The 144,179-nt window shown below is 41.5% G+C and overlaps 1 protein-coding gene across 3 annotated transcripts; it reads left to right on the top strand.

Annotated features, from left to right (window-relative positions):
- The first annotated feature begins 27,421 nt into the window (after window positions 1–27,421).
- On the top strand, window positions 27,422–123,800 carry A1CF (APOBEC1 complementation factor). Of its 3 annotated transcripts, none has more exons than XM_020974969.2 (12): window positions 27,422–27,489; window positions 57,508–57,651; window positions 82,841–82,975; window positions 86,884–87,014; window positions 88,864–89,102; window positions 98,652–98,816; window positions 103,041–103,138; window positions 104,416–104,689; window positions 107,452–107,660; window positions 111,480–111,616; window positions 112,223–112,359; window positions 118,258–123,800. In XM_020974969.2, the coding sequence occupies exons 2-12, from the start codon at window positions 57,553–57,555 to the stop codon at window positions 118,407–118,409; spliced, it is 1,776 nt and encodes a 591-aa protein (XP_020830628.1). In that variant the 5' UTR covers window positions 27,422–27,489; window positions 57,508–57,552; the 3' UTR covers window positions 118,410–123,800. The 3 variants fall into 3 exon arrangements, with proteins under 3 accessions (XP_020830628.1, XP_020830630.1, XP_020830627.1); XM_020974971.2 differs by having other exon boundaries at window positions 27,428–27,513; window positions 107,476–107,660; XM_020974968.2 differs by having other exon boundaries at window positions 27,428–27,513.
- Window positions 123,801–144,179: the final 20,379 nt, after the last annotated feature.

Genomic DNA, 144,179 nt, shown 5'->3' with positions numbered 1-144,179 from the left:
GTCACAGACTTGATAAATGCTCAAGGGTGATCTACAGCAGAGCCTTTGCTTGAATTCCAACATATTATCCACTATGCTACACTAGCATGCTTCCACAAGTGCTGTAAGCTTCTTGGGGGGCAGAAACCATGTTAGGTTTTATCGTTGTACCCCTGATGCTTTTAGCAGATCCTTCAGAGCTAAGTTTAGAATTGGTAAAACTATCAAAATGAAAACAAGAGCGATGAGAAGAGAAATGATGGCACACATTTGAAATGACTTAACTGAGAATTATTTATACAAGTTATCATCATATGCAAATGGAAAATGGACAGCATAAATGACATTAAAACCAACTGTAATAGTTTCATCTGGAAGTTGAACCAATATAAATTAATTATCATAACAAGAAAATAAAGAGAACATAGAAAGCTCCTTAGTTAACAACCACATGACTTACTTGCCAAAGAGAGAGGGATGGCTGTGAAGGCAACACCATTTTAGAACAGAAATTCAACCATAAAGTCTTATAACAGAAGATGGATAATTGTGAGCAGTATCTGCTTATGAAACAGAGGGAAGCAGTGAGGGGTAAAATTGCTTGAAAGCTTGGGAAGAGATCCTAACGAATGAAGTCATCCCAAGGGCATTCTATTCGAGGATGAAAATGGAAAGATGACAACAAAACAGAAATAGAAAAGGTTTGGAAAAAGCATTATAATGAACTGTTTTCTCCATTAAGGAGAGTGGAACCCTAGCCCTTAGAAACAGCATCAGTTCTGGCAGGGCTGATAGAGGAGGCATGAACAGCCCTAAAGAGAACAAAGACAAGAAGGGCAGCTAGGTTGGATCAATTGGACATAGAGATGAGCTGGAGGTGATACAGCTGTGAGAGCAATGAATGAGTGATTTATAAGGTCTCCAAAAGAGGGGAATATCCCAAAGGGGTGGAAAAAATCCTGCAACTTCTTAACTACCTGAAAAAAGCAACTGTCTGCCTACTGCCTCCTTTCCCATCTCTACAATATCCTTGTGAGTCATCTGTGCACAAAGCAAGGCATACTCGATGAGGATAATAGATAATAGCCCTTTGTGAGTGATTTTCAGCAAGGAGCTACATCTTTACCTTTTTTTTTATGATTAACTATATCGATAATATAAGGTCCTATTGTAATTATTATTTGTTTATTGCTAAAAAGCATTTGATTCAGTAGAACAAAGCACTGCCTTAGAGGTTTTTACAAGATAAAATCCATACATCAAATTTTTTGAGATTCCTTGAAGATATTGCATTGAACCCTGTTCAATGATACTTTCACACTAAATATCAGACAAGGCATAAATAGGCAGGTGGATATGCCCTAAAGGCATTCTTAACTGTGATAAAGGAGATCCTATGCAGAGTCTAAGTCAAAGGGGATTCCCTGTGTATGGTAACATCCTCCATATATTTATGTTCATAAATGATATTGTGATGATTGAATCAAGCTCTGGAACATTTCAGAGTCTCCTAGAAGAGATCTATAATCACTTAGAGGAGTTTGACTCAACCATCCACACAGGAAAGACCAAGTGGATGAAGAATGCTTTTGCCAAAATTACACCATGAGTTTGGCTGGACATAGAGCTTGTCTATCAGTATGTAGGTCTGGAACAGATAATACAAATGGATAAGTTAGGACCAGAATTGAAAAGGAGAAGAATGGAGTGGACTGGATTTAGAAACTCCTTCACTGAGTTCAAGCTTCCTTGATATCAAAGGCCAATCTTTGCAATACAAATGTTCTACCCATGTTTCTCTATGATAATGAGACACAGAATACAATAGCCTCTAAATAATTAAAAATGTGTATCACACAGAATTCAGTACAAAGGATCCTGGTATGTGTGAGCAGGCTGCAGTGTATAACTAATGAAAATCTCTAAAGACCATGAGCAAAAGATATCACCAATGAAAGGCATGAAAAGAAAAGAAGATGGGCTGAGCAAGTGGTGCAGGAGAGAAGAGACAAGTGGACAGCCACGGTACTCTACTGGGACCATATCAGGAGAACTTTAGGAAGGTCCTCAGCATGTTGGATAGATCCACTGGGGAGGAAAGTGGGAGGACATGGACAAGGGTCAAACAGGATGGAGATCATTGGAGGAGACTTTTGAATCAAAGAAATAACTGATCCTTTGGAGCATTTGAGTACATACATGGGAACCTGCCCCTACTGCTCACCACAATTCATTGCAAATCGCAGGTGGCTTACTACATGGAATTGAAATGCTGAATGGATTCTGCTGAACACAATTGAAAAACATTAGTGCTTAGCTGTGTGACCCTGGGCAAGTCACTTAACCCCAACTGCCTTAAAAAAAAAAAAAGAAAAAGAAAAACATTAGTGCTACACAAACGTGAGAGGTGGCCTCTACCAAGTTCTTCAGTCTGTTCCCAGGTCTCTAGGGATCTTAAAGTGAAGGACCATTGCCAAGCTCCTTCCCTAGGGATCAGGCTAATACCAATACACATTTAAGTGGACAGATACAGCACAGAATTACCACCTAAACACCCAATTCCAGGAAGTCAGGTCATTTGGAGGGCTGAGATGGAGGGTTGCACCTGTAGCAAAATGGGTTCACTGGGGAAGATGGGGGTCTGGAGCCTTGGAATGACAGAATCAAATCTTCACACCAAGTCCAGATCTACTTGTGGACTGTCTGCTGTCCTAGACAGAGCCACAATTAGCCAAAAGGCTCATGGCAACTTTCTCCTCAGGCCCAACAGCCTCCCCTCTTGTAGATATTCTGTCACCTCCGTCCCCATCCCACTCACTTCTCAGTACAGCAAACCACTGGCAGGACTGGGTCTGATGTCAGTCACTTGTACTTGGGGCGTAGTGTAAGTCAGGGGCTGTCCAGGGGCTTCGGCATTTCATGTGGACTTTTGAGTTTAGTTTAGTTTTAGTTTTGCTTTTTTTTTGTTTGTTTGTTTTGCTGCTAAGTAATGCATAACTCTACCAATGTCACTTGCTGGCTTAAGAAACATCAATAGCTCCCTATAGTCTTGTGAGGGGGTGGGAATTCCCTTGTTTGGCACTTCACAATCTAGGTGTTACATATAAAGGGGCAATTGGCATGCAAACATCACCAGTGAAATATGTGATGTGAAGAGATAGGCTGGTCATGTGGAAGAGCTAGGCGGATAGTGGTTAGAGAGGCTCAGTACCCTTACCCAAGCCACATAGCAAGTCGATGGAATAATGAGGACTAGAGCACAGGGTCTTCACTGCTAGTCCTGGATTCATTCCACTTGACCACACTACCCTCTCACTTCAATTTGATGATCCCTAGTTTTTTCCCCAAGTAGGCTGGGTCGTCCCACGGGAAAGGAATTAGACATATTCTGCTTGGATCCAGAAGGTAGAACTAGGAGCAATAGGTAAAAGTTGTAGAAAGGTAGGTTTAGGTTCAATACCAGGAAAAACTTGGTACCAATGAGAGCCATCCCAAAGTGGAATGAGTTGCCTCAGAAGGTGATGGAGTTCCCTCCCAGGAGGTCTTCCAGCATAGACCCTTGCAGGGATGCTGTAAAGGCTGTTCCTGGTCAGCCAAGGTGTATTTCCTGGCCTCTGAGGTCCATTCTAACTTTGTGGTCAGACACTGTGGGTTCTCCCTACCTCACAGAGTTGTTCGGAGTCTCAGGTGGAAGTCTGGGAAGCTGCTTCTGAAACGTTAAAAGGACCTACCCATGTGCAGTGTGACTACTGCTCTGAAATTCACAAAGGGTAATAACACTTTAAAGATTAGCAAACATTCTCACAGTAACCCTGAGCAAGCATGCTGATCAGTTTTACAGAGGAGGAAACTGAGACTCAGAGAGAGAGGCTAAATGACTCTCACAAGGTCACACTAGTAAGTGTTGGAGCCAGAAATTCCAAGCTAACACACTTTCCACTACACCACACTGCCTTAATAATGGTGGTGATGGTGGTGTTATTATAGATTAGGCTCCCTTCATAGTGTAAGGCACCCTCAGAAAAAAGGACGAGTTTCAGGAGAAGACATGTTGAGGTACCATAGAGCCCCTTTAGTGAAAGGGGCACTAAATCTGGATAAAAAGGAGCTGAGTTCAAATCCATCTGTGCTACTTATTAACTCTATGATCTTGGGCAAATCATTTCTCTCTGGGCCTCAGTTCCATCATCTGTAAAATGAGTTGGGTTGGATGAGGTGATCTGTGCAGTCCCTTTCAGCCCTAAATCTATGATTTTGGAAAGAGTGTGATAACTGCCTTCTCTTCTGAACATCTATTTCTGATGAAGTTACCACCATCCTTCCAGTCTCCCAACATAGCTTTCTTCTTATGCCTTCACTTTCCCTCACCACCACATGCAGTTAGCTACTGAGTCTTGTCAAATTGATCTCCATGGACTTCTCATCTGTTGCCTCTTCTCTACTCTAGGGTTACCACCCTAGTCCAAGTTCTTATGTTTTGCCTAGAAAATTGTAGTGGCCTCCAACTGGACTCCCGCTTTCTATCCCTATAGGTGTTAAGTGACTTGCCCAAGGCCATCAACATAAAAAGGTACAGAACCAGATTCTGCTCTTCAACTCTAAGCCCAGAAGTATTTCCACTCTGCCCAGCACTTCAGTGATTGCATCCCTGCTGTGTTCTTGGCAAGTCAACTCATGAGCATTTATTAAGTACCTGCTAAGTGCTGGGTTGGTGATTTCAAGGTTATTTTAATAGTTATTGTTCTGCCATTTCTATGACACTCTATGTTTTGAAAAGAATATTCTTTACATCAATTCTTTGTAGTAAGTAGTAGATGTGTTATCTTCTCCTTTCAATGGATAAGGAAAGTCAGACTCAGAGATGCTTTGTACTATCCTGTGATCACACAGCTAAGAATTAGTTGAGGCAGGATGTAAACTCAGAGGTCCCGGCTCTGAGTCCATCACAACAAAGACTAAGCGGGACGATTCTTGTTAAATAAACATGCGCACAGACACGTAAAGGGGGGCCTTCTTATTCCTAGTTAATTTCATCTCATCCCATCTCCATCTTTTCAAGTCCATTTTGAGAGGCAGTGTGATACAGTGGAAATACCACTAGATTGAGAGTAAAAGGCACCAATTCCGCCACTTACTACCTATGCCAATTACTTTCCCTCTCTGCCCTCAGTTATCTTGTTGGCAAAATGAAGGATTTGGATTAGAAGGTCCCCAAGGTCCTTTTTCGTTCTTTCTATAGGAAGGCTTAATCCCTAGCCACCCTCTTCCATCACTGAAGTCTTTGGATGTAATTATTATATAGTGTTCACCTTGGAGCAAAGCACAGAAGGAAAGGACTGACTGTCTATTCTCTCCTCTTCTCCCCAATTGCTTAAAGTTGGACCATCAATAATGCAGCCTAAATATACGCCACAGCTAATCTCCATTTGCAGAAGTATGAGAGAATCCATACCCCACCCAAATGCCCAAAGACGTCCATCACTAGTAAAAAGTCCCTTGTGGTACCGTAAGAGAGGTGGAGGGGTTTGGTACTGATGGCTCTGCAGAAAGCAGAGCTGACTGCCAGAATGCTTGATGACTCCTCACACTAACTCAGGTGTTTTCTAAGTCTTCAAAGCTAAATTGAAGGGTCTGTGTAATTTCTATTTTTAAGGAATAAGCAGTTCAGTTCCTGCTTGGGTCCTGGGTGCCCATGGGCTGTGATTTGCCCCCCAAATATCTCTCCCACTGACCTGTCATGGTGCCTGAAATTCAACCATTCATCAGATGTTGGGTTTAGCGGCTCTCAAATCAATCCTTTCCTTTTCATTAACATAGCTAGTACCAACATTCTGAGTTTCATTTCCATGTCCATGAATGACCATTGTGACCTTTGAACTGGTGGCCTTGCACTCTGGCTCTCCTCCTTCTAGTCAACCACACAAGTGCCAAAAAAAAATTCTTAAAACATCGGCCTGATTGCACCCTCCCTGCCCATACTCACAAGCATTCACTTACTTCCTATTGCTTCGAAGCTTTGACACAAATTCCTCCTCCTATTTTTAAGATGCACCAGTCTAGCTCTTATATGCCTTTCTAGCCTTCTCTCACATTACTCCTCTTCTGCACATACTCAGTATTCCATCCAAGCTGGACTACCTGTAGTTCTCTGAATTCACAATGCTATCTCTGGCCTCTTGGGCTATTTTCTCTCTCTAACTGGAATATATCCTTTCCTCACACATGACTTTGGAAAATTATTTAACTTTTATGGGCCTCAGTTTTCTCATCTGTAAAATGAGATAGGACTAGATGGTTTCCCAGGTCCCTTCCAGAGCTAGATGTGAGATCCTATGGTTGTGTAATCCTCCCCATTTCTTAGACTTCTTACCTTCATCCAAAATACATCTCAGACCACCTCCTCTATAAGTCTTCCCTGATTGCCACTTTACCACTCTCCTTCCCACAAAAAAAAAAAAAAAAACTTGTTTCTATTCTCTAGCCTTTCATGACCCTGCTCTTTCTTGCACCACCATCGTTCCAGGCAATTATTGCACACATTGGCATTATTTTTTACTTTTTCTTTCCTTCACTTTCCCACATATAATCAGTTGTCTAATCATTTCTACTTACAAATCATCACTCACGTGTGCCTCCTTCTCTCCAATTACAAATGCACAACCTTAGTTTGAGCCCTTCATCACTTCATGTGTGGACTGCAGCAATAGCTTCCTCTTTGGTCTCCCTTCCTCCAGCCTCTCCTCACTCCAGTCCATCCTCCAAGTAGCTACCAAAGTGATTTTCCTAAAGCACAGGTCTGACTGTGCCATTTTCCTAGCCAGTAAATTTTAGTAGCTTCATGTTGAATCTAGGATCAAATATTATTTCATCCTTTTTGAATGTCCATTTTTATTAAGGTTTATAATAAAGTACTGGCTCTGGAGTCAGAAGGACCTGAATTCAAATCCAGCCTCAGACACTTGACACTTACTAGCTGTGTGATCCTGGGCAAGTCACTTAACCCCAATTGCCTAGAAAAAAGCAAACAAACAAACAACAAAAAACATTTATAATAAACATAATTATTATATAGTAATACATATATATAAATTATAAATAAGTACATATACAAACACTGTCATTGCTGGTGGGATAAACAATCAAAAAGTTTGGAGACCAGCAATCTAGTTTAGCCAGTCCTACAACACAAATCTTCTCTATGAGATGCCCAAGTGACCACTGAGCCTTTATTGGAGGACCTCCAGAGAGAAGGAACCCGCTAGCTCCCAAGACAACCCATTCTATTTGGGAGCAGCTCAAATCATTGGGAAATTTTCCTTGAGCCTAAATTTGCCTCTTTGGAACCTTAACTGACTGCTCCTAGTTCTAGCCTCAAGTCAAGAACAAGAAAAGAATCCCATTCACACCAACAGCCCTTCAAATTCTTGAAGACAGCTAGCTTCTTCCCTACGTACTATCTCTTTGGAGGCTGAAATTATCCATTCCTTCTGCTGACAATCATACAAGGTATTCCAAAAATCTTAGTGCAGTTTGGAACACACAATATGACTTGAACTCAGTGTCCCTCCTGCCTGTGGCTGCTCTCCTCTGTACACTCTCCAGTTTGTTAATATTCTTCCTAAAATACCAGTCCGACTTTGAAAACCAGAAAAAGTGCAAGGGGGCTATCACCTCCCCATTCTGTACACTGCCCCTCTTTTTGCCTTGCTTTGTGTCCCCAGCATATGGCACAATGCTTGGCATAAAGTAGGTACTTGCTGACTTGTCTTACTTGACAACTTATGGTCACATTAGGTTTCTTGGCTGCCAGATCTTGCTGTTGGCACATATTGAGATTGCGGTCCACAAAGACTCCCTGCTCCAGATTCCTCTCCCCTATCTTCTATTTCTCCTCATTAGATTTTACCTTTATTATATTCAAGTCAGCATTGTAGCCCAACAATGGCTTGTTTTTCATTCTGATACTATCATGGGTAGGGTACCTATGGCCTCGAGGCCATATGTGGCATTCTAAGTCCTTGGGGATGGCCTTTTGACTGAGTCCAAGTTTTACAGAACAAATCCTTTTATGAAGGGGATTTGTTCTGTGAAGTTTGGATTCCTTCACAGGGCCACGCTTGAGGACCTAGAGGGCCACCTGTGGCCTCGAGGCCACAGGTTCCCCACCCTTGGCCCAGAGTGTTAACCATCTCTCCTAACTTTGTGCCATCTACAAATGTGGTAAGAATACAATGTGTACTTTTATCCACATCATTGATAACAATGTTCAGCAGCATAAGATCAAGAGTAGATCCCTGGGGCATTCCAATGGAGATCTTCCTGGATGACATCACTCTCTGGGTCCAGCCATCCAAGAAGTTCTGAATTCATTTAAGTGTACTATCATCAGGATTACATCTCACCACCTTCTCCACAAGTATACCTGTCCTTTAATGTGTTACTTGAATAATACCTGCTCACAAAGCTTTCTCTTCTTATTCCAGATAATTCCCTTTTCAGAATCTCAGACGGCACTTTGGTCATGTCTCTGTAGTGCATTAATCAGGTTTGTTATAGCTTTCTGTGCGTGTATCTCATCCCCCTGTTAGACTATATATTTCTTTGGGGGGAAACCTTCACAGAAAAATTACAATAACTTTCCAGTGATTCATGAATGTAATTCATGTTAAATACAAGCTCCTTGAGGGTAAGAACATTTCTGTTTGTTTTGCCTTTACCTTTGTATCTCCATTATCTTGTACTTTTCACACAGTAGACCTAGTAAATTCTTGTTGGCTGGTGAATGGAATGCTGGAATCACAATAACTCTGCCCCATTCTGGGACAGCAACAGATGACAGCATCTATGGAAGAGGAAAAGAATAAGGGAGGGTCATAGGATGATGCACATGGCACTGGAAGGTGCCTCAGGCATTGTCTAGTTAACCTTCTTCTTTTTCTACAGGAGGAAACTGAGGCTTAAGGAGATTAAGTGATTTGCCCGAGGTCACAAAAATGGTATGGATCAGAGGTAATATTTGAACCCAGGTCCTTTCACTCCAAAGCGAGGATTCTTTTCTTTTTTATCACAAAATGGGTTCTCCTCTACCAAAGGTCTTTCTCCATAGGGTGAATGTCACTTGTTAGGAATCTTGTAGAAAAATTCTTTTTTCTGGATATGAATTAGACTAAAACAGGAACCACAGAGTGGTGGAAAGATTGCTGGGCTTGGCGTCAGGTTCCAAACAGGTACTATTACATATTCCTTATGTGACCACAAGTCACCTAACCTCTCTGGGCCTCAGTTTTCTCATCTGTAAAATGGGGGGGTGAAGAGATTAGTTGACTTCTGCTATCTCTTTCAGCTCCCCAAACATGATTCTGGAAGAGCCATAGCCAAGCTGGTCTCACTTCAGGTCCCACTTCCCTCCAATTTATCATCCACACTGCTTCCAGATTAAGGTCAGCATTACTGCTGACTCTCTGAGTCTATAAATTGCAGAGCAGGTGCTGAGCAGCATTGGTAAAGAGAATTTCCTTGAGGTAAATTCCCTATGCCAATGGAATCACTGGGCAGGTTCTCTGCATTTCCCTCCCTCCCCCAACACATATGATTGCTGACACAGCAGTTATGTTTGACCATTAGAAAATTCTAACAGGTAACAACAGCGTTGAAAATCCAGTAGTAGGAAATTTGGCAGTCCAAGAAAGGAAATGTTTTCCATGATTATACTTATTTCTTAATTAAATCATTGTAAATAGGTTACTTTTTTCTTTTTTTCTATTTGCAGATAATTCACTATGTAACTTGTAACACTGTGTAAGAGTTCACTGATTCACTTACTTAGGAACAACCACAGGATCATAGGTTGAAATTCTGCTGGGACCTTAAAAGTCACCTAGACCAATTCCCTCATTTTACAGATAAATTAAATGGCATAGTGGGTAGAATGCTGGGCCTGGAGCAGGAAGACTCTTCTTCCTGAGTTCAAGTCCAGCTTCAGACACTTCCTAGCTGTGTGACCCTGGGCAAGTCATTAAACTCTGTTTGCCTCAGTTTCCTCATCTGTAAAATGAGCTGGAGAAGGAAATGGCAATCCACTCCAGTGTCTTTGCCAAGAAAACCCAAATGGGGGTCATGAAGAGTTGGACATGACTGAAAAATGACCCAACAACAAACTGAGACCCAGAGAGGTTAAATGACTTATCTTAGGTCACACAGTTTGGCAGGGCTGAGATCTGAATGCAGGTCCTGTGACTTCAAACTCAACATCCTTTCCATGTAACCATACCGTCCAACTCTGCTGCAAATTTTCAGAGATATGCTTTAAAGATCGGACATTAAGAGCAAAGAAAAGTTTGATTTGGGGGAACTATCTCCACTAGAATGGACCACATTAGGATTCCTAGGCCTCCCTACAAGGATCCTTCATGGGTCAGCTTGGTTCATACTTTAAGAATAATGAACTATCTCTGGGTTGGACTAAATGAGTTATCATGTCAGGTAGAAATAAGGCTGGATTTGGACCAGAAGTCCTGGGTTCCAATCCTGGCTCTGCCATGCAGTAAATGTATGATTCTGGTAAAGTCATTTAACCTGTCTGGGCCTGAGTTTCCTCGTCTGTAACATAAATGGGCTAGATGGTGTCTGAGGTCCCTTTCAGCTCTGGTTCTATGATGCAATGACCTCTGAAGTTCAATTCAAATTAAGCCCATTTCAGATAGTCTCATGCTTACATTCACTGAGCTGAATTTTGGAGGTACTTTCTTTATGCATTCTTCCTCTGTTACCCCATTTTGGTGTGCTCATAATGTTAACCTTGAGTTAGCATCACAAGAATGAGAGCCCTGAGAAGGAAAAGGATGTATGCAGACAAAATATTTATAGCAGCCCTTTGTGGTGGCCAAGAGTTGGAAATTGGGGGGAGGTCCATCAATTGGTACTGAAATATTGTTGTGCTATAAGAAGTGAGAGGGGGAGGGTTCAGAAAAAAAAAACGTGAAAGACATATATGAACTGATGCAACATGAAGTGAGAAGAAATGGAAGATCACTGTGCACTGTAGCAGCAATGTTGTAATGATGGCCAACTGTGAAAGCCTTGGCTACTCTGATCAACACAATGATCCAAGACAATTCCAAAGGACTCATGATGAGGAAATGCTACCTACCGCACAGAGACAACTGCTGATCTGAGTGCAAATTGAAGTATAATTTTCTTTATTTTGTTTTTTGCTTTTTTTTCAATTATGGCTGATATGGAAATATGTTTTACATGATTTTGCATGTGTAATTGGTATTATTTTGCTGGCCTTCTCAGTGAGTGGGGGAGGGAAGGGAGGAAAAGAAAGAATGTTAAAAATTTTAAAAATATTTTTTTTAGAGAGTGAGGGCCCCAGGGCAGCTAGATGGTACAGTGGATAGAGCACAGGCCCTGGATTCAGGAAGACTTGAGTTCAAATCTGGCCTCAAACGCTTGACACTTACTAGCTGTGTGACCCTGGGCAAATCACTGCACCCCACTGCCTAGCAAAAAAACAAACAAAAACAAAACAAAAATAAAAGAGTGAGGGCCCTGAAAGGTAGTGTCAAGAATGACAATGTGATGTGCACCGGACCTGGCTCCTGGGAAGGCTTTTTTTTAGAAACCAGTCAGTATTGACTCTATGTCTTAGGCACCTTTGTGTGCCTGAGGAGATCCTCTGCTTTCTAGAATGATGTATTTTAAAGGGACATGAAGTGAAGATTTGACCTAGATTCAGAACCAAGGCTAAGTTCATGATCACATGAAACCCTGGAGAGTGAGGTTTTGCTGAACCCAACATACCCATAATGGCCACTTTGCTGAGTGGTCTTTTTTCCCAAGAGCATGCCCACAAAGCTGCTGTCCTACAGGAGCTCAAAGAGTGAGCAGAAGCTATCAAAGAGGGATGAGGATTCAGTGATGTGGGAAATCACACAAAACTAGAGGGCAAAGTAGTTATTCCATGCTGCACTGAGCCTCATTGTGTTCTGTAAATGGGTTAGAAGTAATTGGACCCCAGAACCAGGTCAAGAAGTGCTCAGTGCTGGGTCCAGTGAAAAGTTGGCTGACTGCAGCGAAGAGACGTGCCACACATCTTAATCCAGTCTCCCCATCCAGGATTCATGTCATGAAGGCCATTCCATGCTCCTCTGCGAGTACATCCTCAGTCCTGAACTCTGAAGACAGAATGTCAGAGCTTGAAAGGATCTCAGAAGCCATCCAGGCAATCAATCAGTCCACAGACACTTATTAAACCCCCTTCCTATGTGATTGGTATTTATTGTCATTCAGCTGTGTCCAACTCTCCATGACCCCATTTAAGGTGCTGAAGTGGTTGCCATTTCCTTCTCCTGCTCATTTTGCAGATGAGGAAACTGAGGCAAACAGGGTTAAATGACTTGCCCAGGGTCACAGAGCTAGTAAAGGTCTGAGGCTGGAATTGACTTCAGGTCTTCCTGACTCTAGCCTTGGCACTCTATCCACTGTGCCACCTAGATACTCAATAGGTCCTAGGAATACAAAATCAAAACCAAAGCTGTTCTTACCTTCAAGGAGCTATAATCTCAGCCATGGTTCAATAAACATCTCCTCTACAAAATAATTGGCAATTGTTCAGCCAACCTTTGATCAAAGACCTCCAATGACAGGGAACCCACTACCTCCAGAGCAGCCCATTCCATTTCTGCCTGGCTGTGTTAGGAAGTTTCTGCATCTAGCAAGCTTGAGTTTGCCCTCATCAACTTCCTCCCATTGCTTCTAGTTCTGACTTTTTCATCCCTATGTCTTATCAGTCTACCATAGAATCCAGCTCATAGTAAGTCATTATAAGTATGTGTTGAATTAGAATAAATCTATAAAAATACAGAGTTAGAGGACACAGGTCTCTGGGTTCCTGACAACTCTAATGTCAATTAACTTATGAATGGAATGGAATGGAATTTGATGGGTCCTAAGGTCCCTCCCAACTTGAAATCTCAGATTCTGTGAATTGTACAGTGGGATAGAGTGGAGGAGAGTAGCACAGAACCGAGCAAAACTCCAAATGTTAGAGATAGAAGAAGCCTCACAGATGAGTGAGTCTAATTCTTTCATTTTGCAGATAAGGAAACTGAGGGAGTCTCAGAAATGGGACATACTGTGCCAAAAAATCACACAGTTATTGACAGAACCAGGACTCAAATCCAAGGTCATCTGTACTCTTTGATGGGCTTGAACTTGTATGACCTGTTGGTAAATATGGACTTCCACCTGTGTACACATTATTTATCAGACATCACAGTATTGGCCTTTTGTCTATCTGGAAAAGTTGACCTCATATCAAGAGACTGAGGATTGGCTGTATTCCTGAGGCATTGCCAATTCTTTTGTGAGTTTACAGGAAACATAGTGGGTTTCTTTATTTGCATTGTTTACCATATATAAACTATTTCTCTTTCTCTCTTAAAATATCATTATGCAAATTTTTGCCCAGTTTCAATAATGTGTATTCAAGTCAATTTGGGAAGAGGTCTGTAGTGGAGTACCCAAGGAATCTGTGCTGGGTTCCATACTATTTAAACAGTGTTTTCAATTAGTTTGATTGATTGATTAGTTTGATTAATTAGAGATGAGATGCTTATCAAATTTTCAGATGATATAAAACTGAAAAAGATAACTAATATATTGGATGATGAAATCATGATGCAAAAAAATCTTTACAATGAGGTGAACTGAGATTAAATTTAATATGGATAAATGTACGTATCTGCCCTTGGGTTAAAAAAAAATCAAATTCACAACTACTTTCTCCAATGTTACCAATGAACTCCTAATTGTCAAATCTAATGTCTTCTCAAACCTCAGTTTTCTTAATGTCTCTACACCCTTTAACACTGTCAGTCATGCAAAATGGGGGACTTTGACTACTTTAAATTAAAAAGGTTTTGCACAAACAAAGCCAATGAAACCAAGATTAGAAGGGAAGCAGAAAGCTGGGAAACTATTTTTACATCCAGTGTCTCTGATAAATGCCTCATTTCTAAAATATATAGAGAACTGAGTTGAATTTGTAAGAATAGAAGTTATGCCCCAATTGATAAATGGTCAAAGGTAGGTAGTTTTCAGAGGAAGAAATTAAAGCTATTTATAATCATATGAAAAAATGCTCAAAATCACTATTGATTAGAGAAATGCAAATCAAAATGACTCTGAGGTACCACATCACACTCATCAGATTGGCTAACAGGAAAATAATAAATGTTGGAGAAGATGTGGGAAAATTGGAACACTAATGCATTGTTGGTGAAGTTGTGAACTGATCCAGCCATTCTGGAGAGCAATTTGGAACTATGACCAAAGGGCTATAAAATGTTGCATACTCTTTGACCCAGCAATACAGACATACGTCTGTGTCCCAAAGAGATCATAAAAATGGGAAAAGGACCCACATGTACAAAAATATTTATAGCAGCTTTTTTGTGGTGGCAAAGATTTGGAAATTGAGGGGATGCCCATCAATTGGGGAATGACTGAACAAGTTGTAGCATATTAATGTAATGGAATATTATTGTGCTATAAGAAATAATGAGCAAGATGACTTTAGAAAAACATGGAAAGACTTATATGAACTGATGCTGAGTAAATTGAGCAGAACCAGGAGAACACTGTACCCAGTAACAGTTACATTGTGCAATGGCTGACTTTGATAGACTTAACTCTTCTCAGCAATACAAGGATCTAAGATAATTCCAAAAGACTTATGATGGAAAAAGCTATCCACATCCAGAGAAAGAACTTTGGAGTCTGAATACAGATGGAAGCATACTATTTGCTCTCCTTTTCTTTTGCTTTGTTTTATTTCTTCTTTCTTGTAGTTCCTCCTATTAGTTCTAATTCTTCTATACATCATAACTAATGGGAAAATATGCTTAATATGAATGTGTAAGTAGAGCCTATGTCATGTCACATGATTTCTTGGGGAGGGGAGAGGACGGGGAGGGTGAGAAAATTTAAAACTCAAAATCTTATGGAAGTGAATGTTGAAAACTAAAAATAAATTATTTTTAAAAAAAAAGCTGTCAATCACCCTTTGTCCTTAATACTCTCTTCTATGTAGGCTTTGTGACAATGCTCTCCCCTGGATCTTCTCCTGCCTGGCTGACCAATCTGTCTCAATCTTTTTTATTAAATCTTCATTCCAGCCACATGGCTACATTAACTGTAGATGTCCCTTAAGTCTCTGGCCTGGGTCCTCCATACTGTCTCATGTGGTCATCTCCTCAGCTCTTATGCATTCAACCATAATCTCTATGCATCTTAATTTCATATTTATATGTCTGGCCCTAAACTTACTCCTGACTCTATTCTTGCTTCTCTGACTGCCTGTTTGATATCTCAAACTGGATGTCTTAAGCTCAACATGTCCAAAATTGAACTCATTATCTTTATGAACAAACCTTCCCCTCTTCCTAATTTCTCTGTTGCTGGGAAGGGTACCATCATCTTCCTAGTCACTCAAGCTCACCACGTAATAGTTATGTTCAATTCTTTACCTCTCTTAAATCCTATATCCAAGCGATTCCCAAACCCTGTTGGGGCAGTTATTCGTCCCAAAGAGGGATAGATGGTTCTGCTGTAGAGGGATTCTTGTCTAGGTATAGGCTGGAGTAGTTGGCCTCTAAGATCTCTTTCATTTCTAATATTTTATGATTCCACACCAGCGCAGTTATCCATCTTTATAAAACATTCAGAAATTACTTTTACATTTTTCTAGCCACTTTATTAGCATATACACCTGTCACAAATTGATTAATGCCCAATATTTCCATTTTTTACCCTTTAGGATCCCCATTTCTCCCCTAGAAAGTCCTTTCCCTCCCACTCTTATTCATCTTCGCCACCCAAGTCTTGGTACAGTTGAAAGATAAACCAGGCCTGGAAGCATGGGGCTTCTCCACAGAGCTATGCCAAGGCAACAGAAGCAGTACCTAGGACTGAAGGATAACATTGTTTGTCAGACAGTCACTGGTTATTTAAGATTTTCTTGATTTTGATGCTAAAGAGCCCTGAATGAAGCGGCAGAAGGCACATTTGATCTCTTTATCTCTTCCAAGTACACAGACGCACGTCACTCCCCTCAGTTCTTCCTCTCACTCTCAATAATTGCATTGCTAGCATCCAACTATGACGTTGCTCTCATTACAATCATGTGTCATTAATGTATGACTGAAAAGAAGTAATGTTTCCCAACATGCACATGGGAAGGAGAGATGATGGAAAAATGAGGGGGGTGGTTTTAGGATAGTAGAGGAGGTCAGGAAAATATTAAGGATCAGAGAATTTGGGGAGACTTCCAAATGATTATAGGACAACTATCATTTTCTTAGCTTAATGTAGACTTCGAAGCATGAGAGATTTGTAGTCAAAAGACAGCCAATAGACTATTTAGTCTATTCTGTTTATTTTACAGATGATTAAACTGAGGCCCAGAAAGGTGAAAGATAGTCACACTGATAGTAAATAGATAGTTGAGCTAGAATTACTGCCTCCAAATGTATTACATTTCCCATGGTGCCTATGTCTTAAGCCATATATTTTTTCCAATTTTTCTAAATATAGTCATAAGTGGGAACAAATCAAGTTTAGTCTCTTGGGATATAAATTCCAGTTTAAGCTTGCAATTGGTTGACAGGCTTCCAAAGCGGACAATGATTCAAAAGAAATCTTCCCATTTAGAATAATTGGATTTATTAGCAGGCCTGAAACCCATTTTCTTTAGCCTTCTTTTGTTTGGGGAATTAATACTTACATTAGATGCTTCAGTTTTTGATGATTCAGTTTTGGATTCAACAAGATTGAGCTTGGGTGCCACCTCAAACATGAGACCTTTCAGGATCTCTCCAGTCATTAGTGTCTTCTCCTTTTTGAAAAATCCTTGTACATACTCTATACTTAACTGGGTACATCTTGCATATCCTCAAAAGAATATAAGCTACTTGAAGGCAGGGACTATTTTAGGTTGTGTCTTTGTATTTCCAGGGTCTAACACAGTGCCTGGCACGTAGGACACTTAATAAATGTTTTTTTGGAATAGACTGAAGATTTAGCAACCATTCAGAAAAGAGTCATGATGTTCTGTGTCTTCTGTAGCTTTCCAACCCAGAGAAGAATCAAGAGAAATGGATGTCTGTGGGGAGGTAGCATGGTGTAGCTGATAAAGGACAGAGTTGTACAGCTGGGAACTTGGCTTAGCCACTAACTGTCTCTAAGCTCCTGGGCCTAGATGTTACATTAAAAGAGAGAGGCATGGAAAGACAACATGAACTGATTCAAAATGAGGTAAGCAGAGCCAGAAACGCAATAAACACAATCACATTTTACATGAAAAGTTCAATCACAACACAGTCAAAATGGAATGTTATAAAATTATAAAGAAAAGGCTTGGCCCCAGAGAAGAGATAAGTGAGTAACATGGGGGGCAGGGGTGAGATATGCGGTGAGGAGATCCGCAGGTGGGGAATGTTGCTTATAACATCAGGATTTTCTTTCTTGCTCTTGTTATATCACTAGCCTATTTTTTTTCCATTCCTACATCTTTGTGACATGCAGAATGTAAGCAACAGCATGGTAAAATCCTTGAGAACAGACACTATTTCACCGTTTTCTTCGCTACTGTCTCCCTATCTTGTGGCATATACCTTGGTACATAGGAAGTGCTTAATAGACACTTGTTGAATGGATGAATGACATCTTTCACACCACTTCTCCTATACAATTGTTCCCATGCAATATGTTGTATACTAGACACACCCTGTATGGACTTCTCCATTATATGGCAGCAAGGTTGCTCAGTGGATAGTGTACTGGACCTAAAGTCAAGAAGGTAAGTTCAAATTCAGCTTCATATACTTACTAGCTGTGTGCTCTTGGGCAAGGCACTTAACTTTGGTTTGTCTCAGTTTCCTCAACTGTAAAATGTAGACAATAACAGCATCTCCCTCCCAGGTTTGTTGTAAGGACCAGAAGAGACAATATTTGTAAGCTCCAAGCACAGTTGTTTGAAACTTAGTAATAAATCCTAATTCCCTTCCTATTGACCTTTGGGTAACTCTCAACTTGAGCTTTCTGTAGTCTGAAATATAGAAGTGAGAAAATTAAAAAAAAAAAAAAGCAGCTGTGGCAGTGTAAGACAAACACAAGACCTGGCTTCATAAAACCTGGGTTTGAATCTTAGCCATAACAGACAGAAAAATCAACTGAGAAGATACTAAAATTAGAAGGGAAGATGAGTAATATGGCATCTGAAGGATCACAAATATCTCTAAATGAACATAGTAAGACAAAGGAAATTATATCAACACCTGATGAAACACACAATCTTGTGGATTCTCAAGACAGCATGAAACTACAGCAGGATGCTCCAGAATAGTTCAAGAAACAAACTGGAATCTTGAGAGAAGAATTTACATGTGACCATGTGGCAAAATGTATGGCCTGCACAAATGAGATAATTAGCAAAATTAAAAAAAAATCAGTTGTGGCAAGTCTTTCAAAAGAAGCAAAAGAGAGAACTTTAGCTATGGAATACAAGTATACTGAACCAATAAACGATCTAGAAGGAAAGAAGTAAAAAAAAAAAAAGGCAATACTATTAAAAGAACATATCATCTCTATATAAGCAAAACATACTATTCTTGAAGGCAGCATATGAAGACACAACTTAAGAATCATAGGCCTCCAAGAGTTTTATTTTCCCTTAGTTCTGCTTTACATTATATATTGTTCTTTGGCTCCTCTTTCTTCATCCTACATCATCTTAAGAGGTTTTTTTTCAATTTCTCTGAAATATTAATATTCTTTATTCATTATGTCATAATAATCTGTTACAATTCTATACCTTATTTTGTTCAGATATTCTACAATTGATGGACTAATACTTTGTTGTTCTTTTTTTTATTACAAACACTGCTGTTACGAATACGTTTGCACGTGTTGATCTTTTCCCAATGTTATTAACTTCCTTTGGGCATAAAACCAGGAATCAGTCAGAGGGAATAATCAATGTAGGAACTTCAAAAAAAAAAAAAAGAATTATAAGCCTCCCAGTAGAACACAATTCAAAAAGCCCAAGCACTCTAATTAGATAAATCATGCAGGAAAGCTGCCCAGAACTTCTGAGAAAAGAAAACAAAGTACCGATCAAAAGAATCTACACTTAAGCTCCAGAAAAAAAATTCTGTGTAACAAATTCTAAGACCTAGTCATTAAATCTAACAGTTCCAAAGACCGACAACAAATTCTGCAGGTGATCTAAAAAAACCCTTAAAATAGAAAGGAAAGCAATTCTAATGCTCCAAGAGTACTCTGAACCCTACTGAAACTGCAAAAAAAGAGTGCAATAGCATGAACTGAAAATCAAAGCAGCTCACTATGCAAACCAAAATTCCGTATCTTACCCACCTAGCCTAATCGTCCATTAAAAGAGATGAACATTTAATAAAAAAAAAAAAGAGGCATCTAAAGAATTCTTACAAAATGATCCTAAGATATGAGCTCTGAGTCTGGAGCGCATCCTATCTGCAGATGACAGGAAGCTGGGCACGATAGCTACCACAGTGGATGACCGACAGTCAAGATCTCAGCGGTCTGCATATTGGATTGAACCTAATGAGATGAAATTCACTAGCAATGAGTGTGAAATCTGGCCTTTGGCAAGCAAGAAGTCAGCTTTATGGATAGAAGATGGAGGAGGTAGGGATAGATAGCAGTTATTCTGAAAAACCTCTGTGGGTTTTAGTAGACTCAATATGAACCCTCAGTATAATGTAGTAGCCAAAACTCTAACGCAATCTTGTGCTGCATTAAGGGGGCATAACTTCTAGAAACAGACGAGTGATAATATCCCTTTATCCTGACTTTGTCAGACCTCTTCTGAAGTAAAGTATTCAATTCTTGGCACCACAAGCTAAAAAATGGCATTGATTAAACTGGAGAATGTCTAGAAGGCAACCAGAATAATGCAGTGCCTTAGGTCTGTGATAATATGAGGACTGGTTGAAGAAACTGTGCATATTAACACAGAGAAGAAAAGAATCAAGGGCCACCCAATAGATATCTTTACCATGGTGGGTGAAAGATGAAATGGCTGAGGGAATAAAGGTCCAAGCTTCTGAGACTTCTTGATTTATTAAGCAAGGCATGCCAATTGTCAAACAAATCAGGACCAGGCTTTCCTCAGCTTAGGCCTGGATCCAGAATACAGGGAGAGACAGACTTTCTACATCAAAAACAATTAAGCAAATAAGAGCAATTAATTAAAAGGAAACAATACAACATCAGATAATCTGATTTTACGCTGGATGAAAGATTAGGGACTTTCCAAGTTGGGAGGGATAGAGTGAACAGGTTCAATTACCTGAAATCAGAAAAAGAGGTGTCCCATTCCCCCCAAGTGTATGTGACCAGTCAAAGGAACATGGAAACAATATCTGATTGATCAATATGGGGCCAGTTTTCTGATAAGACATATGGATTGTATGAGATTTATAATTGTGAGAAAACATATCAGTCTTTGCATCTGCTGGGTTTCTGGTCAACATAACCTAAGTCCTTAGTTAAGGGTCTCTAAGCATCAGGTAGAGGTGGTTCAGCTTCCTAGCCACGCAGGGATAAGTTCAAACAGTGCAATAAAGTTTTCTCACAATTCCCATAATTGGATAAAGTTATGGGTCTAGTCCAATTTCTGACTTGTGAGAAAACTTTATTCAATAGGTTAGAATAGGGTGGATCAGGTGCACCCCAAATGTGGATAAGCAGCCCTGAAAAGGGCTCAGCAAGCCCTTGCACCCAAGATGCTCATCCTTTCTGAACACTCCACATTCACCTTTGGTGTCTACCTGCCACCCGACTCTCACTTGCAACTCCAAGAAGCTGTAGCATTCACAGTGGTCACAACCCAGTAAAAACCATCTCAGCAAATGGGCTAGACCAGGTTGAGGGTAACCTATAGGTCCCAAACCTGTTGGTGAGTTAGGGGGGCATCTACCCCAAGCATGTGAAGACTTTCCACAGTGGAATGGGCAGATGATAACAATGTGTTCCAATGGCCATGATTTAGGCTGAAGCAGGTGCTGCTGTGGAGAGCTTAGAGCTTGGGCAGATATCAAAGATGCCAAGGTCATCCACTGCATCCTGAACCATCACCAGTTGTCTTGACTTTCGTCCCATCACTAGACCTCAATGACTTTGGAAAAGAGAGTGAGGCTGGTGACTTTGTGCAGCTCTGCCTCACTTCAATCCATTTCACCCACAATGTCATTAGTCCTCTGCAAAAAACCAAGGATGAACGACAACGAAAGAAGAGAATCTTTTCAGGCTGCAGCAGTTCAAGTCTTCCTGGATACTGAGGAATGGTCTGGATGATCACAGGACCTGACTTCCAATCCTGGCTTTGCAACTCACCAGCCATCTGACTTTGAATAAGTTTACCTAAGCACTCTGGCTTTCAGTTTCTTCACTTGTAAACTGAGGCAGTGTGGCACAGGCAGTAAGGTACAGTGGAGTCAGAGGATCTGGGTTGCAATCCTGCCTCTGATATTTGTGTGACTTTTGGCAAGTCACTTAATTTCTATGGGCCTCAGTTTCTTCATTTGGAGAATGAAGAAACTGGGCTAAACGACCTTTGACACCCCTTTCAGCCCTAGATCTATGATCCTATGACTGTGGCCTCTAAGGGCCCTCCTGGCTCTAGGTCCTGCCTTTTATTTTAAAGGGTTAATTTGGTACTTCCCTCTATGTATCTCTATGTATCATTTCATGATCTCCCAAGTTTCTTTGCAGCCAGTGACAATAGTTCTCATTCTTCTTTAAAGTCTACCTAAGGATACCACTCAACTCTGCTCACTTTTTCCTCTGGCGTAGTCCATCCCCAGAAGCTTCTAAATGCTAATGGTTTGATTCATGGGAACAATATTCCTTTAACACAAAGCAGGCACTGTGAAGGCATTCTTTCCTGTCCCCCCACCACCACTAGCTAATATGGATGGTTGTAAAATGCAGAAATGAGTCAGAAGAAAGAGCGTGGAAATGCGAAAAAATCAAACCAAGTGAAAAAAGGTGAGGTGAGATTTGAACTCAAGAAAAGAAGTGAATGCCTTCTCAAGGTTTCTTCCAGCCGTGGCTACCAGTGTATGGTTTTCAAAGGGTCAAGCAAGGTTACCACTAGAACCAAATCAGAACTTTTATCTGGATATTTTGGTGGGTGCGTTTTTGTAAATCAACCTGACACTAGATGGCTCCAGTTACAAAACCAACATATTTTTTAAAGTGCAGCAAGCCCTTTCTAGTCTTGCATGTAAGCCTAGCCATGAGCCCACGGGGTCTAGTTCACAGAGTGCAAGTCTGCTGCCAGGCTGCCAGCAAGTGGTCTCTGATGGGCATGTTATTACATGTGGTGCCGCCACATGATGTCCTTGACTTGAGGAGCGGTGCAGGCTGAGCAAGCACAGGGTAGACCCTGCAACACATCACTACAGGTTGCAAAAATTTTGTGCCTACTGAATACCTCACAGAACATAAGCATGTAGCTAGAATTGTACATAAGAAGCTCATTACCTTTTATGGACTGACAGATTACAAAATCTACATAATACAAATATTTATCTCAAACATCCCAGAGTACTCAGCCAATAAATCATACTGGAAGCAGGCCATTATCACAGACCTAACTACTGCCCACAACCACCCAGATGTAACACTGATTTTTTTAAAACTTAAGAACATTTCCAATAAATGTTATCATAAAACTTTTTTATCTTTACCCCATATGTTCTTCCTTCCTTCTTCCCTTCTTTCCTTTTCCCCTCTCCTTTTTTTCTTTTTCTCCTTCTTTCTTTCCTACATGGAATGAATGGCTTTCCAAATATGAAGACCCAGTAGAAAAGATCAAACATACATAGGAACAGGACCAGCTGCATATCTTTCCTCGTCCGCTACTGTTTTTGGACTAAGGATGCTTTTGTGAACCTGCAAAGCAAGAGCCAACATCCAAAAGGTTTGATGACAAAATATAGTCACTTTCTCCACCTGTGCAATAGTCTTAAATAGAAAAGAATAATAGTGGAATCAAGACTTGTCCTTGAACTATTGCAGGATGAGATGAAATGAGATGACTGTGGATCACAGAGTTTGACCATTGAAAGGGATCTCAGTGTCCATCCTCCTACATGGAGAATAAGTGCTTATTTTGAAGTCAGAGGACCTGGGTTCAAGTCCTTGTTCTTCCACTTAGTAGTGATATGACCTTAGCTCATTCTTCCACCCCCCACCCCGGCTGTCCTACACAGGTGTCAGATTCCTTGTTTGTAGACTAAGAGTTTGTAGACTTAGACCAGAATGATCTCTAAGGTCCTCCACAGGCTATGGTTCTCATAACAACATATGACATTGCCATAAGGTTTATAAAGTTCTTTACATACGTCAAATGCACATTTACCAGCTATGCTGAGACAAGACTGTGTCACTTAACTTTATTTCCATGAGTATTTATTAAGTGCTCATTAATGGTAGCAGTAGCTCATATTTCATATGTAATGCTTTAAGGTTTACAGAGCACTTTACATCCCACCATGATCTCCTTTGACCCTCACATAGCCCTGTGAGGGAGGGGCTAGAGGTATTGTATTGTCCCCATTTTAAAAAGGAAGAAATGACTCAGAATGGTAGTGACTTACCAAGGTCACACAGCTAGTGTCAGAGGCAGGATCTAAACTCGGGTCTTTCTGACTCCAAATCCAGCGCTCAATCTACCATATCAGCCTGCCTCCAACTTGAAGGCATTTCTCTCCTGGCTCTGCTTCTGACTCTCTGCACTTTGCCTGAAAGATTGCTATTCCCTCGCAGCCCCCTCTTCCCATTCGTGAGTTTCTCCTGGGACAGCCATTGTATAGAGTGATCTCAGCCAGCCATCCTTCATTAATCTCCAGGTTCTTCTGACTCCCCATACTTTCCCACTACACCCCTGCAGAAGTGCCTTTTCCTCACCCTATCCCTGTCTCTGGGTTGTCTTCTCCTGTTAGAGTGTAAGTTCCTTGAGGGGAGAGATTGTTGTTTTGGTTTTTTTTAATGTATTTGTATTCCCAGCATATGGCACAGTGTCTGGTATGCAGTGGTTAATAAATGCTTTGCATAATTACTGGAAGCCTCCCCAACCTCTCTTAGTTCTAGTGTGTTCCCTCTGCTAATTATCTCCTATTTATCTTGTATAAAGCTTGTTTTGTAAATAGTTCTTTGCATGTTGTCTCCTCCGTTGGAATGTAAGCTCCTTGAGGGCAGGGACCGTCTGTCTTTTGTCTCCCCAGCATTTAGCACAGTGCCTGACACCCAGTAGGTGCTCAATAAATGTTTATTGATTGATTCACTTGACTTAACTAAGGTCTCTCCAACTCTCAGATTCTGTGCTTCTGTGAATGCTTTTGCTGGCTTAGTTGCTAAAACCTGCTTGGTGCATAAGGACCATGTGTATGGAGGGTAGCTGAGAGACCACACATGTTTCCATGAGCAGTGGCTCCCGTCTACATAGCACTCTTTGGCCTGGCATACATGTGCCAGTCAGTGCTTTACCAAACTGCACCCTGATGGCTACCTCTGATAACGGTTTTTTAATTTGTTAGAGAACTGTTTTTATCTACACACACACTGTTTTAAAAGTTATCTATCTAGGCACCACTGTGGGAGCAGAGGAAGTCACTCAGTCCTCCCTTGGCTGGACAGCATGTCTAGAAGTAGAAAAATAAAATCAAAATGCCCATGTGCCAGGAGGTCCTTGAATGTCCCTCCCATCCCTTATTCTGCCATTCTATGAGTCCATTTGTTTCTCCATGTGCATTCAATATTACAGCTAGCTGACTCCCCCTGGGGTCTCTCTCCCCAGGGAAGAAGGTTGCACTGAGGGCTGGCTTACAAAAAATGAGACTTGAACCCCTGAAATGGAAAGCCAATCAAGGCAGGACTGTATCCCAAATGGCCAAGTCTGTGACAGAGTCTCGATTTTCAGGGGTACTGTTCAAAAAGAAATTTCCAAAGATGATTAAGGGAAGAGGAAAAGAACCTGTGTGTTCTAAAATGTTTACAGTAGCTCTCTTTGTGGTGGCAAAGAACTGGAAATTGCAGGGATACCTACCAATTGGTGAATGACTGAACAAGCTGTGGTATATGATTGCGATGGAATACTACTGTGCCATAAGAAATGATGAGCTCAATGACCTTAGAAAAACATGGAAAGACCTGCACAAAATAATGAAAAGTGAAATGAGCAGAACCAAGAGAACATTGTGTACAGTTACAGCAATACTGTTTTAAGAATGACTTTGAGCAAATAAGTTATTTAACTGTTATAAATACTCAAATTAACTAGAAACGACATATGAAGAAAGATGCTATCTGAATCCAGAGAAAGAATTGACAAATAGAAATATGTATAGAACATTTTTACATATATATATACACATATATGTCTATTTGTGTCTAGCGGTGGCCATTGGGGGGGGGGAGGCGGGAAGGGAAGAAAAAAGAGAAAGAAATTTCCATGATAATTTTGTTGTATATTTGAAGCAATAGCAAGTTGTGCGTAGTAGATTTGCAGTTTCATGTACCATCACCTTTTTAATTGCACTGTGTCATGGAAATTCTTGTTTTATTCCATAAATTAACAAAAAAGTCATGGGCTTTGTTTCCCGGGGAGGTAAACTGAACATGCAGGCTATATGGCCCAGGTAGCAAGGAGTCCAGAATCTGCAGCTTCCCTCCTTGACAAGACAATTATTTGGTTTTTCACAGAACAGCAAACTGCTCCAGCAGACTGGCTTGTTGGCCATACCCCTGGCTATGACATCTCATCTCTCGTTTCCCACTTCTCTGCCTCAGCACAAGAAGAATGGAAGCTCTTTGAGAACAGGCTGGTTTAGTCTTCTCTATGAATCTCTAATGTCCAGCTTGACATTTAGTAAATGTATTTTGTATTGAAATGAATTGAAAGTGGGAAGACACTCTGGTACAATGGAAGAGAGGGCTGGATTCTGAGTCAGAAGACACGGGTTTAAATCTCCCCTCTATCACTAACTCACATGAGTTACTTCTGGACATCAGTTATATTCCCTATAAAATTGGAAGATTGGGCTTGATGGCCTGGTCCTTCCCAGCTCTAAAGCCTGTGGCCAAATGGTCCCCTATGCCTGGAGCACTCTCCTTAGCCCCAGCTCATAGAATTTCCACCCTTCTACATGATGCCTTTCCTGACTCCCTCCCACCAATTATCAGCCCTCCCTTCTATTGATATTATTTGTATTAGTTTGTATGACCTTTATGTGATGCCGTATCTCCCACAATAGAAAAGAAATTTCTTGAAGGCAGAAGCTGTTTAATTTTGTCTTTCTACCCCCAGTATTCAGTAGAAGGTTGTTGGGCAGTAGTCACAGGTTAGGTTCTTAATAAATATTTGCTGATCATAGAATCATAAAGCTAGAAGGAACCTTAGAGGTCATTTAATACAGCCCTTCATTTTACATATAAGGAAATTGAGGCAAAGAGCAATGAAATGGCTTGTCTAATGCCAAATTAAACTTTGAACTCGACAGTTACCACAGATGTTTTGAGCAGTGTTGAACTAGGGTCTCTGGTCTCACATCCTGACCTTTCTAGTAGGGAACCATCTACTCTGTTCACTCCGAGATCTCTCCAAAGATCTCCAATAATCCTCTTTGTAAGAAGCCAGGGAAAGGAAGCCCTTGTACATGTTTTCCTCTCGCCTAGAAGACTGTGGGGCTCATATCATCTCTGCATTTACTGTGCTGGGACTCTTGCATTCACCTACATGTCTTCCCCCATCATCTACTACGTTTAACATACTTTACTTAGAATATGTCTAAAAAATGGGCAGTCTGGACAAGCCAAGGGTCCTTCTCATGGTAAAATGTGTAAGAGGCCAGTGCTTGGAAGCAGGAAGGCCTAAATTAAAATCCTATCTCTAACTCATGACAGTCATATGACTTTAGATAATGCTGGACTTCCAGCCTCAGTTTCCCCCTCTGTAAAACAAGAGGTTGGACTAGATGGCATTGAAAATCTCTTTCAGCTCTAAATCTTTGGTTCTATGTTAGTTTGTAGTAAGAAGGCTTTTTTAAAGTATTCATTCCTCAAAGAAAGGATTGATTCCCAATAAGAAATTAAGGGTTCCCTGTGTTGGGGCAGGTGGGTTTCAAAATGATGTGATTTGGGATGACTTGTTTTTTGAACAAAATTCAGCAGCTTCTGTAAACGATTGTGGCTTCGTGGCTTCTGTCTGGCTCTAGTGACCTGGTGAGCCGGTCAAAGGGCTGCTGGGCCAAGGGAGATAGGCTGGGTTAACGTTTAACTTCCTCAGATTCTAAACCGAACTCAGAGGCACTGAACCTTTGGAGTTTGATATGATGAACAGAGGACAAGCAGAGCGACACGTTGCTGCCAATTCTCCATAACCAAGGAACAAGTTTCCGGGTAGGGATCGCTGGAAGGGCTCAGGTATGGTGCCTGGGCTTTGCTTCTTGCCATTTTAATTCTTAGAACCTATGCAGGGGTGAGCAGTGGGTGCTGGGTGAGGGCATCTCTGAGCCCCATTTGCACTAAAAAGACCTGCAGACCAGCTGATCGTTGAGTCTTGCTTCTCCTTGAAGGAAAGAAAGCGCTGGACACATTGTGTCACTGGGTAATAGGATGGCCAGCCCTTAAGCTGAAAATGTGGAGCGCAATTCTGAAAAGGGAAATAAGTGTTGACTTAGCACTCTGGGGGTTCAGGCCCATTCATAGCAGTGGACAGCAGGGTGGGCTGCAGACCTCGCCACTTAGAAATATCAAATATCTGAGGATTTAAGGAACCTGTCATTTTAATCCTCCTTTAGGTCCCCAGTTTCCAAACTCTGCCTCCAATTTCCAATTAATTGTTGGCTCCTCAATGTTTCCCTCTTCAGTGCCACAACAGAGCCCAGTACATAAGGTGCTTAATTAGTGCTTGGTGGTTAACAAGATAGTACTGGACTCGTAGCCAAAAAAACCTGGGTTTGGGTCCTGCCTTTGATACTTCTTAACTGTGTGGCCCCTGGCAAATAATTTCATCAAATCTCTGAGCCCCAGCTTCTCCACCTGAAAAATGGGCAGGTTAAAAACTATAGCACTTTATAAGGTTATTGTCAAGCTCCAATGAGCTAACATATGTAGAGGCTTTGGAAGCCCTGTATAAGCTGCTATATGTAAGCCGTAGTCGTTGCCTTTGTGTGCCTGACAAATTACCCTTGAGGTAAGGAGACAACAATTTTATGAGACAATTATTGTTACTCCATTTTATAGATGAGAACACTGGTACATAGGGAGGTTCAGTGACTTGCCTAGAGTCACACAACTGATATGTGACTGGAATGAGCCCAGCTCTCTAGATGCCAAGTCAATTGCACTATGCTTAGTAATTATTATTAGCAATAATTATCATTAGGGGATGGATGCCCTTAAGTGGAGCACTTTCTACTCATGCCAAATAAATGAATGAATAAATGAAGAACTGGACAGTGGAGTGTGGTGGGAGAAAGTTTGCGTTGGACTTGTTAAAGCTTAGATGAGTCAGGCTAATCATTAGATGGTCCTCTTCCAGACTGACCTGGCTAATGGTGTCATCCCAGATAGTTTGCTTACAGTATTCTCTCTTCCCAACTTTGCTCACTTGAAAAAGAAAGGCTTAATTTTATCAGCCACCTTGATGAAAGTCAGGTTACACTTTTAAAAACTGGCATTATTAGTATGAAGAATCTGAGTCGTCTACCTGGGTATATTCTTTCAGGAAGTAGCGAAGCTCCCAATTTGACAGTCACTCATTTGGACTGGTTTGGAAGCCTCATAAACAGCTGACTTGACTCTGGTCTAACAGGAAGTGAGTTTTGTAGTGTGGCTTCATTAAACCCAAGGGGATCTGCTCACCATGTGGGAGGCCTTTCACTTTGAGGCTGATTGATATTTTTATAGGTGTAACTGAAGTGCTCTGGCCGCCAAAGTTTTGAATACAACTCAGCCCTCTGTAAACTCCTTGAGACTATGAATTATTTTGTTGTTTACATGTGTATCCCTGGGGACTTCAACTGATTGATTGATTGATAACAGTAATATGATGTGCTTCTCCAAGCACCCAGGCCTTCCCTTTGTCAAAAGTGTGAGACAAACATGCAAGCTGTTGTTCATTTCCCACTTGGGGTTTCCTTGGCAAAGAAGAGCAGTTTGCCATTTCCTTCTCTAGTTCATATAGATGAGGAAACTGAGGCAAACAGGGTTAAGTGACTTGCCCACGGTTATACAGCTAGTAAGTGTCTGAGGCCAGATTTGAACTCGTGTCTTCCTACTGCAGGCCAGTGCTCTATCCATTGTGCCACCCAGCTGCAAGCCTCAGGTCTATTTTATGGGACTGTAATTTCTCTAGAGATATTGAAAGTGCCTGGATAATACTGACTTCCTCTCCCTGCTGATTATACAGCAAGATATGGAAGAAGGAAGAAGGGATCTGACAAAGAGACAAAACAAATTCGTTCTTTACCAGGCTGACTCTTCATGAGGCAGTGTGGCCTAATGGACAGAGTGCTGGCCTGGGAGTCAGGAAGAACTGAGTTCAAATCCTGCTTCTAATAAAACCTATCTGGTTCGGTTTTGTCTCTCCAATGCCAAATACTTGGCACATAGGTCCTTAGTAAATGCTTGACCGATTGACTAACTAGCTGTGCGGACAAGCCTGAATCAACTCTCTAAAGCTATGAGTTAGCAAAAAGTTTCTGACCTGTGGCAGTGGAAGGAGATCACAGCCCAGTGAATCTCCCAAATTCCCAGTGTGGATGAAATCATAGATCCACATCCATCCCCCTTCATCCTGGCCTCCTCAAAGGATCTTCATTTGTTTTTTGGAAATGCTTTTGTCTTTCTTTTCTTTTGTTTTGTCTTCATTTGAATACATCGTGTACATTCTTACATGTGGTCACATATATAGATATAAGAATGTGTGTATTATTATCTCCCCAATTATAACGTAAGACTCTTGAGGGTAAAGACTGTATCGCTTTGATCTTTGCATCCATGGCACTTAGTAGAGGGCCTGCCGCACATGAAGATCTTAATAAATGTTTGTTGATTAATTGACAGATGAGATGAAATAATATGTATAAAATGCTTTGTAAACTTAAAGAATTATACAAATGGTGGCTAGCATTATTGACACAGTGACTTCACTTCTATAAACTACCTGGATAGAAGAAAAAGCTATTTTCAAAGTGACTCAAATGTACATATATAGCATTTAACACAAAAAGACTTTCTTACCCAGGTCTCATGCTGAAACTCAGCATGGTGCAGTTGACTGGATATCCAGAGAACTGGGTTCACTCAGTTTTGGGTTTTTCACATACTAGTTGTGTGGATGAGTCACTGAACATCCCTAAACCTCAATGTTCCCATGAAAATGGGGTAATAATATTTGCATCAAAATTTTCTTAACTTTGCCTCAAAAGGTCATTGAAAGGAAAGCATTTTGCAAACTGAAGGGTACTGTAGGAATATCATCTGTTATTCCAGTCAACGCTTCTAAAGCAGTTTTGTTAATGTTTGTACTCCTTTCACTAAGGCAGACAGCAGCCCATTCAGAATTGAGTAGGGTGTCTTCATAAATTGCTTCAGCTCAAGGAATTCACATTATACTTCAAAACTTCAAGGGGTTTCTGCTTCCCTTAGAACACATTGTAAACTATCTATATCTTCTCAATATATCTATATCTTCTGATATAATTCTTAGCCATGTTCTCCCTTTGATATTCCAAAGAAGACTCCTCCAAAATGCTAAAAGTCTTCCTCTAGAACTTCGCACAGCCCATGGGGACCAGCACACTACTCAGACTGTTCTTCCAGCATCGTTCTGTCTTTCTCCATGACTTGACCACTTCCTTTTCTGGTCCATTATTTCTTCTCACATAGTTGGTCAGCCAGTCCATTGTTAGCTTCTTATCAACAGGAATTGTTTCATTTTTTTGTCTTTGTACCTTAAGCACCCAGGAAAGTACCAAGTGCACAGTAAACACTTAATAAGTGCTTATTTAAGGAACTAATGAGTTAGACCATAATCATGTAGATGTGGGACAGATGGATAATAAGTTGGACCACAATTAAATAGGAGATAAAAAGTGCATTGGATTGAATTTCGAAACCTGACCATTGCTTTCAATGACCCCCACCTGTTCCCTGGCACAAGGACCCATCTCTTTAACACAAATATTTTCCTGATAATGCAGCACAGCTACAAACCTTGCAACACCATAACCACCAAAGAATCAAAGTCAAGGGTGACTCAGAGAGAAGTGGAGATCTCACAGCATTGGCATAGGACATTTTCCATGTCCTTATGTGGTCCAATTCACTCCTTAGTTCACCCAATATCTAATGTTTCACAAATATCCACATAAAATAATATAATTTGAAGAGAAGTGTTGCAAAAGATTCCATAATTATTACCAAATTTGCAACCATGTTACTTTTATGTGACTATAAGCAGAGTCTCAGATTTGGACAGATTTTAAGGAAAATCTTCACAGCCAAAATATCCTTTGCCCTGTGATCCAAAAGAACCCCTATTGATGTGGGATAGGTTAATCCCACATCTGGATGATCAAAAATGATCTCTCAAAACATATCTAAATAAATTCAGACAGACAGTATAATGGCCTATTACAACATCATAGCACCAATAGGGAAACATAACCTCCCAACTCCAAACAAAAATGGTGGACTCTAGATAAGGAATAGCACATATATGGTGAAGACATGGCCAATATGTTGACTTTTTTTAGCTTAACTCAGCTTCTTTGTTCTAAACATCCATTTAATATGTTGTCTTCTGATGCAGCATGTATCAGACATCATAAGGCATCTTGATGCAATGGATAAATAGCTAGTCTTAAAACCAGAAAGACCAGGTTCCAGTACCTCCTCTGACCCATACTGGCTGTATGCCACTTAACATCTCTGTTTTCTAGGCTACCGTCTAAGACTATAAGTTGCAGAGAAAGTACTGACCTGCACTGGTGGAGGAAATTGAGTCACCTGGGAGTTCCCTATACTACTAAAATGATATTTCCAGTCCCTCTACTTTTTTATTACAAGGAAGGTTTCTGCTAAGGCAAGAAGTCATGGGGAAGTGACAATTACATGTGCTTTTTAAAACATGAATAAAGTGGGGTTTTTTTCAAAAAAGATGAAATCACAAAGTTCTTGAAGTCTTAAAGAAAGGGAAGAAGGTGCTGCTGTCCTTCCTGGGGATTAGCACTGTTGCCCACTGGTTTGCCTTACCTTTTATGCTTCTGAATAATTCCAACAGCTCAAACAAGGCAATATTGATTGGCAAAGGATAAACACCATTTGCTATCTTATTCATGGAAACAGTTACTAGGTTCCTCTAAAGAGTAGCTCTAGCAGTCACAATTCTTCCCCGGGAAAGCAAGCAGAAAAGAGCATGTCACTTTCTCTTCTCTATCTTAAATCAATCTGTCATCTTCTTAAGAGATGTTTTTACTCCACTATCAACTCTTCTGTCATGATGCAGAATAGAAAAAGAAATTGGTTAATCCAGGCAGGGGCCTCATCTCCACAGGCTTTGTTGGTCCCTGTGGTGAACATGTTAGTGAAATTCTCTTAAAGTAGGCTCTTTTCAGGACGTTGGGCAATCATATTCAGTGAATGGGAGACAAATGCCTCAGGATTTTGCTGAATTCCAAAATGGGTGACTGCTATCATTATCCAAGATTTTCTTTGTAATTTGGGATAAGGTGGGAGAGAGACTGTAGGATTTTCATTATTTTGTCCATCCACTCCCCTAATCTGATCTAATGTTCCAAAATATGCAAAGCTGCTATTATCAAATTAAGGTAGATTTAGAGCTGAAAGGGACCTTAGCAACTTATAATTTGTAGATGAGGAAACCGAGGTCCAGAGTGAGGAAGTATCTTGTCCAAGGTCATAATTGTCCAAGGTTAAATCCACAGGTTTCAATGAAAAAAAATCATTTTGGATATTTTGAGTTTTTTAACATTTTATCAGACCCACTACAAACTAATTTTAAACACCATTTGGCATCTTTACCTTTGGCCATACCGTGTGGTACAATGGAGAAAACACTGTCCTTCCTATCAGAAATCCAGGTCCAAAACTCTTTTCACTCATTCATTTGACAAGCATTTATTTAGTGTTTATTATGTGGCAGGCATTGTGCTAAATGTTAGAAAGAAGGCCAAAAACTGTTCAGGGGCAGTACCTGCCCCTAAGAATCTTACATTCTTTTGAGAGGGGAAACCTCTCTTATAATCATACATAGTATGAATAAATAAATAAATGAGTATACTTATAATCATACATAGTATAAATAAATAAATAAGTATACTTATAACCATACATGGTATAAATAAATAAATAGATAGATAGATAGATAGATAGATAGATAGATAGATAGATAAATATACTTATAATCATACATAGTATAAATAAATAAATAAGTATACTTATAACCATACATGGTATAAATAAATAGATAGATAGATAGATAGATAGATAGATAGATAGATAGATAGATAGATAGATAGATAGACTTATAATCATACATAGTATAAATATCAAGTCATTTGTGTAGAGGACCATTAGAAATTGTGCTATCAGGGAAGGCTTTGCATAGGATGTGCTGCTTGCATTGAGCTTATAGGAAACAGAGGATATTAAGAGCTGGAGGTGAAGAGGACCAGGCTTGGGGGACAGTCTTGGCAACATTTGGAGAGAGGAGATGGAATGCTAAGGACAGCACAGAAAGCTGTTCAGTTTGGCTGGAATGTAAGGGGAAATAGAGAGTAATGGGCAATACACCTGCAAACTTTGAAGGGCCTGAAATGTCAAACACAGGCTTCTGTGCCTTGTCCTTGTGGCAAAAGGGAGTGACAAGAGCTTTTTGAGCAGGGAAGTGACATGGCCAGACCTTTCTTTACAAATACTACTTTGGAAGTTATGGGGAGGATGGACTGAAGAAAGGAGAAATGTCAGGCATTGTCAAACATTAGGAACCTATTGCAATAGTCCAGGTGAGAGTTGATGAGAGCCTGAACTAGGGTGGTGACCATGTGAGTAGGAGAAAGGGATGGATACAAGAGAGATTGTGGAGATGGAATTGGCAAGACTTGAATGTTGATTGACTATTGGGAAACAAGGAAGAGTGAAGGGTCTAGTTGTCTCTGAGGTTGTGAACCCAGAGGACTGGGAGGATGATGGTACCCTTATCAGAAACTCCTTGTCCATCTGTCCCACACCTATATACTGAGGGGCTAATTCATTCATTTAATATGTATTTATTAATACTCTACTGTGTTCTAGATACTTTCCTAAATACTGAGGATGCAAATTAAAAAAATATAAGAAAAGGAAGGTGGTAAGGGGGATGAGTTAAGGAGGAAAGATGATGTGTTCTGCTTTGGTTATATTGAAATGTCTATGGGATATATAGTTAGAAAGCTCCAAAAAGCAATACGTGATGCAGGATCAGGGCTCAAGAGAGACTGGAGCTGGATATAAGATGTCTGAGTCATCAGCATTGAGATGATCATTGAGCTCTTGGGAAGCAGTGAAATGAGAGGGGAAAGGGAGAAAAAGAAAGGGCTGAGGGAGGGAGAGAAGGGGAAGAGGACAAGATAAGAAAGGAGAGAGTAAAAGGGAGGAAGAAAGAGTGAGGGAATAAAAGAGAGGGGAGAAGGGAAGAGAGAGGGAGGGAAAAAGAGAGAGAGAAAGAGGAAAGGAGGGGAGAGAGAGGAGACAGAAGGAGGGAAGGGGAAGAGTAAAAGAGAGGGAAGAAGAGAGAGAGGGAGGAAGAAGAAAAGGAAGGGAGACATGGAGGAGGAAGAGAAAGATGGAGGGAAGGAGAGAGAGGGTGAAAGGGAGAGAGAAGTAGAGGGAGGGAAAGAGAGAAGGAGAAAGATGAAATACAGAGCTTTAGGTAAGACCCACAATTGAGAGTTGGGAATCATCCAGCAAAGGACACTGAGATGGAATGGTCAGATACGTAAAAGGAAAACCAAAAGAAAGTAGTCTCATGAAAACTTATGGAGGTGAGGATTTGGGAGGAGAGTGTGGAAAAAAATTGTCAAGTAATATAGACTGCTCAAGAAGGATGAGAACTAAGAAAATACTATCAGATTTGGTCATCAAGAAACCATTGGTAATTTTGGAGAGCAATTTCAGTCAAAGGATAGATGTAGAAACCAGGAAAATCTATTTGAATTTTATGTGAATCTCAGCTTCTTCATCTGCAAAATGGAAGGAGGGATTGGCTTGAATGATCTAGTTTCAACAGTCTTGAATGTTTTTCTTCACATCTGTCAGAAATGAAACATTTTCCTATTCTTATGATAACTTGTTCAGAAAAAATAAATAAGGCATTGATTGTGGAGTTCTTTTAATGTAGTAAACATTACTTAAGTATGGATGGTAATTCTTGTTTTGATCATGCAAGTCAACATCCCCAATTAAACAATTCCTTGCTTTGCTCCCAGTAATAGGACTATAGCATCTGCTACCACTAAGTGAGAAGTAGGTATCTGGAAGGTTATTCATGGCGTTCAGCCCTATGCAGTGATGGTAGCAAGTTTTCCATCACCAAGAGAGAACCCTGCTGGAATGTTGTCCATTTGCTAGGGCTTCATCTTTCCAACTTGAAAAAACAAAAGTAAGTACATTTCCAGGGCCCCCAACAGATTTTGAAGAGTGTAGTTTGGTTTAATAGAAACTAAGCTAAACACCTGCATTGGAAGAGACCGCAGAAGGTACCAGGATCAATATGTGACTGCTCTCGAAATCTCTACAGGTTCACAGAATCTCCCAGCTGGAAGGGACCTCAGAGGCTACCTAGTCTAACTAGTATCTGCCTCAGCATCTTCTTTATGAGATCCTCAACAAGTGGTCATTAGCCTTTCACTGAAGACCTCAGTGATGAAAAATTCACTCCCTTTGAATGCAACTATCATTATTTGGAAGCTTTTTCTGATATCAATCCTAAATTTGCTCCTTTGGAATATCCAATGATCAATAAACATTTGTTAAGCACCTACTATGTGCCGGGCACTGTACTAACAGTTGGGAATACAATTAATCTTTAAAAACCAGTTCCTGTTCTTAAGGAGCTTACAGTTGAAAGGGAGAAACAACACACAAAAGTAGGCAGGGAAGTAGGAGTTGGGTCCAGGGGGGACTTGGTATGGGTGCATCTTGTTCTGGCAGAGAAGCAAAGTGGAGAGATCTGAGAGTTCAGTTCCTGCTTTCTATAAAGGAAGGCATTGGAAGAGGTTTGGTAATCTGCCCTCAAGCTCTCCAATCGAAAGGAAGAGGAGGCGGAGGCAGGTAGTGTCAATCAAGGCTAGAGTTAGTAGCATAGTGGTGAGTTGAGAAATGATGAGCTTAACCTGGGAAGAACATCGCGTTCCTTGGCGCTGAAGTAAGGCAGAGCAGCAGATACAAAGTGCAATTTCTTCCCAGTCTTCCTGCTTCTGCTCTCTGGGGCCAAACTGAACAAGCCCAATCCCTCCTTCGTTTAACATTAGTTCAGATACTTGGAGACAACTATCATGTGTTTCCTGAGTCTCCTCTTCTTTGGGTTAAGCACACCCAGCTCCCTTAATTGACCCCCGTATGGCAGGGACAGGAGGCCCTTCACTGTGATTTGATATTTTAAGCTGGTCCTATGATCAGAGGAGTGAAGAAAAAAGTGGAGAGTGAGTGAATGCCAATCATTGTCTTCTGAGGAATGTGAAGTGCTTTGAAGACAACCTCTAATTACTCCTCAGAAGAACAAGGAGCTAGAAATGAATGCAGATCACAACATTCTTCATTCCTCCATGGCATGCTTATAAATGTGCTTATCTTTCATCAGAGGTCTTTCTCCCCAGAAGACATGAGTTTATTGGTCATTCTGGCAACATAATGTCTCTCTGTGTACACGAAATGGGAGATTGAAAGCCATCTTGCTGATTCTGTAGAAGGAAACATCTGCAATGATATTATTGGCCATAGGGACATGGAACAAGACTTGAATGGGCCTTCAAACTTGTTGCATTGAACTTGCCAAGTCCTGAGGGAAGGAAGCTTCCCAGGGAGGGAAAAAGTCTCCTTTTCTGTCTCCCTTCAAGGTTATTTTCTTGAATAGCCAAGGTCCTGGCCAGAATCCAAGAATCAGCATTTTATGGCTGGTAGGGGCATTCGAGGTCATCAAATCTCACCTGTACTCGAACTTGAAAATATTCTTAGTAAGTTGGCATCCAGCCTTTGTTTGACATCCTCCAATGAGCAGAGGCAGCCCAGGCCACTTTGAGGTGACTCTGAGCATTAGGAATTCTCCACTTATATCAAACCTATTTGCTTCTTTGCAGTTTCCCCCTCCTTCCTTCTAAATGTATTAACCCACTGGGGTGAAGCAGAAGGAACTTAATCCTTTTCCCATGTGAGTTGGGAATCAAATGCTGAAGACAGCTCTCATGTGCCAATAAGTCCTGTCTTCTCCAGGCCAAATATACCCTGTTCCTTCAACTGGTTCTCATACAGTAGAATGCTGCTCTAGACACCATGTGGTCTATCAATAATTTTCCAAAAAATGTATTGCCTAGAACCAAACAGAGTGCCCTAGATGTAGCCTCACCCGAGCAGAGTAAACCGGAATTCTCTAATCTTGGACATCATGCCACTCTTAACATAGCCTGAAATATCGTACTTTTGGATAGAGTAGGCAGTATACCTTCCTCACAGTCAGGAAGACCTGGGTTCAAGTCCCAAATTTGAGACCTACTGACTACAAAACCTTGGGAAAGTCCCTTAGCTTCTAAAGTCCCTGAGGCTGGAGTTTCAGAGGAGCTGCTGACCTGCATCAGGAAAGAGAGATTCTTCATGCAGAAGTTTCCCATATCCGTAAAATCCCAGGTCCAGTCTCTGTTCCTATAATGCTATTGCCTGGCATGGAATAGGCCATTTACTACAGCCCCCAGATATTTTTTTTGACACGTTTTCACTTAACCATGACTTCCCCATCTTGTAAGATGTAGCCAGAAAGTGAGCTGACTTCAAGATGAAAGGAAATGTATTGTGTGACTCCAGACAGACTCCAGGCTCCTCAGCATGTAAAATGCACATGAAGGCAACGGCTGTATTGAGGTGAAATTGGGCAGTAGCTTGGGTAGCAGCAGGTATCCATCAGTCAGGGGACCTAAATTCAGAGCACGGCAGTGACTCAGTATTTAAGGGAAAGGAAATTGTCACCTCTCTGCAGAAAATCTACTTTTCCCACAGTGGAAGGGACGATCATGCAGATGAGCTGATTTTTGTGATGTAGATATGTCTGCAAAGCCAGTCCAACTTGGAGGTGTGATGTGAGGCAAGTTCAAAGGTCTACCTGGGCCTCTACTAAATTGACCCAATGCCCAGAATCCCCCCCTCATTAGAGTTACCCCATTTGGCTAAGGCATTGTATTTCCAGAAGGCCTCTGTTAAAATGCAAATACTTTGGTAATCCATTACACCATTATCACCCAGTAACAGCTCAGCACAATTCAGTTTACCATAGGATCACAGACGTGGTGCTGTCCTGGAATATAGTGGCCATGTCCTTCTGTCCTATGTTCTAATTTATAGTCAGAATGTCAATACTGACATACTTTAGTCACTCCAGGAATATACTGAATAAACGGTTGTTGGGCAAAGATCTTACTTTGCAGCTAGTATAAAAACACTATGAAGCTTAGCCCCTCTGCTGCTTTTTCTAGGATTTGACCACTGTCACTGCAGAAGCACCAGGGGGCTGCCCAGAACTCAGGGCCATTTTGTATTTTCCTTTGTTGTATGGGTTGTCATGGCCAAAGAATTTATTGCCACCTCACCATCCTCATGACAATGAGTCTCTCCATACTGGACAGAAGAGAGCTTGTTTCTGGGACTCCATTTCAAACCTTTGCAGCTTGATAGGACCTGCTCAGACTTGGCCTCCCCTGGCTTGGTCTTCAAGAATTCAGGGTCCCTGCCATATCGTGAGGAGGGATCAGAAAAGAGTTTGTAGAAGGTTAATCTTATCCTTTTTATTCTTCTTCTTCTGATTTATGATTCTTCTTCTGGAGCATCTTCTCTCTTGGGAAGCCTGGTTTCCTATATGGATCAGGGTTTTTCATCATGAAAAAAGGAGTAGAACTAAGGGTGCGAAGCTGGGGGAGCATCCTTCCCACATGATGAGGAGCCCATAAACAGCTCCCCAGCAACTTGAAAAAATAGCAAAGGTGATGAATACAGAGAAACGTAGAATGAGGTACACCAATTGGTGCAGAATGAAGGAAGCAGAGCCAGGAAAACAATATTCACAATGACACCAGTGTAAATTTAAATCAACCAAAAAGTTTTAAAATGTAATCAAGATTATAAAGGATAAGTATGGCTTAAGAGAGAGATCTAAGAAGATACCCCCACCCCAGCCTTTTGCAGAGAGGAGAAGTCTACAATATAGTACATAGCACACATTTTCAGACTTTTTCAATGCATTCATTAGTTGTGCTAATTTTTTTCCTCTTTCTTTTCCTTTTTTGTCTTTAAAATTATTATTTGTTATATGGGATGGCTCTTTATAAGAGAATGGGAAAGAATACTGGGAAAATTACGGTGACATAAAAAAGAAAATAATCAATAAAAACTTATTTAAAACAAAAATAATAATAATACATCTCTTTACCATGTTCCTGGTAGCCATGGCCATGAAGGTCACAATGTGAGACTTCAGATGATATAAGGTATTTCTCAGGGGAAAAGGGCAGAAGGAGGAATATGAATGTACAGTGACCAAACTTGAACCTGAAGAAGAAATATGAGGAAGCACCTCCATCTACTTGGTGTCTGGATACGCAGCCCTGCAGCTAAGGACACCCCTGCAGTGTGGTCGGGAGTTTTACTGAGCTCTTTCTTCCTCTTTGTTCTTTGATGTAAAGGATGACTCTCTAGGAGGAGAAAAGGAAGGGAAGAAAACACTGGACAGTGTAAATGACAAAAAAATTTAAAAATCATTAAAATATATTTTTAAAGGTTAGCTACATCTGCCCAGACCAATACAAATGTTCTTGAACATCAAAGTAAAGGCTACTTTTCTTTTGGAATGGAATCCACAGCACAGCAACTGGACTGCTTTGTATAGAAGAAAACACAAGAAAAAATACTTGGGAGAGATTCAAAAGAAAAGAACCTACCAGGCTGTAAAAATTTGAGGGGGGTGTCACTAGCATTTCCCTTGCTGATGCAATGGCCTAAAAGAAACCTAAAGTTTAAAAGTTCAACATGAACAAGTGTATCAAAACTGCTGAGGAAGTGAAAAAGGCTAAACACAAACTCTACATACATACATACATACATACATACATACATACATACATATATATATATATATATATATCCCACTGCTACAGCACCCACAAAGCCGGCACCTAAACAAAAATCAATGAAGGCTATGAAAACTTCTGCAGCTCAAATGGAGAGAAAATGCTAAACTGTCAACTATTTGGATGATTAAATAGTATTTTATGTAACTATTTTTAAGGAAATTCCTTTCCCAAGGGCCAAGCTTAAAGCACTCCATCTCCATGGAGGTCTTCAAGAAAAACATTGAATGATGGCTTCCCAGGTATGCTTTGCAGCATGGTTTGAACTAGATATGCTCAGAGGACCCAACTCCCAAAAACTATGGTTCGACAATTCCATATCTTTCTATTAGTTAATCAAGGCAATATTGCCAAGATTTTTGCCAAGATTTTCTAAGACTTCTATGATCATGGCATTTATTTATTAATTCACTGCCCAAGAGAAATCAGATCATGACCCAGAAACAAATTTTAATGAGAGTGAAGATGTGCACAGTGTTATCCACATCAGTTTTCTTCCGGCCCTGGGAAGTTCATAACATCTAATACACACTACCCCACCAGGATGCCTTGCCTGCACCTGCCTCCATAAGCAGCTATTCCATTGTGCTCCAGCCACTCCAGGCATTATCTCTGGCCAACTCCAGCTCCAGAGGTGTTGTCTTGCTTGCTCCTGGGTACCCTCCACAGTCACCTTTCTCCACACCCACTCACCTTTTATCTTCATATCCACTCCATTCCACTGATTTTGAAGTCACCAGTTGCCTTGCTCAAACTCCCTTCTCTATCCCCCACTGACCCTAACCCTAATTCCAACATTAGCCCAACCCTAACCCTCATCCTTATTCCCATCCACCTTGACCCAGCCCCACCCCACAACATCCCACTCAAGTTACCCATCCCCTCCACTGTGCCCCATAGGTAACAAACTAGCTTTCAAGTTCAATCTTTTGCTGTCTTATTCCTTCCGTTTTCTTGTACTCTCTGAGACCTAGCTCCCTTCTGATGCTGCAGCTTTCCTGTTCACCCTTTCCAGTATTAGTAGAGCTATCTCTTATAGCCCCAACTCACTAGTGTTGGTGAGAGTTAGAAAACTCCTCATTCTCCACACCCACTTAGAGGTTTTCTTTCTCTCATCATCACTGCTAACCTCTCTTCCTTTGAGGTCCATACAACACACTGAATATTCATCAGCAAATTTAGATTCTGTTGTCTGTTGTACTCCGACTCCAAGACACTAGGTGAGTTCAGTTCTTATTCTACAGTCTTCCTCTCCTCCCCAAAGCCTGCCCTCATACTAGGCAACTTCAATACACATATTGATACTCCTTCAAACATCATAACATCCTGGTTCCTCAACTTTTGCATTTCAAATGACCTACTTCTCCAACCCACCTGAACCCTACACAGAGATAATCTTCATCTTGAAATCTCCCAAATGTTCCATATCTATGTTCATTATATTCCTTTATCCAATCATAAACTTCCAACTGCTCCTCTCCCCCAACCTGCTCAGATGAAAGCCTTGCCTCATATTTCACTGGAAAAAAAGAGATTATTCAATAAGATCTCATCTTTTCCCCTGTTTCTCATCTCACATCATTCAAATACCTTCTACGACCATCCCCACCTTCACCCTTTAAGTAGTCTTTCTCCTTGCCACACTAACCCCAGCTACACACGCAAGTGATCTTATGCCATCCCATTAATGGAAGCTTGACCCCTCTATCATATCTACTCTCTCACTAACCTCCAATTACTCCAAATTTACTGACTGTTTCCCTACTGCCGACAAACATACCCAGGGCTCCCCTGTCCTCACAAAATCCTCATTGATTGCATCCGTCCCTACCATCTACTGTCTTATATAGCTACTACCTTTTGTGGCTGAACTCTCCAAAGCTACTGATGGCCTTTTCTCAATATTCATCCTTCTTAAACTTTCTGCAGCCTCTGACACTGTCAATCACCTTCTTTTCCTTAATATTTTCTTTTCTCTAAGTTTTCATGACACTGCTATTTCCTAGTTCTCCTCTTACTTGTCTGACTGTTCCTTCACTGATCCTTTGCTGAATCATTGTCCAGGTCAAGCCCCCAGCTATGTGTGTCTTTCAAGGCTCTGTCCTGAGCCCTCTTCTCTTCTCTCTCTAGAGATTTCACTTAGTAATCCCATCAAGCTTCAATATCTTCAATTATCATCTCTATTCATATGACTTTCAGGTTTACTTGACCAACCCTAAGCTCTCTCTGGATCTCTGGTGTTGCATCTCCAGCTGCCTACTAGACATCTGGAAGTGGATGTTGCATAGCCATCTTAAACTCAACATCTCCAAAATTAAGCTTATTAGCTGTTCCCCAAAATCTTTCCCTTTTGACTTTTCTATTACTGTTGAGGATACCACTATACTCCCAGTCACCCAGGCTCACAACCTAGATGTCATCTCTGACTCCTCATTCTTTTTGAACTCCCTTCATATCCAATTAATTATCAAGTCCTCTTATTACTACATTTGTGACATCTCTTCCATATGTCCCCTTCTGTCCTCTGACACTACCTCTACCCTGATATAAGCCTTTACTATGTCCCACTTGCACTATTGCAGTAGCCAGCTGGTTGGCCTTCCTGCCTCTTTTCTCCCCACTCCAATCCATTCTACACTCACCTGTCAAACTGATCTGTCTAAACTGCACATCTGACTAAGTCACTCCCCCATTCAACAATCTCTAGTAGGTATAGATCAAATATAAAGCCACTGTTTGGTTCTTAAAGCCCTTTATAAGCTGGCTCCTTCCCACTTTTCCAGTCTTCTTACACCTTACTCTCCTGCCCATACTCCATGACATTGGTCCCCTCACTTTTCCTTGCACAAGTCATTCCATGTTCTGACTCCCAGCATTTTCCCAGGCTGTCTTCCATGCCTGGAAATATTTCTCCTTACCTCTACCTCCTGACTTCCTTGCCTTCCTTTGAGTTCAGGCAAAATCTAACCTGTAGCCAGAAGCCTTTCCTATTTCTCCTAAATTTTAGGGTCTTCCTTTTGAGACTCTAGTATATCTTGTATATGTCTTATTTATACACAGTCATTTGCATACAGTGTCTCCCGATAAACAGTGAAGGGCAGCTAGGTGGTCCAGTGGATAGAGTGTGGGGCCTGGAGTCAAGAAGACTCATCTTCCTGAATTCAAATCTGGCCTCAGACACTTACAAGCTTCATGAGTAACAAGTCACTTAACCCTGTTGGCCTCAGTTTCCTCATCTGTAAAATGAGCTGGAGAAGGAAATGGCCAACCCCTCCAGTATCTCAGCCAAGGAAACCCCCAGATGGGGTCAGGAAGAGTCAGGCAGGACTGAAAATGACTGAACAACAACAATAATTGGCCATGAACTCCAGGAGAGCAGCTGTCTTTCACCCTTCTTTGTGCTCTACACTCAGCACAGTGTGTGGCACAGAGTAAGCACTTAAAAAGGCTAATTGATCAATCAATGGGCTGATCTGAGAAGAGCAGAGATGTCCTCTATCTCTATCTCTACTTTGTTTCTAGGGGGAGGGTGTTTGTTTGTTTTAGACACTTTTAAAAAGCAAAATGCTCTGGCATTAGAGCCAGCCTACTTCTTTCTATGACCTCTTTAGAGGTTTAAAAGGACTTTGAAACATAAGGCCGTCAAAGGGCTCCAAGGAAAGGGCTTCAGAAAAGATTTGCATGAAGGAACTGGGGATGCCTCGCCTACCAAAGAGAAGACGCGAGGGCATGCGAGAGCTTTTTGCAAGCATTTGAAGAGCGATCCGGTGAAGGAAAGATTAGCTTTGTTCTGCTCAGACTCAGAAAGGAGGAAGGGGAGCAATGGGAGAAGTTGCTAAGAGGTGAATTTGGTCTTCTTGATGTGAAGGAAAACATATAAACAATTCAAGCCAACTCAAAGTGGAGTGGGCTACATCAAGAGGTAGTCATTTCCCCAATACAAGAAGGCATCAAGAAAATGCTGGATGCCTAGTTGTGGGAGAGAGGATTCTTATTGGGGTGAATGTACACAGGCAGGCCTCTCATTGATCCATAAGTGATCCTGTGCTTCTCAAGTGGCCTGGGTCCCTAAGCTCAGAAGCTCATTGGGATAGCTTTAAGGGATGTATTATCACCTACCTGAGCCAGAAGAAAGCCACCAATAAGAAAAAGGGCTAGCAAGGGGGAGGGGGATCTTACCCATACATAGGTTGTGGGTTTCTGGGGCACAGCTCCACCTGCTCTGGCTAATGTGAAAAGACATGTGCTTGATGAAAAAATTGAGAGAAATAGCCCTGAGGACACTAGATATGCTCAAAAATAATGCTTTGAAGATACAGATATAATTGGAAATAAGAGAAGTAAATGTGTCCATCAGGAAATGATTGAAATAGAATCTTGATAACTCATGAAATGACTCTACTCTTTGTCACTAAATAATTGGTCCCAGGGCTATAGACAACATATTATCCATGAACAAGCTGAGACATTTGCATCTTATGTGGCAATGCCCCTGGGGATTGCCAGCTAAGACATCTAACATATTTGGGAAGTGTATATGCTTTCCTGTGTCATCAGTCTAGCATTTCCTAATCGTTCCAGCTTCCCTCTTACAGAGGTCCCTGGAGGTCAGGAGGTTGGGAAGACAGAGGATGGATGGGCTATTTGTGTGCTCCCTTCATTTCATCATCTGTTCTTAAGTTCCTGGGACTACTTTGCACAGCATGCATGGATGGGGGGGGGAGTAACAAAAACTGTCCTTGAACCAAGGTGCTTTTAGCCTATTTTGTGCCCGTGCAGGCATTGAGGACCTTGTTACCCAATCTGAGAAAACCTAGATGTGAGCTGGAACAAAGGTTTGTTTTATTTTGGAAATTTCCTGGACTAAAACTCTGGCAACAAACCAGTGAGAAAAACCAACCTCCCTGGGGTCAGGCCCCCAGGACTGAATCCAGACCATGTGAGCTCAGAATCCCTGGGAGGCTCTAGTCCTTACCTTGAAACTGATTGGTACTTAATTTGTTGGGTTTTATTTGTTTGTTTGCATTGGCTTCTCTCTGTACATGTTATTTCTCTGAGTAGATGGCAATTTCCTTGGGGACAGGGAATCTATTTTGTTTTTACAAACGCCCCCCATACCAAACCCTTATGCCTACCACACAGAATGTACTTAATAAATGGTTGTTGGATCAATAGGATAGCATTGGGTTGGGTTGGATTGGCTTATGTCAAGTGGGTGGGATGGGTCTAGACTGGATAGAATGAGATGGGTTTGGGTTGAAGGACAATTTGACACAAACATCCTCCAGCTTGGTTTCACAGTTACTAGTCTTATCCCACAGACACTTTTTCAATTTGATCAGCCTTACACATGTTTCCAAGTTTTCTTGTGAAAATATTGTAGTCCTTCACGGTAGCTACACAGAGTAACTTCTGGTTGATTTCAGGTTATTTGATTCAATTAAAAATATTTATTAAGTGCTTCCTATACAGAAGGTATTGTTGTAAGCACTAGGGATACAAAGACAGAAAGGAAAATAGCCCTGTCCCTACATCTTTCCTTCTTTAGGCTAAGCATCCCATTAACTTGAGTGAAGTTAATGTTGTGCTCTATAGTAATAAGGGAAATGAGGCTGGTGGGAAAGTCTGGGGTGGAAGATATGAGTTCTGTCTTAGACATATTGAGTTTATGATGTCTACTGGACATTCAGTTCAAGATGTCTGAAAGGCAGTTGGAGATGGAAAGTTGAAGGTCAGCAGAGGGATTGGGGCAAGAAGGGTAGATTTTGGAATTATTAGCATAGAGATGGTAATTAAATTTATGAGAGCTGATGAGATCACCAAACAAAGTAGTATAGAAAGAGAAGAGAAGAGGGCCCAGGACAGACTGTTAAGGGACACCTACATTTAGAGGACGTGATCTGGAACAGTCAGAGAGGTAAGAAGAGAACCAGGACAGAGAGTGCTGACGATCAAACAAGAGTCAGACATTACTTCAAAGAACTTCCCATAACCCTTGTCAGTGACATGGAATTTTTAAAAAAAACCAGAGATGCAGGCTTCTCAAGAAAGGGTGCACAGATTCCTTGGAAAGTCAAGGAGAGCATGGCTACTTTAAACTCTGCAACTGATCACTCTCAATCGACGCAGAATTGCTAGTCACACAGGTCAGATAATTCTACAAACATTTACTCAGCCCCATGAAAGCACCTGGCATTAGTCAGGCACTGGGCACACAAACACAAAAATAGAAATCAGACAGCGCTCTCAAGACCCTGAGGAAATTGGTACTTCTGAAAAAGTCATTTTAACTAGTGCCTTGAAACTCTCGGTTTAGCTCTTGGGTGAAAAAAACATATTACTGAGAACTTCCCTGCATTTTTATCAAGGCAGCCTGATGTCATAGGAAGAGCCCTGGATTTGGAGACGGAGGACCTGGGGTCAAATTCTGGATCAGTGTGACCCTGAAAAGTTAGTTCAGCTCTGTCTGTGCCACCTCCTCTGTAAGACGACAGGGTTGGCCTAGAGGACCTCTCAAGTCCCTCCTAAGTCCAAGGCTGTAGGGGCGTCCACTCTCCACTCTCTGTCATGGAGTAATGACAACAAACCTCTATGGAAGACATTATCTCCTTTGACTCTGACAACATCCCTGAGAGGTTATTTTATTATCTACATTTTACAGATGAAGAAACCGAGGCCCAAAGAAATAAAGTGACTTGTCCACAGTCACATAGCTAGTAAAAGCCAAAGGAAAAATTCATAACTAAGACTCTGCTAATGGCATGTTCATCATATTTGACTCTACACCATAGTATCATCTCTTTCCTGGCCTCCTGGCTTTTTCTTTACCTCTTCCTCTGAGAACCTATAGTTCCCATACTGCCCATAGTAGGTGAGCCGGCAGCCTGAGGGATAGAAGACAGATAGATTGAAGGAGGGAGCATAAGCCCATCTCCCATCCCCCCAGCGCAGGTTCATTCTTTCACCCCATAGGTGTATTTAAAGGCCCACTGTATGCCCAGTGCTAAAGGGAAGGGAGGGAAAATATAGAAGGAGTACTGATAATATAAGTAACAATAAGGCTAACTTTTCTAATGCTTTCCTCACATGTGTTTCACAGATGAGCAGAATGTATGCTCCTTGAAGGCAGGAATTATTTGACCTTTGTCTTTATATCCCTAACACCTAATTTACTGACTGGCAGTGGCTTTCAACCCTGAAGAAAACTTAGAGAGTATCTAGCCCAATTCAACCCATTTTATAAATAAGTAAACTGAGGCTCTGGGAGGGGAAATGATTTACCTAATGTCACCCAAACTGTAAGTGGCAGTCAGAATTCAAACCTGGGGGCTCTCACTATAGCCCTTCATTGCCATGAGGTTGTCATGAGGAAACTATTTTGTAAACTGTAAAGTAACTTGCACTGGTGAACTAGCTGAAAATTGGAGCTGCACTTTCTCAGTCCTCCCATACTCCAACAGTTAGCATTCTGACAGTACAATACACTTTTCATGGAATTTTTTTTCCTGCATTGATTAACCTTTATGCTTTTTATCAACAACCCTCAAATACTGTTGACTTAGCACCATCAAATAATGAACAAAGGTTGGCCATAAATTCCCAACAATGTAATTAAATGCAATGATATGACTCTTTCCCCTCAAAATTTAAAGGAGACTCCTTAGAGAAAAATTGAATGAAAAATGAGCAGCTACAGTTCGTCTTCTGCAGCTCCCCAGAGGAGGAAGTCTTGGGAGGCAAGCAGGGGATGCCAACTTCTCCTCTCGGCCCTATCTGTACCAGAGTAGAGGAAATGAGTCGCCATATACCAAGGAGGTGCCAAGAGATATGGCATCTGCAGAAGAAAGCAAGGTCTCTGTGAGTCAAGTCAACAAGCATTTAGATTAGAGCTACGAGGGCCTCAGAGGTCCTGGCCCTTTCTGAGCCCCATCTGGTCCAACTCCCACATTTTATGGATAAGAACATTGAGGGTTGGGGAGGTCAAGTGGATTGTCCAAGGCCATACATGTAGTAAAAGAGGCAGGATTTGAACTCAGTTCTTCTGGCACAGAACACAGCAACTCTTTCCACTGAACTTCACTGTCGTGTGTGTGTGTGTGTGCATTCTTAGACCTTTGTCTTGTCCCTTCATCCTTGCTCATCGTAATTCATTCCCCCATACAATCGCAGCGTTGTAGAGGCCCTTCCCATGGGACCCTGATCCTTCCTTCTTTCCCAGTTACCATAATACACTCAATGTGGAGCTTTGCTCTCTGCTGCCTGGGACATTGTAATGTATATGTGTATGTATAACGTGTATCTCAGAGCACCAGCCTCTCCACTGTGCTATTCCTCCGGCAAGACGCATGGTGTCTTGATCATGACTTTCAGGTAGTCCAACAATTCTTATATAATCTCTCCTCAATCTGTTCTCCAGATGAGTTGTCTTTCTAACGAGATGTTTCAGGTTCTCTTCTATATTTTCTAGCTTTATTATTTCTTGGTGTCTTATAACGTCATTCAATTCCACCTCCCAATTGTAGTTTTCAAAGAGTTACTTTCTTCCTTAAGATTTTGTACCTCTTTTTTTCCAATTGGTTAATTTCTTTCCATAATTTTCTTGGATTGCTTTTATTTTCTTTCCTAATTTTTCTTCAATCTCTCTTATTTGGTTTTTTTAATTGTTTTTTAAGTTCTTCCAACAGCTCTTGTTGGACTTGTGGGCATTTGACATTACTCAGTTTTATTTTTATTTTGTTTTCATTTTATTTTTAGCAACTTATTATTATAATCAAGTTTTATTCCCAAGTTGTGGTAATGGCAATCATCTCTAGGGGGAAAAAAAGAAAAAAATTTGCATGATAACTTTATTATCTATTTTAAAGGAATAGCAAGGTGTAGATAATAGACTTGCAGTTTCATGTGCAATCATATTTTTGTTATACTATGTTATAAACATGCTTATTTTATTCTACAAATTAAAAATGAAATAAATAAATGTGAAAAAGGAGACATGGTATCTTGGACTTGACCATGGCAACCCGATATTTGCAGGTATACTGAGAACTGCTTATTCCCACTGGCCAAATTTGGAGTCGAGGAAAGTAAGTTTAGCTTTTGAAAAGAAATGCTTCCTTGGTGGGTGGGGAGGGAGTCCTCAAGGGTAGAAGAAAGAAGAGACAAAATCTGGATCTGAAGTCAGTGTTCTCACAGGATCACAGAATCAAAACTGAAAGGGACCAGACTCCTCCTCTTATAGAAAAGGAAAACGAGGCCCAAGGAAGTTAAGAGCTGCCTCAAGTCATACGGGTAGTAAACGTTTGAGGATTTGAACCCAGGTCCTCTGACTCCCAGGGCCATATCTTTCTATCATATTAGTCTCACGTGTGATTTTAAAAGCTGAGCTGGGAGTGACTCAGCATCAAAGACTTTGGCTGATGTCAAAGTACCTTCATCCTCTACCCTCCTTCTAATGATTAACTGAGAGGCAGATTTTGCAAGTATGAACTTGTCACTTTAGTATCATCTGTTGTGACCTTATCAATAGAAAGGTGTCCTTTAGCAAAAAAAAAAAAAAGTCCCCCAGGGGCACATGCTGTTGCTTTTGGATCCAAACAGCCCTAAGACAACCAGTGATAATGCCTAAGGCTCCCCAACCTTTCTATCTTCACATCACTCAAACTGGGAGGTGATCTTCTGGAGAGAGTTGGGCCATTACCCTCATCAACAACCCCACATTCTTGAGGACCTTGGGGAGAAACATAAGAATTAGCTTATTTGGGACAGGTTTTCTTAGCAACTACTTCTTACATCTTTTATAGCTTTTCTTTTTTTTTTTTACTTTCAAAGTTTTTTATTTAATTTTGTTTTTCATTATAAACTTGAGAAATATGAACATGTCAATATACAAAGAAGGGAAATAGATTTGTATGTGAATATTCTGTCATGGAATAGCTGAACTGATATTATATACGCTTCTTTTAAAAGTTGGTGTAATATGTGTGACTTTTATGAGTAATGTTTGCTCTAAAACTTTTGAAAACTTAGCTGACAAAATTTTGGATCAACTAAAAAAAGCATGACTTTTGAAATCTCTGAATGCCTTGGTTCTCAGTATTGTCATTCTTTATTGAATTCATTTCTTATCAAAATATGTAGTTTTAAGGGGAAAAAGTCTATGTAATAATAACTAAACTGTCTTACTTATTTGTGACTCTTTTTGCTCTTCTGCTTTTTCCTATTTTAAAAAATGCTTCAAGGAGCCTCTTCATTTTTTTGTTTGTTTATTTTGCTCATTTCAGCTGAATCTCCTTCTATTCCCCCTCATCCCTTCAATACCCAGTCTTCTTGAAAGCTTCCTGACTCCCTGGCTTTGTTGGTAAGCCCTGTTCCTGAATTGTGAATTCTCTTATTTAATGGGTCCTAGGGAAGATTAGAGCTGTCTAGTTAATCACCCCTTCTAGAAGGGGAGGTATAGTTTTCAACACAATATCATTTTGATGCTGATTCACTATTGGGTAGAGTAGCCCGTGGTTCATAGATGTTGTATCTGCCCCGTAGAACATATGTTTCTTGAGGGCAAGGGCTGTTGGTGGTTTTGTCTTTGTCTACCCGAGCACTAGGTGCAGGGCTCTGTATAAAGTGGTCGCTTGCTGGTTGGTTATAGAATAGAATGGAAGGGAAGGGAAGGTATGGAAAAGAAACTCATTAGCGCCAGAGACACTACTCTGTCTGACCCCCTTCCTGCATGCTGGGCCGCCTCCAAGCAAAGGGAGGACGTGATTAAAACACTGTTTTTGCATAGTCTGAGAGTAGCTGTGCCAAATGGATTAAAGAGATGGAGGTAGGGAGACCAGCAAAAAGGCAATTGCAGTATTTAAGAAGGAAGAAATATAAGGTCAGACTAAAATATTGGAGATAGCAATGTAGAAAAAGGAGGGCTGCAAACTGATAAGGTCTGGGGACTAGTTTGAGATAGAAGACAAATCATGAGGCGCATGGAAGAAGCTCGGAAAATCGGAGTTGTTTGGAAGGGTCCTACACATGAGGCAGCTGGGTAATGTAATGGAGAGAGACCTGGTCCTAGGGTCAAGAAAGACCTCTGTTCAAATTCAACTTTAAACATAGATTAGCTGTGTGACCCTGGCCCAGTCACTTAATTTCTGTCAGCCTCAGTTTCCTCATCTGTAAAATGGGGAATAATAACAGCACCTACCTCTGAGGGTAGTTATGAGGATCAAATGAGACAATATGTGGAAAGTACTTGGCCAACCTTAAAGCTCTGTGGAAATACTCTTATTGTCATCATGGTCATCATCATTATTGTTTGTTTATTATTCACCGACAAAGGCCGATCCACTCTCATATAGTTTCTGTGTGAAAAACCTCCCAAAAGGGAGGTCTTCTTTCTCTTCTACTTTACCTGAATTTGCCTCATTGCTACTTTGTCCTTTTGCTTCCAGCTCTGACCTTTGGGGCCACAAGCCTGATCCCTCCTCCAGATGGGAGCCCTTCAAATATCTACAGCCATTTCCCATGCTCTCCCTGAGTCTTTCCACCTCCAGGCTAAAAGCCCCAGTTCTTTCGATCTCTCCTCATGCTATGGCCTTGAGGGCCTTCACTATTTTGGTCCCCCTCCAGCTCACTCATCAATGGCCTTCCTAAAATGGCTCACTCACAGTTGAACCCAGTACTCCTGATGTGATCTGACCAAGGCAACGTATGGTGGGAATATCAGCGCCCCTTTTTCCTGGATGCTAGACGAAAAACTTATTGACTAAATTGCTTTCCAAACAATAGCTAATACTGATAATGTTACTGATCACCTAGCATGTGCTGGGCTTGGTGACCAGCTTCGAAGAATTTAATGGAAAGAGTGCTAGACTGGGTGTCACTTGAAGCCTGGATTCCAGTCCTGCCTTTGATACTTTTTTTCTGTGAGATTGTATGATGTCACTTCACAACGGTTTCTTCACCTATCAAATGGGGATAATAATGCCACCTCCCAGGGTTGCTACAAGGTTTATATGAGATCATAAGACTATAGGTTTGGAGTTGGAAGAGATCTCAGAGGCCAGCGAATCTGTCTCCCCCCATTAGAGACGAGGGGACTAAGGCACAGAGAGATTAAATATCTAGGGTCACACAGCTAGTAAATGTCTAAGGTGGGATTTGAACCCAGCTCTTCTTCTCTGAAAGTCCAGTGCCCAATATACTCTACCATTTTGCTTCTGAGCATGAAGAGACTTGTCCAAGGTCACATAGATAGTAGACATCTGAGGTGGGATAATATATACCAGACACTCTCTGTACCTTGAAGCACTGTATCAACATCATCGCTCCTTCTCTTCATAACCATGATCAATAACCCTGGCACAGAACACCAAGAATCATATGTCAAAGGAACAGGAACCCAACATGTGTACAGATCACAATTTCAGAATGTAACACCCACTCTCAGAGGGCTTTGAAGAATAGAAAATACTTTCCTGATCATGATTCTGTGAAGTCAGAGAGAAAAGTTCTTATGACTGATTGATGTGTTCGTGTTAGCCACACTGCCTTGAGACCCCCGTAGGGCCCACACCAGGATAAGCTTTTGCCTAATGGAAACCATGGAAATCAATAAGAACATTAACTTATTTGGAGCCTTCCAAAGTGCCCACAACACAGTGTCACTCAAATGGAATTAGTCAGACTTACGAATGGGCCCTGATGTTACCGCCTGAGCATCTGCAGCGCTGAGCCACCACGTCTCCACCCTCTACTCCCTATTCTAGGGGGAAAGATAAAATTTTCCTCTTTTATAATCCAAAGAGAACTTCCCTCTGTATCCCTGGGGGAAAAAAACCCTTCTATAAGAAAGGGGCTGGCCTGTTCCTCTCTGGTTTTATAAATTGCATTTAAAAAAGTATTTACCTAATAATTATCTTTTGGCTAGGGGCTTTTTCTTCTATTTTTTTTAAAGTTTTTACATCTAAAAGTTTTGATTTGCTGAAATTATTACCCCAATCAGAAGATTCTCCTCTGGCCCCCACTGCTCTGAAACCAACCTGATCCAATAAAGGAGACAGCATAGTGGCTACAACACTAGATGGGAAATCAGACAATGGGGATTCAAATAATCACTTTGTACTTACCTTGAGATCATGGGTCTCACAGTGCCTCAACTTCGTCTCTGGCAAAGGAGAAGCTGACTAAATGATCTCCAAGGTCCCTAACAGTTCTAGGTGCTATGAATTCTTTACCCAAGGTTTCCACATTTCCAAGAACCTATTCATTTTGTATCTTTAAACAGCACCCCAACAGGGGTCTAGAAAGTTTCAGTAAAGAAAAAGCAATCATAATCCTTTTTCTGTCATTTCATGGTGGCATCTGGGTGACCTGGCATTTTTAATGGTTGTGATATGTGGAATGTAAGCTCTGGCAGGTTCTATCAGTCCAATAAAATCCAGTGAATAATTATTAAGCACCTATTATGTGTACAAATCTGTGCTGGGTGCTGCGACATGAATACTGAAAAATGCAAAATAGACTCTAACCTCAGTAAGGTTATTCATATATATATATATATATATATATATATATACAAACCAGAGAATAAAACACATTAAGAGCTAATCAGCAAAGGCTTCCTGTGGGAGCTGGTACCTAATCTGGTTTTGAAAGGAGCTAAGGAATCTAAGAAGCCAAAGTCAGGAAGGCACGCATTCCAAGCATGGGGGACAGTCTGGGCAAAATCTTAGTAGTGGGAGATGAGATACAGGAGATAAGTCACAGCATTCAGAAATAGAAAGTAGACCAGCTTGGTTTGAATATTACCATGTTGGAATGGTTTCAATGATGGTTTTGGCAATGTACTATTTGGATGCAAGGCCCAACCTAAGTACTAGAGGCTCATCACAAAAAAGACTGGCCATGAGGTCATGATTTTGTTGGCCATGGTGCCACATGAATTGGGGGAAGGTGGCTGAAGTGAGGACAAAGAAAACAGACTGAAAGAACTCATTTTCTGAGGGAATTGGGTTTAAGCTTAATCTTATGAAGAGAATGCCTAAGAAAAGTCAGTTTTCTCTTTTCAAAAGAAAAAACATCCTTTTGTGCTCAAAAAAAATGTTAGAGAGGCTTGATAATCTAGCTCAATTAATATGTGTCCTGAGATGCATTTGATTCAAACCTTTTCAAAAATCAGCTACTGAAGGATTGACATGGATTGGGATCAGACCCCGTTTCATAAATGGGGATACTAAGGAAGACAGAAGTCATGACTTGTCCAAGATGACACAGCTAGAAAGTGTCTGAGACAGGATTTGAACTCAGGTATTCCTGACTCCAAGTCCAATGGTCTATCCACTTCACCACTAAGGTTCTCATGGTATTCCTTTGGAAAAAATAGAGGAGTGTGGAATGAATCATAGTAAGAGTAGATGAATTCTAAATGAATGAATGACTAGACTCAGAGTAGTCATTCGTGTTTCCATGGCCACTCGGAAGTAGGTCTCCAGTGGAGATCTCAAGGATCTATGCTTGATGCAGAGCTGTTTCACATTTTAACAGTGGCTTCAATCAAAGCATACATAGCATATTCATCAGATTTTCAGATGAGACGAAGCTGACTTGGGGTAGTTAGCCCACTGAATGACAGAATGCAGAGACGAAATTATCCTGACAACCTAGATATATAAGATTCAATTTAATAGAGTTCAAGATGTACTGTGGGTCAAAAGGTTGGGTTTTGTTTTGTTTTGTTTTGTTTCACAAAAATAAACACAAAGAGGGAGGATAATCAGGTGTACATTGTGGGCAACTCAGGGCAGGCGTGAGGCCATCCAGCCAGCCTCAGAGAAGGATCTCTCCATTGTACCTTAGGCTAACAGCTAGTGTTCCCTTTAATTTGTGTGTGAGAGATGTAGATTCTGGTCAGCTGGTTTCTGGGAAGCCCAGAAGTGCACAGGCTGTCCTGATTTATCTTATTGATGATTTCACATATTACATGATCTTGGTACCTAATTCATGACCTCTCTGGAGTTGCAACACCTAGTTTTTGTGTAATTTAATGAATTCTTGCAGTCCTTCTCCCTCCACACATATACACACACTTAAATCCTTCTAATTGTACTGAGTCAGAGGGTAGTTTTTAGGAGTAGTTGGGAGAATATGATGACAGCCTTTGAGGCTGGAAATCCTGGATCTAAATTGGAAAAGGAGGAAGGACAATGGACATTCAGGAGAAGCTTGGTTTCAAATTCTACCTTGTAGACTCTACCTATGTGACCTAGAACAAGTCTCTCTTAACCTCTATTTTCTTATCTGCAAACCAGAGATAATGAGTTACACTTGTATGGTGGGCATATTGGAAGCTCACCTGTGATCTCCTCAGTCCTAGAAACTTCCAGTGAGGAAACTCTCTTGGCCAATGTAGGTCAGCAACTTTCTCTGCAGCTTAGAGATTGAGAGTCCTCCAGAGCACTGAGACTGAATGATGTGCCCAAGGTCCCAGAGCAAGTATATGTTACAGGCAAGGCTTGAATCCAAGACTTCTTAACTCCAGCACTGTCTCTTTACCTATGATATCGTTCTCCCTCTCATTTAGAGCAGGAAGGTTTGTTAGATAATGTTTTGTAAGTAATGAAAATAAAGCGGAGAAAGGCGGCTTGATTCAGTTACAGTCAATTCAACAAACAGTTGAGTGTCTTCTATGTATAAGGCAGTGCTGCCTCATGGATGGGAAGTTGGCCTCAGAGGCAATAATAACTGGGGGCAATCCCACCTCTGCCAACTCAGTCCTGACCCAAAGGTACTTATGAACATATGCCTATCTGCCGGGCGCCGTCAGGTGCTGGGTGTGCAAATACAGAAGTGAAACATTTCCTCTCACCAAAGAACTTAAGAGAATGGGAAGGTGCAGAGAGAGCAGTAAAGAGGGCTCAGGACAGAAGCTGGGGTGGGGGGAGAGGCCTATGTGAGTGATGGGCCTTAGCCAAGCACCCAGCACAGGAGTCCAAGATGAATGGTGAGTCATGTGGAAGAAGAGGCCAGAAGATGCCAGGGCATATGTAGTCTTGACGGTTCTGCCTCCGTGATGGCCCTCTGCCCTCTATCTCCATGCCCACCCAGCTTTCTCAGGGCTGCCTTAGCCTGTGCCTCTATGGTTGCAGAAGCCTTCCATTTACTCCATTTGAATTCTGTTTCATTTAATTCATGTTAATGAAGCAAGCGTTTGTGATGGACAAACTAGGTTGCAAATGCTGTGCAGGGGATACAAAGACAGTCTCTCTGCCCTCACGGATTTTATGTTCTGTAAGGAGGGAGAAGGAATGATATGTCCACATAAAATTAAATGCAGAATATACATGAAGTAATTTTTAGGGGGCACTAGCATTTGGGGAAATTAGAAAGGTCTTCATGACAAAGATGTGTCTAGAGGTGGGCCTTGAAGGACACCAGAGAGGAAGAGTAGGAGGGGATGTATCACAAGCATGGAGGACCAGGCATAGAGATGAGAAATGGATCGTCATCACTGAGGAACAGGAAGCTGGCCAGTTTATCTGAAATGTAAAGTCAGTGAAGGAGGAATTTGCAATAAGCCCCCAAAGGCTGGAAGGAGCCAGATTTTAAAAGGCTTAAAAATCTCAAAAGAGTTTGTATTTGATCTTAAGACAGAAGGTTTAAGCAAGGGAAGTGATGTGGCCAGACTATGCTTTAGGACTGTTCATTCAGCAGCCATGGGGAGGCTACCAGTTGTGATTCTGGGCAAGTTATTTAGTTTCTGTGGGCCTCAGTTTTCTCATCCTTAAAATGGGAAGAGGGGACAGTGATAATACTCAAACCCCATTTTTTAAAATGACTTAAGGTCTGTGAATCCAGTTTTCAACCTAGGAAATGTTTTACAAATGTAATGGTGTAATGTTTAAAGGACTTTGTGTGTTAATTAAACCAAGAATGACTGATTTATTTAAAATGGTTGATTAAAAATACCCTCCACAAAAAGATTTGTCACCTTGGCAATAATAATTTTCTTAATTTATCTTAAATTTGATTTCAGTGAGCACCCCTAATTAACCTGATTTTTTGCTGATAATCACTCTCAATGGAATCAAATCAAAAATCCGGGGATGGATTGAGCGGCAGTCAGAAGGAAGCAGCCCTCCGCGCACTCATTCAGCGCACAGGATATAGCTTGGTCCAGGTAGGAACTCTCAGTGATATGCTCCAGAGCTCTTGTCTATGCAGCCTTGCATGTGTCTTCTCTTGGTGGGGTGATGGTCTCACCAGGCCAACTTTTGCTCATCTGATTCAACAGATGGGTGATCTCCTTCAAGGTAAGAAGTCCCCAAAGGGAAAATTACTAAGATAAGCTTTTTTCCTTCAGCTGGAGAGGTGATTTTGCTTTCCTTGGATGGAATTAGGTCACAGATTCTGAGATGGAAAGGAACCTGGAGGCCATCTGGCCCATCTCCTTTATGTTATAGATGTGGAAATGGAGAATCCAAAATGAAGAGAGTAAATAGCACAGCCAGGATTTGAACTCAGGTCCTCTGACTCCAAGGCTAGTTCTTTTTCTCCTGTTCCAGCCATGGTGCCACTTCCACCCTGAGGTACCAGCCTAGCTAGCATAATTACAATTTCAATTCAACTCAATTCAGCAAGCATTTATAAGCAACTATTAAATACAAGTCATTGTGTCAAAAGCTTGAAAGACAAAACTGGAAGCAAATGCAATTACTGCCCTCCTGGAGTTTACATTCTACTGGGCCCTTTTTTTTTTTTGGTACAGACCTATGATTTCAACCACGTAGAGAGCAACCTGCTGAGAAAACTAGAAGGCTAACTTCAGAGGGAGAGTGATAGGTCTCACCTGTTACATGCTCTCTATGTGACTCTAGGGAATAGGGGGTCATGTCACTTCCATTTCTGCTGCTAACTCTCAAAGACTGTAAGTTGCAAGGGATTGCCCATCAGCATTGGTAGACTTGGAGGATACAACATTTGAACTCTTGCTGAATCAAATGGAACACATAAACAAAAATGTAGATGCAGTAGAATTGAATGCAGATGCAGTAGAATTGAATCCTATTGTATAAAGGCGCTTCCAACATGATACTTGTTAGAGTTTTTAAGATATATGAGGGCTGGGTCTTGTTGAAGGCAATTTTCTGTGCTATTGATGCAGTCACGTATATGGAAATGAGAGGACAGGAGGAGTTTCCTGTCACAGCAGTGACTGGTGGGTTAGGAAGCGGGGAGAGAACTTAAAACTAAAGAAGGGATGGAGAAAGGAGGGAGTATGGAGCAGTGTCATGAACACAGGCTCTGGAGTTAGAGGAACTGGGGTTTGAATCTCAGCTCTGCCTCCTCTTTTTCTGGGTCCCTTTAGATAAGTCACTTAATCTCTCTGTGTTTGTTTCCCCATACGTAAAATGAGCAGGAGTGGAGTTGGACAAAGTTCATTCCAGCTCCAGGCCTGTGATATGATAAAGCTAAAATATGAAATAAAATCATAAAAGACAAACTAGATTATTTTAATTTAATAAAATTAAAAATTATTTTCATAAAAAATGCAAGCAGAATAAGAAAATAGTCATTGAATGTTTGTGGGGGGGGGATATTTGCATCAAATACTTGTGATTAAAAGCCTTCGGAGATATCTACAGGGAAAGAGTATCTCTTGGGTCCTTGAGGCTGTGGCAGCTTCAGAATGCCCAGGATGAGTGCTAGTGATGTCTGTCTGAACCTCATGAAATGTCAGTGGGACTAGATTAGATTTCAGGGCCTTGAGCTCTGTCTCTAGCTCTTCCACTAACTGGAGAGGCAAACTTCAGAAAATCTCTTCATCTCTCAAAATTTCATAGGATTCCAAACATCAGGCTATATCATCTTGGAAGTCCCTTCCAACTCTATGAGTATCTGATTTTGATTCATGGCTATGTACCCAGCCCCTCAGCCTTCTGCAGGAAAGAACACTGGATGCTCAATCAGGGGATCTCAGCATCAGGAAAGACCTTGGGGACCATCTAGTCCACTGTGTAACCAGTCTGCAACATGTTTCTGGTTCTCGTATCTTTGCCTGGAGACTTCCAGTGATGTGAAGCCCACTACCTTTCAATGCAACCTATAATCCCATGGGGTCATCCTAATTCTGAGGGACTGTGCTTTCAGTGAGCAGAAATCTGCCTCTCAGCAACTTCCACCATTACCCTCAATTAACACCAGTAATAATGAAAACTATCTTTTTAATGGGGCTTTCAGGTTTGCAAAGTGCTCTCATTTGATTTTTATAAGAACTCCGTGAGGCAGGTGCTATTATTATCCCATTTTACATGTGAGGAAACTGAGATTATAGAGATTAAGTGACCTACCCAAGGTCACACAGTTAATACACGTCTGAGGAGGTATTCAAATCCACATCTTTCTGACTCCAAGGCCACCACATTCTCCACCACATCATGTTGTTTCTGGCCCTTAATAGCCAAGGTGAATCAGTCCAGTTCCTCATGTGCAAGCTAGCTCTCCAATCAATCAATCAATCAATCAATATTTATTAAGCACCTTCTAAGTTCCAGGCACTAAATACTTGAATAAATCTGACAAGTCTAAGAGATCCAGTGTAAGACTTCTGGCTATCTGAATGGCTTTAGTCAAAACACTATAACCTCTCTGTGACTCAATTTCTTCATCTGTAAAATAAGCAAGTTGGACTAGATGATGCCTGAGCTTCCTTCCAGCTCTAAATCCTGTGAAATCCAGTAATATCATGTGCTCAGTCATCCTAAGACTCTAGGGATCAGAAGAAAGTATGTCTGGGAATTGGCTGAGAACAGGCCCCTTCTTTGGCCTCTGGGGCCACTGCTGCGGCCAGAACATCATCTACAGCTGGGTACCCAACAGACCACCTCTTGGGTGGACTCCCTACTCCCACTTCTGCTTCCCCAGCCTGTAAAATCAGGATCAAACCAACCCAGAGTATGGGCACAGCTGGTTAGCAAAATGACTGACCTTGGTGGCCCTAGTATTCACTAAGTCATTGTTTCTGAGGGGGCAAAGCCCTTCCCATTTTAAATCTATATATTCATAAATTATAATCACTGTCCTCATCACCAACACTGGCATCACAGAGCTGTTAATCATCTCTCTTTGGGGATGCACTGAAAACCGAAGCAGATTTAGACATAAATTAAACCAATTACTCGATGAGCCAGTATTCCCACTGTTCCAACAAAAGAGGACTGTTCTTTAATTCACCAAGCATCTTATTTCTCCCGTGTGCTTTTCCAACTCCTTGGAGCCATAGTTCTAATCTTGATATAAACTAATTCACATGTAGATAACAAAACCCTCAAACATGGATCAGTTTTCTTATCAAATATTTATTTCAGTTTCTCTTCATTGCTGACTTTTCAACCAATCTAAAAAGCCTTGGCCTCTGGGAAACGGTCATGAAATCACAGAATCTCAGAGTTGGAAGAGACCTCAGTACCACCTAGTCCAATTTATACCCGAAAAAAGCCCCCCTTATAATATCCTCAAATGGTAATCCAGCTTCTGCTGGAAGAGATTGAATGAAAGGGAGCCCACTACCTCCAAAGGCAACTCATTCCCCTTTGGGATACAGCTAATTGTTAGGAAAATTTTCTGGATATCCATCCTAAACCAGCTCTTCTACAACTTTCACTCATTGTGTCTAAGCAGTCTACCCTCTGGATTCAACCAGTGAAAGTATAGTCTAAGCCCCTCAGGTACCTGAAGACAGCTTGTCACTTCTCACTTGAGCCTTCTGTTCTCATAGATGTATATGTATGTATGTCTGTATACATAGATATGTGTGTATATATACACATTATATACATTTTTATAATATATATGTATGTGTACATGTTTGTGTTGACATCTTCATCTTGGCACTTAAGGAAAATCACTTTGGTGGCCCTTCAGAGTATGGACTGGAGTGGGGCAAGATTTGAGACAGGAATACCAGCTGGCTCTTGTAAGAGTCCAGGTGGGGTGTGACAAGAGGAAGTGTGGTCCTGAATGAGGGCAGTGACTGTGACAGGGCAGAGAAGGGGCCATATGTGAGAAATGAGGCTAAGGGAGAAACAAGAAGATGTGACCACTTCCTGGATACATGAGGTAAGTGTGTGTGTGAGGAGTCCAGGAGGTCACCAAGGCTGGAAGAAAAGCAGTGCCATCAACTGAAATAGGAAATTTTAGAAACAGGGTACATTTGGGGGGAATGACCATTTGTTCTGTTTTGGATATGTTCATTTTGAGCTGCCCATGGGAATACGTGTGTATGTACATACATATATACATCCATGTATGTGTGTATAATATTTTAATTTTAATATTTATTGTTTTTGTTTTTGGTTTTTTTTGGGGGGGTTGTAGGCAATTGGGGTTAAGTGACTTACCCAGAGTCCCACAGCTAGTAACATGACAAATGTTTGGTCTGAGGCTGGATTTGAACTCAGGTCCTCCTGACTTCAGGGCCGGTGCTCTATCAACTGTACCATCTAGCTGCCCCAATTTTAATATTTACAATATATAATCCATTCATACTATTCATATTGTATACTATTATAGATTATATACATTATATATATACTATAAATATACATATATACACTTTATGTGTATACTGTCTTTTATTTATAATGTTCATAATGTATAATTTATTCATAATATTAACATTATATAATAATATATGTACATACATGCATAGAACCATGGGCAATTCAGAATGAACATACCCAAAATAGAGCAAATGATCACTCCTCCCAAATTCACCCTGTTTCTAAAATTTCCTGTCTCTGTTGAGGGATCTGCTTTTCTTTTCTTCCAGCCTTGGTGACCTCCTGGGCTCACTTTCTCTCTCCCTCTTCCTCTCTCCCTCTCCCTCTCTCTCTCCCTCTCCTTCTCTCTCTCTCTCTTTCTCTCCCTCCCTCTCTCCCTCTTCCTCTCCCTTTTCCTCTCTCCCTCTCTCTCTCCTCACATATCCAAGAAGTGGTCACATCTTCTTGTTTTTCCCTTAGCCTCATCTCCACACACAACCCCTTCTCTGCCCTGGCACCGTCACCACCCTCATTCAGGATCACACCCCCTCTTGCCACACCTCACCTTGACTCTCCCCAGAGACCCTCCTCACTGGTCTCCTGTCTCAAATCTCAACCCCACTCCAGTCCATCCTTTGGAGGGTCACCAAAGTGATTTTCCTAAAGTACCAAACTGAGGTGCCAACACCTATATTCAACAAAGTCCAGGGGCTCCCTGTCACCTCTAGGATCAAATATAAATTTATCTGGCATTTCAATCCCTTCCTAACTTTACTACACTGAACCTTTCTAACTTCATTACATATTACTCTCCTCTACAAACTCTATAATCCAGCTACACTGGCTTAGTGGCCTTGTAGGTGGTACTGCATCTCTATACCATTGCCGTGGCCATTCCCTAGGCCTGGAATACACTTCCTTCTCAACTCCACCTCAGGAAATTCCTCATTTCCTGCAAGGATCAGCTCAAGAACCATGTTCTGCATCAAGTCTTTCTGAGCACTCCCAACTAATCGTACTTCCTCTCCCCTGCCTCAAATCATCTGGCATCTGCTTTGCATGTGTTTCATGTATATCGATGCATATGCCTGCTGTGTTCGCCTCTGGAATGTAAGGTCCTTGAGGGCAATAATAGTTTTGCTATAGATTAGAGATCCCCAGATCTTACCACAGTGCCTGACACATGTCTTGTCTTTTTTTTTTTAGTTCAATTTTCAAGAGTTCCTTTTGGCTAGTAGAGTTCTTGCTAGTTTTTTTTTTTCAGTTTTATTTAAGATTTTAATACAGATCTTCAAGACATTTTCCATTCAGGAGATACTAAACATAGAGCATGGTCCCCACTCAGACAAGTAATTTATACAGATCTCCAAGTGGCTAATGACAAACTTCTGTAAAGCTGCCCACTGAGAAAACACACACTTATCTAGTTCTAGAGGGAAATTTAGTCATTAAAAATCTAGTTAGAAAAGAACCAAAGATATTTAGCATAATGAAGACGTTTGTGTGTCTGTTGGGATGCGAATTGCTGAATGGGGGGGAAAGCTATCTTCCCTTTTGTTATTTGTAAGACTGCTCTGAGGATTAAAAAAAATAAATTTAAAAGACTCAGTGGCCATTTCTGTGCGTTTAACTTCTTTTATTCCATTGAATGTTAAAAACGCTGCAAAAGTGATAGTAAGACAACTGTTGCTATTAAAAAAGAAACACTGTAACATGTTAATGTTACTACATTAAATCAAATAAGGCAAGTAAAAATTAATGTATGTGATGTTACAAATGTAACACATCATACCACTGTTAAAAGAGTAACAATGTAACAACTACTGATGTTACAAGTTAGCAAATGTTAACAAAGGAAGCTGAGATTTCTAAGTGTACAGGACAGCACAGCCTCCTTTCTTGTTCAATGCCACTGGAAAACGAAGAAGGCAGAGCTGTGATCTTGATAGTGACAGGTTTAGCTACTCGTATTCCAAGATATACAAAGAGAACGTTTTATTTTGGGATTTCAACTTAGTAGCTTTTTTCTGGCATAGTATTTTTCAGGACTAACCTAATTGTGTATCCTTTCAACTAACTGAAATCTCAAGCATCATAGTTGCAGAACTGTCACAGCAACTGGTTTCAGAATCATAAGTCTTGAATTTGAATTTTGGCTCTGCCCCTTGGCTTCCCGAATGACCTGAATTAAGTCACCTAACTGCCTTGGGGCTTCAGCTTCACTGAACCTCCTAACTGGAAAGAACCAGAGAGACCATCTGGTCAAACCCATACCTGAATAAGAATGCCCTCTACAATACAACTGCAAATCATCATGTTGCCTTGGCCTGCAATCTTCCAATCAGGACAGACCCGCTAGCTCCCAAGGAAACCTATTACAATTCTGGTTCAGCTCTCATTGTTCTTAAACTGACCTTTTTGCCATTTATACTCATCGTCCCCAGTTCTCTCCTCTGGGGTTAAGCAGAATATACTAATCCATCTTCCACATGACAGTCAGTGAAATACTTGAAGATAACTATCATGTCCCAGCACATGGTGACAGATTGAATCTGTGATTTAATTGATAGAAAAATTCACGAGGAAGAAATTCCAACTTCCAATGAAGAAGCACAATTTTTTTTAGCAGCTTCTGGTCTTAGAGGGTTGTCTGGACAGTGCATTGAAAGGTAAGGTCCCACAGACAATATGTGTCGCAGGCGGTACTTGAAAGCAAGTCTTCCTGACTCCAAAGCTGGCTTTCTATTTCATATGCCAACTGCCTCTCACCAGCATAGTCAGCATTTAATATACACATGCTAGATTGAAATAAATCCTACCATTTGCAAAGGACATTTCAGTTTACTTGTCTGTGAAATGAAGGGGTTAGAATGGATGATCTTAGGACCATGGTTCAATTCCAGCCTGAAAGAGAGGTCATTTGTGGAGTAAAGTGTATCACAGTGGAAAGAATTCTGGTGTGGAGTCAGAGGACATGGATTCAAATCCTGTTTTTTCTCCTGACTGACCATGTGACCCTGGGCAAGTCACTGAAATTCCTTGGACCTCCCAAGGTTGTTCAACTATAAATTGGGTTAATCTAGATGGCCTCTGAGGTCCCTTTCAGCTTTAAATCTATGGCCCTAAAGTCACTGTCTTTCTGTGGTCAAGTTGAATAATTTAACATTGCACAAGAAGGAAGCCAGAAATTAGGGAGTTGGAGGAACTGTATTACCTGAATGTTTTCTATTTCTGGGCTCCTTTTCTTATCACCTTGAAAGGCAAACACAGCTGTCTGTGATGGAGTGTTGTAGGTTACTTGATAACAGTGACCAATCAGCTCCCCAGCTGCTGGCCGACCCCAGTGTGCACACGAGCCTCAAGAAACCCAGTTGTATGATATTATTTTTACTTCAGATGCTGATACTAGAAAAAGCCATAGAGATACTTGGAGGAAATGCCTGAAACAAATAGCACCCCTATATTTGGTGCACATTTCATTCCTGTGGGTTGATTGGGACCTGGCTTTTTAGCATGAGTAAAACTGTTCAGTTTAAGAAAGCATTGCCCCAATCAGAAGAAACAGAATCCCTTAGAGATATCACTTTCATCAGAGGAAAGCTAGATCCAAAAACCACTCCAGCATTTGGTTCTATTTGTACTTAAGAAGCAATGAGGCATGATAGATCGAGTGCTAGGCTAGGAGTCAGAACAACCTGGGTTTGAATCCTGTTTCCAACATGGATTAGCCGTGTGACTCTGGGCAAGACACTTACGCTCTTTCAATTTTGTTTTGCTCATCCATAAAATGAAGGTAATAATAATCATAGCACTTATTTTACAGCATGATGGAGTGTTGTGTGAAGTAGTAGAGGGTAGAGTGCTGGGCTTGGATTCAAGAACTGAGTTCAAATCCTGACTCAGATAAGTATTATTTGTGTCCAATCGTTTAATCACTCTGAGCCTCAGTTTCCTCATATGTAAAGTGAGGGGGCTGGTCCTGAAGGCCTCGAACGCCCTGTCCAGCACTTACTCTTTCATCCTAGTAACAGGAAGAATCCGGAAGAAGGATTTGAAGTAACTGAGTTGAGGTCAGCTCTGCTACTTACCACCTGAGTAATTTTGGTTAAGTCCCTTCTTTCTGATCTTCAAGTTCCTCATCTGTAAATTAAGGGAATTAGATGATGGTCCCTTTCAGTTTTAAATCCTGTAAATTTAAGACACTTCTTTCTGGTACTCAGTTTCCTCATCTTTAAATTGTAGGTTTGGGAGTGGCTAGACTGTATAATCTGTAAGTTCTCTTGTAGCTCCAGGCCTATGAATCTAAATCAGTTAGGTGGTGAAGTGGATACAGCACCAGACCTAGAGTCAAGAAGGCCTGAGTTCAAATCCAGCCTCAGCTTTGTCACCCTGGGCAAGTCACTTAACCCTGTTTTGCCTCAGTTTTCTCATCTGTAAAATGAGCTGGAGAAGGAAAGGGCAAACCACTTAATATCTTTGCCAAGATAACCTCAAATGGGGTCACAAAAACTCAGACACAACTGTAATGACTGAACATTTCCTCTCACTGGGTCTCAGCTTCTTGCTCTGTAAAATGAGTGGGTTGGGTTCGATAGCCCCTCCAGTCTCTTCTAACTTTAAATAATTTGGCCCATTTGACCAGAACAGGGCAGGAAAGGCTTTGTGGCCCTTAGCCCTTAGCACTGTGTTTTGCTGATTGATAGTCAACAAGCTTTTACTAAGCACTTCCTATATGCCAGGCATCATTCTAAGCCCTGGGGATACAAAGAGAGGCAAAAGAGCTCATATTCTAAAGGGAGAGATGAGATGCAAACAATGATGTACATACAAGATATATGTGGAGTGTAAATAGGAGGTAATCTCAGAGCAATGGAGGTTAAGGTAACAGGGAAAGGCCTCTCGCATAAGATAAGATTTGAGCACAGTCTCCAAGGAAGCCCGGAAAGTGATAAGGTAGAGATGAGGAGAGCAAGCATTCCGATAATGGGGGCAGCCAGCACAAACTCACAGAATTGGGAAATGGAATATCATGTTTGAGGCCAAGCAAGGAGGCCAGCATCACTGGATCTTAGAGCACAAGCAGGGGAATGGAAAGCTCAAATGGGACCAGGATATGAAGGGCCCTAAGAACTAACAGAGGATTTTCTAGTTGATCCTGGAGGTAATCAGGAGCTGCTGGAGCGTCTTCAGTGGTAGGAGGCCATGATCAGCCCCATGCTTTGGCAGCTGAGTTGGAAGAGTAGAGGGTGACTATGGACCTGTTGAATAATGAACGTTGAAGAGGTCAAAGGGCCAGACTGCAGAGGGCTCTGGTCGCTACACTAAGGAGCCTGAATGTTGTCCTAGGGTGCCATTCAACTTTCTGACTTGGAGGATGGTGTTGGAAGTGGAATATATGGGAAATAATCAGGATCATGGATGACATCACAGAATTTCTGAATTTCAGAGCTGTGAAGAGACCTCAGTTACCATCTAGTTTAACCCACGTCCAAACAAGAAGCCCACAAGAAGTCTACAATGGACCTGACAAGCCTTTGCTTGAAGTCTGTCCATGAGAGAGGCAGAGCCCATTAATATCTGAGGTAGAGCCCTTTATTTTTTGGTGGCTGAGTCTCAGAAAGCTTTTCCTTCCATCAAGCCTAACTCTGCCTCTTCACAATTTTGAGGCTTTCAGATGCTAGGGCCAAATGTAAACTCCGTTGTTTGGCATGCAGAGCTCTTCCACCCTGGCCCCTTCCTAGCATTCCACTCTTTAACAACTCCCACCCCAGCACACGCACCGCTCCCTGCACTCTATGGCCTAGATGCTTTCAGCTACTTGTTCTTCGCACGAGACATTATCTCCCACCTCCATACTTTTGCACTGGCTGTCCTTCAGGCTTGCAATGTTCTCTCTCCACATTTCGTAGAACCCTTGATTTACTTCAGGACTCGGCTTCAGTGCCAACTTCTACAGCATATTTTTCCAAGTCCCTTCCCTCACAGGAACTCCTGCCTCCCTCTCATTTATGCATCCATGTCATCAAGTGTCTTGTATTTCTTTACACATTGTATCCTCCATCAGAATGGGAGCTCCTGAAGAGATTATCTCATCCAGACCTTTCATTCAACAAATAAAGAAACTGAGGGAAGCTTAGAAAGGGGAAATGACTTTTCTAAGAGTGCACAGCCAGTTCATAGAAGATCCCAGGTCTCATGGAAACATAGAGCTGGAATGGATATTATTGGGGGTCACCTACTCCAACACCCATAGGTGAGGAGACTGAGTCCCAGAGAAGTTGAATTAGTTAAAGTCACACAGGTTGAGCACTTCCTATTGCAAGATCAGCTGACTCCTAACCTATCTCTCTGGCTGCCAGAGAAATAAGGGAATCAGATGGTTTATCCAGAGACATACTCTTTTTTAGGGAAATCCCCTGGCAATGGATTGCCTAACTTCGGATCCCCTTGAAAAGGAGCTAGAAAGGAACTGAAGGGTCAGAAATTCCCTTCTAACTCTGGGATTCTGTGAGATATTAATTGACTTGCCCAAGGCAAGTAGAAACTACAGCAGCCAAGATTTGAACTCAGTTCTTCTGACTGCAAATCCAGGGCTCTTTTTAACCACACCATCTCCATCCTCACACTGTCTTCTCCCCCAAAATGTAAGCCCGGATTCACTAGAATTACAACTCTTTACCAAGCAGAATTTGCAAAGCATATGTGATGGGCTGAGTTAGTGGGGACTTTGGTGATTCATCGATTGAAGATCAAAGGCAAAGCCCAGGGGGAGGTAAGGGAACTGGAGCCAGTCCCTTGCCCTCCTTCTAGGAAGCAGTGCAGTGCAGTTCCAAGTCCAAGAGCTTGACTTGGGACCAGAGGTCCTGGGCTGAAATCCCAGCTCTCTTGGTCTTGTCGCAAAACCTCCTACCAAATATGAGTTGGAAGGGATCTCAGCAGCCCACTAGTCTTACCCACACATGAAAGAATGGTCATTTTAACAAATTCAACACGTGGTTTGACAGCTTCTGCTTAAAGACCTCCACGGAGAAGGCAGCCACCACTTGTAGGGGCAGCCCATCCCACTTGAGATTAGCTCTAATTGTTAACAAGTTGCATTTCTGTTTTGGTTTCCTGGCCGTGAGCCTCTGTCCCATCCATTGCTCCTTTTCTCACCTCCAGAGCCCTCCTCTACTGACAGCCCTTCTAATGTGAAATGTGGTTATAATGCACCCCCCTCTCAAGACTTCTCTTGTCTAAGGTAAACACCCCCATTCCTTCAAGTAATGATGGCCCTTCTCTGGACACTTTCCAGCTTATCAATGGTACTTCCTGAACCTAGGTGTTCAGAACTGCCCAACATACTGAATACAGTACTCCATATGAAGTCTGATGAAGGGAGGGGACAATGGCACTTTCCAGCTCCTGGAAGCTGGGTCTTTCTAGATAAAGTCACTGATGCTTGTCTCTGGGCCTCCATTTACTCCTATGTAAAATGGGAGGATTGGAACAGATGCCCTCTGGGACCTTCAAGCTTTCGATCTGTAGTACAGTTATCAGTTTACTCACATGTAAAAATGGGGAGATTGGATTTCATGATTTTAAAGGTGCCTTCCAAATCTAAATCGAATGTCTTTTGTACCCAGGCCATTGGCACAACAGAGACATTTTTTGATATACATTAGTGTATTTCCTTACTCTGGCCTTACAAGGGCTTGTGGGCTCGCTCAGGTTCACCTGCTCTCTGTGAGGGGCAGATCTGGAAAACATCCAGCTTCCTCTTCATAGTCTTTTGATCTTCCAAGCAGGTGTCATCAATTTTAGACCCTCATGACATAGCTTTCCATATATGTTCTATTACAACTAGATCTATAGAAAAATAATCCTGGCATCAATCCAGCTATTAACTTCTTCTTCCATTGGGCCCATTGGATGCCTGTTAGTGGTGATTTTAAGGATTTCTTGTGACTCCTTGGTTGACTAGCAAGTGTGTTAGACTTGGGGCCAAGTAAACCAGGATTCAAATGTCACCTCTGACAATCACTATGTGACCTTGAGCAACCCATACTCCCCGAGTGATGGTCTTTTCATCAGTATGGGGATTGGAGGGACTATCATGTGTGCCTCACGGGGTTGTGGGAGGCTCCAGGGAAATAATACCATTGAGTACCTTGTAAACTTTAAAGTACTATATAAATAACAACTATTGTTACCCTTATTTTATTATTTGGGACAGAACTAGACCTGTGGTTGCATCTGGCATAAGGACTCCCTCTAGCAATGTGAGTTGACAACTCGGTAATCTAGAAAGCTGACTAAAGCACAGAGTGGTGTGCCCACTGTCACGAGGCCAGGATTTTTCAAAGACAGGACTTAACTCACATCTCCCTGGCTTGAACGTTGGCTCCCTATCCACCATGCCACACTGCTCTTCTTGAAGTCATTATTATGTTCACTAATATTATAATATTTCAATGAATCCATATTATATCCTCAATGTGGATGGTCTCCAATGATGCAGAGTGAGGCCTTTCTGTGCCTGCCCATCCTGTGCAACTTTTGGCCTTGTCCTTCCGTTTACAATGTATCTAGTTTGTGTGGGCGTGATCAGTTTAGGTGTTGTCTCCCCGTTAGACTGTGAGCTCCATGGGGGGAGGGACTATGTTTTTATCTCCACTGTTTAGCACAGTGCCTGGCCAATAGGAGGCACTTAATAAATGCTTGATAGTGATGAGGAGGAGGAGGAGGATCTTCCATAAGGCAGCCCCAATGGGAGTCCCACCACCACCACCAAGCCATTTTTTTCTAAACATTACCAAATAAATAATTCCAAAAGCCCAGAAGAGAATCGTGGGCCTAGAGTTGTCTCCTCCACAGTAGAGCAAATGGAAAAATACTTTGGCATTTATCCTCTTCCCCAACCACTGTGCAAAACTGCCAGCGACCAAAATAGTCATCTTCTTGGAAGATAAAATCTAAGCCCCAGTGCCTTCTTCTTTGCTTGGTTGTCAGTTGCTGTCCATCCCAGGACATTAGCTCATGCACACAATGCATGACCACCAATGTCTTAAAAAGGTAGCAAAAGTCTTAGGGGCCAGATTGGGCCAGAGGAGCACTAACACACACCCTCACCCCACATGTTTCCTTAAGCTCTGTGTCCCAGCCACCCACACCCTTGGGCTATTTTCAGGCTCAGAAGAATCCCTGTATCCACTGGCCGGACATGCCAGAGCATGGTGTGGATGTGTCTAAATGAGGGAGCAATTTAAAGTCATTAAAATAGGTAGATGGCATGTACACAGCCTTATGAAGCAAGGAGATCTGGCATACCACATAAGGGAAATGTATCTGGAAGGTTATTTTCACATTCTAGTGACATTAGGTCACTAAACCATCCCTGTCCTCCTCTAGGTGACCTTTAAGGGATTGCTCTGAAGTTTCATGAACTAGGGGTCATTGTGGCCCTTAGAAAAGGAGGAGGGAAAGGTCTTTGCTATTTGTTCCTACTTGAAGACCCACCTGAATTTCATGGCCTACAGTATTTGGAAGCAAAGTGAGGCCACTGGGGCCAGTGCTCCACTCACAGGCAGCTTCTGGATTCTTAGAAGAAAAAAAATCACAGTATCCTTGTTTATTATGGATAAGTCAGCTCACCAAAAATAAGCTACCTCCCACCCTTAAAACTTAATAGCGGCTTGGTGTGAATATTCAACAACATGGAACAAGAAGTCTGAGGGGAGAAGAGAGAAGAATAAAGGGTAAAGTCATGAACTGGTTAAATTCAGAAAATTTTAGAACTGGAGAAACCCTTAGAACATAGGAAATCAGAGCTGAGAAGGACCTCAGAACATAGAACACAGAATATTTGACCTAGGAGTAACCTAAGAACATAGATTGTCAGAGATGGGCAGGACTTCAGAACACAGTATATCAGAACTGGGTGGAATTCAAGAACACAGAAAGTCAAATCTACAAGGAACCTGGAAACACAGAATGTCAAATCTGGAAAGGATTTTAGAACAGAAAGCATCAGAGATAGGAGGGATACGTGAACACAGAATGTAGAAATCTGAATGAACCTTAGAACATAGGATATCAGACCTGGAAAAGATTCCAAAATCTAGAACATGGAACTTGAGAGCTTGGAGGGCCCTCAGAACATTGAACATGGAATATCAGAACGAGAAGACCACCAGAACATAGAACATGGATGTTAGAGCTGGGAGGACCTCAGGACAAAGAACACAATGTCAGAGCTAAGGCCAACATGAACCTCTCCAGCTACTTACAAATGCTTTCCCTTCCAAGGTTACTTTGTTACCCACAGCTATTTATGGGATTTTATATACACATACACACACACACATGCATGCATGTGCATATACACGTACATTATGTACTTGTAAGTATGTAACATGCTTTTCCCCCCTTTAGAAGTAAGCTCAGTGAGGACAGGGAGTGATTGGTTTTTGTCTTTGTAACCACAGTGCTTAGCACACAGTGGGTATCTAATAAACGATTGATTGAGAGGAGACAGAACATAGAACATAAAAGTTCAGAGCAATCAGAGATCATAAAGAGCCTGTAGTTTGTCGCATTCATTTTACAGATACGAAATTGACTCAGGGGGCAGTGACTTGTCCCAGTTCACTTAATCAGTTACAAAAAATCAGTGAGACAAGACACTTTATAATCATGTGAGCTTTACAATAGTTCTATGATGTGTAACTACAGGGTGCTCCATTATTCATCCCCATTTCATAGATGAAGAAACTGAGACTTGGGAAGTGGAGAGCAAGCCACTGAAGCAACTTGAGCATGGGCACAGAGTTAATAAGTGTCAGAGGCAGGATCTGAACCTAGTTCTTGCTGACCTCAAATCTAGGGCTCTTTCCATTATATCCCTCAGGCTTTCAGCAAAGCTTCAAACTCATTCATGCTCTGCTTTCATTGAGAAGTTCCAAAGACACAGACCTCGTTCTCAAAATGTGGAAGGGGCTCATTGGCCTATTAGCTCACTCAGGAACCAGGCTGAGTCTAGCAAGCTCTAACCAGGCCAAAACCAACATTTTTCCCCAGAGTACGTCAGACTGTGACTGTCTATTGCAAAGTAAAGAAACCCTTGGAACTAAGCTGGTGTCATTCCAGTTACTGAGCAGCTTAGGACCAAGTACTCCCTGGAGCCCTTTACTGTTTGAGAGGCTCTCTAACAAAAAAAAGAAAACCCTTCTAACTAACAATCCCCAGGACATGGCCGTAAATTTCAGTCGTAGGAAGCTTTTGCCAGTTGCAAAGGTCAAGGAAAAAAATCCATTCCTGGCCGCTGGAAGTCTTCAACAATAAGCGGAAATGATTGCTTAGTGGAGATTTTGCAATGCAGCAGCAAACAATGAAGAAAATCATCAAAAGTCCATCTTTACAAAGATATCATTTCAAGAATGGAAATACCAGCACTCGAACACAGCACAGTTCTGATGAACATGAGGAAGACAGAGAAGGTGACTGCTCAGTTCTCCATCAATTCAGCCACAGATAATCAACATTAATTGTATTCCAGGAGCGTTCCTGAATTTGCCGTTCTCATTTTGGTCATGAGAAGAGATAGCATCTCATGTTGGTAGCGCTCAGCCTGGCATCCTGAATATCTAGGTTCATTCCCCCTTCTGAAAGTGACTAGATGTGTGATGGTGCTTCACCTCTCTGAAGGATGTTAATTATTTCCATTTTGCAGGTAAGGAAACTGAGGCTTAAAAGCAGTGGATTCCCCCATGTCATACAAGCCAGTGAGTGGCAAAGGTGGGAATTCAAGTCTGGGTTTTGTGAATGCAAATGCAATGCTCTCTTTTTGTTATTTCTGATTTCAGAGCCAGTTTGAGTTATGATGTTAACACCTCAGGTGAAGGGAGAAGGTCTTAGACAATGAGCCTCTCTAGGTAAAAATAACCATACTCATTCATTTGCCTGGTGCTCTTCTCCACTACAGAACCACAGCACAGATTTTGGGATTTTCCAGTCTGTCTTTTCAAACTGGAAGGGAGCTTAGAGAGGATATTTTGATATTCCTAAATCCCCAATCTGAACATGTCCATCCCTCCCCCTCCCAATCTTCAATGACTCTGTTGCCTGTAAGACTCAATATTGAATCCTCAGCCTGATTTCAAAAGCTTTCCAAAACACAGCTCCGACTAACCTTTCCCAGCTAATGCCATGTTGTTCCTCCAAGGGCATTCTCTTTCCCAGTCAGACTGACTCCTAGTTGCTTCTTGTATGTGGCATCTCATCTGTAGCCCCTATGCCTTTGCCCAAGTAGCTTGCATACCTAGAATGAATGCCTTCCTTGCCTCTGCCTAAGAGTCTCCTTCATCTCTTTCAAAGTCTGGCTCCAATGCCCATCCCCTCCCCCAGCTTCTAGTGCTCCTCCCCTTTTCGAAACACTTCACATTTGATGGATTTTGTACATCTTGTTTCCCCCATAGAATATAAGCTCTTTGAGGGCAAGGCCCATTTTGTGTTTGTCCATCTCCAGCACCAAGCACAGTGCCTGGCACATAGTAGGAAAATAATAAATCTTTGTTGAATTCAGTCCAGTTCCTTCATTTGTCACATATGAGAAGGCTGCGGTCCAATGATGGGAAGGGGTATAGGGGCAAGATGTCATAGAGGAAAGAGTGCCGGAGAGGTAAAGTTAGGAATACCTAGATTCAAACCTCACCTCAGATACTTTGTAGTTGTAGGCAAATAATCTCTCTGAGCCTCTGTTTCCCCAAATTAAAAAGGGGGGGAGAGATGAAAGCATCTGCCTCAGAGGATTGTTGTGAAAATAAACAAATAAGAAAAGAAGAATTTATATAACACCTCACAGTTTGCAAAGTGCTTGACTGTTCTTACCTTATTGGATCCTCATAATAATCCAAAGAAGTAGATGACCATTTTACAAATGAGGAAACTGAGGTTGAGGGAAGTTAAGTGATTTGCCTGGATCACACAGCTAGTATCTTGAGGCAAGATTTGAACTCAGGTCTCCCTGATTCCAAGTCCGGTATTCTATCCACTGCAACAGCACCTATCTTCCATGAGATAATGATAGATACACAAAGTACTTTAGAAACCTTCAACTGTGTTATTAATATCATGTAATATTGTTATCCTAGATTGTTAGAGTTGGAATGAGTCCTTAGACAGGATCTTGTCTAAAGCCTCTCATGTTACACATGAAGAAACTGAGATCTATAGAGGGGAAGGAATTAATGTAATGGGATTTTATTGATCTGGAACTGATAAGGACCTTAGGAACAGGCTAGTCCAATCCCCTCATGGTCCAGAGAGCTCAGGCATCTTGCCTAAGGTCCTTAAGCAGCAAGTGTCCAAATCAAATTTGAACCCAGATTCAACAACTCTAGATACTATACCACATTGGATCCTGGGATCATAGGTTGTCTGCCCATCCCAATCCCAGCCCCCAATCTATCAGACAAAGAAACCAAAAAAGGCCAGAAGATGAGTGGGAACTTACCCAAATTTTCAGGGCTAGCTAAGTGACAAAGCCAGGACTAGTGCCAACCTACCTTGACTTCCATACTCATGTGACTTCTACATGAGATTCAGTATGAAGACTTTATACAATGCAGAGCCAGCTAAAATGTGTCAATGTTTGACATGTGCACAGGATCTTAAATTTGGAGCCAGAAGGGACCTGAGAGAGGTCACTGAGTCCATGCCCCTCATTTTGCAGCTGAGGTAACGGAAGTCACTTAAGGCTAAGTTACTTTCACAAGGTCACAGAGATAGTGTCAGAGGTGGGTGTGAAAATGCTGCCTGAAGCTCAGGCTCTTTCCATTTCACCACACTGCCTCCCGTAGATTAGAACTGACTGCACCTCTCACAGCTCTGTAACCTGGCCAAAGCTTCCCAGTCAAATCAGTCAGTATGACACATCCAGTGTTGCACCTTCCTCGCCAGTCTCTGGCTCTTTCCACCCTCACCTCTGTTCTTAAATCCCTGAATTCCACTTTTCTTGTTATGCTCCATTTCAACCTGCTCTCCTTTTGGGAGTATCATGGATGCCATTCACGCTGCATGCTCAAGATTAGTACTGAGATATCTGTGCTCTCACCAGGATGGAGGATTCCTCCAGTGAGCTGATTATATCTCACCCCAGGGACTCTCATCCTCACCCAAGGAGTCCACCCAACTTTCTGGGGGGCCTTCCTCACTCCCTCTCCACATTGGGTGGAGGCCAGGGGAGCACAGGCATTGTCCTACTGGTTATCACATGCTAGCACCATGTGACCAGCCCATCTTTTTATCCATTGTGCATCTCTTCCCTCAATAAAGATCATCACCATCCCAAAGTATTTATGCACCATGCAATTTGTGCTATGTAGAACACCACAGTTTTCAGATAAGACAATTATAAAGGTCCCAACTGGGAACAAAAAGGCACAAGGTGGCTGTAGTCTACAGTGAGTTGTCAAAAATGACTTACGTGACAGAAATAGTGTAAAAATATTATTGCAGTCGTAGAGGGGAAGGAAAGGAAATGGGGAAGACCTTCATCAAGAGGGAGGAATGACAGGTGAACAGACCCAGAGCTATGCTGGTTTCCTCAGAATATAAACAGAGTAAGAGAGACACTTCCCATGTAGTGACAGAACACCCTGTGGAGGAAATTTAAAAAAAAAAAAGATATATCCATAATTGCACAGAATCACAGAATTTCAGACCTGAAACAAACGCCAAGAGCCATGTACTTCATATGTGATCCGTCTTAGTTTATCTGTGACAATTTTGTTCCTCCACCACCCTGCAGAATGTAAGTCCCTCGAGGGTAGGCACTGTTTCCTTTCTTAACTGTATAACAGCAGTGTCTCATACACAGAACCTTGCCAATAGTAGCTACATAACAAATACTATTAAAGGAGGGCATGTAGTGTAGACAATACCTGAACAAGAATCCCTTCCAAAACATTGTACTCGACAAATTGGGGGATGGTCAGAAGAGTCCTTACTGGTTTGGGGATCAGAGGATCTGTATTCAAATCCAACCTAAATCACTGACTACCAAGTGCCCTAGGCAAATCGCTTGGCTTTCACAGACTTCAGCCCCTCATCTTTCAAATGAGGGGGTTTGAGACGGCCTATGAGGTTGCTTCCACCTTTGAACCTATGAGCCCATGACCTCGAATAATCACTCAGCCTTTGTTTGAAAATCTCAAGTGAAAACCACACATCCAGGGCAGTCTGCTCAGATGCTGGGTAGCTCAGGATGACAAAGTGTGGATGAACTGTATGTCATCTGTTAGATTGTGAGCTCCCAGAGGACAGGGACTAACTTATGCCCCTTTGGCATCCCCAGGCTTAGCCAGGCAAATAACAGTCACCTAAGAAATGTTTAGTAACTAATTGATTTGCTTGATCTGCCAGAGTAGAAGGAGTCCTAGCGCCAGTAAAGTCATAGATCCATAAAAGTATTAATAGATAAAGAAGGAAATTCCTGACACTAGGTGGATGACCTTCGGTAAGGCACAGCTCCTCACAAGGAATGAGTACGAAGTGGACAGGCTGTGAAGTCACCCACACCTCAAATTCCCTTGATGACACATCACACTTTGGTGAACCTATGGCAAATCCCTCTGAACCTCAGTTCCCTTATCTGCAAAATAAGAGGATTGGATTAGATCACCTCGAAGCTCCCTCCTACTAGTTTTCTGAAGAAAGTTGGGTCTAAGAGCAAAAGGATGAGCCAAGTGGCTTCTAAAAGCTGTCATGGTCTCATGGTGAAAGTTGGGCAGCTGGGTGATATAGGGTCAGTACTGAATAAAGAAGACCTGAGTTCAAATCCTGACTCCGATACTAACTAGCTGAGGGACCCTGGGCAAGTCACATAGTACCCTAACCTCTCAGGGTCGTCATGGAAATCAAATAAGATAGTATATATAAAGTGCTTTGTGATTCTTAAAGGGCTATATAAATTCTGGCTATTATTAATATTGTTACCAGTATTATTATAATTCTCTAACACAGAAGTCATTTCCTAATATATTTAACATTTCAACCTTATATAGAAAGAATCTAATTTTAAAGACAACAGCCACTTGAAGGGGGAGATGAGAAATACTGAGAGGGAACCTCAGATTTTAGATGTTTAACCCAGTTAGAGTGGAAGAGCTTTCGGTTGCTTATTTGACTTTAGAGGGTTGCAAAGACTTTCTTGGACCCCTCTGAGTGCTCAATGAACATTCCTGCCTTAAAAGCAGCGATATCTAGTTTTCTTTGAGCACAGCTAGGCTTCCTATTAATACAGCAATCCTGTTCTGGGGAGTATGTCATTTGAGAAGTACTTTAGCTGGTAAAAGGTAGTTTTAAATTGGCTTTGGCTATTTACATCCCTTGATTTATAAAAATAGGGCCCAAAGACCTAAAGTTCCAGGCCTTATCTGTCGTCAATGGGCAATGGAGGGCTGTTCTCTGTCCTCATGTGACTCATTTTCCACACCTGTCTTTCGTAGGCCTTGGCAAATTCCAAACAGCAGAGAGGGCAGCACTCACGTGGCACACTGCCCTCCCACGTGTTGAGTTAGCAGTATCTCTGGGCCTGCCAGGGGCTTTACCGACCTCAAAAGATCTCCCGGTCTTTTTTTTCCTGGTGGCAAGAGAAGCCACACCGAGACTTAGTGGGGAGGAGGCATCATGAGGCTTCCCATCCAATCATTTGTTTTCCTAAGAAGCCCAAGCCTTCTATGTCCATGTACTGGGCTGGAAGGGGCTCAGCAATGGCAAGGGACTTTCCCAGACACACATGACACCATTTTGGTGGTGCAGTTTTTAGCAGTTGGGGCAAGTTGAGAATGGCCCAGCTTGTTGATTGCCTCTCTATTTTAGACAGTCCCACGATATAAATCAAGTTAGATGACAACTCTAGAAAATCAATGTTACCTACCAGTGGATGGAATTCTGGTACCTAGACTACAGAAAAATGGAAAGGAGAGCTGGGGTGGGAGTAAGGGTATGGAGGGAGAGGAGAAAGGGGGGAAGAGAATTTTTTTGAAATTTTGAAATCTTCAAAAATCATACCCAGTTGATCCCAATGCTTCATTGAATGTCAAAATTCAACTCAATTCCTCTCCTGTTTATTAATCCCCTACTATATGCCAAGCACTATGCTAGGTTTGGGGAATATGAGGACAAAAAAGAAACAGTCCTTGTACCAAAGAAACATATATTCCACTGGTCGGGGATGGGGTGGGGGGGATGGTAGGAGGTTTGCAGATTCAACATGGCCACAGCTAAGTCTAATACAAAGAAAACTGAAAAGAAGAAAATGTTAACTTTGGGGGAATCAGGAAAGATTTCATAGACAAAGCAATGCTTTTCCTGAGCCTTGACAAGTGACTTATAAAACAATGTGCTCAGAATCAAAGTTCATTCTCTGAATTAAGAGAAATGTTTGTGGAATATTTGTGTGTGTGCTTCAACTGTGCATCACAAACACGTGCACCCTTCAAAGTTTTGTGACTATTGCAGAATAAATCAATGTGACTTTGCTTCCTTGGGCTTCAATTTCCTTACATGTAAAACTTGGTGGGGGCAGGATTCAGACTAGATGATCTCTGAGGTCTTTTCTAGGTCAAGATTTATGATCTATAGATCTTATTTCAAATTTCCTAGGAGGCTAATAGCTTTAAGAAACATGTCATGTTGTTTCTTAAAATGAGAGTTTTATTGTACCATAAAATATCTTTTCTTTTTCAGGTAAATATTGGGGGTACATGTGGATCTAGAAATGTCAAATGGGCATAGTGAAAATTCTTTAAAGAGAAGATATTTGGCACTAAAAGAATAGTATAGTGAATAAGGCATTGGACTTGCAGTCAGGAAGACCTGGGTTCAAATCCTGCTTCCTCAATTTCCTAGCTATGACCTGAGTAAATGATTTCATTTTCTAAATTCTGGTTTATTTTTCTGAAAAATGGGACAACAACATCTACAACCTGCCTCACAAGGTTGTGAGACTCAGATGAGATCACCAGCACTTCGGAAACATCATTTGTGATTAATTATCATATAAGTCTAGGCTTTTGAACATCCAAGCGTGTTTTCTTAGAATAAAGTAAATCACTTCTCATATTACCAAAATGGAGATTTTGTAATTAGGCCCAAATATAGAGAAAGAATGAAGGCATAAAAATCTGCAAGCAAACTTAAATATTTAGCATAGCAGAAATGAATCCAGTTTCATTGAAGTCAAAAGTTAAAATTAAAACATGAGAAACACTCCCATCTCCGTTCCCTGCTATATTTGAAATAATTACATCAGAGTGTATTTTAAAATCCTAATTAGTCCTTACCATTAACATCATTCAAATAACATTAACCCACTACCTCATAAAGTAACACTCTGAATAAGAAAGTTGGGCAAGCCAACAGGACGAGGACAAGCCCTAGCATGATTTAGTAGCTAGAGGACCTTGATTTTAAACTACTAATGCCAATTTCATATGGTCACCATGGCATGGTGGATAGGATACTAGCCTTAGCTCCAGGAAGATTGGCTTTCAAAGAAGCACAGAATTTGAGCACTGGGGGGAGTGCCATGGTCATCAAGTTTAACCCATGTCAGTATAAGCTCCCTAGCCAGTGGCTATATATTCTCTGCTTGAAGACCTCCAAGAACTGGCTCAAATTCAAATGTCGCCCTTGACATTCACTAGCCGTGTGACACTGGAGAAGTCAGTTTGTTTCTCTAAAGACTAAATGTCATTTATTGAGTCAGAGATGGATTGAGTTCTCCCTGGAGGGAATTGTCGTGCTGGGAATTGACCCCACTGATGAAATTACAGATTCTCCTTGTGTGCCACCAATGAAAATTTGAGAAGATTTGTAGTTCTCACTAGGAAAGTTCAGCCACTCAATGTATCTATTTTGTTCTAAGGAGTTCCAAAGACTCTAGAGCTAGAGGGGACTTCAATGACCTTTTGTCCAACCTCCGCATGTTATAAATGAAACAACTGAGGCCCGCAGCAGGCACGTGGATTGGCCAAGATTACTCAGGCCTTAAGGAACAGCACCTGCATTACAACTCAAGCCCTCTCACTACAGCTAATTCTATTTCCATTGGGCTACACAGTGTGAGCATGGAACCAAGGTTGTAGTTGGGGAAGTTGGAAACTGGGCATGGAAGGAGCATTCCCCCACACCCTCCGGTGAATGCCATGGGATCATTGCCTTTCTAAATTCATTGGCAGTAAGAACCCTTTAAATTATCACTCTAAATTTCTGCCTTGGAATAGTATCCAGTTACTCCACCCTAGTTGTGTAGCTGCTTGTCTGTTATGCAGAAAAATCGAGGCACAGGAGGGGAGATGTTTTTCCCCCATATTAGCCTATAAATGCTATGAGGGCAGGGACTGTATCAAAACTTTGTATCTGGTTAAACACCTAATGTAGGTATTTTTAGATAGATGTTTGTTGATTAAATGAATAAATAAGGCACAATAGATCTTTCTGTGGTGGCAAAGAATGCGAAACTGAGGGAATGTCCACCTATCAATGGGGGAATGGCTGAACAAGTGATGGTGCATATGGATGTGATGGAATACCATGTTATTATAAGAAAGGTTGAAGGGGATGGTTTCAGAGAATTCTGGGAAGACTTGTATGGACAGGTGCAGAAGTTAGCAGAACCGAGAGAGCAATTTGTACGATTACAACAATAACTCTTATTAACACAATGACCAACCGCAGTTCCAGAGGACTCAACACAAAGCATACTACCTATCACTCTGAGTGCAAACTAAGATATATGGAGTGGAGACAGGGGTACATGGCTAATGTAGGCATTTGTTTCTCTTCATTACATCTTTGTAATTAAGGTGGGTTATTTTTCTTCTTGTTGTTTTTATTTCTCAGTAGGCAGTGGAGAGAGAAAAAGTAGAACTTTGTGAAAAATAAAATAAAATTGAATTTTAAAAATTATGGTAACAAAAAAAATGGCACGATACATTAGAACAAACACCACATATGGAGTCAGAGGACCGAGGTTCAAATCTGACCTTTGCCACTTACTCCCTGTGAGACACTGAAGAAGTCGCTTAACATCTCTTGGACTTAGTTTCCACATCTGAAAAAATTATGAGATTAGATGAAAGGATGCCCAACTATAAATCTATTATCTTGTAATCCTAAAGTTCTAAACATCATACATGCTAAAGCCTTCATTATAATGCCTTCACATATTCATAAACCAAAACTCAAAAAATAATAATCATTATTGCTATTATCATCATCATTTATATAGAATTCTAAGGTCTGAAATAGTATAGCAAACAGATTTATTATCCCATTTCATCATCAAAATAATCTGGGAGATAGGTTCTATTATTACCCCGTTTTATATATAGAAAGCAATCAGATAGCAGTTAAATGAATTGCTTGCCCATGGCCACACATTTAGGAAGTGTTTAAGGCCAGACTTGCTAACTCCAGGCCTTGCAGTCTTATCTACTTGGCCACTTTAGCTGTATGGGTCCAACTCTTGGATATAATATTTAATAGGTGTGTGACCTTAGGTCCATTACTTCAACTCAGTTCCCACAGATGTAAAATGAGGAGAATGGCCTAGGTGATATCTCAGGTGTCTTCCAGTTCTGAATCTATAGTCATATGACTAATAAAACTAGGGTTAGAACTCAAATCATTGAGGTTATATTGGATGCTCTGACCAGCAGAGCCTCTGTCTTCTTTTTTGCAATAATACCATATGTGCTATACACTGTGATATAATTCTACAAAGACAACAGAGATGAAATATCTCATACTAAGTTTCTTTTCCCTTCTTCCCTCCCTTTGCAGGAAAATGGACAAAGAAAATATGGCGGACCTCCTCCTGGCTGGGATGCTGCACCTCCAGAACGGGGCTGTGAAATTTTTGTTGGAAAACTCCCCAGAGACCTTTTTGAGGATGAACTCATCCCACTTTGTGAAAAAGTGAGTGGTGGTCCTTTTTATAATCTAACCACTATCATCTAATTTCTGGCAGTTTCTGTGCCAACTGTTTTCCTCTGAGCCTCCCTCTGGCATGTTCTTCTCTGGCTCTCCAGCCGCCACCTACTTCTCCCTAATTGTGGGTATCCCTTGAGGCTCAGATGTCAGCCTCCTGGTCTTGGGCCCTGATACTCACTCCCAACTCCTGTTGCCCTTTTTAATGCCTCCTCAATTTCCATCACCATCACCAGTCCTGGCTTTTCCCTTGGATTCCATTTGCCTTTGGGACAGCTCTACTTAGAGATGTCACTTTTCCGGTCACTTCTTATTCAACATGTCCAAACTCATTCTAATATTTTCTTTGAAAGAAAAAAAAAGAGGTAACATAAACTAATTTTAAGGTTTTGTTGCTGTACTGGAAGAATAAAATCATACTCATTGGATGCTTTTTTAAATAAAAGCAATTGATCATTGATGAAACTTTCCTGCATACTTTGATGGGGAAGGGGAGAAGATGCCTCCCATTTCTGTAGCAATTCAAGCTTACAAAGCTCTTTCCACATAACTTGCTGTCCCTTCCTTTAGAATGTAAGCTCTTTTGCAGTAGGCATTGTTCTGTTCTTCACACCCTTACTTCCTAACATGGTGCCTGGCATTGTTGTCACTTCTATCTCCACAATACCACTTACATCCTTCACTTTCTCTCCACTCCCTTGTAGGATGGTATGTCCAACTCAACAGTTTAGCTTTCATCAACCTCTTGCCCAGATTATTTCTGAAACCTCATTCTTCCAGGGCCCCTTGGCTAAGTCTGCTGTGTTCCTTTCCTAGTAGTCATCCCTACAGCAGGCAGAATGATATTTCTGATTTATAGATCTGACCATGTCACTCCCCTACTCAGCAAACTCTGTGTTCCCTATTAGTTCTAGAATAAAAGCAAACTTCCTAGTTTGGTAATTCAAGTCCTCCACAGTCTGGTGCCATCCTACCTACCCAGACTTAGTATAGATTATTCCCTTCACTCACTCTCTGATCTGACCACTGTAGCTTATCTACTCTTCCCCACAGACAACACTCCATCTCCGATCTCCAAGCCTTTGGCCCGAGTGTTCCCACACCCGGAAGGTGCTCCCTCCTCATTTCTGCCTTTTAGACTCTAGATTCCATCAAGGATCATTTCATGTCACCTGCACATAATATCATCCTACCCCAACCCATCATTTTGTATTTACTGTACATGTATTTTGTAATTACTTGTATATATTTGCATTTCCTTTACATGTTTCTCCCCAGTGGAATGTAATCATTGTAAGGACAGGGACCGTTCCATTTTTGTTTTTTTAGCCTGAGTTCAGCATAGTACTTGGTGCATAATGTTTCAGAAGTGCTTCTTGAATGTGGACTGTGTGTAGTTGTTTGTATAACATCTCCCCGTTGGAATGTAAACTCTTTGAGGGTAGAGATGCTTTCCTTCTTTTGTGTGTGTGTGTGTGTGTTTCTATAGGTTAGCCAACAGTGCTAGCACATAAAAAAGGTTTAATAAATAGTTTTTGTAAATTTCTCTTTTATTTTACTATGTTATGGAAATTCTTGTTTTATTCCATAAATTTAAAAAAATAAATTTAAATTTAAGGAAAGAATAAAATGAACAAAACTAGAAAAAATTAATGATTTTTGATTGAATGAATGTTTTGAAATGAAATGTCTATTAAATAAATAGGAGAACTGACAGAGAACAAATTATATGGGGCACAGTTAGATAATGACAAAGCAAGGTTTTGGGAAAACATTTATGGCAATTGCAAGAAGAGCAAATTTGACGTTTAAATTATGCAAAGAACCAATCCTATTCCAGGAAAACACCAAATCACTAGTGGAAAAAATGTTTAAAGACTATAAATAGACAATCAACAAAAGAATAAATTATAAACACTTTTAAAACCTTTCAAGCTCTCTAATAAAAAAAATGCAAATTGAAACCATTTCCAATATCAGCTCCAACCGATCAAATTGACCCCTCCCACCCAAAAAAATGAGCTAAACCCAGTGTACATAGGGCTGGGGCAAAACAAATGCAGGAGAGTGGAGTGGAAAGATCACTGCATTTGCTGTCTGAGAACCTGGGCTCAAGCTCTAAGCTATGTGAGTTTGGACAAATCATGTAACTTCTCTGAGGCTCAGTTTCTGATGTTAGCAAATTATGAGTTTCAGTTAGATGATCTCTATGATTCTTTCCATCTTCAAAATTCAATGAATTTCTTATACTTTGTTGGCAAAATTTCAAACTAATGGGATTGTTCTGGAGAATAATCTGGTTAAACATTACAAATGATTACCACAATAACCATTCCCTTTGATTCAATAATTTTATTTAGGGGAAGTAAATTTTAAAAAGAACTGTCAAAATTATCCAAAAGAATATTCTGTTTTAATATATTTACATTAACATTATTTGTAACTGGAGGGGGAAGAGACTTGGGGGTACTATTTTCTTTGTTTTATTCTGAACTTAAGAAATAAAACAAGCATTAATTGTGGAATGGCTAAACAATCTGGTTTTTCAATATAATCAAATAGTATACTACTACTACTATTATAATATAAAGAAACGTGGAAAGATACAAAATGATGTGAAGAAAGCAGATTTAAATCAGTATATGGATTAATTGTATCTATGTAAAAGGAAATATGCATATATATTTATATTCATATATGTATCTATGCAAATCAGTTACAAGTGTAAATTTAATTTAGTTTGATGGTTAAAGTTACATTCATGTGTTACTTTTTTTCAAAGGATGATAATGGCTTGCTCCCAGCTGTTTCTCTGACAGCTGTCTTCATCAACTAGCAACTTTGCTTTATATGGAAATGAGGATAGAAATAGGTCAGAGGCAGAAGTCACCACAACTGTAACTAGGAATGTTTGTGCCTGGGGCAACGGCCACAAACTGTAGTGGTTGGGGGTGGGAGGGTAGGTGGGACATAAGGGGTTTAGGGGAGGAGCAGAGACCATGAAACACCAACATAGGAAGGTTGCTATGGGGGGGTGTGATATAAGAGGTTTGGGGGAGGAGCAGAGACCATGAAATACCAACATAGGAAGGCTGTTGTAGTGAATTGGAGCTGAGCTAGGGAGGTGCTCTCATTCTAGGACCTCAAAGGTCTGTAAGCATTGTTAACAACATCAAAATTTGGCATTCTGTGACAAAGTTCTGGTAGCCCCACCCTGGTTCCATTTCTGGTTAGTACACTCAAAATTGGTGTCCCTTTCTCTAAGTTTATGGTTAGTGATACTTTGTATTTCTTATTGTATTTCTTGTTATTTGTATCTCCTTTCACAGAGAAGAAAATTATAAGACCATAAGATTTTCACCTGGAAAGGACCTGCGAGGTAGTCTAGTCCAACCTAATTTTTCCACGGAGGAAACTGAGGCCCAAAAGAGTGATATAATTTATCAAAGTCACGCAGGCCATTAGTGACATTGCAAGGAGCCAAGTATAGAGCTGCTAACTGCAAATCCAGTGCTTTTTCCTAAATAAAAAGAGAGAGTCAGCATTTCCAGAGATTCACATTCTATCTTCAGAGGCAAGGACCCAGTCAATTCCTGGAACTAGGACGTTTGCTGAGGAGTGCACTTTAATGTCCCTCCAGCATTCTGAAAATGTATCTCGGTCAACCCACACACACATTCCACCCCACCTCACCCCCATTACCGCCCTCTCCTGATAAAGGACACTTCAGCCTAGGTACAGGTGGAATCAGGAACCAGCCGTGAAGCAGACTTAACCAAGAACCAATCCCCCAGAACACAGATGCCAAGTTGAGAATGGAAAGGGCTTTGGGATCACATGGGATCTGAACTTGGTATGGAAAGGTTAAGGCTTCTCTCTGTTTTGTATTTGTATAGTTTGGTAAAATCTACGAAATGCGGATGATGATGGACTTTAATGGAAATAACCGAGGCTATGCATTTGTCACGTTCTCCAACAAGCAGGAGGCCAAAAATGCCATCAAGCATCTGAATAATTATGAAATTAGGTAAGACTCCTCTCATTGCTTGTTGTCATGACTGCACCATCAAGGGGTTCCATCCATCTGACTGTAAGTATGAACCAACTTGGCATAATGGTCTCTGTGCTGCCATTGGGGTCAAGAAGGACCTGGGCTCATATCCCATCTCAATATCTACTAACAATGAAGATGGGTCAACGGCATTATTTAATTGTCTATAAAATGGAGATAAGAAGGAAGAAAACAAGCATTTATTGAACACTTACTGTGGGCAAGACACTGGGGGGATGCAAATGAAAACAAAAAAGGGGGAAAAGCCTTGACCTTATATTCTAAATTGGGGAAATAACACATAAAAGGGAGCTGAAGATCATGGGGATGAGGAAGGTACCCACTGCAGCAGTATGGTTTGGAAGTCCTAAAATTCAGGAACGGAGTAGAGGGGACAATGAAGGTTGGCTGGCTTGAGCCTCTCCATAAAATGGAAGCCCCAGAACAAACTCACAAATAGGAGAAGTGGGCCAGCCTGGTAGAGAACTATTTCAGGGTTATAAGGCTGCAGGTAAATTGGATGTTCCAGGGTGAGGAGGCCCCAGGTATTGAGGGAGCTTCCAGAGTGAGACTGAAGCCTGATTTGGAAACCTAGAAAGTCAGGAGCAAAGTCAGGAGGGAAATGAAGGCCAGAATATCTACCACACAGGAGTGTTGTAACAAAAGCATGAAATTTTGCATAAATGGCAGCTATTACAAAATTATAGCATTTTGAAGGAACCTCAACAGCCATCCAGTCTAACCCCTACCCCAAAATGAATCCCCATATTGACACACATGAAGACTGGTCCTCCAATCTCAATTTGAAGGCCTCTAAGAATGCCCACCACATCCTGAGATAGCCCATTCCACTCACATCATTAGGAAGTTATTAGGAATATCCTCCGACAAGGAGGCTGAGAAAGAGGATGAGGAGGGAGTTATTTCTAATATCAAGCCATAGATTTGCCTCCATAGATTCCTTCCTCCTCTTCCATTCTGACCTCTAGGGCCAAACAGGACATATTTAGTCACTCTTTCACATAATCATCCCCCCTCCCAGCCTTTTTTTCTCTAGGCTACACCTCTCCAGTTCCTCCAATCAGCCCTCACATGCAATGCACTCAAGGCTTTTCATGTCTGATTTGCCTTCTTTGGGACATTCTTCAGCCTAATGTCAGTCTTTCAAAAATGTAGCATCTAGAAATGAACATGACTATCTCCTCCTCATTCCTGGAAGCATATAAAAGCCTCTCTTAACACAGTCTGAAATTACATTAGGGTTTTTTTTTTTACCTACATGTTACACTGTTGATAGGTAATGCGCAAACAGAGCTGACCTTGGAGTCAGAAGACCTGGGTTCAAATCCTGCCCTGACACAGACTGATTGAGTGATCCTAGCAAGTTATGAATCATCTCAGTGTTCTAAGCAACTCTCTAAGACCACACATTTCGAGGAGATACTGACCTGCACTGGTAGAGGGTGTTACCTCACCTGGGAGTTACTTATTTCAATGAAATCTCAGGTTTAGTACTTAACAGTTAGCTTTTTAAGCAGAATTGCCTGTGTTTGCCTGCCTTTCATGTGGTAACAGAGTTGTGAAATGAGCTCTCTATGTGAGGGACAGCAGTTATAGAGTCTAGGCCTGTGTTCACCACTCTGGGTAAATCACTGGACCTCGCCCAATATGTGAGGGGGTTTCAGTGTCATTGTCTCTAAGGACCCTTCTGCTCCACCAGGATAGAGATGAGTAGATATCCGGCAAAGGATCTAGAAAACCAAAGGCATTTAAAACTTGGCAGGATTGGGGCTTCTCACCAAGCAAAACAACTGCTTTCTTGCAGGAATGGCCGCCTCCTTGGGGTTTGTGCCAGTGTGGACAACTGTCGATTATTCATTGGGGGAATCCCCAAGACCAAAAAGAGGGATGAGATCTTGGCGGAGATGAGAAAGGTCACAGAAGGCGTGGTTGATGTCATCGTCTACCCCAGCGCTGCAGACAAAACCAAGAACCGGGGCTTCGCTTTTGTCGAGTATGAAAGTCACCGAGCTGCAGCCATGGGCAGGAGGAAACTACTCCCAGGTTTGCAGCTCTCTCCTCCCCCCCAGCTCCTCCCCAAAGGAAAGAACCCACCGCCCCCTTCTCTACAGCTGTCACTGGGAATGAGAGAAAACAGGTTTTCTTCCTTTGTCGCCCAAAACCAAATATTGTTTTCTTTTGGTCTTCTTGTGCCTTAAATTTTAGAATGTTTCACACAAGTCACGTAAATGGGATGTATGGGAAAAAATAATGCAGTCAGAGGATCTTGGCTTAAGATCCCAGGTGTGCAACTTGCTATTTGTGTTACACTGGGCAAGACCTTCCCCTCCCCCTCTCTGGGCCTCACACTCTTCCTCTAGAAAAGGATAGACTCGGTCTCAGTGATCTCTGAAGTCATTTCTAGCTTCAGGGCCCAGGATCCCAAAATGGATGCCTCATGCTTCTTTTATATCATGAGTTATACTTGGAAACATAAGCACATTAAGTTGACCTGATAACAATTAGCAAATATACACACATATGTATATGTGTATATATGCATACACACACACATATACATATATATGCATGTATATATTTGCATATACATATATGCACATATACACATATACATACTATGTGCGCATATACACACATACATACATATGACTAAATGTTGTCCAATGAAGACATTAAGTTTCTCAATGCTTGTCTTGGAAATGCGTCCTTTCTAAACTGCTACCACCAATAAGCAGGACATTAACTGTTTCAGGTCATTATACTACTGCTCATCTGAGTTTGGGATGATGATGGTGGTGGTGGTAGTAATAGTGGTGGTGATGGTGATGGTGATAGGCTCAAAACTTCACAGATCTTACAAGTCAGTGACAAGGGCTTCAAACTGCTTTTTGTCAATGGGACCCTCAACTCTAAGTTACACAACAAAGAGCTGCAGAGTACCAAGATCAATCACAAGGTATTGTTTCATCCCTAGGCCTAAGGTAGGTGAAATAAGAGCACAAATTGTGAACGTACTTAAATTGAAAGAGGGGAAAGCCATGGAATCTGAAGGCATTGAAACACACAACATAAAGTCCCCAAATTCTACCTAACAGGAAAACAGATGACAAAAAAGAGCCTTGCTGTATGAAATTACTTTGAAGACGGACATGCTTAGACTAAAATCTCAAAAAAGCCATTTTGGAGTTTGTTGGCATCCATCCAATCTGGTAGAAAGAACAATCATATCAAAACAGAATCATTGGAAATAGCTGTAATCTGCAATAACCTTCATGAGCAAACACAGCCTCCCACAGTATTTGACAAAAGTGTGAAAACAGTTTGGAAGCTACACACAAAAGTATATGCATGAGTTCTTACTAGATGGCATTTATGTAGCCTTTGAAGGTTTACAAGATGCTGTACAAGCATTATCTCATTTGATCTTCACAACCACCATGGGAGTTGGGTGCTATTATTACACTCATTTTACAGATAAGGAAACTGAAGTAGATAGAAGTTAAATAACTTGCTCAGTCTTGATGACCGGGCTCTTATTGACCATTATCCCATTATTCCTAAGGATGCCACCATGGTAGAATTAACTCTGGAGAGAGCTACTAAAGACATGTGAAAAGGTTTTGCAAGATTCCATCAATACCTAACCAGTATTCACAATAAAAACAAACAAAAAGCCCTTGAATCTCATGTGGCCCAACTAAAGGAAAGAAAGAGAAAAGAGAGAGGAAGGAAGGAAGGAAGAAAGAGAGGAAGGAAGGAAGGAAGGAAGGAAGGAAGGAAGGAAGGAAGGAAGGAAGGGAGGAGGGAGGAGGGAGGAGGGAGGGAGGGAGGGAGGAGGGAGGAGGGAAGGAAGGAAGGAAGGAAGGAAGGAAGGAAGGAAGGAAGGAAGGAAGGAAGGAAGGAAGGAAGGAAGGAAGGAAGGAAGGAAGGAAGGAAGGAAGGAAGGATTTAGAAAACAAAAGCATATCAGAAGCTCCAGATTCTTTTTATCAGCAACTAAGAGCTGAAGTCTAAAGATTGAGATAACACATGGAGAAAAACACAGGAAAAGAAATAAACAATTTAAGACTAATCATAAACTTTATTAGAGCAACAAAGGAGAGAGCACCTCTGGAGATGGAGGATATGGGAAATTGTTGGCTACCTACAAGATCACAAAAATACCCAAAACAACAAAAAGGCAGGTTGACTCAAAGGAGAAATGGGAAGCCAGACCCCATTAATCTCATGAATGACAGTGCCATTACATCACAGGAGATGGCTGAAACGCCACATCTTCTGCAAAACAGGAAAGAAGAAAAAAAATAGCACACCAAAGAGATCCATGAATGGGAGGGGATACTTCTTGCCAATTTTATAATCTTTGCAGTAATTGCCTTAAAGTGCCACAACTTTGACCCTGCTCTTATTGATTATCACAGCCTTTGAATCAGTTCCACACTCCTAATTTGTTCATGTACTAAAAGGATATAAAATTAATCCAAATATAGTGAAAATACTGGAGGATTTGATATCTTCATGGAAAGTATCTCCATTTAAAGCATGCCACCCTTGGGAATGTCAATGCAGAGTAGGAACGGACCTTTCAGGTCATCTAGGTCACTCTCCTCTTATTACTGTTGAAGTAACTAGAACTGAAATTACCTGGTCAAGTCACACATATGATGAAAGAAAAGAGTCAGAGCCTGAATTCAAGTTCCATGCAAAATGTCAAGAATGATTGATATAAAACACAACATTTTGGGGGAAAAATTGTTTAAGCCCATCGGGGTTCTGCCCACACTCCCCCTGTTACCACCTGTCCAAAACAGAGAGAGGATGTGGCTTTCGTGTTAAAGAAGGAGTCCTGAAGAGCTTCACCTCAAAAAAGAAGTGAAGAGCAAGATGGATAACAATGACAATGGCAAGAGCTGTACTTTCAGGTTTACAAAACTTGTTTGTATTTGAGCCTCACAATGACCCTTCGAAGTGGAGCCTAACAGGCATTACCCAACAACAACATTACCCAACAGGCATCTGTTCTCATAGGAAGATGCTTGGACTCAGAGAGTTTAAGGGTCTCCTCCATCACATAGCCAGTAAATGTCAGAGAATGGCATTTGAACCCAGGGCTTCCTGTCTCCAAGTCCAGCCCAGAAGTATTTACTGTGTTTTAAGGATTCAGGTAAGCTGCAGTCTCAGTCAGAGCAAGTTACAAGAGGTCAAAGTCCACTCTATCACTGGTCACTTAAATCAGTCCACAAAGAAAGACAAAATAAATTATTCCTGCCAGATTTCATAGAGAACAGACTAGGTTAATCAGAAGTAACTAACCGCAGCTGGGGCTTCCAGTACATAGAGTGCATAGAGCACTAGACCTGGCATCAGCAGGGCCTGAATTTGAATTCTGGGTGACCCTGAGCAAGTCACAACCGCTCTGAGGCTCAGTTTCATTGGATATCATCAGCATCTGCCTAAAATTGTTGCAAGAAATGATGAAATTGTAGCACTTTATAAACATTAAAAACTCTATAAAATGCCAGTTGTTATTATACTATCAGAGCTTCATTTCCGCTGATTCCTTCAACTAGGGTATACTCCTAACACTAGAAATTCTGTCCTGTGAAGAAGAAAGAACAAGCTCATACAATCCTTACCCCCAGCACAGGATCAGAGCGTTGTGTCTGAGTTCCCACACCACCCTTGAAACGGCCAAGCAGGCTCAGACATGTGTGACCTAGACTGCCTCCGAAAGTCTTTGAAATCACAGACACATGATATGAGAAGCCTGATGAGTAGCCAATGGAGAGGAACCCAACATAGCTGCACATACATAGGAATCCAAACGAGGCAAAGCGGACAGGGGCCCTGCCACCCTGGCTACCTTCCACATGCCACACGAGACGGATGCGAATTAGCACAACACTCTTAAGTTTGAATGAGCGTCCCACCAAGGTCTCTAGACATATTCCCACAATAAGGAAACCTCCTGGGAACCTGCAAAGTGCAGCCACAATCCTTCCCCACCGTGGAGGCTGACCTGGGTCTGGAACACTTTGTCTGCAACCTCAACGATTTTGTCCTCAGGGTTTCATAATAGTGGCTACTGCCTGGCATCAGCAGTTAAGTCCAGCATGTGTTAGAACCCCGGGGTCCATCTAGTCCAACTCATAGCTGAAGAATTCTCTCTAGAACACACTCATGAGCTTTGTCAGAACATCTCCAGCTACTTCCTGAGGCATCCCATTCCACATTTAGACACTTCTCAATGTCAACTCTTTTCTTCCTCTGACCTCAAGCCTAAACTCTGATTCCTACCCATTGCATCTAGCTCTGCTGTCTGGAGCCCAGCACAGCCAGTAAAATCTCTTTTCCCCACTTTAATACCTGAAGACAAACATCTTTGTAAAACTCCTTTAAATCCTCCACTATACTTCACCCTCCTCCCCTTTCCATAAAGTCCCTATGGCAAAACTGAGAGCCGTTCAGAATGCCAGGATGTTGACTCAGCTCACTACTCTCAGATTTGTCACTGTCCCTGGCCAGGGTGCTGATACAGCTAGAAATGGAACTCTGTGGCTACAAAGTACAAACTTGGCATGGGATACATTTTTCTTAGGTCAAGGCTGTTTTCTCACTTGGAAGGTGGTAGGAGTAGTAGAAAAAAGCTTCAGCTTCCTTTTGGATGACTGGGAATATGTTTGGTTTTCCCTCTTCTCTTAGCAAGCCATGGATACCTTAAAGCTAACTTCTGCTAGCCCAGAACTTAGACTTGTAACGATTCTGACCCCAACAGAATGAGTATAAATGTAATCCTTAAGCAGAGGTGCCCAGGAAAAGGCAGTTCATCAGAAGAGTTATTTGGCCAAAGTAAAATCATACCGGTATATTTCGTATAGGTACTGACATAATAAAAGGAAAAACTGGATCATATCTATATTGACATCCTTGCTATAAATGAAACAGAAGGCAAAAATAATGGTTCTCCTTAGAGAAGCAATATAGCAAAGTTGATTTTTATCCTACAACTAAGGAAAGTAATGGGGCAGCTAGGTGGCACAGTAAATAGAGAACTGGGCCTGGATTCAGGAAGACCTGAGTTCAAATTCAACCTCAAACACTTAGCTATGTTACCCCGGGCAAGTCACTTAACCTTGTTTGCCTCAGTTTCCTCATCTGCAAAATGAGCTGGAGAAGGAAATGACAAACCACTCTAATATCTTTGCCAAGAAAACCCCAAATGAGGTCATGAAGAGTGAGACGCAACTGCCCAGCAACAAGAAAAATAACAAATATCTTTTAGTGGTCCCTCTGGTCATCTCAAATTATAGTACCTTTACAAAAAGATCACCATGAAGATAGTTCTAGTATCTGTGTCAGAAATGAAAATGTAGGGGCAGCTAGGTGGTGTAGTAGATAGAGCACTGGCCTTGGAGTCAGGAGAATCTGAGTTCAAACCTGGCTTCAGACACATAACACTCACTAGCTGTGTGATCCTGGGCAAGTCACTTAACCCCAATTGCCTCACCAAAAAAAAAAAAAAGAAAATGTAGAGATATTCTATTAAGAACTCATTAATTGCCTGCAAATTAGTTCAATATATATTTTAATATTCTGTGAATTCAATGCAACCTGGACATAAAGAGGATGCCCCAAAAGAAAATATGTTGGAACATATGGCTCAGGATTAAGAAACTAAAAAGGCCCCAAAACTTGTAGATTGTGTGAATAAATCAGACCTATGTATTATGAAATCTTTAATGGAAAAAACATCAGATGGCACAGGATGTGTAAGCATCAAATAACCTCACAAAAATGGAATTGATGATAATTTAACAGACAGGAAATGACTAGCAACTGACGCAGCATTTTTCAAAACATGTCTTTGTACAGTCAGACAACTGGCTTGTCAGCTTAAAGATCAGAATCAATGCCCAGCGAGGAAAAAGATTAAAAATGGAAACAGAAATCACAGAGGAGAACATGTTTATGGGCAGGTTGGTATTATTGGTATCTTTTTTTTTTAAAGAGGCCTAATTAAGACAAATCGTCTGAGAGTATTTAAAGTTTATATTAGGAGAAAGACAATAAACAGACAAAAATGGTAAAGCTCTGTCGAGATTTCTCTAACGGTTTCTCCTTCAGCAATAGTGGAACCTCAACATTTTTAACTGTAATGGTCCAGTCCTCAATGTGCTGCATGAAGACACAGAATTCCAACTCAAGGGCTAGGTCTAGGCAGTGAGAAATAAGTAACCAGCCTCCAGATGTGTTAAATAAATTGCACACGGCAAATAGAGGATTCTCCATAGACAGCATCTGTCCATTCTTCCTTCCTTCCATGTCCTGGAAGCTTTTACCATTTTCCAAAACAAACAAAAAACAGTTTTTGAATGGAGATCATAGTTTCCCATGTGTTTTAGTTAAGCAACCCCAAAACTTGCAACATCTAGATCTGTTATTTTTATTTTCACATGTTATTTGTTGCTTGTGAAATACATCCTGCTTTACGATCACAATAGCTGAAATGTACATACCCTTCTTACATTGGCAAAATGGTTCATGTAGTTGCCTAACTTAAACCTCACAACACTGTGGTAGGAACTATATTTAGAAGATTTATTGTTTCATTGGTGTGGGGGACTTCCGGTCAGGAAACCTCCTCTACCAATTCAGATAAGTGGCAGTACCACAACTTATTATGTAAGTAAGTTTCCTAGAACATTGAATAAATGAAGGAATTGATGAATGGGTGAGTGAATGAATAAAAAGCATTCAGCAAATGCAGGTTAAGTTCCAAACACTTTACTAAGCACTAAGGATGCAAACTAAAAGGTGAAGACAATACTTGTCTTTGAGGAGAGGACAACATACATAAAGGTGTGGTGCTCAGGGAGGGATGCTCTGGTTTAGAAAGTTAGAGGGATCATAAAAGGAGGTGCTCAAGTATATACTGATAGACCCTTTCTTAGAGCAATGGCAAAGTTGATTTGATTATGGTTCCAGAATTGGAGAAGTCATGGAGATTGTGAGGATACATGAACAGCTAGTGAGGTTGCTGGCAAGAAGATGGCTGGGAGGTAGGGAGAGGCGAGGTAGGTTAGCCAGATTCACACAGCTAGTATGTGCCAAAGGCAGAACTTCAACCCAGGTCTTCCTCACTTTGACACCAGCTCCCAGTACCATGATGTCCTTTTCTGCACCATGTTGTACTATACTGCTATTGTCATCTCCATTTTACAGGTGAGGAAGCAAGAGTTGGAGAGAAGGTTGAGTCTTGCCCAGGGCCACACAGCTGGCCATTGCCAGAATTAGGATTAAAACCCAAATCATCTTAATTCCAACACTCAATCCATTCCCCCCACACTGCCTGGGAAGAAGAAACTCATGCTTCCTTAATCTTTTTTTTTCCCTTTAAATAGCCTACCTCCCTTCTCTTCAATAGAAGTGTGCCCTATTTCCAGCCACTGAATGAGATGTGAGACCATGTTTAGCCAAGAACACTAAACAGTTTTGGAATTTTCCCCCACAGACATATCCCTTCTGGCACATACTCCAATGTTCCAAGGATCCTTTCTTTCATCAGTGGGGGTCATCCTACCATGGACACAGATCATGAACTAGGATTTGATAGACAACCTTAGACAATGTCTTCTGCTGAACACCCTGTGGCCTATTTAGTGATAAGCATCTCCTAACTTAGCAAATTGGATCTGATGGGGTATAATATATTACTGGAGCCATATTCATCTTTTCAGCATGGTTGGATGTATCAGACTTTGTACTCTATTAGGAAAGCTTGCCAGAACTCAGAGTCACCTCTAAGCTATGACGAGACTTCAGGAGATAATGTTAGTGGAGACCATTCTACTGCATTTCCCAGAGTGGTTTCATCAACTCCCATGAATTCAATTCTCATCTCTAAGCTGATGCTTCTCAGATCTAATTATCCAGCCCTAACTTCTTTGCTTACCTGTAGCTTCACATCTCCAACTGCCTCTTAGATATCTAGAACTGGATATCCAGCAGACATCTCAAATCCAACATGTCCAAAACTGAACTCAGCTTTCCCTGCCCCCCAAACCCTCTCCCCTTCCAAAATTCTCCAGTACTATTGAATGTACCACCATCCTCCTGGTCATCTATGCTCACAGCCTAGATGTCATTCTCAAGCTTTCACTCCTACCCCGGAGATCCAACATATTGCCAAAGCTTTTCTATATTACCTTCATAACATCTCTTACATATGTCCTTTTATTTGATTCTGTCACCTCCTTAGTGCAGATTCTCATCACCACAGACCTTGACTATTACAATAGCCTCCTCCTTGGTCTCCCTGAACAAATCCACTTCACTCCAGTCCATGCTCAATTCAGTTGCCAAAGTCACGTTCCTAAGGTGTAGGTCTGACCATCACACACACACACACACACACACACACACACACACACACACACACACACACCACATTCAATACAACATGCACATCACTCAATAAACTTCAATGGCTATATATTATCTCAAGTATCAATTAAAAGAGTTATCTGTTTGGCATTCAAAATCCACCTCCCCACTTTTCCAGTCTTATATCCCACCTACCACTGACATATTTCATGATCCAGTGATGCTGGCTTCCTTGCTATTCCTCAAATAAAACACTCCATCTCCAAACTTTGGCCATTTTCATGGGCTATTCCTTGTGCTCGAAATTCTCTCCTTTCTCATTTCTACCTCCTGGCTTCTCTAGCTTCCTTCAAGTGCCTGACAAAATCCCACACTCTACAGAAGGGCTCTTCTGAATGGTCAATTCTAGTGCCCTGTCTCTGTTGATTATCTTCAATTTATCCCTATACCTTATTTGTACATAGCTCTCTGCACATTGTCTCCCTCATGTAAGCTCCTTGAGAGCAGAAAATGTCTTTTGCCTGTCTTTGTATCCCATGTACTTAGCACAGTGCCTAGCACATGGTTGGTATTTAATAAAATGTCAATTCACTGTGTTTAACTCAATAGATAAATTTTAGGAACTAAAAATATCCTGGAGGCTCCTTCATACCTTCAAACTCCATTTCTACTTCACTTCTACAGACACATGTATCCTCCCAGTTTCTCTACCAGACTTCTTTTAGGTCTGATCCAGGATATATCACGAGGTCCACCTTCTACTCTAAATGTTTTCTCCTCTCTGGTCTCCAGATTCATGGATTTAAAGCTGGAAAGAAACTTAGAGGTCACCTAATCCAACCTCTTCATTTTTTGAAGGGTAAAACTGAAACAAAGAAATAAAGTGACCTTCCTAAGCTAATACATTATCAAAGGGGCAGAGCCTGGGTGGAAATCCAGTACTCTGGATCTTAAGTCAGAGGAGCTGGGTTCAAATCTTGGCTCTACATTTACTGTCTATGACCTTAGACAAGTCATTTTACATTTTGGGGCCTCAGTTTCTACCTCTGTAAAATAAGGGAGTTGGACTGCATGATTACTAAGTTTCCCTTGAGACCTAAATCTCCAAACCCATAATTAATGGTATGTAAGAAGTGATTCAAAGAACCAAGGCAGCCTGCTACTTTAATTACTACTTTTATTAATCATTCTTCTGATCCTTCTCGACAGGGAGAATTCAGTTGTGGGGGCATCCCATTGCAGTAGACTGGGCAGAACCAGAAGTAGAAGTTGATGAAGATACAATGTCTTCTGTGAAAATCCTTTATGTGCGAAACCTCATGCTGTCTACATCTGAAGAGACCATCGAAAAGGAATTCAACAATATTAGACCAGGTAGGGACTTCCATGGGAGGTGACTCTTCCTTTTTCGGAAGGCAGGGAGAGGGAGGTCCATGCATTTGTCCTTGATACAAGTCTTCACATCTTTGATCAGGACAGCCTTCATTCAGATGGTCCTATAGTTGAATATTTAGTGAACAAATTAATGTGTGAAACTCACAATGAAACTCAACCTTGAAATTAGAGCAAGAAGGTAATTCATCAGAGAAAGATCTAGAGGGTAGTGGACTATAATCACAATGAGTCAATAGTGATATATGGTAGCCATATCTCATATCTAATTATTGGCTTCAGTAAGAAGTCCCAGTGTGCAGGACTACCTAGGTGATAATCCCCCACAAACTCCCTCTTGGGTGGGCCAGGCTGGAGTATTATGTTCAAGTCAGGGCATCACAGTTCAAGAAGGGCATTGGCAACCAGGATAATGAAGCTGCTTGAGAGCATGCCATATGAGGATTGATTGAAGGAACTGAGGACACTTAGCATAGACAAGAAAGGATCCAGGGAACTATGGGAGTGATATTTAGGTATTTGAAAGGCTGTGTTGTGAAAGGGGAGTTAGTGTTGTTCTCTGTGGCCCCAGAGCAAAGAAAGAAGAGCCATGGGTAGCAGTGACAAAGAAGCAAACTTGGGCTTGCTGTCAGAAGAACTTCCCAATATTTAAACTATTCCCAAGTGGAACTAGTTGCCTCAAAAGGTAGAGGCTTCCCTTTGCTGGTGGTCTTTAAGCAAGGACAGGAAGACCACTTGTCAGGGATCTTGCAAAGGATTTATTTTGGGACGCTAATAGGAAAGGAAGTCCCAGCCAGTGTTGAGCTTCTCTATCGATATTCTGAGTTAATCCAAATGTTATTTTCTCTGCAAAACTCTTAAAGCACTGTAAGCAATCTGGGTTAAGACTGGATCAGAAACACTATAACTTCTGTTCACATTTGCAAAGGCAACCTGTGAAATCTATTGCCTCACCAAAGACTCCATAAAAATATTGTTCCCCTGCTTTTCACAGAAATAAATTCCTTACCCTGAGCTGTCATGTACACAGAGCTGAAAGGACTGTACTACCTGTATGAAAACATCACTAATACTCCTCTGGCTAAAACTGAAGAACATTTGCTATCTTTGTGCAGATGGAGAATGACTGGGCATTGTATCATCAGCTATCTGACGGATGTCTAAACAAGGTCACAGAATCACAGAATTTCCCTTGTAAAGGACCTCAGAGTCATCTAAGCCTACTCTTGCTTAAAGAATACCATCTACTGCAACACCCCTGGCTCATAATGATCTAGCCTTTGCTTAAACAGCTCTAGTGAGGGGAAGCCCCTCCCCCCTTCCTAGACAGCCCATTCTGCTCTTGGACAGCTCTTGTTCCTGGGAAGGTTAGCTGTACATGTGGCCCCAATTCACCTCTTTCCAACTTTCACCCATTGCTCCTAAACCAAGATGGACAAGACTAATCCCTCCTGGGCATGGTGGCCCTTATGATGTTTGAAGGGCACCATCTTGTTCTTTCTTCTCCAAGATAACCCCCCCCAACTCCTCCAAGCGCTCCCTACAGGGCGGGTGCTCAAGGCCCTTTCTTAGCTCCTTTTCAGGCTCTCCATTTCTTAAATTGTGGTGCCCAGCTCTCAGTACAGTACTCCTGATGTGGTCTGACCACAGGAGAGTACATAAGACTATCATTTTCCTAGTCCTGGGTGCTAGGACTGAGACACTTGAGAAACATTGAACTTAATTACTATATACCTCTTAATAAAAACTTGAATTTAAAAGCCATATTCAGCCACAACAAAAAAAGACCCCAAGTTAGTTACTTTCTTGTTGGGGCTGATTTGATATTCCATTAATTAAATTATTGTCATATCTTGTTATTGCTCTCATTTAGTCCCTCCAGTCACGACCGACCTCTTCATGACCCCATTTAGAGTTTTCTTGGCAAAGGTACTGGAGTGATTTGCCATTTTCTTCTCCAGCTCACTTTACAGATAAGGAAACTGAGGCAAACAGGGTGAAGTGACTTGCCCAGGATCTCACAGCTAGTAATTGTCAGGGGTCAGATTTGAACTAACGAAGATGACTCTTCCTGATTCCAAGCCCCGTGCTCTATCCACTGTGCCACCTAGCTGCCTCTCATAGCTTATCCTCTTTTAATTCCATAACATTCTTTTTTTCCAAGCACAAAGGCAGCTCCTTTAACAGTCCACCTCTACATCTATCCTATAAATTAAAGATTAGTTTGATATAATATTCATTCATCCCCAAGTCTTAACTTACAGAAAACTATTCTGCTAATCACACATTTAATGTGTATTCCACTAGAAGCCCCAGGTCTTCCTCTACTATATTCAGGCCTCATGGGTCTTTTCTCACCCTGTATGTAGGTGCTTGGCTTTGTGTCCCATAGCTTGCTATTTGGTGTAAATCCATCTTCAGGGCATCATTATGATCTAGATGAATTATTTCTCTAATTTTTTAAGATCATGCTGAATTCTTTTCTCCTCTTCTAAATCATTAACAGCTCCCACCTGAGCATGTTCATCTGAGACCTCCATGTGTCCCTAGTCAATTCTTTTCATCCCATAACCAGGAATGGCTGCCTTCTGTTGGGAGTCAAAGGGCTGCCGACTTCCTCCAGATGCTGCAAAGCCTTTGGCCATCCACCTTAACGGACATCATGGTCCTGTGGACAGAGGACTGGACTCAGAGCCAAGAAAGGCCTGGCTTCAAGTCCAACCTCAGATTCTTACTTGTTCCGTGACCCTGAGAAAGTCTACTAGATTTTCTGAATCTCTGTTTTCTTGCCTAGAAGTGAGGATAATGGTGTTTATAGCGACACTGGCCTCACACACATGTTGTGAATAAGATAGTTCATATAAAACACTTTTTGTGGTTGTTTAGTCATTTTCAGTCACGTCCGACTCTTCATGACCCCTTTTTGGGGAGTTTTCTTGGCAGAGATACTGGAGTTATTTGCCATTTCCTTTTCCAGATCATTTTACAGATGAGGAAACTAAGGCAAACATGGTAAAGTCACTTAGCCAGGGTCATACAGCTAGTAGGTGTCTGAGGTCAGATTTGAACTCAGGTCTTCCTGGCTCCAGACCCAGTGCTCTACCTATTGCACCACAGTAAAACAGTTTGCCCACTCTGAAGTGCTATAAAAATGTCAGTTGGTTTATTATTCCTCACTTTTCCAGCTGTTAGGGGTCTCCAAAATGCCCACGAGTAGTTCTGTAACAACAATTGACAGTTTTTGTGGAGTCTTGATTCAGAATGGGGGTGGATGATTTTCACTGATTCTCTTGTATCCATAACACAGCCATTCCCAGATATTGTTTCTTCTCTCTACTATTCCACTACCCTGGGCAAGTCACTTAACCTCTTTGTGCCTCAGTTGCCTAATCTGTAAAATAAAGGGGTTGGACTTGGGGCCTCTACTGTCCCTTCGAGCTGTAATTCTGTGATGCTATCATCCGTTCATTCAGAATTGAATCTTCTCATGCAACAAAAAACAAGCAAAAACAACTAATATTGCAACCACATCTGACGTTGTTTGCAACATGTACTATATACTAATAGTATATATAGCATATATATCAATACTACATATACTATCATTAGTATATATGTATACATTTTATGTGTATACTATCAATATTTTAGAAGATTTTTTTTTTCAGTTTGGGAGGGAGGACAGAGAAGAGCAGGGTAGGGATATGCTCCCTTTGCTCCTTCCCAAAAAGGGAAGAAAACAGGAAATAAGGCCATGTTGTATTAATTGTACACATAAAAAGAAGCACAAGGTCTATATAGCAGAGATTTGCAGATTCATATACAATCCTCTCCTACTGGACTATAATGTATATGAAAATGTCATTTGCTCTGTTAATATAAGAATTTTTTTAAAAATTTTTTTGGCCTAGGCAATGGGGTTAAGTGACTTGCCCAGGGTCACACAGCTAGTAAGTGTTATGTGTCTGAGATCAGGTTTGAACTCATGTCCTCCTGAATCCAGGGCTGGTGCTCTATCCACTGTGCCACCTAGCTGCCCCCAATATAAGAATTTTTAAACAAACATTTTTAAATGACATGAAATGAGGGTGTTGGACTATATGGCCTCGATATTCTTTTGCTGTTCAAGTTGCCTGAGAAGCCGCCATATGCAATCAATCTGGTGCAGCCTCTGATAAGAGCCTTCTTTTCCCTCATTCCTTGTAGGTTCCGTGGAGCGAGTGAAGAAAATCCGAGACTATGCCTTTGTGCACTTCAATAATCGTGAAGATGCAGTGAACGCCATGAAGGCTTTAAATGGGAAGGTACTGCAGGAATGTGAGCCAATTTGTGGCTTTCATACATAGGGGAAAACGAGACACCTGCACCATGTAATGACCAAAGTCCAACGTAGGAGTTTGAAGTAGACGTTTAGTTAGCCCCATAATGTCGGTGTTTCATGGGTAGAATTAGAGTTGGAAGAAACTTTCAAACCTATCTAACCCAAGCACTTCTTTTGATGGATGCAAAAGCTGAGTCTCTCAGGGATTAAAATCCTTGCCCAACATCACCCAGGTAGTAAGCAACAGAGCTAGGACTTCAACCCAGAGACTCCGATTTCCAAACTAGCACATTTTCCACTGTACTCCACTGCCTATCTTTTGGCTTTCTTCCCTTCTCCTCCCTGTCATCCCTAAATTCAAAGTACAAACAAGAAGTAGTGAAGGTGATTTCCACATGCTGCTTCTGGGAACAATTTCATTACATGTTGGTCACATGTCAACAATCACTTGATCATGGAGTTATACCTGTCTTGCATTGGCAGTGGACCTGGGAGAAGAAAAACCCAACTGATTCCATACCTAGGACAGGAACTTCTGATTCTCCATCCAAACCTGGGTTAGGGAGAGCCCAAATTTAAGATAATTTTGCACTGCCTTCAGGGCTGATGTACATACCACTGTCAGACTGGCCCATGTCCTGTAAGAGTAATGTCCACGAAAATGGGGGAATGTAGTAAGGTGGGGGGGGGAGAAGTAAGGCTTCCTTGGAATAGGGGTCTATATCCTACCCAGGGGAACACCTTTGTTGCCTATGATTCTCACAAGCATCAGGGTAAGAGATGTAGGAGATCCTTGAGGGGAGATGTGTAGGGTCCAAACCAGGATGGGAAATCAGTAGAACAGGTTGGTACAGGATTTCTTCAGATCTCAACCTTGTGCTCAAAGGGTTGAGATGATAGGATCAGAAATATGGATGTAGAATTGGATAGGTTCAGGGAACTGATTTTAGGCACACTGAATCTGCTACAAGTAGAACCCAGATCAGGAGATAAGACACAAGGAAGATCAGGGAGGGTTTTTTTCTTACAAAACCCATCTCCCCAAAGGTTGGTCCCTTTACGGAAGCTATGCATATTCTTTGCCAGTCCCTCACAGTGCCATACTCATGATTTAGTTATTATGTAAGGCCATGGGACATAGAGTGTGTTTGCCCAATTAAACCTGGAAAGTGAGAGCAAACAAGAGGTATGGCAGACATTATCTGGATGGGGTTGACTTTGCTGTTCCTCATGTTGCCTTTCCTTTTCTTATTACAAAAGGTATTGGATGGTTCTCCTATTGAAGTGACATTAGCCAAGCCAGTGGATAAAGACAGTTACGTGAGATATACTCGAGGCACAGGTGGCCGGGGCACCACCCTGCAAGGGGAATACACTTACTCACTGGGACAAGTTTATGACCCAGCCACAGCCTACCTGGGAGCACCTGTCTTCTATGCCCCACAGGCCTATGCAGCCATTCCAAACCTCCACTTTCCAGTGACCAAGGGACACCTCAGCAACAGAGCCATCATCCGGCCCCCTTCTATCAGAGGTAACATCTGCCGTGTAGAAATTTCAAAGATTCATTGAAAGATCTCAAATAATTTGTTTTGCAATAGCTTTAGATGGATTCTATGGGGGATATTATAGTTATAGAGAATGGAAATTGTTCATTGAAAATCACATATTATACCCACTGTATTAAGCAAGGAATCTTTTTTAATCACATTACAACTGGTATATGTTTTCACATTTTCACTAGAGATTTAGAAAGAGAGAAAATGTAAAGTCAACTAAATATGGATAAATGACTTGTTCTGAGCTGAGTCATTTGGGTACAACACAGTGTAAAGCCCAAATCCCGGTTTAGATCCTAATCCTAAGAGTAGTAGTGGCAATTGTTGTTGTTATTCAAAGCCTCAAGCATCTGTGATTTCATCGGTGCACATACACCATCCAATGATGTAGATTATGGCGCACTCCTTTCCCCTCAACCCCCACCACCATGTTAATAAACCATTTTTATGAGCATCTAGATGAAGATAGGGTCTCATTGGTATGGGACACTCTGTCTGCCAAGTAGATAGGAATCATCTAAGGTTGAGACTTGGCAGTGGGAGATAAATGATAGGGAAATGGGGTGAGGTGATAATGAGAAAAGGACAGTGTAGAGTTGCATTGGTTCACTAAAGTGTCAGGATGGGAAAAGGGGAAGAGTTTAGCTGGTGTGGGAGTGATGGCCTGTGATAGAACAGAGGTGAAAGAATTGGAGTTCACAATGAGAACCAAGAACAGGGTTTAGGGTTGTAAGGCAGAGGGGGAGGGGGAATGACAACAGATTGTGATCAGATAAAGGAATTTCAGAGTTCGTGACCACAAAAGTGGAATGTTATGGGTATTCCACTTGAGAGTGATGACAAGAACAAGGGTATGACCAAGACCATCTCTGTATGTAGCTGAGGGGGAAGATGGAGGAATAAACATGTACCACAAAGCACAAAAGAACCCTGCTACTTTTTTACCCATGGGACCCTGGATAAGCCACTTCCTCTCTCTCTTGGCCCCAATTTCCCCCTCTAAAAATGAGGGGATGGGGGGCAGCGAGGTGGCGCAATGGATAGAGCACAGGCCCTGATGTCAGAAGGACCGGAGTTCAAATCTGGCCTCAGACCAAACACTTGGCACTTACAAGCTGTGTGACCCTGGGCAAGTCACTCAACCCCAATTGCCTACCCAAAAAAATAAAATGAAATAAAAATAAAAATGAGGGGATGGGACTAGACTCAATCCACTTCAATTCAACAGACATTTATTAAGTGCCTAATATGTGCCAGGCACTGTGCTGAGTGCTAGGGATACAAACAAGAAGATCTTTCCTTCCCTGTTCTGCATCCTATGACCCAGAGACTGAGTTTGAACATGAATCATAATCAGCATAATCCACTCATCACTAATGGAGAAACAATTCAGAATACACATTCTATCAAGCACAGGTTAAGAGTACCATCTTTGTTTAAGAACAGCGTATTGTTACTAATTTGATAACACCTAATACAGCAGGATGCTCTTGTCTTCCCTCCATTTAGAAATATGGATTGCATCTTCTCATGAGGATGTGAATATGGAAATTAACTTGTTTCTGGGGGATGTTAGAGAATGAGGAATTAGATTCCAATCAGAAAAAGAAACAATCAGCCTGGCTGCCACATAATTCCTATTTCTTGTTATAAAACATCTAATGAAAGCAGGGGAAAAAAACCCACACATGTAGACTTCCAGGTCCTGGATCATTTGAGCAGAGAGGAAGGCTACTAAGGAATATTTAACTGTACTTCAAATCAAACATTGCAAAGAACCCCAATCTCAGAGTGGAAAGGGACCCCAGAGCTAAATGTTGTTCAGCCCTTCCCCTCCCCCGAGTCTCCTTCACAATACACCTCATGTGGTCATCCGCCTTCACTTGAAGACCTCCTCTGTCTCCAGAAGTAGCCCTCTACGCTTTTCTGGGGGTGAATCATGTCAATGAAGAATCAAAATTCCACACCTTTAAAATGAACCAGTTGTAATGTGTGCATGGAGGAAGAGAAAGGAGGTGGGAATGTTCTGTGCTTTAAGCAAGGGGGGAAAATCTGTCTTACGACTGACTATTTAGGAACCAATGATGCTGATCGAAGGAAGAGTAATTGATATAATTATTTTTCCTATCGTTTTAGCCATCAATGGCAAATGTGGCACACACACCCAAAAAAAAATAGTAAAGCTAAAATCAAAAGCAATCTGTGCATGAACTCAATGAAAAGTTTGAACCTTACATTGGCAGAACAAAGAGCAAATATGGCGAATGTAAACAAAATGGCAGTTTGCTTCCTACCCCAGTATCCTAATGTGCCGGCAATGACTTTGACTTTGCTGCTAAAGGAGACTTCAAAGGCCAGATGGAATAGTATAAGCAGGGTGGTGATGTTGCATAGGGATGCCTTAATAAACATTCCACCATCTTACTTTCTTGCTAAATCTTTCTGAGAGCTAAGTTAATTAGCAGCCAAAATTGAAAATGTCACTTCTAGCTCAGAGATCCAGCCTGCCATCAGCACTAACGGCAAATCTCCATGGTACTGCCACCCCTCAGCAGTCACTCATTGTTTTTTCTTGTGAACTATACTTTGCATTGAGTTTCATTCCATTAGAATCCCACCTCATGGCCTATCTTCAGGGGCATAATCAATGTGACGGGGGCTAACTTTTCCATTACAGTAAGAATCAGGGTGATTTTCTGGTGGTTTGATTCAGTTTAATACCTTCTTACATTCCTAGAAATTTACATGAATGTCCCTGTAGGGGCTGCGGGAGTTAGAGGACTGGGCGGTCGTGGATATTTGGCCTACCCGGGCCGGGGGCGTGGCTATCAGGTCAAAGGAGACAAGAGGGGAGAAGACAAACTCTACGATATTTTACCTGGGATGGAGCTCACTCCCATGAATCCAGTTACCTTAAAGCCTCAAGGGATTAAACTCGCTCCTCAGGTAGGTAGTAATAACCAGAAGAAGCACCAAGCCTTGTTTTCTTCAAACACTTAAATAACAAAATTAATAACTAGCTTCATAGGCAACCAAACCAAACCAGGAATAAAGGTATGTGAAAACTATAACCTCTGGGTCTAAACTATTTTAGTTTGTTCAAAGGAATCCAAATGGATATAAATTTGAACAGAATCATGGAACTGGAAAACCAGAAGGGACCCCAGGCACTACCTAGTCCCACAAATATATGAAAGGAAAACTCCTCCCCCTGTAACATATCAGAAAGTAGTTTTCTGGCCTCTTATTGAAGATCTTCCAGGTTGAGGGAGCCAACACCTAGTGAGGCAGCCCAATCCATTGCTGGGTGGCTGTAACTGTTAAAAAAAAAAAACTTTTGCTAATATCCAGCCTAAATTGGCTTCTTCACAACACCCACCTGTTGCTCCTGGCTCGAATAAAATAAAGCCAATCTTTCTTCTTCGTGGCAGCCCTCAAATACTTAAGGAAAGCCATTATATCCCCCTGAGTCTTCTTGCCAAGCTAAACCTGTCCAATTTCTTCAGTGACTCCTCATGCATCATGGACTCAATATCCTTCACCATGCTGGTTGCTTTCAAGGACATTATAGCTTATCCAACACCCTCCTTAAATCACAATACTGAGCCCAATCCTTTGGAGGAAGTCTTATGAAGGTAGATTGCAGTAGAACAGTTGCTCCCCTATTTCTCAAAGCACCTTCTCTTGAGGCAACCCAAGATAGCATAATTCTGACTCATAGTGAGCTGAAATTCCAAGATCATTTTGAAACCGTCTACTCAGGCTTCCCCTCTTTTGGACTCATGAAGTTTATTTTTTGAACCCAAATGTAAGTCTTCATCCTTGTTTAATTCTGGCCCTAGCCTGATGGGATGCATTTGGATCCTGAATTCAGCATGTTGATTATTCCTCTCAGCTTTGTGCTGTTAGTAAACCGTCTGTGAGCATGCCATTATGCCTTTATTGTGGTCTGATAAAAAAAGTTTAAAAACATAACACCAAGCCCAGATCCCTGGGGTCCCCTAATATAACTTCCTGCCATGTTGACATTGAATTATTATCAACTACTTTTTGAGTCCAGATATCCCACCAGAATCCAGCTATATCAGCCTAATCCCTATCTCTCCACATTCTTCACAAGAGTGCTATGACACGCTTGGTCAAAAGCTTTGGCAAAAATCTAGGTAAATGGGTATCCATGGCATTCCCCTCATCAGCTAGCTTGTACAGATAATCACAGCAGCATTGAATTTGCGTATCTTCTTCCAGTTAATCTTTCCCCTTGGAGTGTGCCTCAGGTTTTGTTTTTCTCTATGCATTACTGTTCCATTTCCTCTGCTCTGTATCATACAGAAATATTTCCACATTTCTTTATCATTTCTTAGACACCATATGTGTCCCTAGGGAAAGGTAGAGGCTCATGGGAGTGGAAGGAGGGCTGTGTGTTGACTGTGTATTGGCACAAGTACAAGTTGCATGGAATAAAACCTATCCTGTATTCTGTATATCATCTAACCCAACCATTTGCTTGGGAGCTGCATAAATATGGAGCTAGATGGAATTTTAGAAGCCCTCTACTCCAATCTCCTCATTTTACTAATAAATAAACTGAGGCCTAGAGAGGTGAAATTATTTACCCAGGGTCATAAATTTGGGCCTTTAAATTCTTCCATTGTACCTCGTTGCTGTTCAGCTGTTAATGCACAGGTAACCTGAGAGTATTAAGTCTTATCACTAACGCCTTAGCAGTCAGTCAGCTGAACAAGATCCCACAGACAGTCAAGCAATGTTCTGGGGCTGGGGCGTGGATGTCCTGAGAAGTGACAAGCAGGAGGAAGTGGCTTGCTGATGGTGGAGATGAAAGAGAAACAAGAGAAAGCTTCACCAACTTCAGAATTGTGCCCTGGGAGAACTTTAACTCATTCAGGGGGTTCTCTGATCAGCAATGTTCCCAAGTTCAGAGGGGATGGCACCACTCCTGTAGAAATCTCTGTCCCAAACGTGGTATGTTTTCATGGTATTCAGGGCATGGTTAGTTATGCCTCTGAGTGGCAGCTGAACATGGTCCCCACAAACTGGATGTAGAAAGGGAGAGAACTGAAAAGCCGTGGCCTTTAGAATGGATCACATTTGGAGCGCTGGAGGGCCATGGTGGGACCACACCTGGAGTACAAAGGGCAGGGAAAACACCCTGCCAGGAACACCAACGCAACCACATCTAACGCAGAATAGGACCACGTGGGACTGTCTCGGGAGTGTTCTGTTCCCTTCTGGACCACATTAAAGAAAGAACCTTAAAAAGCTTGTGAGAGTATCTAGAGGTAGAGCAACTAAGATAGAGAGGGATACCAAAATCAGACGACATGACAATCTGTTGAATGAACTGGGGATGCTCAGTCTGAGAAAGAGAAGACTGAGGGGGGATGGGATCATTATCTTCAAGCATCCAAAGTAGAAGGGATTGTGTTGAGAGTGGAGGCTTCCCCCTCCAAAAATGGTTGGATGACGACTCTCTGGGCATGTTATAGTGGGGACTCTTCCACTGATGGGTTGGAGTAGATGACCATTGAGGTCCCCATGATTCTACATAAAAGAGAGTTAGTCTTGTTGTGCTAGGCCCTATAAGGCAGAACTAAGACTACGGGGTGTAAGATGAGGAGTGGTAAATTTAGGCTGATGTCACAGGTTAAACCACCCTACAGTTACAGCCGTCCCAATGAATGGGCTTCCTCACTGGAGGTGATTGAGCCAAGACTGGATGACCTTTAGATACATTAGATAATAATATTAGATATTTTATCATATTACATATTGCATATGACATTATACGTAATGTATGTTAGAGAGATAATTCCAGTTCAAATTTGAACTGGACTAGATCACCACTGAGCTCCCTTCTCCTGCCGAGACTCTGTGATTCTGTGATGTAATTCCACGAGGATTACTGGAATAACATCCCTCTATAAACTTGGTGCTTTGAAAGATTGTTCCCACACACCTATACTCTTGGTTCTTTCCTCTGCCTTGTACCTTGTGGACTCTTCTGGAAACATGTTACTGTACGATCAGTGGTCTGCTGTAGTCTGCCCAAGACACTGGTCATCATCCAAATTGTCTCTAGTCTGGAGAAGAGACTAAGACAGTTATTTTGATTAAATCAGTAAGTCTGGGGGCAGAATACTTAGGGAAAAAAAGGTGCAGAAAATGATTAAAAAGCAGAGGATTCCACAGATGGTCAATATGATATGTCAGAGAAATGAAAGGGACCACACAAAGCAATACAGGACTGCCCACTTGGAATTTTTCCCTTGGACAAGCAATAGCACATTTCTTAGGTTTTCTACAAAAAGGTGACGTTTGATGGCTCTGACCCAGTGCATTAAAAGGAGAGTATATCTGCATCCTGTGTTCTATGCATAAATTCAGGGTGATCATGGAAAGAAAAGTCGATCTAGCAGCAATCCAAAGGCAAACAAAATTGAGGTTAAAGCTAGAAATAACAATTTTAGGTGCTTGGGACAAAGTTAAATAACTAACAGCTATGCAGAAAACATATTAGAACAAGTGGAGGGAAAGTCATCTTTATGAATTAGTGGTTGTTCAATTTTCAATTGAGTTCAACTCAAGGTTCACGAGTCATTAAACCATGGGACATTTTCTGCCTTTCTTGTATTAGCATGAATGCAGAAGATGGAGGTATAAAACTCTCAAAGTCAGAGAAGTAACCCAAGGGTGAGATTTGTTTTAAAAAATACAGAACTAAAGGTATGATTTTGATTCTTCTAGGTCTTAGAGGAAATCTGCCAGAAGAACAACTGGGGACAGCCTGTGTACCAGCTTCACTCGGCCATTGGCCAAGACCAAAGACAGCTTTTCCTTTATAAAATCTCCATCCCGGCTCTGGCCAACCAGAACCCAGCAATGTGAGTAGTTTTTCCATTTTTTCCTGTTCACTCCAGGGGCTGGTTTCTCTTTGTTCAATTCAATTCAACAAGAATTTATTAAGTCCCCAAAATAATGCAAGTTTCTTGAGGACATGGGTTTGTCTGCAGGCATTTAAGAAATGTTGGACATCAGAGCTAGGAAGACAAAGTCCAAACAGTGTCTTCTCCCTCAATAATGTATTAATGCCAACTACATACAAAGTGATTGATTATAAAGACATTCTGGGATGGGAAGGAGCATGGGGAGGTAGCTAGTACCTTCTGACAGTTTCTAAAGTCAGCATTTCCCTTTACTTTTCGTTGGTACTCAAAACTTAGAGTAAAGAATTAAGATGATTTGTATGGAAAAATACAAGCCTATCTTTGAATTCAACCCTCCAACAAAGAGCCTCTTCACCATTATCATCGCCTTCATCATCCACTTTGAACAGCCAGTAGTTGCATGTCTTTTCCAGCTCTTAATTTCGAATCCTGTGTTTCCACAAACGTTTCCCAGTTTATTATGGTAATAATCTATGAGGAACATCTACTTAGCTGAAAAACCTGGAAAATGGTCCCAAATCTAACATGATTTCTGCTTTACAGTCACCCCTTCACTCCTCCAAAACTCAGTGCTTTTGTTGATGAAGCCAAGACATACGCAGCTGAGTACACCCTTCAAACCCTGGGCATTCCTATGGAGGGCACCGAGGCTCTGCCAGCCGCTGCTGCTGCTTTTCCAGGTGGGTGAAAGCTGGCACTAATTTGCGTTCCACCAAGAAAGTCCCACTTCAAATGGCCTTAGCTGTGGAATTGAACATCCTGGTTTCAAGCTGTGTGGTCTTGGACAAGTGACTTGCCCTCTCTGACCCCCAGCTGCCTCATCCACAAAATGAAACGTTTGGACTAGAATATCTTTGAGGTTCCTTTGCATTGAATTCCATTATTTTTAGAATCATGAAAATACATTTGGACCATGCTCATGATAAGTTTGCCTTTTCAAGACACATGAACAAAAGGGTTTACCAAGGAAATTAACAATACATTCTCATGGAAAAACTCAAGACTCAAAATCTGGGGGTTTTACTCTGCAACTCACTGGTTGTATTACTTTGGACTTGTCATTTTACCCCTAGACCTCAATTTACTCATCTGTGCAATGGAAGGAGGAAAACTGCATTGCATTGATCAATCAATAATTCAAAGCCTGATATGTGACAGGCAAATTGTGATGTGCTGGGGCTCAAAAATAAATGAAAGAGCCCCTGCTTCTCAAGGAGTCTGCATTTTATGGGGGAAATCATAGGATCCTAGCCCTAGAGTTGGAAGTGACCCCAGAGGTCATGGAGCCCAACACCTTCATTTTACGGAGGAGGAAACTGAGGCCTAGAGAAGATAAACTGGTAAACGTCTGAGGTGGGATTCAACGCTAAGTTTAGAGATCTATTTCTCTTATATTATCTCTTTTTATCCTTCCAACAAACTTACAAGTTAAATGCTACAGGTATCATTATCTCCTTTTTACAGATAAAAAAACTGAGACTCAGAGAGTGACTTGTTTTGGGCAGGATTTGAATTCAGGTTTCCTAACTCTTAGTGCAGCCTTCAGTCATATCCTCTACACCACCTTATAGCCCAAGATTACAACATACACATGTATGGGAGTATTAAAACAATGATTTCAAAGGCCCTGTCTGGCTCTAAAAAAAAGTATGATTCCTTTGCACTTTGCATTCTAGATGAATTCCTCAAAGTTGTATAGGAATACAATTTATTTGCAAGGAACGAGCAGAGATTGCACAGCCCAGGGTAAAGAGGGATGAATTTGGAGTCAGAAGCCCTGGTTTGCCTTCCACTTCTGTTGCTTACTGACCATGTGACCTTAGACAAGTCCACTGGCCCCCTCTGGGCCTGAGTTTCCTTTTCTACAAAGTGAGGAGGTCGTCTGTGCCTACATGACCTCTGGGGTTTCTTGCTGCTCTCATTTCTACAGCATATTTAAGTTGGCAAAGCACTGTACATATGTTCTCATTTTATCTTCACAACAACCCTGAGAGGTAGGTGTTCTTATTATCTCCATTTTACAGATTGGGAAGCTGGGACCTGGGAAGGTTTAGGGACTTTCCTGGGGTTGCACAGCTAGTAAGACCCGAGTTCATCTCCTATCTCAGGCACTCACTAGCCATGTGATCCCAGGCAAGTTATTCAATCTCTGTCTGCCTTGGTTTTCTCTTGTGTAAAAGGAGGATAATAATGGTACCTACTTCAGAAGGTTGTGAAAAGCCAGTGCAATAACATTTGTAATATACTTTGGAAACCTTGAAGTGCTATACATAAATATTAACTTATTATTTTGTAATGTGAATAACCAGTCCCCCCTTGATTATCATTACCATCTATTTCTTAAATTTGGGTTTCCATATATTGATCTTCTTAACTGACCAGGATGAATATGAACAATCTGGAATATTTCCAAGGACTTTCACACATCTATTACTTGCTCACAGTGGATGTCACCCATTTTGAACAAATTCACTGTAAAACACAGTAAGGTCTGCAGGTCTTGTACTTTAGATGTTCTTAGAAGTTCATGTCAGAGACAGCAGGCAGGAAATAGAACATCACATTCATAAACCCCTAAGCATGCCAGGTGTCTGGAACACAGAAAGCATTTGGGGAAGCGATGTAGAATCAGTCAAGGATAGGCTGGAACCAGATCATGAAAGACTTGAAAGCCCAAGCAGAGGAAGCAACAGAGAGCCCTTGTTGATCAGGGAAATCACAAGATCAGAAATTTGCTCTTAGAAACTTCATGTGGCATTGGGGAGGATGGAATGGCAAGAGGAAAACCTGGGTGTGACACCGAGCTCATAGACTCCAGAGCATGGGTCTCGATCATTGCCCAGTGCCTTACACAAAGAGGTTTTAGTGAGAGCTTGGGGGATGAATTAATGAATTTTCATAATTAATTAGTATAATGTCTTCATTTCCAGCCATTTTTATTCCCTGTGGCTTTATTTAGCTCTGAGTTAGGTAGCCAAGGAAAGAACAGAGTGTGAAACCTTGAGCAAGTCGCCTACTCACTTTCTGCTCCAGGGTCTGCCCTTCCAGCATCAGGGTTAGAAGCAAGACTGGGAGATAATAAAGGAAATTTAGGAAGGAAAACCTCTACTAAGACCTTCAAGCAAAAAACCTCAAAGTCTGAGGAAAGGTGACACATACTGGTCTGGGGGATGAGTAGTGGATTTAAAGTCAGAGAGCCCAGTTCTAATACTGATTTTGCTACTTATTACCTGTAACCCTGAGTTAAGTCACATCCTTGGACTTCAGTCTCTTGCACTACTGATAACATGAGATGGTTGAACTCGATGACCTCTAAGGTCCTTTATAACTCTGTTCTATTAGCGCATGAACCTGGATGACCTATCTATATAGAAGCCAAACCCCCAAAACCACTCACATGGTTACTAGAGAAAATGGTCCACCACAAGAGTAAGAGGGACAGTGGGGCAGAGTAAACAGCGAGCTAGCCTCAAAGTCAGGAAGACCTAGAAACAAGTCCTCCCCCTAATTCACTGACTGGGAGACCCAGAGCAAGTCACTTAACTTCTAAATATCTCAGGCAGCCCTCTAAGATTGTAACTTGCAGAGTATGTGGCAATTTTCATTCATGGAGAGACTTTCCTTATCAGGAGTTCCCTATACTAATGAAATTACAGGTTTAGATTATGGTGATAATGGTGGACAATGACAATAATGCTAGAATTTATGTAGTGCTTTAATGTTTGCAAAGACATATATGTGTGTATGTATAGCCATATATATGAATATATACACATAAATGCATGTGTTTTCTCATGTGTGTAGACATAGATAGATAGATGATAGATAGATAGATAGATAGATAATTTTATCAATAGCCAGAATGGTTTGCACTCTTTTCCATGTATAAGGAAACTTTATTTTCACCAAGAAAGTTTTTTGAATTCATTATCTTGTCCTTGATTCCATTTCCTGAAGCCAAAAGTCAGAAGTATTTAGGGCATGAGAGCTGCCCCATCACCATGGGAATAACAGGAATACAGTCATATGTCATAGCTCCCTGTGGGATCAAGAAAGACGAGGAAATGAGCCCAAGGAAAGCTTCCGTCCAAAGACGACAGACTTGAGTCCTCAGCCCAATGCGAAAAAGCAAACGCAGAAGCCCCTGAGATGTAAACTTCCCTACACTGTATATTTATAATGTGTCTCTTAGAAGCGTCCCGGGTATGAAAGTTGTTCTCAGTGAACTTCTCAGGCACAAAAGACAGACTCAGCTGAAATGTGGACTAGTGAGCATTAAAATGCAGCGAAGAATAGCTAAGGAGTGGTTTCAATTTTAGAAAAAAAAATGACGACAATGGGGTCCAACCAGTTTCCTGCCACAGAGATTTGCAAAAGCCACACACACACACACACATGCATAAAATCAATTTGTCTGGGGTTGGGCGGGCTTACACAGCACATCAGCCAAATGGACTCATCGTTTGAAGCTGGTCCTTGCTTTTTCTTCACTTTTAAGTGCCCTTTCCCTCTTCCTCCTCTCCTCCCTCCTCTCTCTCTCATTATTTTCTGCATCTCAGATAGTAGGAGGAAATATACCCAGAACCAGCCTACCACCTCAATGGCAAAAAACAATTCGGTATCAAACATCTCTGATAAGGTTTTGACATCCAAAATATATAGACAATTAATAGAAATATACATCCAAAAGCCATTCTCCAAGAGACTAAGTGGCCAAAGCTTATGAACAAATAATCTTCAAAAGAAGAATTGTACCTAATAACAGCCATTAGAAAGAGTGGACCGAATTTGGTGAGGCCGTGAATGAGTCCCACCATTCTGGAAACTGAAAGGCATACAAATCAAGTGGTTCAAATGCACAGAGAGAGTGAGGCTGCTGATTCTGTGCAGCTCTGCTTCACTTTAATCCAATTCACGCACAATTCGAGACATCAAGCCGTGATGTCACTGGTCCTCTTTAAAAATGAAGGACGAACAACAACAGCTGTTAGGTATACCTACCAATGAGGTCTTTTGACAAAAACAAAGACCTCATATACACAAAAATACAGCAATCATTTTCCTGGTAGGGAAGAACTAGAAACAAATTAGATGCCCATCTATTGCAGAATTGCTAAACAAACGGTGGTATAGGAATGTAACAGACTATGACTGTGTTGCCTGAGTGGACAAACATGATGAATACAGAGAAACACAAAAAGACTCACACGAACGGATGCAGAGCCAAGAAAACAACATACGCAATGACTACGATAGCATGAGTGGGAAGGACCACCACAAAAGAATCAAAAGTGAACTTTTCCAAACTATAAAGACCAAGCCTGGCTCCAAACAAGAGACATGAGGCCATTCCTTCCTCTGCCTCTTTGCAAGGATGGGGGTCCATTGGAACATTGCTTATACCGTCATATTTTTTTCTTAATATGTTACTTAACTTTGTTGAGTTGTTTCTCTTCATCTTTTTTTTAAAAGTCTGTGTTATAAGTAAGGGATGGTTCTCTGGAAAGTGGGAGGCCAAGTCAGTCAATAAGTGTTTATGAGGCACACACTGTGTTCCAGGGATGCTGTGCTGTGCATTGGGTAAACAAAGAAAGGCAAAAAAGAAAAAAACAACAACAACAACCCAGCTCGGGTTCTCAAGGAACTCACAGTCTAACAGGAGAGAAAACAGGCAAACCACTACGCACAAACCAGCTACATACAGGAAAAACTGGAGATAATCCCAAAGGGAAGGCACTAACAGTAAGAGGGATAGTGACAAACTGATTGTAGAAGGTTAGATTTAGATGGGATTTGAAGAAACTAGGAAGAGGAGATGAGGAATAAGAGCATTCCAGGAATGGGGACCAGCCACTGAGAATGCCTGGAGTCTGGACATGGGGTGTCCCTGGGTCACAGAGTGGAGGGGTGGGGTATGAGAAGCCTGGAAAGGTATTGGGGGAAGGAGGGAGAACCAGGTTATAAAGTTGCTTTCTAACAAACAGAGGATTTTGTATTTTACTCTGGAGGTGATAGGAAGCTACTGGAGTTTACCGAGTAGGGAGGTGACATGGTCAGACCTGTGCTTTAGGAAGATCAGTTGATGTTGAGTGGAGGATGGACAAGAGTCAGAAGAGATCCTGGGCATCATTTCATTTCTCTGGGCCTCAGTTTCCTCTCCTGTAAAATGGGGGGTGGGCAGTGTAACAGATGGCCTCTCAGGTCTATTCCAGACAGACTACGCTTATTGGAACTGAGATCTAGAATGAGCTCTAGAGCCCCTCCCCAGCCCAAATGATGTTAAGTAGCAGACCTAAAATTAGCATACAGGTCTTGTGAACAAAGCCGAAATTCAGGCAGAGTGGCTAGAACCTGGTGCCTGGGGTGCCAAGTAGTTTTTCATTTGTTTGTTTGTTTTTTGCAATGCGCTCAGGAACTCCCAGGGAGGAAGCTCTCTATGGCAGCGCAGGTCAGGGCACTGGGGTCACCCAGCCAAGATGGATCAGAGATAGCCCCTGAGCTCTGGTCTAACGACTAAGAGAATCAGAAAGTTGTGAGACAGGCCTTTTAACTTGTGTTCCCTTGGCATCCCTCTGTAGGCTATGCCCTCACCAATGCAGCGGCCACTGTGACGGCAGCCCAGCTGAAACAAGCTGTGACCCTGGGCCAAGACTTGGCAGCATATGCTACTTACGAAGCCTATCCCGCCTTTGCCGTGGCTGCGCGGGGGGATGGATACGGGACCTTCTGACAACTGGTTTTTGTATGTTTGTTTTTATTTAAAAACAAAAGACACGAAGCTCGATGTAGATAAAACCTCCCCTAACTCTCCTAATTTTTCTAGGTAATTTTAAAATAGTCCATTTCCTAAACTTTCTTACTCATCAGCCAGTGGGGTTGTTTTAGCATGTGTTTCCAAAATTAAATCAAATGGTTGTGAATCCATTTTCTGCTGCAGAAAGGGAAGTAACTCTGGCCCCGGGAGATATCCTATATTATTGGAGACCTTCACTGTCCCCTTGGTTTGATTACAAAAAACGGCGTAGACTGGAGTCAGATATTTCAGTCAGTAGGAAGCATGAGCTGAGCCTTTTATAGAAGCAAGGGACCGCAAAGGGTGACCAGCAACTCGGACTAAACTCCGACCTAACCATGAGGTGCAAAGTCCCAGAGGACTAACATTCCATGGTCCTTCTCCAGGACTCCATCTCTACGCTGGGCTCTGTTTAAAGACATGGCCTAGTTGAAGGCCAGGAGAGACCTCCCTAGTAATCACTGCTGGATCTTTCCATTCTATCTACCTAAGACCAATACTTTTCTAGTAAACTCAGGACCTTTCCAGAGCTACCATAAAGGCATTGAAAGCACCCTGGGACCCCACTGGAAATCAGCATACACAGAATGGACTATTGCCTCCATTTTCAACTCAGTTCCAACAGACTCCTAGGTAGATTTCTTGTGGATCCATGTTTTTTAGGCCCTATTCCTATTCAGGAAATGGGGTGAGATCCCAGTTTGCTCCTAAGTCTCTGACCTAGTCTTTCTTAGCAGATTGTAAGCTCCTCAAGATGAGAATTTGTCATTTTTTTTCATCTTTGTATCTCCCTGCCTGTAACAGTTCCCTATACAGATGCCAATACATCAGACTTACTGTTTAATTGGTGTGGCAAATCCTAGCATGATAAATCACTCCACTGAGGTAAATAGCAACCCTTTTATAACTTATAGTCTAAGAAAGTTGTGTGATACTCGGGTTAAACTTCTTTCCCACTTCTAGTGTCAGATATTCCTTATTTCAAAGCCAGTGCTCTGTTCATTATATGATTAATTAGGAGATTAATTCACATCTCCCAAATTGAATTTCTAGCTGCAGAGAACTGGGTGAATATGTGCCTTTACAGCAGGAAGATAGAGGAAGGAGCTGTTCCTTTTTTCTGGATCTTATGAACCATCAAGTTCTCTTAGGTTTGTCCCTGACCTTTCTATCAAATCTAACCATATGACAACGAACATGAGATCTCACTGCTTTAGCTTTCTTCCTGTTCCCATAAATATCAAACAACTTTGTTAAATCAGAGTTATTTTTTCATGCTGCCTCCCCAGGAAAGCTTTCTCCTCCATCCTCCCAACAGTCACAAGCTATGTTTCCAGAGACTGTGTTCCCTACCACCATTCCAAAAAGTAGAGTATACCCCCACTTCTCCAGGTACACTGAAGGGGAGCAGAGGAGCTAGGAGATGAAGAAAAGATACCCCAATCCCCACATTTGCCAGAATGATGGTTTGTGAATCAGACCAAGCAGCCTGTGTGCTTTGGGCCCACTCAGGCACCTATTTCCTGGATGAGGCCCCCCCTTCTTCTTTCATTAATGGAAAATCAATAAAACATACTCAAATTCCCATTCAGAAATCCCTGGGTCCCCATAAACATTTATAAGAAGCAAATCAAAAGACTGGCTGAAAATGATGTCAGATCCTGAAAGGGATAATGGGATCCCAAAGCAGACCAAGGCTGACCTTGTCCCCATGAGCCCCCAGGCACTGCCTAGCCCAGCAGTAAAAACCCTGTTAGGAACTACTGGCAACATGTGCCTTAAAAGCCCCAAAGTGTCCCGCCTCTCTGTCTCTCCTTTTGGCTCTATCTCACTAAGCACATTTTCCTTCTCAGTCTTCTGGAAAATGGGACTCCAATTTGGATCCATTTTCCTTTCAGCACAAACCCTGTTTCCTTGAGTTCATAATTCCTTCTCTTTCCACCAAATCCAATCCAATCTGACAAACATTTGTTAAGCACCTACTACGTGCCAAATACTGTTTGAGGCACCAGGAACCCTGAGTAAGTCATGACTTCTCAGTGCTCTGGACAACTCAGTAAGACTTCAAGTTGAAAAGAATGTACTGACTTGCTTTGGGAGAAGGTGTTTTCTTCACCCAGGGACACTCTTTACCAATGAAATCATGTGTCCAGACTTTGTAATATAAAGACAGTGGGAAAAAAAAAGCAAAACCAAGCCAAAGGACAAAAATAATTCATCTCTTAATAGAAAACATTGCATCCCATCTTCCTATCAGTTCTGCTGACAAAAGACTGGAATTGAGAAATATTTCTTAGGGTGAGAAAATTTATCATTGACCCAAGACACAAAGGGTATTTTCTTAATAAAACATAAAATTGTAGATTTAGAGCTGCAAGGTATTTTGGAGGATGTCTAGTCCAATCCCTTTATTTTGTAAATGAAACTAAGGCTCAGAAAATCTAAATGATTTGTCCAAGCAAAAAAAAAAAAAAACAACAACAAACATTGCCCCAGAACAGCAATGTCACAAGCATAGAATTATTAGAGGAGGTTTTGACATTCAAATATTAAAAAAAAAATAGAGAATATGTGGGGAATGGGAAAGAGCCCAATATAAATTTCATTCCATAAGTTGTTGTTTCAATTAGCTTTCCATGGTTCTGCCCCTGTTGGGTTGCCTTGTCTTCCCCTAGTTACCACTGGAAGGAAGCCATTGACTTTCATGATCAAATCACCCTCTTGGATGAGCATCCTGGTCCTTGTTCAAAGTCATCCCAAATGTCTTGATATTTAGCTAATGCTTTTGTTAGCAAGGCACCCAGAAAGTGACCAGGACATTGCCTCAGGTCAGGAAAATGTTGGCTTCAGAGTATTTCTCAGGAGAGAAAGCAAATCCTTTTTGAGCTACATTTCAGGTATTATTTTTGCACTGAGATAAAGATAAGATTATGAGTTATTTGCCAGCATTAACCACACAGAAACATTTTTTCTTGGATATTAATTTATTTATACGGAAGTTCTCACCCCCCATGTTCTTCCCAGCCCAGAGTTCAGCCTCTCACCAAAACAATAGCCATCCAAATTTCAGTTTATATTGAGTGTCACTAAGTTTTTAACTAATTCCATTTTATAATACTATTTGGAGCTATTGAGTCATTATTTGATTGGGAACAGGAGTACTCTACACTGAATCATTGTTGGGTTAGAGATGTACTCTAAAAGGTGGAATTTCCTTTTCATTTCTTTGGCATTCTGGAGCCTTTTAAGTAGTGTTACAGCCTGTTGAATGCCAATACCTACCCTTGGCCTTGGCTTCCATGCAGAGCCATTGAGCTGGCCCATCCATTACCCAGCCCCCTCCCCTCCCCATCCCAGTCTTGGGATTAGTCTTTGCTTAAAAGCAAAAGTGAATGTAACAGTATTTCAGTTTCTTGAAGGAAAGTCACACAGCTGTTCATATGAAGTGAGATTTTTATTTTCTATAGCTTGTATTCCGGTGTGCCTGGTTATGAAGTTTTCTTTAAAGACCTTTTTTAACCTAATACCTAAACTTCTTAGCCCAATGTATGGACAGTAATTAAGGGATGAGGAGAATGCTAAAAATAAACTTAAAAAGAGACTTAGCATTTTTTAGATTTTGTAAATACATTTTTGTATATTGTAAATACATGTTGTGGAAACTGATTAGTCCTCCATTTCACACTTATTGATGAACTCTGTGACCAGACTTAAAAAAAAAATCATAACCTGGAGGCCTTGAGACACTTTGCAAACAAGCAAGTGAAATTCCCTCACAATGTGCTCAGTATTTTGTCCATAAATCAGATCATCCATAACTGCACTAACCAGTCACAGACACTAGTATCCAATGTTAGGTCCTGTGAACTGATTTTTTAAGATCTGGCCTGAGATTTAGCTTTACTCTAAAAGCATTAAGAGGGTGCTCTGAATAGCCCCAGTACATAATTATAGGAAGTGAAATGATGTCTATGTTTTGTCCTCCTTGGATGAAAAGTAGATCAGAAATATAAAATCATTATGGAAATAGGATTTTCTGGTCCCAAACCCTACTTTTATCTGATTGCAGTTAATCACACAATATAGGAAACAAAATGTGGCAAAAAAAAAGGGCAACATGAACGCAGAATAATATTATTTTGCTCAGAAATGTGTTTGATTAAAATAGCCAACTTTTTCCTAGCAGCAATTAGAAAGAAAATAGAATATTTGTGGTTAATGTACAGCTGGTGGCCTTCTTTGTATAATATTTAACTAGAGTATATTATTAGAGGAAGCAAACTCATGGACATTTCAGTCTATATATGAGCATCACCATGATTCCCTGAGGTTATATAAGGAAAATAGGAAATAGCAACAGCATGATTGTTAAATTCGCCATTTCAGCCTTCATTATTGCTTTGTATTTTAGTGGTCCAGGGAACAGAACAGATATGACTACTCTGCCCCTCGGCTTTGTGCACCTAAAACAAGTGCCTCCTTTTCCTAGCCCTTGTTACAACTGTTATTACCTGATGACTACTAGTAACATAGATCTAAGATTGGATGGGACTTCATCTAGTACACCTCCCTCATCTGTAAGATGAAGAAACTGAAACCAAAGAAAGTTGAACTTTCCACACACCCTTTCTCTCTCTCTCTCTCTCTCTCTCTCTCTCTCTCTCTCTCTCTCTCTCTCTCTCTCTCTCTCTCTCTCTCTCTCTCTCTCTCTCTATCTCTCTCCCCCATCTTCCCTTCCCCCCACATCTCTCTCAAACAACAGGCTGGCAAACACACAGACACCTTCACTTTATTTCCACTTGCACCTTTTCCACTCTAGATATTTCCATAAATCCCAATCCCTCCCATATTTTAAAATAAAAATATCAGAGATGGGGGTAGAATGGAGGAGAATTCTGAGAACTACCACATAATGCATACTTTCAGAAAATAATTTCTCCTCTTCTTCAATCTCCTACCCACTATTGTAGAAGACCATAGTTAAGTATTAGACACTATGTCTTCTCTTGGAGGCTACAGAAACACCTATTCTTCAGCGAATATTCTCTTCAAGGCAACTTCCTTTCTGCATCTTCAGCCTTTTTAAAAAACATAATTACACTAAATTTCAACCCATCAATAGCCAAGAGTTTTTAAACTTTGGGGAAGTATGTTTTCAACAGTTGTACGCTAGGCCTCAAATGAGGAATTTGCTCTTTTCCAAGCATTATTTTTCTGTTTCCAACCTCCAGTTCATCTGGGTGGGCTACTTTAGATTAATTCAGTCCTGGATCTTCTTTGTTCTCTTTTAAGTTAAAACAATCTTCCAAATATTTTGATGGTGGGGGAGCTGGGGTGGGAGGGAGGGGGGAGATGCCAAATAAATGACTAAGCAAAAAAGAGTCAAGTTACAAAAAAGGAAAATACTTTTCAAAAATAATTTTCAAGTCAAATACAGATTCCAGAATTGCCCAAGTATATTAATTAATGGAGAGTCAAGCTTTTTATCAGCCTGAATTCACTAGGTTCATTATTCTTTTAATTTCACAAGTGCATTCCTGGACAGGAAAATCCAGGATGCAGTTCACAAAGCAAAGCCAGCCTGTGGTAGAGGCAAGGAAATGAATGAAGATGCTCTTTCCTATTTTTAGATATCCTCACAAATGTGAATTTTGCTCAGAAACTTGGCATTCGATTCTCCAATTCCTGGAGAAGTTTTGCTTTTGCAGACTGCGTAGAAGGCTATTTAAACCAAATCATCAGGATCAGAAGGTGTCTAATTTGATTCTGGTTATATCTCTGTCTGTCAAACTCTTTCTTTTGGGAGAAGGCTGTACCACTAGTGGCAATATCGCCTAAAATAACCACTTCACACCACACTTCACCTTAAAAAAAAAAACGTGCAGTTGGACAAACACATTTCTTGTATGAGTCCCATGTTGTTATTCCATGTTGGCATTATTGGTCTATTATTTACATGAGGAGGTTCTTTCACTGGGGCAACAGAACCAAATGGTCATAAACAGTATTAAGAGTGTGTGAGAAGCATTTATTTTTGTCCTTTTAGTACAATGTTTGTATAGAATTTTCACTGTAAACTCCCAGAATGGAGTGAGTCAAAATTATGTCATCTACATGTTCGGGAAACAATCACTGGTTTGGAATAAATAAATATAATGGGAACCTTGGAATAACCAATCAAATGAAACCATGAACGACCAAATGTTGTAAGATGCTATGTAATTCTAGGCTGATCAGATGCTGTTAATTGACTTATAAGATATTATTAAATATCTCAATTCACCTGTGAGGTCTGGAGCTGTTCTTTCCTTATTAGGTTCACCATTTCAGCCAGGAGAGGAGGTACAGCTCTTTTATTGGGGGAAGCAGATTGGTCATTCAACAAACACCAATCAAATACTTGCCAGGTGCCAGCCACAGTGCTGGGTTGGGGGAGGGGATGACAAACTCAAATATGAAATTGACTGTCCCTCAAGGAGCTTATATTCTCATGGAGAAACTAAGCTGGAGAGAAGGGGGAGAGAGAGAGACATACAGATGATGAAGATAGATATAAATAGATAGGTATAGATTATAAATAGAAATAAAGGTAGATGATAACTAGATGGATAGATAGATGAAATTTATATGATTTAATGAACAAGAAGCATTTATTAAGCATTTTTTCTGCAAATAAGAGCAAGGCAGTCTCTGTAATCAAAAAGTTAACATTCTAACATAAGGCAACTTAATGAGCCAAACTCAACATAAATGGTTTCTCAGAATCTGACTTTTTTGAGAAATAAGTGCAGTTATCCCTTCCACATCACGGAGAGTGGAGGTGTGGTGGCCCCATGATCTAAAAAATCCACATAAAATTTTTTGACTCTTCCTCTGTACCAGAGAAGAAGTCTGAATTTTTTCTTTTTCTTTTATGGGGAGTTTACAATACCCCACTGTAAAATTTGGGTTGATATTGTACAATACTATACATGTATTTTATGCATTTCTGAGTTTCTAAACTTTTTATGCGTCGTCTACTGGTGTTTGAATGTCATCTGCAGCTTCCACAAAACTCCCCAAAAATGCCCATTTAATTTCTTATGCCTACCCAGAATATATCAAAAGTACAATGGGAAAAGTCATATGAAAGGAATAACTATAGAGGTTCACAAAAGTGAGGCCTTTGATTTCCCATTCATGATGTTTATTCATGAAATTTTAAATCTGCCATCTAGTGGAGAAAATATTTCTGATTGACTTAATTTTTTTATGAATTCTACAAATCTCTACCCAGAAATCCTCTACTTGATTACTTCAAAATTTTTTTTAAATAAGTTTTTTTGAAAAGAAAGAACATTTTGTTCGCTGGAGACAGATCTACTTGGTATATTGTGCTTTTTCTGATTACGATGACTTTGCAGTGAGAACTTCACAGAATCTCAGGATTTGGAAGAGGTCTAGAGGTCTCCAAAACCAACTAGTCCAGCTAAGATCTGAAGAGGAAATCCTTCAACAAAACCCCAACAAGCAGCCTTTGCTTAGAAGTTTCCATGAGGAGAAATCTACAAGTTCCCAGGGCAACCCATTCCCCTTGGGGAGAGATGTAATGATTAGGAAGTTCTCCCTAATGTCCAGCCTAAATTAGCCCCTTTGCCTCGCCATCCCTTGCTTCTTGTTCTGCCTTCTCAGGTCAAGTAGAAATAGTGTAAAGCCTCCTCCATTTGACGACCTTTCAGATATCTGAGGATTGCCCTCTGCCCTGGCCATTTTCCTCAACTCCAAAATGAAGGGGCTAGAGCAGGGTGGGCTCTGATATCCCTTCCAGCTCTAGACCAATGGTCTCCACTAAGTCTTCTCCAAACACCTGTGGGAGACAGGAAATTTGCAGAAGTTTTTATACAGACAAAGAGAGCAAAAGGATTTATCTTGGTCTACTCCTTCCCCTCAAAAAAAAAAAAATAGGGGCAGTTAGGTGGCACAGTGGATAGAGCTCCAGCCTTGGAGTCAGGAGGACCTGAGTTCAAATCTGGCCTCAGACACTCAACACTTACTAGCTGTGTGACCTGGCCAAGTCACTTAACCCCATTGCCTAAACAAAAAGAAAAAAAAAGTGATGACTGTGTGAGCTCACGTAACAGAATGATATGCCAGGTGTGCTCAGCCAGGTAGCAGTGGAGCCTCTGGCCAGGTGAACTCCCTCATCTGAAATTGCCCAGAGGCTCACCAGGACTTCTTAGCTTGCATACCCAGAAACACTCTGTGTGTAAGGGACTACTCTAATTCCATTCTCTATAGACTGGATCAGTGTTGGAGAAGATACCCTTAAAGGCTGCTGTTTCACAGGATCTCAAATAGGGTTTTCCTTGAGGCTGAAGATGTGTGTTTCCTCTACCCAATAAAGATCTTTTTGCTACTGTGCTGTGATTCTTGCTGTCCTGGAGCTCCCTCCATTTAAACCCAGGCACCCCATGAGCTGCAGTGTCCCCAGTTGTTTCTATCTCTCTTCACATGGCAGAATTTTCAGGCTCTGGAACATCCTGGTGACCCTTCACTGGATACTCCCCAGTTTACCAACTTAAACATAGACTTTCTTTAAAACACAGGTAAGACATGAGGCATAAAGCAGGACAGCCCCCTCCTTGTAGGTGAGGAAACCAAGGTCCTTTGTGGAGGAAGTAAATTTCCCCAAGTAGCTCAGCTCTTGTTTTTATTCACCAAGTACTTAGTGAGCACCTAGAAGGAGATCAACATGATGCTAGGTCCTAAGAGATAGAGGAAAAGAGCCTAGACCCTAAGACACAGCCTTTATCCTCAAGGGATCTTATAACAATTATCCCTATAACCCTTAACTCCCTTGGGCCTCAGTTTCTTTATCTATAAAATGAGCATGTTGGACAAATAGCTTATTACATCTCTTTCAAGTCTATATCTAGACTCCTATGAGGGAAAAAAGTGACTGCAGAAAAAGAAATCATGTGGAAACAGATTTTTGAGATCCAAAGATTTGTTTGAGTTTATCAAAATGTGTTTTGGAAGTCAGTATTGCATATATAGGCCATAATCATAGATAAAGACTTAACAGAGAAGAATAATTAGCAATTACATAAATGTGCTTCTGTTTACATCTGTATTTTTGAAGGTTAATAGTTTGGGGTTTTTTGGCATAGTGGCTCCATGTTAAGGATATAAGCACAAGAAAATATTTGCTAAACTATATCCCTTGTATGAACTCCAAGCTGTGTGAAAATCTTTCCATATTTATAGAAATTAAAGTGTACTTTCATATACCAAAAGTCATAACCCATGAGATGCTTATATGTGTGTCTGTGTATGTATGTGTGCATGCATATATATTTTTTGATGGAAATGGAAGTATCAGACACCTACAATTCGCAAGGACAATACCATCATTGTTGTTCACCCAAGCTCCTGGCTAAGCTTGGGCTAACTGTAACATGTATATATGAGACCAATTAGAAATACATGAGGAACCTAGCATTTTGTAAGCTAGAGAATTTTCCTCTCTGTCTTCATGCTGATATCCAGAAAACACAACCCATGGTTATAATATGAAACAAGTCTACGTGGCTGTCTACAATTGTTGTTGTTCAGTCATTCAGCTGCATCCAACTCGTCAAGACCCTGTGGACCATAGCACACCAATACTGTCCATGGGGCTTTCTTGGAAAAGATACCAGAGTGGTTTGCCATTTCCTTCTCCAGTGGAGAAGGTTTACAAAGCCACTTGTCTACCATATGTCTACAATACAAAGCCAAGCTATCTACAATAGTTATGCTTTAAGCTACAATGACTTTGCCTCAGAAAGTCTGGGTCCCTGTGGACGATTTTACTGTATTTACAGTAAAGATTGACCAGACCAATAATTCAAAACAGAAAGTGTAATCATTTCCTGAGCCCAAATGCTCAAGGCCACAGGAAGCCTAAATGATGTTTCTACAAGATGTATTTCAAGCTATAAACATAAGTATAAAATGGTGGGAAGGTTACTGGAACTTCTGCCAAGTTTCAGGTCTGGGTAACGTCAGAAATGTTGAGTGTTTATTTTACTTCAGAGATGTGTCCAAAAGCAAAGAAAGACTTTTTTCAAGTCATCTAGACCATGGGAATGAGTCAAGGAAGCTTCCTATCAGCCAAGTCAAGTCAACAAACATTTATGACACACTCATTGTGTGTCAATCACTGTGCTAAAAAACACTTATATATCAATCACTGTGTTAAGTACTAAGGATGCAAATATGAGCAGAAAGATAAGACATGGGCCCAAGGGCTATGAATGGTCTAGCCTAAATTTAGACAGCTAGTAAATGGCCAAGCCAAGATTTGAGCCCTGGTCTTCTGATTTCAAAGCCAGAGTTCTTTCCCTTATACCAGAATTATGGACTTTTGACTTACTGACCCATCCTTAAATAAATATGTCCCTCTCATTAGCATCTGACTAAGAGGAGCTTAATTAAAGTTTGTGGAATTGAATTGTCGAATCTTTGGTCTTGAAAAGACTCTCTTTCAATCACAGTTTCCCATTCACACTCCACCTCCCCCATACACACACACACACACACACACACACACACACACACACACACACATACACACATCCATTAGATGCTAAGGGCACCCACTGCATCCCAAGCTATCACCAGTTGTCTTGACTTTTAACCTGCCACTGGATTTCTGTGACTCTGGAAGAGAGAGTGAGGCTGTGCAACTCTGCCTCATTTAAATCCAATTCACCCATAGGTAAATACGTTGCCTGTAATGTTGCTGGTCCTCTTCGAAAACAAAGGACAAACAATGACAAGCAATATGTGCCTTACTCAGGGTTCTAGATGATGGCTAACCATTTAATAAGTTAGCTGGGTCCTAGAGTGGATAGAGCACTGGACTTGGAGTCAGCAAGCTATGAGCTCTGATTCTGCCTCAGATACTTTGTGATTTGTTTTGTCCTCAGCCAGCCACTTAAGCTGGATTCCTTACCTGTAATGGGGGATGACGATAGCACTTACCTGGCAGGATCGTTGTGAAGACCAAGTGAGACAGCATATTTAAAGTGGCTTCGTGAACCTTAAAGAGGAAAAGAAATGCTGGCTGTTCATATTACTATCTCTATGGCCAATGGATCATATACCCTACAGTGGTCAGAACTGCTGCCAGTCCTCGATCCAGAATCTAGGACATGACCCAGCAAGCAGACACTGAGCAATCTCCCATGAGCTCCCTTAGCATAAGACCTAATTCTGACACTCTGAGCTGCATATGTTCCCCCAGACACAGGAGAGTATGCTTGAGTGGACCTCACTACCTGGCGTTTGAACACAGGAGCTTTCAAGGTGACCCTCAGTAGGTCTTGACAGAATGCTAGAAAATGTCGCCTGCCTCCACATGGTATGGCAAGGTCCAGGAGCCTCTGCTATGCAGAATCATGTAGGGACTAATCTAATCTAGAGCACTGAGCTTTCAGCACCAGTGGGATGGAAAACTGGACTGGGCATCTCAGCTCAGTTCTGCCAGGACATCAGGCTATGGAAGGCTTTAAAAGTCAAACAGATCATCTTCCATTTGATCCTAGAGGTGATCAAACTGAGACTCAAAGGCATTGTTGTGTCTTGCTCTAGGTAACAAGCTTCTTGATTTAAAGCTTGAAGAGATCTTAGAGAATGTCTGGTCCACCTCTTTTATTTTACAGAGAAAGTAACAGGCTCATCAAGTCAATGGGCCCAAGGTCTAGAGGCAGAGCTGGAATTCAAACCCCGGAGGTTCTCAAGGTCCTCCTCCCACCTGCCTGACCTGCCCTTCTCAGTCTGCATCATCATTTTCTGCATCATCAGCCATCTCTTGCCCATGAAGCCCTGAAGTACTGGCAGGTCTCAATCCTCTGGGCAGGGTCCTCTTCTCTTCTCCCTAACAGCTGTGTCATCAGTTGTCATGGGTTAAACGTTGACCCCTGCACAAATCCAACCCTAATTTCTTGCCTGAATCCCAGCCTCACATTATGAGATCCCTGTAGTCCTCATTGATGTCCCATAGGCACCTCAAACTCTGACTCTGAGCCAGGCATTCTGTTAACTAGGTCACACCATCAAAGAGCTGTTCTGTATAATGACTCCTCCCTCCCCCCCCCAACACACACATATACTTCCTCATGATCTACTCTTTCCATTTCCCAAGCCTGGAGAGTTGTCTGAAGATGCTCTCAGGCTCCTGCAGTTAGGGCTTTGCTCCTTGGTACTGAAGTTTAGAGGGACACAGACTACACTTTTAGTTCTTCAAAAAGGCCTGAACTTAGCACTTCTTTAGTAAGAAGAACTCATTAAAATAGAAATCTACCAGATGGTGGCTTTTCCCCCTGCCCAGCCCTCCCCCCAACTACACAATATGCCTGGTGGCATTTCCCCGGCAGCCTCAAAATCTCTGCCCCTTGTCTCACATGCAAGCAGGTGACTCAATAGACAAAGAATTGGCTTTAGAATCACTGAGACTGACTCCAAATCCTGCCTTCAGCCACTTACTCTGATGCAAGTCACCCAATATCTCTCATTCTCAGTTTCCCCATCTAGAAAATGGATATAATAATAATAGGACTGTTATGAGGATCAAATGAGGTGTGTGTGTGTGTGTGTGTGTGTGTGTGTGTGTGTGTGTGTGTGAAGTACTTTGCAAACCTTTTTGATGTTGTTCAGTCCTTTTTCAGTTATGGCCAACTCTTTGTGACACCATTGTGCATTTTCTTGAAAAAGACGCTGGAGTAGTTTGACATTTCCTTCTCCAGCTCATTTTTCTGATGAAGAAACTGAAGTAAACAGAGTTAAGTGACTTGCCCAGAGTCACAAAGCTAGGAAGTATCTGAAACTGGATTTGAAGTCAGGTCTTCCTGACTCCAAGCCTGGCACTCTATCCACTGTACCATCTAGCTGCCTCCTTGAAAAACCTTAAAGTCTTATATGACGGTTGTTATTATTATTATTTATTACTATTATCCTATGCACCAATCACTAGTTACAGCTCCATCTATCACTGGCTTTCTTCACTGTTTTGCCTTTCTTTGTCTCTGCAATGCTTAGCACGTAGAAGGCACTTCTTAATAAAAGGTGCTTGTTGATTCCACTTGTCAGCCCCAGATGCTGCTTCTAAAGTCTAGAGCTGCCTTTTCCTTCTTCTATCTACAGGAGCTTACCTCTTCCTCTCCCTCTTTCCTCTCATCTCATCTTTTTGTGGATTCCTCCTGCTCTTCCAGGCACCCATCAGGGAAGGCTGCCCTCCCGGCATCGTCATCCTTAGCAGTCAGTGCATTTGCCCTCTGAGCTGGAAGAGCCCCATCAGAGAGATCCAGGGTCTTTTCCAGAGCTTTGACACTTTTCTGCTTTTCATGGACAGAGGGGCCCTTTCTCACTTTCAAGTTGAGTCATTCCTGACACTAGAGGGTGCCAGAGGCTGGTCTCTCAGTGACCAAGCATTTACTGCTATAAGCATTTTATTTTATTGCTGTAAAACTTAGTGCTGTCTTTAAAAATGTAAGCCACCATCACCATTATTATCATTACTATTACTATTATTATTATTATTATTATTATTATTATTATTATTATTATTATTATTATTATTATTATTATTAATCTTCCAATAAGCTTTTACCCCAATGCCAGTAGAGTTCAAGTTCTCATAGGGACAGCCAAACTGCAACAGTTCCAAAGGTGACTCGGCAGCCTGCTGTTTGTTTCTCATTATAGGACCAGACTAGCTGACCACAGTGACTCCTCCTGAGGCTAGCCACAGAATGATGGCTTTTGAAGCCACCAAGCTTCTCGAATGCTGACTGCTAAGCTACTGGAGGGAGGGAGGGTTCAGTGACAGATAGAATGGTGGACATTGAGTGAGGAAGACCTGGGCTTCCTTCCTCTGACGCATCCTTTTTTATACGTGAGGAAACTGAAGTCCAGAGAGAGAATATAATTAGCCCAAGCACACACAGGTAATAAAAGGCATGCAGAAATGGGATTAGTACCACTGGATTCCAAATCTCAGGAGCTTTCTGATGTATATTCACTTAACTATTAAGTGTCCACGCCAGGACTCGAGCTGAGGACTTCTAAGTCGGAGCTCAGGACTCTTTCTACTCCGCTCCACTATCACACTTTAGTGTGGGAAGAGGCAGAAGAGACCCTGCCACACAGAGAAGAAGGCCAACTGGTCATCTATTCAAACTCATTCATCTTCAGAACTTGCTGCCAAACTTGGTTGTTTCTTCCCTGCCCGGGCACCATGGGTCTAGGTTGCTCTAGCCGCTCCTTGCTTGTTCCACTATGCCAAACGCCCTCGTGAATATTTAAGAGCTTTGAAAAATAAAGAGGAAACAAATTATTTGCTGGAGCTGCAAAGCCTGAGATAGAAGCCAACAGCGGCCTCACGTGGCTTCAGCCAGAAGGTGATGCGAAAGGACATTGAGGAGGATGATCATGGCTCTCTCCCTGTGCCCAGAGAGTCCTTCACCCTCAGCTCTGCCAGAAGGTAAGGATCCTGCCAGTCAGTATCAGAGGGTTAGCAGCCTTTCACTTCTCTGTCTCCCAATCTTTTCCTCCAGCTTATCTCAACCAATAAGCAGTTATTAAGCATCTACTCCATTTGAGGCTTTATAGTAGATGATATGATATAAATCAATCTATATGCATTTATTAAGCTCCTGTTGTGTGCCAAACACTGTGCTACATGCTGGGTATATCAAAGACAAAAAAGATACAGTGCCCTGCCTTTGAGAAGCTTACATTCGATTTGGTACTTTAGATCAGAATTTTAACAATTAGGAAGAATTCTGTTAGAGGAGGCCTAAGTACATACAGAGCAAATGTAGAATGAACACAAGGCAGTTTAGAGGGGAAGAGCTCTGGCAGCCAGGGAGATCAGGAAAGGCTTCGTCTAGAAGGTAGCACTCAAGCTGAGTCTGGAAGGAAGGAAGGAAGGGATTTTTTTGAGGCGAAGGGAAGGAGGGAGTACACCCCAGGCAGGGGGCACAGTCAATGCAAAGGCATGAAGATGGAACAATGTGTTTGAGGAGTCACAAGAAGGCCAGTTTGGCTAGACCATATACTACAGTTTTCAAAGGGGTAGAATTATAACAAAGCTAGAAAGCCAAAAACAACAGTTCCCATTCCTAGCAGCTTACAGTCTGCTTGGGATGGGCAAAGATACAATAGAAACACAGAAGGCAAAATCTAAGGAGCAAAGGAGAGAGCTCTGGGAAGAATCAGAGAGAAAACCTAAGAGAATGAGCCTCCCAAGAGGTGACCCACTCAGGCTTTGGACTTACTCTCCCAAGCTTCATTCACGCTTGTAGGCAGAATGCCTAGGCAACAGCTACTAGGTCTCGCCTTGGATTCTAGGGGTATCACAGAAGAGAGGATGCCTTTCTAGCACTATAGGTCATGAGCCCCCACTGGTATGCTCTGCCCACCTCCAATTATCGGTGATATCAATTAGGCAGCTAAACTTAATTGGCTTTTAGAAACATGCATTTACTACAGTCATAGAGTTCACACAAAACATCCCCCTTACCCCCCTAAAAAACTAAAAAATAGGAGAATATCCTCCCACAAATACATGCAGAGTCCAAGGAAAAGCAGGCTTGGGTCCAGAGCACACAATGTAGTAAAAGAGTAACTCACAATCCCTAGTCACCGGAAGTCCTTTTCTCCCTTTGGGGGATACTTATTAAACTCCACTTAGGAGTGCCACAGCTTATTCTGTGGTGTTCCTAATAGAGTCCTCAATCTCCATGCATTATCACATCTAGGCGGTTCTCAGCTCCCAGTGCATCAACTGTCAACCACAGTTGTCACAGAGGTGATATAAGAATGCTGATGGGAAGAGCGGAACTCCTCCAGAACTTCCAGAGACCTTGATGCTCAGAAGGCTCTCCTCCAGACAAGGAGGAAGGCAGTCAAAGAGGAGGAAGAGGTGACCTCCATGCCTCCACTAAGGTACTCCTTTCAGGGGCTTGGCTGGAGATGTTTACCACAGTGTCTCTAGATAATTGAATCTTTGGATCCCAAACTGGCTCACTATTTTATAGCTAACCCAAGGCTTGACTCATCAATCCAAACACACCTCCTGGGTACTGTTACACTAGTTCATACAATGACATTCAAGGGTTAATCCTAACCTAATGTAAAGTGTTTGACTAAGATGTTCTCTTGCCTGGTTAAGAGATCAGCCCCTTATCACTTACTTTTAAGGAAGGGAGGGTGTCATTGATCCATTGAATCAATATTTCTCCACCCTTACATATGTAAAACACTTTGCAAACTTGAATGTGCCCTTGGTTTGTTATTATTAGACAGAATGACACACCAAGAGCATGATTCACTGATAAGGGGCATATCCAAGGAGCAATGAGACACAAGGAGAAGAAAGACTGGAATTCTGTTGAAAGTCGTCAGCTCTAAGTAACTCCAAACAAACGAAGATGAAATCCTTTAGCATTCTCTTCTGTTGGTTGTCAACCTGTCTCGAATAGTCAGAGAAGAGTCCAAACCTGAAGCCACCTCAAGAATGATGGCTTGGAAAACCTACTCATGGTACAGCTTACATCTGTCCAATCAGCAGAAGGTGCCAAAGATTCCAAGCACATGCACAGGACTTTTGCATTTTCCTTTGACCAGCCTGTCTTTGCCCCCAAAGCACCGGGAAGGCACACTGTTCCAGGCTGAAACTCATGATCCAGGAAATGATGATTCCATCCCAACTGGCTCACTTTCTTGTCCTACAAACTTGACTTAATGTCTTCCATCTCAATGTCTTTGTATGAGCCTCCTTCATATCTGGAACACACTCTCTCCCTAGTTCTCTGAGGACTCATGTTTCTTCCAAGGCTCCACTCAGTGGCCACTTTCTGCAGGAACCTTTTCCTGATCCCATTAGAAAATAAACTCCTGGATGACTAGAGGTTGTTGTTGTCTTACATGCACACCCACACACATGCACACAAACACACACACGCACGCACTCCTTCTTGGGACTGTGTCTGACACATAGTAAGTACTCAAAAAAATTGTCAATTGATTTATTTCCCTAGCTCTTAATTCTGTATCCCTTCTCAGATTATCTTCATAGGATCATAGAATTAGAGTGAAAAGGGACATGCAGCTTGATTTGATCAATCCCCTCATCTGAAATATGAGGAAACAGTCCCAGAGAGATGTAGTGATTGGCCAAGGTCACCGGGTTATAAGAAGCAGAACTGAGGTCCTTTGACCCCAAATCCAGGGCTCACTGATACCAACCAGGTTTGCATGTGCTTCTCTGTGGACATGTTGCACCCTCCAAGTAGAATGGAAGATCCTTGAGGGCAGAAAGTGTTTTATTTTCCCTTTGTATTCCCAGAACCTTGCTCAGTAATTGACATACAGTAGGAAATTAGGGAAAAGTATTGAATTGGAGCAAGTTGTTAAATTAGGTGAGAGAAAAGGATATAGGAGGGGTTGGAGGGGGAAGATTTGAACAGAAAAGCAGCACCATGTGTGCATGACAGCATGTGGGGAGCCTTCTGAGGGCCCTCATTAACGAAGCCCTGGGTGCCATTCTAGATCACCCCCCACAGCTGTCTTGTCTTGATGAATTCTCAGCTCTCAAATATCAGATATTTTAATGTCTCCTATAAGGACAGTTGTCTTGGTAACTATAGATTTTAATAAGATTGACTGCTTTTTAAAAGGCCTTGCCACAAAACAAAAATGTGGTTTACTTACCGATGGCTAAATGCCTTTATTTGGAAGAGAAACCCAAGAACATTAGGAGCTCAGCTTCTCCCCAGTCTTATCTCTGACCACAAGAATTTTCACAGCTAATTCCCACTGGCTGGCAAGAGTTTGAATCAGGCCCAAAGTGGATCCTGTGGGTGAGCTGCCTTCCACGCTTCAAAAGAACCATGATTTCATCCCCATTGCTTAACCCAATCAGATCAGAGATTTAACCTGAAAGGGGCCTCAGGGCTCATCTGGTCCAGCCCCCTCATTTTATAGCTAAGGAAACAGAGGCCAAAGAGGAGAAGCAGCTGGCCCCAGATAGTGCACCAAGTAAGTAGCAGGATTTGAACTAGGGTACTCTGACTTCAAAAACAATATTCTTTCCCCTTCACCACACGGTGTGGGAGTGACCCCATTCACTGGCACGCATTGCCATCTTCCTATAGCATGGTAGCTAGTCTTCATGAGTTGCTGAGACAAACAGAAATAATCACCTGGTCCTCCAGCTTCTAACCATCAGCCGCTCTGAACTATCTTGGCTGGTTCTGGGATAGGGAATCTCTAATTCAGCAATTCAATTCAAGAAATACTATTGAAGATCTATTGTGAACAAGACCCTAGGTTAGGCTCTTGAGATCTTTTTTTAGTCCAGACCTGTGAGTTTTTCAGGGCAAAGAAATGCCAGTGTAGAAATTTCCTCTACTGAAATAGATCATTAGATTCCGTGATTTAGAGGCTAAAAGATTTGTCCTAGCACTAGTTGGTAAAGTGCCCATAGTCTCATAGCCAGAATACACCTGAGATCTCCTTGTCTCCAAGGCTGGCCCTTAGAACAGTACAACCTCTTAGGAATAAAGAGACAAATATAAAAATACTTCTTTTCTTCCAAGAGATAACATTTATCTAACAGAGACACCATGTACATATATCATGAGAACATAGATTTAGGGCCAGAAACGGCCTCAGAGGCCATTGAATCCAACCCCTTCATTTCGCAGATGGTGGAACTGAGGCCCTGTGATGTGAAATGAATTGGTCAAGGTTATGCAAGCAATAAATTTCAGAGCCAGGGTTCAAAGTCAGGTTCTTTGACCTCCAAGCCAATGACTGGTCCATTGTAGCACACCGTCTCTTGGAAAGAAATAGAAAGCAAATACAAAGTGTCTTTAAGATAGCAGTGACCACTGTGGGGATGATGAAAGGCCTCATGTGAAAGTGGGCATCTGAACTGGGCCCTAAAGTCCCTTCTGGACCTATTTTTGTTCACCAAAAGCCACAGCCCATGGAGCAGAGTGCCTTCATTTATGCTGCCAGAAATCACCCTTCACAACCTCATCTAGAACCACACATACACACTCACTCACACACATACACACACACATACAAACTTACACAAACACACATACACTCTTACACTCACACATACACACACTTGCATACATACATACACTCTTATACTCATACATTCACATTTGCTTACACACACACACACACACACACCCCACTGTGTAGGAGGCCAGAATACAACACTCAGTGTCTAGAAAATGAGATCTGATTCACTCCTATCTTCGCAGTTGCTTCCAAGTCTTCTGGTTGCACAGACAGCATCAGAGCAATCACTCCAGCCATCACCATGAGGATACAACCAAGGAAACTTGAACAGAAGAGATAATTACAAGTTCAGACCTATCCATCCCCCAAGGTAGTTAGGCAGCAAGCAGAGAGTGCTCAACCAGAGGAGTGTTATTAGGCAGTATTAGTCTGAATCCTCCACGCAGCAGTTAAGGCTGCTTAGATACTCAGCACTGATGGGCATGGGAGTGAGCGTGGCTTCCTGCAGAGATCAGCAACCATTAAGTGATGCTGCTTGAGGTGTTCTTTGTTTCCCCAGAGAAAAGCAGTGAATTTGTTATAGTGAATGTGTCTGCCTGGCTTCCTGATGAGGGTTTATGAGAATCACTATCATCATAACTCACAATAACATGGAATGATGACATTTAGAGGTGACACGTACAATCAGAATAGGACACAGGCACTCAGGGAGACTGAAAGGTAATGGATGGGTAGCCTTAATGATGCGTTAAGTGCTGTGAGACCTAGAAGAAGGCCTTCAGTGAGCAGGGGAGGTCCTTGTTAGGAGAACGGGAAAATATGGAGGAGAATATCGTCGAATGAGAAGATGGGAATAAGTGGCAATATATACCACAAACAGGAGTACTCAAATTGATGAGATCATGAGTCCATCAAACCACTAAAGTATAAGATTTTATTAAGACAAGCCTGACACCCTCTCAGTCACGGTCCTCCTAAAAATTACTCAGCTGCATATTATATGTTACATTGTGTATTCACTCAAAACCACAGCTCACAAAGCCTCACTGAGGTTTCTGTTAGCAGCCCAATTCAGGAATGCTTTAGTTCAAAGCAAGAACATTTAATTAAACCTCATAACAAAGCAAGGGACAAGGAAAATTCTCCGTCTCCACACAAACGGGTATGGACCCCCACAGAATTTCAGATTACCAGCCATTCTGCACAGCAAATTGCAAACACACAAAAAGTCACTTTGACTCAGTGTTACCACTACTGACTCTATATCAAAGAGATTACTTTTAAAAGTGGGGAAAAACTACATATTCAAAAATGTTTATAGTAGCACATTATGCTAGATTAAAGAACTTGGGGGAAAAAGAAGGGAGTGTCTAATTAAGAATTGGTTAAACAAATAATGCCATGTTAAAATGATTTTATTGTAAAGTAAGAAATGATAAAAAAAAATGGATTCAGAGAAAACTGGAAAAACATATTAAGTGATACAGAGTGAAGTGATCAGAACAATATATATGATAAGCAGAATATTATAAAGAAAAGAAACTTAAGAACTCTGATCAATGTGCAGACCACTACTCCAGAGGACCAGTGTTGAAGCCTGATGCCAACCCTTTGATGGAGAGGTGGGGGAATCAAAGTGGCAAAATGAGATACACATTTCCGGACATGACCAGTACATGGGTTTATTTAGCTTGGCTATGTTTGTTTGTTAATTTAACAGGGGAAGAGGGTAAAGATTTTGAGAGCTAAACTATGGATAAGGATGCCAAAAAATAAAGGGAAAAAAAGGGGCCATTGTAACATTTTTAAGTACACAGAAGAGAACAGAAGGAGATACAAACAGGACAGCTTTGCAATTAAAATTCTAAATGTATTATATTTCCTTATTTAATGTAGGCTGCACATAATAGATTCAGAGTTTCAAATATAATCCTCTTTTCCCTGTCTTCCATATACATGGAAATACTTGTGAGTGATGATATTTGCCAGGTACAGAACAAATAAAAAAATCAAAATATGTTTTTAAAAATAATAATCCCAAACCACTGACAGGAGAGAGAACAGTCATAGCCAAGACCGCTCTGGCTCTCAGAGCTAAATCCCAGCTGTGACCTGTGGTGCTACTCTTTGCTTCCCTGCTGAGCTGATGACGCAGTCAGTCTATGGATTGCCTTTTCCGCTGATGCACACCTGAGCATTAGTAGTTCAGCTGCGCTGCCATCTGCTTGTGTCTCTTCAGGGCTATCTATAGAGGGCTTCCAACGCTGCCACCTTGTGGGGTCTTTTTGACTGAATTGCAACTTTGAGTCCTATTTCTATTGTGAGAGGGGAATTAGCTATTTCAGCTCATAGCTTCAAGCACTATTTCTGCTCTTTTGAGAGTCAGACCCATAGTCAACCGGAAAAAGTCTTCAGTATTTCTATTATTTTAACTCCTTTGCTTCTGCCTCAACTGCTACTACTCTCACAATTCAAACAATTTGATAAGTGGGAAAATTACTTTCAATTCTGTCCTAGCCCATGCAGATCACTCTGAAAGTCTCCCTTAGCAAGACCCAAAGGGGCTGGGTAGCAGTGATGACTTCTTCCTTGTTTTCCTGACAACAACAAGAAATACCGTCTTCTCTCATGAGAATACTTTATTTGGTAGGGAAGGAAGAATCACAGAAGATTTGGTCAATAAGCATTCAAGCATTTATTATACCTACCATGTACCATGCATGCTGCTGCTGCTGCTGTTTAATGAAATGGAATTGAATTTTGCCACATAGTGAGCTCTGCCTAGTCTTTGGCTGGCACTTACACCTACAGCCAGACCAAATGTTGGGCCCTTCCCTTCCAGGCTTCGGCTCCTTCACTGCCCTTAAATCCCCAGCAGCCAGAACCATAGTCAGCAGCTTGGGTACCTGGGCCAAGCTTCACAAAACATTCTCTAAAATCATCTTTTTAAGGATAAATTCAGTTGGTAGGAAAACCCCAAGATACCTCCCTATGGCAGGGAGACAGAAACCCCTGAGCACCGGCTGCTTTGGACAGGGAGTGCAGAGCACTGTGAGGCTGATGCTGGAAATCACCAACAGGGCTGGTGGCAGAAGGAAGAGGAAGCTTCAGGGAGCTGTTCCACTCAAGCCCAGGAGATGTACGCTTGGGATGGACAGGTGTCCCCACTGAGGGCCAGGAAGCCCACTTATCATTCTTGCCAACTAGGTGCCAAGTTCAGATGTTTTGATGCATGTGGAAGATTTTGGGTATTATAAGAGTCCTCTAAATTTCCACACACTAAGGCAGAGTTCTAGTCACCTCACCTTAGTTACGACTAGGTCTCACAATGGGGATTATCCCCAGCATTTCTCAAACTAGCCTTAGATACTCAGCTCAGGGGCGGACTTTTGGATAAGCATCAACATATCCTTCCTCTCCTCCCCTGGCAGCTTCCCCTTTCTCAACAGCCACCACCAGCCCTGCCTTCTGCTCAATACCCCTCTCCTCCATGGGCCACTTTCTGTGCCCCACCACCTCTGAGCCCCTCTTGCTGGGATTTCTCACAACCATAACTATAGCAGGAAGCCAGGGGGTTCAATCTTTCTCCAGCCAAAATCACTATGGGTGAGCCATAGCATTCCTAGAGAGGATGGGAGCTAGGTTAGATCAAGTCTGACATCCAGTGGCCTGCTTGGTTAATGACACTGATGTTCCAGGGGAACTTGTCCTGTGCCCTTGTAATAAATAAACCATAGAGTTTTCTAACCAGAAAGGAATCTTAGCAGCCAGTCAGCCCAATTTTTTCATGTCATGACTGAGAAAAGTTAAAACCAGAGAGGAAAAGCAATTTGACCAAGGTCACACAGCTACATAGTGGCAGAGTCATGCCTTGAGGAAGACCCACCTACTCTTACATCTTCATTAAAATCAGGATAATCAATTCCAATCTAGACTGAAATACCACATTAGTGGTATCACTTAGTCTCCTAGATCCGCAGGATATCTCCTTGTCGCTGACAACAGCTCAGGATAGAAATGTCCCTTAGTTACTTAATGAAGGATTTATTTATTCCTTCGTCAGACAATGATTAAGTACCTATTGAGTAGCAGGGGCTGGGATCACAAAGATCGAGTTTCAATCTAAAGGGGGAAGAAAAATTGATGACAAGCTATGGCCCGAAAGACTTGTGACGGATGTGCAAAGAACAGACCCGGGCAAAGCGCTAGGAGAAATGTGAGGAGAGAGATCATTTTCCACAGGGGTAGATGAGCGGAAGTTCCATGGAGAAGCCAGCTTCACCAGATAGAGCCTGGCCCAGGGAAGTTTATTCTGAACATATGGGACAGCACAAGCCAATGCACAGAGATCATAGGATCATAGATTTAGATCTTAAGAGGACCTTAGAGGTCATCACATACAAACCCCTTGTTTACAAGTAAGGAAACTGAGGCACAGAAAGATTAAATGACTTCACCATGGCTCGACAGCTCATAAGTATATCAGTTGAGATTTGAATCCAGTTCTTCCTGACCCCAAGGCCAGTGCCCCGTCCATTATGCCAGGTTGCCTCCTTCCTCACCACCACCTCATGGCTTCCTTCAAAACCAAGCTCATGACCCATCGTCTGCAGGAGGCCTTTCCCAGACTCCCCCTCCCCTGCTACCCCCACTGCTAATGCCTTCTTTCTGAGATTGCTTCTCATTTATCCTGAATATATCTTGTACATAAATAGTTGTTTGCCTGTTGCCTCTCACATTAGAATGTGAATTCCTGGAAGCCAGGAATAGTTTTTGCCCCAGCACCTTAGCATAGGACTTTGCATATAGTAAACACTTAATAAATGCTGACTGACTGACTCTCTAAGGGACAGGGGGTTGGATTGTATTTGAGAAATTATGTACAGTATTGCATTTCACTACAACCTTTACTCTGAAGCAAAAGCCCATCTTTTAACAATAATAGTCTTATGGTGATGGACAGCTATGTATCATAAAATGTCCTAATCTGCATGGAATGAAAGCTGTGGATCACACAAAGGGCCATGGAGAAGTGGCTAGGCTATGGGCAGGCTGCAGATGATTCCCGACAGAGATGTGGGCAGGAAAAGCATGAAAAAAGTTGAGCTCAAAGAGATGCATGATCATAAAGCAGAAAAGGAGGTAGGTCATTCACATAGTGAGAAGGACATATCCTCAAGTGATGACCCGAAAGCAATGACAAGAGTCTCTAGAAGACCCTGAATACAATACCCCAAATGTGATCTGACCAGGGCAGAGCATAGCAGGCCTCTCAACTCTCTAGTCCCAGATGTTATGACTTCTTAAAGCATCCTACAATCACATTCAATTTCTTGGCTGCCATATTGCTCCCATGGAACATTTAGTTTGCAATCTACTAAGCCCCAAGATCTTGTTCAGGTGAGTTTTCATCTAGTCACATGACTCCTATCTTATATTTACAAAGATTACCCATATATATATTTATATATGCATTATATTTACATATACATATATACATCTATTTATGCTATAACATTCCCATGCTCTACCAGCTGAGTGTATGTCTGTTTTTAAAAGATACAGGGCAAATCCAACACGCCTTATTCCTGACAAAGCCACTCCAGCTTTTATAATTATCCTTTTTATTTTCCATCTCTTTCTTTAATAATACATACAGAATCTTGTCCAGAATAAAAGTCATGTTCGCCAGCCTATGGCTTACAGAATCAATTCTCTTCCCTGTTCTGAAAATTTAGACACGTGCCCTTCTCCAGCCCTATGGCACCTTTCCCTATACCCCCTGATTATCATGGGTACTGACAGTAGCCAACTACTCACATACCCTATTTTCTTGGGACCCTGGGATGTTATTAGTCCGGTCTGGCTTGAATCCATCAAGGGCAGCCAACCACTGTGTTACTATTTCCCAATTTGTCTTGGGGATTCAATTCCCATTAGCCACTTTGTTCTGTCCTTTTCTGTGCGGAAATCATTCTCCTTGGGAGAAGAAATAGGGACGTCCCAGGGGATGACCACCCATCCATCGAGATGAGAGTAGTTCACAAAACAAACATGGCTCCCTGGGAAGCTGAAGGGACAGGCTTTCTGAACCCAAGCATAAAATGGCATTTATCTTCCTTACATCTCATCTTACTCACTTCAGCCTGACAGTACAGCCCGCTAAGTTTTTTGTGGATCCTGACCCACCTGAAAATATAACGAGTACACTGTGCATTCTCTGCTCTTCTCCAAGTCACTGAGAAAAACATAAAACAGCCCAGGGCCAAAGCACAGCTCCCTGGGCTTTCCCACTGAAGACCTCCTGCCACGTTGACATTGATGAGCTGCCCAGTGCTGGACTCTCTGAGTTCCACCAGCTGCCCCAATCTGAATCAATGGTATTGCACTACCATCTTTCCCATCTCTTTCTCTCTTTTCCACAAGGATGACATGAGATCCTTAATCAAATAGAGCTAAGAATAGAGACTGGACCCATCACTAATTTCATTGCTACAAGAGACTCCCAGATAAGGAAACTCCCTTTACCAATGCAAATTGACACCTTCTCTAGGATGCTCAAGGCACTGAGATGTCAGGCACTTGCCCAGGACGACACAAGTATGTGTCATAGGTGGAACTAGAACTCAGCTCTTGCTG

Source organism: Phascolarctos cinereus, unplaced genomic scaffold, assembly GCF_003287225.1.
Source record: "Phascolarctos cinereus isolate Bilbo 61053 unplaced genomic scaffold, phaCin_HiC Scaffold_3;HRSCAF=262, whole genome shotgun sequence".
Taxonomy (NCBI): Eukaryota; Metazoa; Chordata; class Mammalia; order Diprotodontia; family Phascolarctidae; genus Phascolarctos; species Phascolarctos cinereus.
This window is presented reverse-complemented; position numbering and strand designations above follow the sequence as displayed.

Excerpts from the sequence above, each read along its gene's own strand:
- A1CF (XM_020974969.2), top strand. The coding sequence starts at position 57,553 with ATGGAATCAAATCAAAAATCCGGGGATGGATTGAGCGGCAGTCAGAAG. Across the intron at positions 82,976-86,883 it reads TCATCCCACTTTGTGAAAAA|TTTGGTAAAATCTACGAAAT; the intron begins GTGAGTGGTGGT and ends GTATTTGTATAG. Across the intron at positions 107,661-111,479 it reads GGATTAAACTCGCTCCTCAG|GTCTTAGAGGAAATCTGCCA; the intron begins GTAGGTAGTAAT and ends TGATTCTTCTAG.